The following is a 140,758-nucleotide window of genomic DNA, read 5'->3' on the forward strand; positions in this document are numbered from 1 at the left end:
GGCCCTTTGGGTAAAGGTGAAAAGGGGTGATATCCCCTCTCCCTGCTTGCTGGAAACCTCCCCGCTCTCATAAGGGCATCAGAAGCCCCGCTGGATCAAGCCAAAAGGGGGTCCAGCATCCTGGGTACCCCAGCGGCCAACCAGATTCCCTGACGTGAAGTCCATAAACAGGCCATGAACACAGCAACGCTCTTCCCCACCTGCAATTGCCAGCAACTGGGGTTCAAAGGCAGGTTTTTGCCTTTTGTGCGATGTCGGGACTCATCAGCACTACCCGCCTGTCTGGGGAGCAAAGGGAAAGAAGCCAGTTGCTCTGTGGGGGCCACCAGATATTGCCCGCAGGCCATGGTTTAGCCACTCCTGCTGAGCACACTTACCTGCAAATAGTGAACTCAATGGCTAGTTCTGAGCAGCCCCTGAACAGGCCTGCAGCACAAGGGACCAGGCTGCCCAGGGCACCCTCTTTTTAGGGGAAAGCTAGAACGAGGAGAGGGCAGAACCGGGGGCACAGCAGAGGGAAGATAACATTAATCTCGTCTCAGGCAGCAGGGTTCAGCTTCTATCAAGGCAATCTGCTCTGCACGTGGGATTTTCCAGCAGGCATCATGAGAAATTCCGCAAGTTTGGGATCTTTTGCGACACGCATCAGGCGAGTGGGGAGGAAGCCAGAGATTTATCTCCAGACCACAGCTCCTAGGGCTCTGTCCTCCATTTAAAGACGTCTGAGCCAACTAACTGCACGAGCTTTTAGGTGCCAATTAATAGGCTGGAAAACGAAGAGGTGCCAGAAGAGACCTGCTTTAGCCGGAATCCCATGGGTACGAGTGCCAGGAAACGGGGGACGGAAGGTATAAGTATAGCATTTCTCACAAACTACTAGAGGGGTGGTGTTAATATGTTTTAACAAGGCACTGGGGTTCACTAGAACGGCAATCAGGGGAGGAGAGATGAGGGCAAAAAAGAACCGAAGAGCAGTCTTTGATTACTTGGAGAGCGAAGAAACAGCAGAGGAAAAGGGAAGAGGGAGCCGCAGGTAGGTTTACGACTGCATTTCTGCACGGAGCATCCACGGAAACCAACAGCAGAAAAGTAACCTGCAGGAGACGAAGGGAAGGGGAGAGAGAGTTTGAAAAATGACTATTGATGAAGCTCTGGACAGGAAGCAGCTCTGGACAGGAAGCAGCAGAAGAGGAAACATGTTATATTGTATGAATCTATTGTTTGATCTTCGGATGAAGGTATGGAAATGTAATTAAGAAATAAATAAACCGGAAGTGAAAGGCTCCACTTCCTAGAACCACTGAACAATTCCCGGTTTCTCCATGTGCATCTCCATGATCAATGCTCTGGACGTCCCCTTAAACCAACCTTCTCCAACTTGTTGTGTTCCAGATGTGCTGGAGGGGCCCATGCTGGCTGGGGCTGGTGGGTTGTGATTCCAAAACATCTGGAGGGCACGTCATGGTTGCAAGTCGCTTTGAGCTGCCTTGCGAAAGATGAAGCGACTAACAAATTTTATAAATAACAATAACGAATATTTAGGTCGGGGAAGCTGGGTTTAAACCAACTCTTCTCAATGTAATGCTTAGGCACTTTCATTGGTAAGGCAAGGCCCAAGCTAGCTGTACTGTATATATATATGCTAGGGTGGATTTGAAAGTCAGGTACGGATCCAGAAGGCAAAATCCAGCTTCTGCTCTGAAGGCAATGGGATGGCTTTGAGCAAATGTATTTGCAGAATTCATTTAAACCATGTTTATGTTCTCTGCACTCAGAGAGACTTGCAAAACAATTCATAGTTCAGATCATAAGACACAATATGGGGGGGGGGGAGAAGAGACCCAGAGAACAGCCAACAAACTCCCACCCAGAAACCAATGTCCCCACTGTGGAAGGACGTGTGGATCCAGAATTGGCCTCCACAGTCACTTTTAAACCATGTTTATGGAAGACAATCTTACTCAGCTACAAGTGTAGTTACAGATAGGTAGCCGTGTTGGTCTGCCATAGTCAAAACAAAACAAATTCCTTCCAGTAGCACCTTAAAGACCAACTAAGTCAGTTCTAGGTATGAGCTTTCGTGTGCATGCACACTTCTTCAGATACACTGAAACAGAAGTCACCAGACCCTTCTATATAGTGAGAAGGTGGGGAGGGGTATTACTCAGAAGGGTGGTGGGAATGGGTGATTGGCAGATAGCTGTGATGAGCCTGTGGACGACTCTTAACGACTGCAATAGGTCTTACAGGAAAAAGCAAGGGGTGAGAAGGTGAAAAATGGCTTTGTCACGTATAATGAGATAAGAATCCAATGTCTTTGTTCAGACCAGGTCTCTCCATGGTTTTGAGTTTGGTAATAAGTTGCAATTCAGCAGCTTCTCTTTCCAGTCTATTTCTGAAATTCCTTTGTAATAGAACAGCTACTTTGATATCTTGTATAGAATGTCCTGGGAGATTGAAGTGTTCTCCTACATGACAAAGCCATTTTTCACCTTCTCACCCCTTGCTTTCTCCTGTAAGACCTATTGCAGTCGTTAAGAGTCATCAACAGGCTCATCACAGCTATCTGCCAATCACCCATTCCCACCACCCTTCTGAGTAATACCCCTCCCCACCTTCTCACTATATAGAAGGGTCTGGTGACTTCTGTTTCAGTGTATCTGAAGAAGTGTGCATGCACACGAAAGCTCATACCTAGAACTAACTTAGTTGGTCTTTAAGGTGCTACTGGAAGGATTTTTTTTATTTTGTTTCAGCTACAAGTGATCACCAAAAAAGAAGAAGAAAGAAGCAGCAGCCGCCGCTATGCACTATTGAAACAAGACAGGATCAAACCATGGTTTCTGAACCTGACTTGTTTGTGGTTCATCATTTACCCTTCCCACCATTTGTCCTTTCGAACCTTACAATAATTTGTGGTTAAGTGCGAATTAGGAAGTGGATGTTTCCAACTTCTTCCTTGTAGCAACAACTCCCATCATCCATGACCTCAGCTGGCTGGGGCTGATGGGAGTTGGAGTCCAACAACATCAGGAAGGCAACCGGTTACCCATCCCCGCTCTAGGTTAAGCCCCGGACCTGCCCAAATTTGCTAGGCTTCACCCCTGACCTGCTCAAGCCCACCAAAATCCACCTGAGTTGCCAGGCTGAGCTGCAAAATCCTCAGTAGGCCTCACCCAATGGGTGCTCCAAATTGGTCCTTGGCTCCCCTCCTTGGTCCACTCAAGTTCCTCCCACTTAGAGTGGGAGAGGAACAGGAGTCTATGTAGGTCAGGCATGTCCAACCGGTCAATCGCGATCTACTGGTTGATCACGGGGCGTCCCTGGTCGATCACGTTATCCTGATTTACACCCTCCCAAAAAACTCAACAACTTTGGTCAATCCAATGGGTAGATGACTGCCAGTTTTTTTTATAGTGGGAGTAAATCGCAGTCTCTTGGGAGCTGGACATGCCTGATGTTTGTGAATTGAAGAGATTTCAAAGGGAGGCAAACATAGCACAGGTTGTGCTTACCTAGAGATGGAGTTTTCCGATGTGATATCTTTTGGGGTTCTGACTGCTGTGAAGTTGCGCTTTGGCTGAGAGACTGCAGGAGAGGGAAAAGGAAGAGGTGGTCCTTTTAAGAACGGAGAAAGGGTGGCAAAAATGTATAAAAACGAAAAGAAAGCGTGTTGGAGATGTGAAACAGAAGGTACGTTCTATTATATGTGGTGGGATTGTAAGAAGGTAAAAGCCTACTGGGAAATGATATATAATGAATTGAAGAAAATGTTAAAAATAACTTTTGTAAACAAAAACCAGAAGCCTTTTTATTAGGTATTTTAGGTCAAGACACACCAAAAGAAATGAGGACTTTACTTATGTATGCCACTACATCAGCAAGAATGTTGATTGCACAAAATTGGAAGACTGGAGAAATACCAGCTAAAGAACAATGGCAAGAGAAGTTGATGAACTATGCAGAACTGGCAAACATGACAGAAAGACTAAGAGAAAAAGACAACAGAGACTTTGAAAATGATTGGGAACCATTCATATTATATCTTCAGAAACAAAGGCAATAGACTTGATGGCAGGATTTAAATAAACATCCACATTATTAGCATCAGTTTAGGTTTGGAAGATAGCAAAATAAGATGATGTATTTAATTTTATTTTTATGTTTTTAAGGTTTGATGTTACATTATTAATAACTTTTTCTGTTGAGAGACAGCAAAGCGGGTGAAAATAGAAACAAACCAGAAACGCAAGTTGGGGGAAGCCTTGGAGGGGAGGGAGGGAGGGATATATAGCAAATGTTAAGAATTTGAGATGTATGTAATGAATGAAAATGAAAAATGAATTTAAATTTTTTTAAAAAAAACAAAGAACGGAGAAAGGGGGGCACTTTCTGTTAATGATGCTTCTTTCTTGCCCCACCTTCTGAGAGTTCCTATCTCTGCTCCAGGCAAGATGCCATTTCCAGACCCTCCAAGGGTCCCTATTTTCCAGGGATGTCCCCAGTTTAGAGAAGCCGTTCCAGTTTCTTATTAGATCTCAGAATGTCCCGCTTTTCCTTAGGACGTCCTAATTTTATTGGAGAAATGTTGGAGGGTATGGAGTTATCCAACTCCCCGAGCCGTCTGAAGGCAATCCTGTATAGGGAAGTTTTTATAATAATAATAATTGATTATTTATACCCCGCCCATCTGGCTGGGTCTCCCCAGCCACTCTGGGCGGCTTCCCCAAAAAATATTAAAATACAATAGTGTGTTAAACATTAAACGCTTGTTTAATGTTTTATTGTGTTTGTATATATGTTGGAAGCTGCCCAGAGTGGCTGGGGAAACCCAGTAAGATGTGTGGGATATAAATAGTAAAATTATCGTGATGGAATGGGATGTCCCTGTTTCCATCAGAGAAAGAAGGGTATGGGCACTGAAAATCCAAAAGAGAAGGAAAATATGATCCACGCCACACCTGAGGATTAAGTGGAATGGACCTCTCAGATTCCCCTAATACAACAGTTCTCAACCTATGAGTCCCCAGATGTTGTTGGACTACAACTCCCAAAATCCCTGAGCTCTGGCCTTGCTAGTGAGCCAGTGTGGTGTAGTGGTTAAGAGCGGTAGTCTCGTAATCTGGTGAACCAGGTTCGCGTCTCCGCTCCTCCACATGCAGCTGCTGGGTGTCCTTGGGCCAGTCACACTTCTTTGAAGTCTCCCAGCCCCACTTGTTGTGGGGAGGAAGGGAAAGGAGAATGTGAGCCGCTTTGAGACTCTTTAAAGGGAGTGAAAGGCGGGATATCAAATCCAAACTCCTCTTCTTCTTCTTCTAGCTAGGGGTGATGGGAGTTGTAGTTCAACAACATCAGGGGACCCGCAGGTTGAGATAGGCTGCCCTAATTCATTTCTCTTGCAAAAAAAAAAAAACCCAGCAAACACAGGTGCATATTCTCGTAAAATAATTTCTTCTTTTTACACAACATGTCCTGTTATGAAATCCTGTCTTACAACACGCATGAGACAATTCAGCCCTTTGCTTCCCAGTTGTTGAATAGGGTTGCCAAATGTTTGGGGTTTTTTAGGGGGGAGGGGTTCCTAACCTGAAATCTAGCAAATTTTTATTCATTTAGCAAGATCCATGTACCATTTAATCAACAAAAAGAAACCCTAAGTGGTTTGCATAAAATAATATAAAATATTTTAAAAGAGCAATAAAACCAAGTATTTTTTTAAAAACAACAACGATTTAACCTAAAATTGATCAAAACATGTAAATAAATCAGCAGTTTTAAAACAAATGTATGCAATAATAGGACACATCTAAGTTGGCATGTGATAAAAGTTTTTCATGCCGCTGAATCTACTGTATTGGCCTGAAAATAAGCCTCGCTTTCCCCCCCAAATTCCGACCATGAAAATTTAAAGTGCGGCTTAAATTCGCGACCTTACAAAAACGGGCTTTTGCGATATCGCTGCTGAAACAGACATATGGTAAAACGGAACGGGTGTGAGTGCCTGCCGAATTTTAAGGGAGCGGCTTGTATTCGGGTATTGACTTTTCTTCTCCCCCCCCCCCCTGAATTTTAAAGGTGCAGCTTATATTCGGGTGCGGCTTATATCCAGGCCAATATGGTATATGGGAAAACATCAGCTGCTGAACTTGTCAGGCAGCATTAAAAAGCACAGGAGGCCTACAAAAGTGGGAAACAGATATTTGGAAACTCTTGTATTGCATTTTTGCTCATGTGGGAGAAAACGGGGGACAAAACCCAGGGTGTACCTACTAGTGACTTGGTGGACTTTCTTTGCCGAAGTGCCATCTCCCTGGGAATCTTTGGGGCCTCCGATTCTGCAAAAGAGAGATGGCCACGATTAATTCACAGTCAAGAACAAGGCAAGCATAAAAAAGAGATTAATTGCCAGGAGATCATAGAATTGTAGAGTTGGAAGGGGACCCCCAAGGTCATCAAGTCCAACTCCCTGCAATGCAGGAATCACAAGCTAAATAATCCCTGGCAGATGGCCGCCCCCCAATCTCCGTTTAATAATAATTAATAATAATAATAATAATAATAATAATAATAATAATAATAATAATAATATCTTTATTGTCATTGCCCCCTCTCGGGGACAACGAAATTTACTTGGCTGCTCCATCCACCCAGGTAGGGCACTCCACTCAAAATCAGAACAACTATAAAAACACTAATTAAAACAATACAGTATAATACAGCGAGGAAGATTAGATGACTTTCAAAGTCCAGGTTTCCCATTCAGGGCCGAGATCGCTCTGGAGAAGAAGCTGTTCTTGAGACGGCTCGTTCTTGTCTTCATCGTCCTGTATCTCCGTCCCGACGGCAGGAGCTCGAAGAGACAGTGACCAGGATGCGATGGATCTTTTATTAGGTCCAGTGCCTTCTTCTGGCACCTTGTGGCATAAATCTGCTCTAAGGTGGAGAGTGGGCAGCCAACAATGCTCTCTGCTGCCTTAACAACTCTGCACAACCCCATCCTGTCCTGGGTAGTACAGCTTCCGTACCACACACATAAGCCATAAGTGAGCACGCTCTCAATGGCACAGTGATAGAAGGCAAGCAGCAGTTTCTGCAGAAGATGGTTTTTCCTTAGGATTCTCAAAAAGTACAGTCTCTGCTGCGCCTTCTTCACAAATCTGCAAGGGAGTCCACCGCCTTCTGAGGGAGTCTGGTCCACTGTTGAACAGCTCCTGCCGTCGGAATTTTTTCCCTGATTTTTAGACGGAATCTCCTTCCTTGTCATTTGAAGCCACTGTTTGGGTTCTACCCTCTGGAGGAGCAGAAAAGAAGCTTGCTCCATCTTCCTTTCAGATTTTTGAAGGTGGCTCTCCTTTCTCCTCTTTCCCAGGCTAAACGTACCCAGCTCCTTCAACCGTTCCTCATCAGGTTTAGTTTCTAGGCTTTTGACCATCTTGGTCACCCTCCTCTGCACACCTTCCAGCTTCTCAACACCCTTCTCAATATGGTGTCTTCCCACATGCCCCCCTTGGAACTCTGATGTTTGTAGTAGTGGCTATGATTATTTTAAAATGTTCAGGGAGGCAGGAGAGGATATGTTGTTTATTAATATCCTTCCTAACTGTGCTAACAAGTTTCTTTACTTAGCAGAGTTTCACAGTCCCTTTTAAACACACAGCAGATAGCTGGTTGCAGGCTTGTGTAAGCCCCTCACTATTAGGTTGTTGGCAAGTTCCCTTATATCCCTCTTAAAAGAATAAACACGCCACAATCTTGTGTAAAGTACAGTCATACCTTGGGTTACAGATGCGGGTTTTTTTGGGTTACAGATCGCTAAAACCCAGAAGTACCAGAACAGGTTACTTCCGGGTTTCAGTGGTCGTGCTTGCGCAGAAGTGCTAGATCATGCTTTGCGCATGCGCAGAAGCGCCAAATCGCAACCCGTGGCATGCGCAGACACGCTGCTGCGGGTTGCGAATGCTGCGGGTTGCAAACGTGCATCCTGCACAGATCACGTTCGCAACCCGAGTGTCCACTGTATATATTAAAAGTTTACTCACATTCAGTTCACAGTTGGATCCCTGAAGGCAGACTTAGTTACAAAGGATATACATGTGGATCTATCCCATTTGGGGATAATCCCAGTGTCCTCTGTTGGCTGGAAGTCAACAGAGCATCTCTAGCTAAAAAGCTAGACAGACAGAGGAAGTAAAAAACAGAGAGAGTGCTGGGTGCCTTGTCCCTTTTGTTACCTGGACAGGTAAGGTCAAGCCCACCTCTAGTCACACGCAAAGGAAGTATGTCCCAACCAGGAGGAAACAGGAAGTTTTTGACTGGCTGGATGAAACATTACCCTGCATGTCCACTCTAGGAAAACAAGGAATGTTGTACTTGACTGCTACTTAGGTATCACATCCCACAATATAGGTAAAGGTAAAGGGTCCCCTGAGCATTAGGTCCAGTCGTGGCCGACTCTGGGGCTGCGGCGCTCATCTCGCTTTATTGGCCGAGGGAGCCGGCGTACAGCTTCCAGGTCATGTGGCCAGCAGGACTAAGCCGCTTCTGGTGAACCAGAGCAGCGCACGGAAACGCCGTTTACCTTCCCACCAGAGTGGTACCTATTTATCTACTTGAACTTTGACGTGTTTTCGAACTGCTAGGTTGGCAGGAGCTGGGACCGAGCAACAGGAGCTCACCCCGTTGCGGGGATTCGAACCACCGACCTTCTGATTGGCAAGTCCTAGGCTCTGTGGTTTAACCCACAGCGCCCCCCGCGTCCCTTTTCCCACAATATATACCGCCTAATTTTCAAGAAAATGCAGCAAACAAATCAGCCGCTACAGAATATGCTCCCCAAATTAGAACAGGATCACTCTTAGCTGTGTTAAAAACTATTTTAGCAGCTTGTTAAATCACGCGAAATATAAATCCCACACACCTCTGCACTCTGGAAGGCGGGGCAAAGACTCCATGCTTAGGCGCACAGGTGAAATAGCGAACTCCAAAGACAGAGCCATCGTGTTTTCCTGTGGGCTTGTCAAGTTCAATGCCAAACCAGTAGCCTGGAGAGAAAGAGAGAGGGGGGGAAAACATGCAAATTAGTCAGAAATGCAGATTTTTAAATTACTGTTGCTAATTCCAACAGAGACTAGGACTTCGTCTTACAGATTTCAAAGGGGACTCCCTTCCACACGCTGAGGACTGCAACCTTAACCCCGCAGAATGCTTTGCAATCGGCGTCCTCGTTTGCACTCTCCCAAAAGAACAACACATGAGGTAGAGCACTGTTACTCCCATTGTCAGAGGGGTGAAACTGAGAGTGATCTGAGGCCACGCAGGGAGAGCACAGCAGAGGCAGGACTTGAACTCAGGACCCTCAGCTCGAATTAGGTCTCCTGAGGTTATTTTTTTAATGCTACCGATCCAAAGTCTGCACATTGGTCTCAATGCTCTGCCCCACCCCCTAGACAGGATCTTAACTCCTCTAGTGGAAATGGCTTCCCAGATCACCAGCTCTTGGCTTACCTGGGGCAAAATCTGTCTTCCCGTAGAAACGAATGATGCCTTGCTTCTGACCTGCCACCAGGACGTGATCCCCAATCTCAATCTTCAGTCCTTCACGGTCCAGGCTGCCAACAGATAAGGACTTCTTCCTGAGAGCTGGACAGAGCAGACGGGTGGAGAAAAGCGAGATCTGGATGTTTTAGTTTGGTACATGTTATGTACTGAGTTGAATAGGATCCAGAATGCAGCAGTCTGATTGGTCCTAGAACAATAGGCTCCAGAATGCAGCAGTGTGATTGGTCCTAGAACAATAGGATCCAGAACGCAGCAGTCTGATTGGTCCTAGAATAGGATTCAGAATGCAGCAGCCTTATTGGTCCTAGAACAATAGGATCCAAAACACAGCAACCTGATTGGTCCTAGAACAATAAGACCCAAAATGCAGCAGTCTGATTGGTCCGCAGGAGCCACCCAATCCAGCTCCAGGTGGAAGTGAATCCGCAACCTGATTGGCTTACAGGTGAATCCTGGAGTTAGCCAATTACGTGGGGCCCATTGTGTAAATAATGTATATAAAGCAGACATTCTGGGGGAACTTCCATTCCTCCTCACCACTATGAGCTGAATAAAGAGCATGAAATCCGCTCTCGACTCCGAGTATATTTCACTACATAACTTATTTATCTTGTTTTATTTTTCAAGTTTCTATCTCGATTGAAATAAAACGTATTTTAAACCATCCAAAAACATGGTGAACACCTGAAAAAAATTGCGGGGAATTCCTATGACACATCCAGGTCTATAATTTTATCATGTCTGTTGTTTGTAAAACTATCTCTATAGAATCATAGAACTGTAGAGTTGGAAGTGTCAGGAGGTCCTACGCACGAGTAGGAAGCCGGCAGAGACACATGAGACTCCATTTCCTCAGGGTCTTGCTAAAGAACAATGTCAAACAAAGATTGATAATCTCATTCTACTGGGCCACAATAGAAAGTGTCCTTTCATACTGTATTACATTGTGGTACGCTGGTTTGACAGCCACGGACAGAAGTCCCTACAGAGGGTGGTAAATACAGCACATGACATCATGGGCTGTCCGCGGAGTTCGCTAGATGACATAAGAAGAAGAAGAAGAACAACAACAACAATTTATTTATACCCCACCCATCTGGCTGGGTTTCCCCAGCCACTCTGGGCAGCTTCCAACAGAATATTAAAATACAATAACCTATGAAACATTAAAAGCTTCCCTAAGCAAGGCTGCCTTCAGATGTCTTCTAAAAGTCAGGTAGTTGTTTCTCTCCTTGACATCTGGTGGGAGGGCGCCACCACCGAGAAGGCCCTCGCGGGAGACCGCTGCCTCAGGAGAGTGAGAAAAATTCTTAGGGACGACTCACACCCCAGCCAGCACCTCTTTAAACTCCTACCTTCGGGCGGGAGATACAGAAGTATAGTCAGCCGCACTAACAGGTTAAAGAATAGCTTTTATCCGGGGGGGGGGGGCCTGAATGGAAAAAAAGAGTGGCGCATTTGACTTTCGACAAGCACACAGAGCGTGAACAAGACTGAGTATGTGTGTGGGGAGTGGGGCTTGTTTAATTTCATAGCACACAGGTGGTGTAGTGACGATAAAGGTTTATTTGTTTGTTTACATGCCCGACTGGCATGTTCTCTGCCTCCTGGTCATTCTTTCAGGAACTTCAAAATCTTCCTCCACAGCGACTGATACCAATAACCATCAGCACACTTCAGGATTAGCAGAGTATAGGCAGTCAAGCGTTCAGACTCAGTAGCGCAGCTTTTGGGCGAAACTACATTTATTTACATATACACACTCGGAGCATCACAGCTCCGCTCCTTCCTCTTGTTCATCAGACAGCAAAGAGAGAGAACACAAGGACAAACATCCTACATCACAGAAAGGTAAAGGTAAAGGTACCCCTGCCCGTACGGGCCAGTCGTGTCCGACTCTGGGGTTGTGCGCCCATCTCACTTAAGAGGCCGGGGGCCAGCGCTGTCCAGAGACACTTCTGGGTCACGTGGCCAACGTGACTAAGCGGCATCTGGCGAGCCAGCACCAGCGCAGCACACGGAAACGCCGTTTACCTTCCCACTATAAAGCGGTACCTATTTATCTACTTGCACTTAGGGGTGCTTTCGAACTGCTAGGTGGGCAGGAGCTGGGACTGAAAGACGGGAGCTCACCCCACCGCGGGGATTCGAACCGTCGACCATATGATCGGCAAGTCCTAGGCGCTGAGGTTTTACCCACAGTGCCACCTGCTGTCTGCCTCCTGGTCATCCTGTGTTTCTGGTACATCCTGTGTACATCCTGTGTACATCCTGTGTTTCTGGTACATCACAGAAACACAGTAATAAAAACATCCTGTCTCCGTTGCTTCCCACAATGTAGAATGAAAACATACACCGTCATGGGATGAACACAATCCCATGACTGCAACACGGGAAAAGAATCCTAACAGGAAGGGACCACAAGAGTCCTCAAGTCTGACGACCTGCAATGCAGGAGTCTCAACTAAAGCATCCACGACAGGGAGCCCTCCAACCTCTGCTTAGAAGGAGAGTCCACAGTGAAAGAGAGTCCAGCTTTACCTTTCTTGTCTTTGTCTTTTTCCTTCCGGCCCTTTGCGGTCATGCGGGAGAAGTCCATGCGGGGGGTTCGCGGGGTGGAGGTCACCGACGAAGGCGTCTGATCAGCGGCTTTGGTGATCTTGGACACAGAAGCAAACACTCCTGGGAAAAGGGGAAGGAAAACCGGAAGCCCAAAGCTTACATGGCAGGTAAGAACTATGCAAACAACAACAACAACCATTTATACACCGCCCATCTGGCTGGGTTTCCCAACCAAATATTAAAAACACAATACAGCATTAAACATTAAAAACTTCCTTAAACAGAGCTGCCTTCAGATGTCTTCTAAACGTCAGATAGTTGTTTATTCCTTTGACATCTGAGGGGAGGGCGTTCCACAGGGCGGGCGCCACCACCGAGAAGGCCCTCTGCCTGCTTCCCTGTAACTTGGCTTCTCGCAGGGAGAGAGCCACCAGAAGGCCCTCGGCGCTGGACCTCAGTGTCCGGGCTGAACGATGGGGGTGGAGATGCTCCTTCAGGTATACAGGACAGAGGCCATTTAGGGCTTTAAAGGTCAGCACCAAGACTTTGAATTGTGCTCGGAAACGTCCAATTAGAACCATTTAGTTTAATCAATTCAAAAAAACTTGGTGATGCCAGCTTTTCAAAATGGCAGTCATTTATGTCAGGAGCTCAGCCTACACTCAAGTAGGACCTGGCAGAGACACATGCCCAACTGGCATCCACCGTCATGTGATAGACAACAATCCCATGACTGCAATCATGGAACAGGAATTGTAACAATTTATATCTCCAGCAACCCCCTGACACCCCCTCCTTAGCATCCCACTAGGAAATCCCCCAGGGGACAGAACCACCAACTTTGGGAGCCCCTGGCCTAGAAGGCGTTTGCTGGGGGAAACCCAGGAGCTGCACTCTTCTACAGCTTTGATATTTGTGTAGTTGACTTAGGCGGCCGCTGGATTTGAAGGCAGAGGAGTGCTGGTGTCAAGGGGGCATAACCCCGCTTTAGATTACCGTGTTTCGGAGGGCAGATAAAGTAACGGATTCCTCCCACGCTGCCGTCGTTCTTGCCGTCCGGCTCGTCCAGCTCCACGCCCACCCACTGGCCGCTGGCGAATTCTGTCGTGCCGCAGAAACGCAAGGTGCCCAACTGCGGGGAGGCAAGGCGAGATTGGGGAAACAAGACACAAAAGAGGAAGTCACCTTATAATAATGAATCAGACCACTGGCCCAAATTAATATTGTTGGCACAGGCTGGCAGCAGCTTCCCACACTTTTGAACTGCTACGGAAATGACATGGGGGGCACAGCTGTAAAGTTGTTACAATGCTACAAATATTATGCCCGAATGTATCCCTTCAACTTGACAGCTCAGGGAAGATACCCATAAGTTTGTAGAAAATCCATACTTTAACCAACTCTCCTCATTCCAACGCCATTTTAACGCTGAAAGAAAGGTGAATTTGGGCTCCACCTCCCTCCATGAACCAAGAAGCAGGAAGTCACGTGGGCAGCAGGAACAGGGCATCCCACCATAATTCCCCAAGCGTGAGAGCACATACAGGGCCCCCCACCCAGGGAGCGACCAGGGGGGCAACACTAGACATCCGCAGAGGCAGTTGAGCAAGTCAGGTGTTCTGGGAGCCCATCTCCAGACAAATCCTGAGGGCAAGGAGATGTCAAGAGTTTCATTGTTCTTCCAGTGATAGGGAGTTAAGAGGTGTTGGGAAAGATATCTGATAAAGTGACCTAAGGTTGAACTTGTGTAACCCTTGTGTAAAGATAAAGGGATCCCTGACCATTAGGTCCAGTTGTGGCCGACTCAGGTTGTGGCGCTCATCTTGCTTTACTGGAGCTGCTGTTTGTCTGCAGAGAGTTTTTCCAGGTCATGTGGCCAGCATGACTAAGCCGCTTTCTGGTGAACCAGAGCAGCGCATGGAAACGCCGTTTACCTTCCCACCAGAGCGATACCTACTTAACTACTTGCACTTTTATGTGCTTTCGAACTGCTAGGTTGGCAGGAGCTGGGATAGAGCAACGGGAGCTCACCCCGTCACAGGGATTCGAACCGCCGACCTTCTGATCGGCAAGTCCTAGTCTCTGTGGTTTAACCCACAGCGCCACCTGCGTCCCTAACCCTTGTGTGCCCCTCCCCATTTGTGACATGCTAGTGATGCAGTGATGATGTATCAATGCTGCTGCTCAAAGTGTATTCTGGGGGGAAGAGGGAAGGTTTAAAAGAGGAGGTCACCCCATTCTCAGGGTTCTTCCTCCTGGGGGACCTGTTGCGCAACAATAAAAATCATGGTCTACTGAATGCTCTTTTGCTCCAAATTACTTGGCTGGAACTTCCTTTTTTACTGACCACTTGGATCCACGGGGGACTTGCACCCCGACGAGCTGGGCTGTTGGGTAGTCTCCCACCCCAGAATTTTTCCTTAACACGAACAGTACAGTCATATCTCATGTTACGTCCGCTTCTTTCAGGTTACGACCCGGAAGTACCGGAAAGGGTTACTTCCGGGTTTCGGCGCTTGCGCATGTGCGGAAGTGCAAAATGACATCACGCGCATGAGCAGAAGCGGCAAATCGCAACCCGTGCGTGTGCAGACACGCCACTGCGGGGCGCGCTCTTTTCATGTTGCGAACGGACCTCCGGAACAGATCCCGTTCGCAACCAGAGGTACCGCTGTGTTGAATTAGTGGGTCAACCCTGAGAAGGACTAGCATTGGACACAACCCATTAGATGTCACCACCGTGGGCTCTTCAAGTCCAGTCCTAGCCAAGAGACACTGGTGATGGGGGTCCCAAACCCACCTGCCATGATGAGTGTCATGATGAGGGACACCTTGGCCTTACCTTCAGCCCGTCCACCATGACCCGGTCGCCGAGCTTGAGGCCGAGGGAGATGAGCATGAGGTTGCCCGGGATGTTGTCGTAGTTGGGCAGGGTGACCTTGGGGAGGTTGCAGCTCAAGGGCACGGCGTCCAGCAGCAGCTGCTTCAGCTCCTTGGCGATCATGGCTGCCTCGGCTTTGTCCAAGGTCATGTCCATGGGGTCTGGGACCACGTCGGACGGCGCCTGGCCTTTGCTGTTCTGTTGGGAGAGAGCATTGCGCAGGGAGATCATTAGGCTGGAGGAGACGCCATGGGGGTCCCGGGGGGTGGAATCCTCCACATCCCATGAACCGTAACCCCCAGACTACCAGATTTCAGTGAAAAGGGAGAGGAATCTTCTAGCATTTGCAGAATGTGAGATGGGAGGCAAAATGTACTGTTAAAGACTAGATTGCTCCTCCAGACTTTCAGTGTTACGGTCTCTCTCCCTCACTCACCCCCCCCCCAACATTCCTCAAATGAAAATAGGGACACTTCTCATTCTCTTCCTTTCCCCAAAAGGACCCTTCTCAATCCCCCATTTTGTGCCCCTCCCACAGAGCATTTCCTATCAGCCGTCCAGGGTGGGTGATAATAATAATAATAATAATAATAATAATAATAATAATAATAATAGTAGTAGTAGTAGTAGTAGTATCAGAAGAAGAGGAAGTGCCACCAGCACTACAGCAACTCTGTGTCCAGGGCAGCTGTTTACCAGCTCCATCTGGTATGCAGGATGAGACCCTCCCTGCCCACGGACTGTCTCGCCAGAGTGGTGCATGCTCTGGTTATCTCCCGCTTGGACTACTGCAATGCGCTCTGCGTGGGGCTACCTTTGAAGGTGATCCAGAATGCGGCAGCTAGACTGGTGACTGGGAGCGGCTGCCGAGACCATATAACACCGGTCCTGAAAGACCTACATTGGCTCCCGGTACTTTTCCAAGCACAATTCAAAGTGTTGGTCCTGACCTTTAAAGCCATCAACGGCCTCAGTCCAGTGGACCTGAAGGAGCATTTCCACCCCCATCATTCAGCCGGACACTGAGGTCCAGCGCCGAGGGCCTTCTGGCGGTTCCCTCATTGCGAGAAGCAAAGCTACAGGGAACCAGGCACAGGGCCTTCTGGGTAGTGGCGCCTGCCCTGTGGAAAGCCCTCCCCATCAGATGTCAAGGAAATAAACAACTATCTGGCTTTTAGAAGACATCTGAAGGCAGCCCTGTTTAGGAAAGTTTTTAATATTTCATGTTTTATCACTTTATTATTATTATTAATAATAATAATATTCTGTTGGGAGCTGCCCAGAGTGGCTGGGGAAACCCAGCCAGATGGGCGGGGTATAAATAATAATTTATCATCATCATCATCAATACGTTTATCCACCACAGCTCCCCTTTCTTACCCTGACGGCTGGGTTGGCACCATGTTCCAGGAGACATTTCACGGCCCCAAGGCACAGGTTGGAAGCAGCAATGTGGAGGGCTGTTCCGTGGTTGAAGTCGCTACACGTTGAGTTCAGAACTGAATGGGGAAGGAATATACAGGTCGCGCAGGTATTAAAACCAACTTGCCACTGTTAGCATTTCACACTTACTCGCAGCGATGAGCCAAACCATGGTTTAGTGAGAATGGGCAAGCGTGCAGGCAACCAGAGAGGAAACTGAGGCTGCTCCATCCCTCCTCCAGCTCTCCTTTCACCATGTTACCCAGAGCTAAGCCATGGTTTGCCTTAGTCACCTTCAAACCTAGGCTCATGGTTTGTCTCCCCCAAACAAACCACAAGCGGCAAAGCAGGAACAACTTTGGTTGCAACTCATGGTTTGTTGGGAGAGACAAACCATAACTTAGCTCCAAGTAGCCTGGCAGCAGGGAGCCTGGGAGAAGGGTGAAATAATCACTGTTGTTTGGCTTAGTATTATGTGCAAACCAGGCCAGAGCATGTGAGGCTCTTTATGGAACAAGGCCAAAGGAAGTGAAGGCCATGGGGAGCTACAGAAATTCCAGAAGGGTTGGTCTTACAGAAAAAATGAGTTTTGTGTCACCTTAAAGACTAACCAGCAATGACAAGCCTAGACAACATCTTAAAAAGCAGAGACATTACCTTGCCAACAAAGGTCCGTATAGTTAAAGCTCTGGTTTTCCCAGTAGTGATGTATGGAAGTGAGAGCTGGACCATCAAGAAGGCTGATTGCCGAAGAATGGATGCTTTTGAATTATTATTATCAGAGATCTACAACCTCTCCTGGACAATGACAGTTCTCTTTCTCAAGCTCTGGGAGGAAGACCTTTCATTGCCTACAGACAGCCACCCAATCTTAAACAACTCCTAACCCACAATAATACTACAACCAGACTTAACACGGACACTGGCACCAGAGCCTGCAATAAACCCAGATGCCAACTTTGCTGCCACATACACCCGGACAACACCATTACTGGCCCCAACAACATCACACATACCATCTCGGGACTATTTAATTGCTCATCGTCTAACATTGTGTATGCCATCAAATGCCAACAGTGTCCTTCAGCTCTCTATATTGGACAAACAGGCCAAACCTTATGCCAAAGAATAAACGGACATAAATCGGACATCAGGAATCACAAGACAGAGAAACCAGTAGGAGAACACTTCAATCTCCCAGGACATTCTATACAAGATCTCAAAGTAGCTGTTCTATTACAAAGGAATTTCAGAAATAGACTGGAAAGAGAAGCTGCTGAATTGCAACTTATTACCAAACTCGAAACCATGGAGAGACCTGGTCTGAACAAAGACATTGGATTCTTATCTCATTATACATGACAAAGCCATTTTTCACCTTCTCACCCCTTGCTTTTTCCTGTAAGACCTATTGCAGTCGTTAAGAGTCGTCAACAGGCTCATCACAGCTATCTGCCAATCACTCAATCCCACCACCCTTCTGAGTAGTACCCCTCCCCACCTTCTCACTATATAGAAGGGTCTGGTGACTTCTGTTTCAGTGTATCTGAAGAAGTGTGCATGCACACGAAAGCTCATACCAAGAACTGACTTAGTTGGTCTTTAAGGTGCTACTGGAAGGAATTTTTTTATTTTGTTTTGACTATGGCAGACCAACACGGCTACCTATCTGTAACTGGAACTTTTTAATAATAATAAATATAAAGAACACAACAAACATCGGTGGGTGGCTGGGAGTTCCTTACACAGTGCTGTGATTCTTGATGAAGAAGGTTGCCTAGGAGAGCCAACCCTCAGGAGATGAAGAGGGAAAAGCAGCTGACTGGTTTTTGTTGTTGTTTTGTTGCAGCTGTTCTGTGATGCTCAATATTATCAGTCAGAGCTTCTTAGGAAGGAAGCAGGGAATTAATCCGAGCCAACACCTCTGGCACTTTTGCAAACCTCTCCTTACAGAGACCTGCTCATTATTTACTTCGTGGATTTTTTACATCAATTGTGGGGCAAAAAACAAACAAACTCCAAGCGGTTTACAAAGCAAACAGAACAATAAAACGATAGGCAAAAACAATTCAAAGCCTTCAAAGAATAAAGACCGGCGATAAACTAAAAAGCGATTAAAACGCACACCAACATTTTGTGTTATCTGGGTAGGTTCACTCAAACAAAGTTTTGTGTTTTTTTAGCAGGTGATGAAAAGAATATAGCGAAGGAGCTTCCCTGGTGTCAATTGGCAGGGAGTTCCAAAGGGCAGGTCTTACAAATGCGGAAAGGGTATTATGTGACGCTGGTAACAGTGTCAGCTCCACAGATCAGAGCAGTTGATGGGGCATATAAGGGGTAAGGTGATCTCACAGGTAAACCGGACCCAGGTTATTAAGGGCTTGGTGTTGTCAAGGTGAGCTCTGAGGTGAGGCGCTGGAGATACAGGAAGTCCCGCCCTCTTCTGGGCAGGTCCCGCCCCTTCCTTCCAAACCCACCTTTTGGCTTGGAGGCCTTCAGCAGGATGCGGATGAGTTCCGGGACGTCAAAGTAAGCCGCGTAGTGCAGGGCATTCATGTTGGTCCAGCGGCTGCGCAGGGTCACATCCGCACCCAAAGCCAAGAGCTGGTTGGAGAGGCGCACAGCAGCGGCTGGGTCACCTGGGAAGGTGGAGAAGGAAGGAGGACCACAGCGACAAACTGGGTTACCCAACAGGCAGACTGAGCACAAGCGTAGGGCACCAGCAAAGCAGGAGCACAAAAAATAATCCATTTATTCAAAAAAGAGTTTGACACTGGCTACTTAAATAAAAGTATGGAAGTAGTCATTTAATTTCAGAATACGTGTACGCTTTGTCTCATTTGGGGGGACCTTTTTATGGTTTAGCATTGTTTTTATTTTGAATTATGAATCCGGGGGGTAGGGGCATCACAATCTTTCCAGTGCTCAGGGCCTCTAAAAGTCTAAATCCGGCCCTGGATAAACCCAAAGCTTCTGTGACGTCAGAGGCAGCTCAGCCAGTCACCACCAGAGACTTCTTCATCCATATGTTCAAACTCCTTAGTGCTGTGATGGCCAAACTTGGCCCTCCAGCTGTTTTGGGACTACAACTCCCATCATCCCTAGGTAACAGGACCAGTGGTCAGGGATGATGGGAACTGTAGTCCCAAAACAGCTGGAGGGCCAAGTTTGGCCATCACTGCCTTCGTGTGTTATAGTGCAGATATTGCCGTGAATGCAAAACTGACTAAAACCCACAGGCGGTTTCAGGGAGTCAAATTCTAAAAGTGGGTTGGAAGACCAGATGGGAGCGGGGTTTGCTCTGAGAGAGCTGGCAGGGCTCTGAGGCCCAGGAGAGACACCCAGGGGGACGCGCCAAGAACAGAGAGTAACCCCCCCCCACTGGCTTCCTTACCGACACCATGAGCACCAGCCTTGCAGGCGTAATGCAGCAGCGTCATGTCTGTCAGCCCATCGCGGTCGTTGACGTGGCAGCCTCGCTTCAAGATCTGCGGGATGCAAGTCACCAAGAAGGGTGTCAGTCAGAGGTGTAAACGGATCCATCTCCCCTGCACCATGTGATGGCCTGGGACTGAGGCTTGGACTCGGAACCAGAGGGGACTCAGTCCGCACCGGATCCTTTGCCTCAGGCATCATCTGAACCAAGTCTGGGGCTTGATCCTGAAGAGTCCCAGTCTGCACAGGTTCCCCTGCAACAAACCCCAGCTGGGCCGAGTCAGGGGCCTGATCCTGCCCTGGCTCCAGATGCAGGGATGACCTCGTTGCCTCCAGCTGGGCCATCACTTACAGCGACTCCCCTGGGTCAGGGGAGGCTGAGGCAGCCCCTGGGTCTAGGAACCCACCAACGTCTCCGGAGCTGCAGAGACTGAGGTCTGAGAGAAGGAGAGATCTGAGTACTCGCAGGAGGAGTGCTCGCCTTCGGGCGAGACAGGGAGGTGAGTCATCGGGGGATCAGGACCGGCCGTTACCCCGACAAAGATAAAAGGCTGTCGGACCTCACCCCAGGTTGCGGGAGCAACATTGCTATATGCCAGATTTTGCCTGAGATCCTGTGCCTGTCCTTGCCTGGTTCCCTGCCTTGTGACCTGCCTTGAACCTGTTGGACTGACTCCCAGTGGAACCTTCAGATTCTGGACCAGTCCTGGGCTGCGTTTCACAGGTTACCCCTGGACCCAGCACACACCACCCACATCAGTTGATCTGCTGAGCATGCAAGGCTGGGCGTAGCCAAGGATGAGTTTAAGCTGGAAGGGGCGTCAGAGGTCATCAAGCACAACCCAGCCCCTGCCAGCAACAAGAACCCCCACCTAAATCTGGAGCTGATCTGCAAGCGCATCTAAAAGTGGGGCAGAGCATCTTTTCCAGCCTGAAAGCCACATTCCCCGAGAGATGACTTTCCTGGGGTCACGTGCCAGGGATCGGATGGGCAAGGGCAGAAGCAAAGGGTATGTGGCTAGAGGTAAGAGTTGGGCTGAGGAGTGGACCTGATGCTTAACTTTGTACAGGAAGCTGTACTCCAGCCTCACAAAACCCAGAGGCTTCTACACCTCCTTTCGGCCAAGGGAGAAGCATTCTCACAGTTCAAAGACCCATTCCATCCAGTCGAAAGCCTTCTCGGAGGGCTTGTCACAGGGTCTGTGAAGGATGTGGCCAGGGGAGAGGACAGGGGGCAGGTGGTCTCAGGAGGGTCCCATAGGCCAAACAGCAAGGACAGGGAGGCCATATTTGTCCCCTGGGGGGCTCCCCACCAGTGATCTAAAAAAACCTCTGCTCTCTTACACACATCCCCCAATGATATAGCACCTACAGTCATACCTCGGGTTAAAGTCGCTTCAGGCTGAGCGTTTTCAGGTTGCGCTCCACGGCGACCCAGAAGTAATGGAACAGGTTACTTCCGGGTTTTGCCGCGCGCGCATGCGCAGATGCTCAAAATGACGTCACACACATGTGCAGAAGCAGAAATCGCGACCCACACGCACGCAGATTGCGTTCTGCTCAGGATGCGAACGGGGTTCCAGAATGGATCCCATTCACATCCAGAGGTACCACTGTATTGCACATTATACTATGAGGAATAGGTGGGGGGGGGTCTCCATGCTGCTCCCTTTCTGCTAACTGACCGCGGCTGGGATTTCTGGGCCTTCCCCCCTTCACCTCTTGGCTCCTAGCTACAGGACTGCAGGAGAGGGAGGTGCCAGCATTTGCAGAAACTACCCTACCCACATGACGGGGCCATCTTAGTGGTGGTCCCCTGGTTGTGGAATACGCTCCCTAGCAAGGAGCAGCACAGCAGGGCACACCCAGGTTCCAACCCCCTCCTCCTCCCCCCCTCGGCCCACGATCCCCCAAGAGATGCCCATCCCTCACCTCACTGCCGATGATATCGATCTTGTGCTGCACTTGCGGAACCCACTGGCGGATGATGGCAAACAACTCCGGGACGGTGGTGATGGGGTCGTAGAGGATTTCTTGACACGCCGGGTCGTTTGGGTCGAAGAAAGTGAAAGCTGCAGAGGCGGGAGGGTAAAATGGTGGAAGGGGAAACGGCCCAAGGAAATGAAAAACAAAAGTGGCTTTTCAGACGAACCTGATCTCGTTTTTTGACAGAATTACAAGCCTGGTAGATGAAGGGAACGCAGTGGATTACAAGCCTACCTTGATTTCAGCAAGGCATTTGACAAGGTGCCCCATGATATTCTCGTAAAGAAGCTGGTAAAATGCGGTCTTGACTATGCTACCACTCAGTGGATTTGTAACTGGCTGACTGACCGAACCCAAAGGGTGCTCATCAATGGTTCCTCTTCATCCTGGAGAAGAGTGACTAGTGGGGTGCCACAGGGTTCTGTCTTGGGCCCAGTCTTATTCAACATCTTTATCAACGACTTGGATGATGGACTCAAGGGCATCCTGATCCAATTTGCAGATGACACCAAACTGGGAGGGGTGGCTAACACCCCAGAGGACAGGATCACACTTCAAAACGACCTTGACAGATTAGAGAACTGGGCCAAAACAAACAAGATGAATTTTAATAGGGAGAAATGTAAAGTATTGGACTTGGGCAAAAAAAAAAAATGAGAGGCACAAATACAAGATGGGTGACACCTGGCTTGAGAGCAGTACATGTGAAAAGGATCTAGGAGTCTTGGTTGACCACAAACTTGACATGAGCCAACAGTGTGACGCGGCAGCTAAAAAAGCCAATGCAATTCTGGGCTGCATCAATAGGAGTATTGCATCTAGATCAAGGGAAGTAATAGTGCCACTGTATTCTGCTCTGGTCAGACCTCACCTGGAGTACTGTGTCCAGTTCTGGGCACCACAGTTCAAGAAGGACACGGACAAACTGGAACGTGTCCAGAGGAGGGCAACCAAAATGGTCAAAGGCCTGGAAACGATGCCTTATGAGGAACGGCTAAGGGAGCTGGGCATGTTTAGCCTGGAGAAGAGGAGGTTAAGGGGTGATATGATCGCCATGTTCAAATATATAAAAGGATGTCACATAGAGGAGGGAGAAAGGTTGTTTTCTGCTGCTCCAGAGAAGCGGACACGGAGCAATGGTTCCAAACTACAAGAAAAAAGATTCCACCTAAACATTAGGAAGAACTTCCTGACAGTAAGAGCTGTTTGACAGTGGAATTTGCTGCCAAGGAGTGTGGTGGAGTCTCCTTCTTTGGAGGTCTTTAAGCAGAGGCTTGACAACCATATGTCAGGAGTGCTCTGATGGTGTTTCCTGCTTGGCAGGGGGTTGGACTCGATGGCCCTGGTGGTCTCTTCCAACTCTAGGATTCTATGATTCTATGAAAAGATCGCCTCACCCTTACGGACCCAACCAGATGTGCCTCAAGGTCCCTTTCAACTTTACCATTCTATGAACACCACTTGCTGGAAACTGCAGGAGGGGAAAAGGTCTTGTGCTCAGATTGTGCTTGCGGGATTCCCCTATGGGTATGTGCAGGCATAGGCAAACTCCGGCCCGCCAGATTTTTGGGACTACAACTCCCACCATCCCTAGCTAACAGGACCAGTGGTTAGGGATGATAGGAACTGTAGTCCCAAACATCTGGAGGGCTGGAGTTTGCCTATGCCTGGGTTTCTGGGTGGCCCTTGTGAGAACAGGATGCTGGACTAGATGGGCCATTGGCCTGATCCAGACCCCTCTTATGTTCTTATCTTCATAGAACTGGCAGGCCTGATGTTCTAGTTCAGGCTTCCTCAACTTCAGCCCTCCAGATGTTTTTGGCCTACAACTCCCATGATCCCTAGCTAGCAGGACCAGTGGTCAGGGATGATGGGAATTGTAGTCTCAAAACATCTGGAGGTTAAGGAAGCATGTTCTAGTTCCTCCACTTTCGTACTTTCTTAAGCCATTTTTTTTTTAACTAAATAACCACATTATATTCACTACTAAGCTTCTGTAGAATTAAAGAGCCCACAATCTGCTCTTTCAAATCTTTCCTAAGCTTGTACTACAAGCATAATCATAAAGGCGTGTATTTCACAAATAAAATCCTGTTATCCTGTCTCTCCTCCCATCCCAAAAAAAAGACACTGATCCCAGTTTTTTAATAACTAAAAGTTGTGCCTCTCTCCCTCTCACCTTCTCTCAGACAAAAAAAGGAAAAGGAAAAAAAGTTTCTTATTTATGCACAGTCAATTTATGGGAACAGCAGCCTGCAAGGAGAGATTCTGCACATCACTACATTCAGTGACTCATCACTTCTGCTTGTATTCCTGAGTCACCACCAAAGCAATGTTATTTTAGAAACAGGTCATCTGCCAGTTTGGCTCTCTCTGCCAATGTCAGCCGAGTCCAGTTCCTTATTATGTGCATATTGAAAGACTTTGGGTATTCACTGGGCTTGGAGCCGAAGGGAGCCAACCGGGTATCAATCTTATTGCAAGTTTATCAATTCTGCACAGTCGTCTCAAGGCGATGTACAATCAAAGCTGCAAAAAGCAGTTAAAAACACAAAAAAAGGAGAAAGAAATAGAGATTTGGGGTGAAAGGATCTGGGAGGCTTTGACCGTGATAGGAAGGAAACATGGTGGGAGGTTATTATATGTGGTGGCAAAGTAAAATTATTTAAAAGGCCTGGGAGAAGATATACAAAGATTGGAAAGGAATGTGGAAAATGACTGTTGTTAAAAAAACTGAAGTTATGACACTGAGATGTACAAGCTTTGATGGACTTGTTGAACAAAAGATTTTGTTCCCATACCCAAGAAGCCAAGACCAGCCCGTCCTTATAGAAGCAAGAAGCCCCCGCCAAAGAAGATTGGTAAAATAAACTATTGAACTATGCAGGAGAAATTATTTAATTTGAAACCCAAGAAAGAAAGGACTTTGGCATTTTCTTTTTTTATTTTCTTTTTCATCTCAGGGGATAAACGACTGCATATTTTTCATAAGCTTTGTGTATGGATTCTGAAATACACTCAGAGTCGAGGAGTAATTTTGGTGTTACGTACTAAGCTTGGACCCTGGAACAGATTCTCCTCACACTAGGAAAACCTCTACATGTCACTTGTAATAAGATGATTTCAAATCGAAACAGTAAGACTATAAGGTTTTAAGAACGTGCGTGGAAAAGGTATTAAACAAGGAAACCAAGAGGGGGAAGGGAGGGAAGTCAATCAAAATTATGGTTTAAAAAAATTGTTGTAGATGTTTTTGTTTGTTTTCATTGGAAAGTGAATAAATAGTTATGGGAACGCCCCCCCCCCAAAGGCAAGACATTTAAACAAACAAAAAAACCAAACTAAAACAATACAAAATAGATAGGGCCAAGACCCATTGATCTAGCTAGGGAAGCTTTGCAGATCAAAAGTATCTTGAGTTCTTCTGGCAAAGTGCAGATAGTTGGGGCCTGTCATAATATAACCAGTGAAGGCGGTGAAGGTCCTGTGTGAGTGTCTGGAGGCGGTTGGAGGATGGATGGCGGCTAACGGATTGAGGCTGAATCCTGACAAGAAAGAAGGACTGTTCTTGGGGGACAGGGGGCGGGCTGGTGTGGGGGACTCCCTGGTCCTGAATGGGGCAACTGTGCCCCTGAAGGACCAGGTGCGCAGCCTGGGAGTCATTCTGGACTCACGGCTGTCCATGGAGGCGCAGGTCCATTCTGTGTCCAGGGCAACTGTCCACCAGCTCCATCTGGTACGCAGGATGAGGCCCTCCCTGCCCACAGACTGTCTTGCCAGAGTGGTGCATGCTCTGATTATCTCCTGCTTGGACTACTGCAATGTGCTCTCCATGGGGCTACCTTTGAAGGTGACCCAGAAAATACAACTAATCCAGAATGCGGCTGCCAGACTGGTGACTGGGAGCGGCTGCCAGGACCACATAACACCGGTCCTGAAAGACCTACATCGGCTCCCAAGACGTTTCCGCGCACAATTCAAAGTGTTGGTGCTGACCTTTAAAGCCCTAAACGGCCTCGGTCCAGGATACCTGAAGGGGCGTCTCCACCCCAATCATTCTGCCTGGAAACTGAGGTCCAGCGAGAATCCAAGTTACAGGGAACCTGGCAGAGGGCCTTCTTGGTGGTGGCGCCCGCCCTGTGGAACGCCCTCCCAGCAGATGTCAAAGAGAAAAATAACTACCAAACTTTTAGAAGACATCTGAAGGCAGCCCTGTTTAGGGAAGCTTTTAATGTTTGATGCTGTATTGTTTTTAACACTCGATTGGGAAACTCAGCCAGATGGGTGGGATATAAATAATAATTTTTTTATTATAAATTATTGTGGCACCTCAACAGGAACGCTATTTCACAGAACAGGGCCAGCTAAATTAAAAGCCCCCCTCCACGTTATGGCAGAGCGGGCTTCTGAGATATTGGCTGGGGCTGATGGGAATCGGTAGCCCACAGTTAATCTGGAGGGCCTTGGCCACCACTGCAATTCATCTCTGTATGATAAACCAACTATAAATTCAACCTGCCGGGGCGTTCCTTTGTGCTAAGCTCACTGCAGGAGAAGAGCAGGTCCAATTTTCATCAAGGCCTTTCTTGACCGGATGAATGCATTGCAGTCTATTAATCACCTGCCCCTTTGCTGATTAACCAATTCAATTTAATCAGCACACTATTCCCAAACTCGATAAAGCAGTTTCCTCAAAGGGAACTCTTCCTTCAGTACTGGAGCACAGGATAATTTACGGTTTAATCAACAAAAGCTATGATACACAGTGTTAGAAAACAAGGCCTCATATATGTGTGTGTGTGTGTATTTCCTAGGACAATAACACCTCAGAACCAAATAATTTAAATACAAACTCCCCAAAACTGTGAAGCTGATTTGCAGCCCCATTGATTAAAATATGCCTTCCCTGATTACATATGGATTCTGTCCCTTAATCAAACTGAAGATTTAGTTGGTTGCGGCTGCAGCCCTAACCATGTCTGTAGGGACTGGCTGCTAGTGACCCACTGGGCCAAATCCACAGTATTGATGCTAGCAAATAAAGTCCTAAATTGCTCGAGACCCAAAGATTGCCTTCTTAATACCCACAGCAGGTGAGGCCCTGGCAGTGGTGGTGCCTTTGGGGGTCTCCTGGTTGCCGCTGCCTCATGACAGGGGCTTTTCAGTGGTGGCTCCCTGGTTGTGGCATGCCCTCCCTAGCAAGGTGTGCCTGTCTCTGTCGCTAAATTTATATACCTCCATCCAAGGATCGCAGGGCAGTGTGCAGTATAAAAAGTAACAAAATAACAAAGGAAACCATAACACGCAAACACAGTTTAAAAGGCCAGAGGTTGTTTAAGGCCCAGGAGAAGAGCAGTGATTTCACCTGGCCCCTGACAGGAGCACTTTCAATAGGAGAGCATTCCACAAACGGGGAGCCACCACAAAAAAGGTCCTGTCCTCATGTTTCTGCACTTCGGACCTCCTGAAGAAAGGCCTCAGATTGCAATCACAAGGTCGGGACTGGTTCATATGGGGGAGACATATTGGGGGGAGACAGTTATTGAGGTGTTGCCGTCCTGAGCCGTTTTAAGGCTTTATAGATCAAAACCAGCACTGTTAATGGGGCCTGGAAATTAATTGGCAGCCCCTGCAGTCAGGCTAGGATGGGTGAAATATGTTCAGACCTTCTTGCCCCGGTGATCAACCTGCCCACCAATTTCTGCACCCGCTGAAGTTTCCAAACCATCTTCAGAGACAGGCCACGTCTAATATGCTGCAGTAATCTATCCTAGATGTTACCAGAGCATAAACGGCAGATGTTCAGCTATCCCTGTCCAGAATGAGGCCGAAGCTGACGGAAGGCACTCTGTCATTATTAACTTGAAAACATTCCTGTTTATTCAGGCATTTTGGCGGCTGAAGAATTCTGCTCCTGAGAGCCCTGGCAGGATAAAATAATGTTTTAAACAACATTTTCTAGCTGTAATTGCTTTTAGATGTTTTCCACTGTAATTACATTTACCGTGTTTTAACTGCTTAGTTTTTGCATCTGAGGGACTTGTCACCCTGGGCTCCTTCGGGACGATGCAAATTCAACCCATCAATCAACCGGGACAATTCGGGTGGCTAAGAGGGTCAGCGAGGGCTTTGCATGGGTGCAAAGTATTGCGAGGGACCTGCCCAGGGCCGGATTTAGGTTTGATGTGGCCCTCAGCTCCTGAAGGTAATGGGGCCCTTTATACGTCCAGCTGTCCGTTGTCCACAACAAAGTGTCACTATTTTTTGCGTTGAATATATGCTATATGGTAATTTATGGGCCTAATAGGTATCTCAAGCCATTGGCACATGTTGCCATGCAAGCAGTCCATGCAGAATGTTGGCACCCTATATATAGAAAGGAGCAAACCAGGGATATTTGAGTGAGCAGGCAAGCAGGCGGGGCCCATGACTTACAGAGTGGTGCATGCTCTGGTTATCTCTCGCTTGGACTACTGCCGTGCGCTCTACGTGGGGCTACCTTTGGAGGTGACCCGGAAACTACAACTATATACCTGAAGGAGCGTCTCCACCTCCACCGTTCTGCCCGGACACTGAGGTCCAGCGCCGAGGGCCTTCTGGCAGTTCCCTCACTGCGAGAAGCAAAGTTACAGGGAACCAGGCAGAGGGCCTTCTCAGTGGTGGCTCCCGCCCTGTGGAACGCCCTCCTACCAGGTGTCAAAGAGAAAAATAACTACCAAACTTTTAGAAGACATCTGAAGGCAGCCCTGTTTATGGAAGTTTTTAATGTGTGACATTTCATTGTATTTTTAATCTTTGTTGGAAGCCGCCCAGAATGGCTGGGGAAACCCAGCCAGATGGGTGGGGTACAAATAAACAACAACAACAACAACAACAACAACAACAACAATTATTATTATTATTATTATTATTATTATTATTATTATTATTATTATTATATCCTAGGAGCCAACACAACACAAAACACTGTTGCTGTATGTAGGTTTTATTTTATTTGTTTTGTTTCTTATATTTTGGAAATGTACATCCACTTTTCCTTTAATTTTTGGGGGGCCCCCCAAGAGAGTGGGGCCTATAGCTTGTTTAGCTTATACTGTACGTAAATCCGGCGCTGGACCTGCCTCTGTGTCACATTTGAACTGTCTCTTGTTCTCCTCCCTTGCAGTCAAGAGGAAAGCCACAATGGCCCTTGCCGTCTCCAGGGCAACCTCCAAAAAGCCTCCACAACTGCTCCCTTGTCCCTTTCTCAGCCTCTGCTGGACTGAAGGAGCCCTCGATCGTGCTCTGGGCTTCCAATTCCCCTTCTCCTCTCCCTCGCCCCAGACCTCCTCAACTCGCTCGTTTTTATGGCTTTTCTCCACGGGCAGCGCCAAAAACAGAATACAAAAAAAGCATGTTTTGAGCTGAGGTCCGGCAGGCGTCAGAGGAACCAGGCCAAACTGTGCACCCCACAACTGCTGTGTATTTGTATCTGGCCGTCCCCAAATCTTTGAATTATTTGCTTCTCACCGGGGTTCGGCCTCAGAACCCGCCACACACACCTGCCCCAAGCACGTGCCATGATGTTCTTTGCTAACACGCCAGGGCTGGTTTTAGGGTCTAGCGTTCCAGGAAACCATTTGGGGGGCCACCCTCTCATCTAGAAACAGGACAAACAGCTGATTTGCACAGCTTAGACCCCGACCTCCATACAGGAACAACAGATTATTGCTTTCAATTTGTGGGGGACAGGGCCGGATTTAGGTTTGATGCGGCCCTCAGCTCCTGAAGGTAATGGGGCCCTTGATATGTCCAGCTGTTCTTTGTCCACAACAAATTGCCGCTGTTTTTTGTGTTGAATAGATGCTAGATGGTAATTTATGGACTGAATAGGTATCTCAAGCCATTTGCACATGTTGCTCTGCAACCAGTCCATGCTCGGCATCCTATATATAGAAAGGAGCAAAGCAGGGATATTTTGGGGAGCAGGCGAGCAGGCGGGGCCCAGGACTTACACCATAAGAACACTCTTTGTTCTCTCCTGCTTTGTTTTGCCCTCGGTTTCCTTTTAACCAACTTTTAGCAGGCAAGCAAACAAAAATTGTAAACAACAATCTAGGGCCCTGCACTTTTGAACTTGACAAGGGTGGCTAAAAATAATATCCTGATAAATCTTTCCCCCCCACCACCCCCATCTCAACAGGTTGCAGCACAGTGTCCTGGAGCCCTTCCAGACGACCCGTTCAATCAGCATTCACCCTGATTTATTTTCAGAGAGATTAGACGCCGTTGGCCATTTCGTGAACATTCATTTTTGATTTGTTGGCAAGGAGGTTAATACGACGTTGCATTGAAGTGAGTGCTGTCCCTCACTTTCCTTATCACGAAAAAAGAGGCCTGGTCTCTGGGAGAAAGCAGGTTTGTATTTCTGGTTATTCTATCCATGACGATTATTGTGATTTATTATTTATATGATAGGATGAGGGGAAGGAAAAATTCACGCCTCCATAATCACTGCTTTCATTTCTTTCTTTTTTTAAAAGCAATTTTTAACCCTTGCAGATTAAAAGAGAGGGATTAAAAAGGACGGATGGTGAAATATACTCGGAGTCGAGAGTGGATTTCATGCTCTTTATTCAGCTCATAGTGGTGAGGAGGAATGGAAGTTCCCCCAGAATGTCTGCCTTATATACATTATTTACACAATGGGCCCCACTACAATTCCGAGATTCTCCTGTAGGCCAATCAGGTTGTGGATTCACTTCCACCTGGAGCTGGATTGGGTGGCTCCTGTGGACCAATCAGACTGCTGCATTCTGGATCCTATTGTTCTAGGACCAATCAGACTGCTGCATTTTGGATCCTATTCAACTCAGTACATAACAGTACATAATCTGTGAACTCCCATCAACTCCATCCAACATGGCCAATTGTCAGGCTTTATTATTATTATTATTATTATTATTATTATTATTATTATTATTAGGAGGTGGGTGGCCTGCCTCTACATTTGGGCAGGGGACGGGGGCACAAGTTAGCCACCCCTTGTTTAAAGGAATGTAACAAACTTTCCAAAGACGGAAAAGCGTTTCGAGAGAGGGATTACGATATCTTTATTGTCATTGTCCCTTGCAGAACAATGAAATTGAAAAACTACATAAAACTACATAAAACTACATAAAAACTACATAAAACATTCAAAACCCCCTAAAACTCTGAAACCCCATTTTAAAATACACTATACTATAGAGACCCCTTGTGCTGCGTTTAGAACCAGAATTGCATTAGCGTAGAAACTGTTTCTCAGGCGGCTGGTCCTAGTCTTTATAACCCTGGACCTTCTTCCAGAAGGCAGAAGCTGAAAGAGATCATTTCCGGGGTGCGTACTATCCTGTGCTATCTCTGCCGCTTTCTTATGGCACCTGGCAGCATAGATTTGATCCAAGGTGGGAAGAGTGCACCCAATTATTCTCTCCGCAGTCTTTACAACCCTGGACAGCATTGTTTTTCCCCTGACCGTGCGGCTCCCAAACCACACACACAGACCATAAGTTAATACACTCTCCAAAGTACAATGGTAAAATGCCATCAACAGGTCCTTTGAGAGATTGTTTTTCCGGAAGATTCTCAGAAAATATAACCTCTGCTGTGCTCTCTTCATCAGGTCTTTGCTGTTCTCTCCCCATGTGAGATGGCGTCCTGCACTGCTCCTTTATCCTTGCACAGGAAAACAATAAACTATGCAAACTTAGGAAACAGATGCAAATCTGCTTCATCTACACAGGTCGCAAAACTGTGCATTTCTTTATACAAAACATATGCAGCTGCTTTTTATCGGGTCAGACTATTTAACTATTTAACAGGGAGAAATGTAAAGTATTGCACTTAGGCAAAAAAAATGAGAGGCACAAATACAAGATGGGTGACACCTGGCTTGAGAGCAGTACATGTGAAAAGGATCTAGGAGTCTTGGTTGACCACAAACTTGACATGAGCCAACAGTGTGACGCGGCAGCTAAAAAAGCCAATGCAATTCTGGGCTGCATCAATAGGAGTATAGCATCTAGATCAAGGGAAGGAATAGTGCCACTGTATTCTGCTCTGGTCAGACCTCACCTGGAGTACTGTGCCCAGTTCTGGGCACCACAGTTCAAGAAGGACACTGACAAACTGGAACGTGTCCAGAGGAGGGCAACCAAAATGGTCCAAGGCCTGGAAACGATGCCTTATGAGGAACGGCTAAGGGAGCTGGGCATGTTTAGCCTGGAGAAGAGGAGGTTAAGGGGGGATATGATAGCCATGTTCAAATATATAAAAGGATGTCACATAGAGGAGGGAGAAAGGTTGTTTTCTGCTGCTCCAGAGAAGCGGACACGGAGCAATGGTTCCAAACTACAAGAAAGAAGATTCCACCTAAACATTAGGAAGAACTTCCTGACAGTAAGAGCTGTTCGACAGTGGAATTTGCTGCCAAGGAGTGTGGTGGAGTCTCCTTCTTTGGAGGTCTTTAAGCAGAGGCTTGACAGCCATATGTCAGAGTGCTCTGATGGTGTTTCCTGCTTGGCAGGGGGTTGGACTCGATGGCCCTGGTGGTCTCTTCCAACTCTATGATTCTATGATTCTATGACTATCATCTGCTTTAGTACTGCCTCCTCTCCCTGGCTGTGGCTTTTCGGAGTTTCGGGCAGAGAGGGGTCTTCCTTACCCCCCCACCTGATATTACTTGATGGAGATGCCCGAGAGTCAGCCTGAGGCCTTCTGCATGCAAAGCAGCTGCACTGCATTCGGGCGCTACCCCCCAACAACCTTGTTTCCTCTACATGCAAAGCACCTGGAGCCCTGAGCACAGCGGAAGAAATTGCTTTGAAGCATCCCATGTAGTGTCCGATTTACGTACAAGCTAAACAAGCTCTAGCTTAGGGCCCCACTCTCTTGGGGCCCCCCAAAAAAATGTAAAGGAAAAAAACCCCTGGATGTACATTTCCAAAATATAAGAAAAAAACCAAATAAAATAAAACCTACATACAGCAACAGTGTTTTGTGTTTGGTAGGCTCCTGTGATGTAAGTCATGGGCCCCGCCTGCTCGCCTGCTCCCTAAAATATCACTGCTTTGCTCCTTTCTATATATAGGGTGCCGACATTCTGTTATTTATCACTATTAGTAGTTTGCATCATATATTTACACCTCTTGTTATTTCATGTTCTAGCAAGTTTCTAGAGACTAGATGATAAGTCTTTGTAAACTGTGCTTCTAAGGGAACTTTTGTTCTTGCCAAATGCAGATGTGTTTGCATTATTTTCTTATGAATCAAAAACCATTTTAAGTTAGAGCTTAATAATTATTCCACTATTAATATACTTCTTCTTCACTGTATTTCACTATTAATATACTTCTTCTTAACCAGTGGCGTAGCGTGGGGGGTGCAGGGGGGGCCGGCCGCACCGGGCGCAACATCTGGGGGTTAGGGTTAGGGGGCGCAAATCCACGGGTTAGGGGGCGCAAATCCATGGGTTAGGGGGCGCAAATACATGGGTTAGGGGGCGCAAATTACTTGCCTTGCCCCGGGTGCTGACAACCCACGCTACGCCACTGTTCTTAACTGTATTTCAGTTCAACAATTACTTTGATAAAATACATCTTTTGTGATGTGCAAATGGCTTGAGATACCTATGAGGTCCATCAATGACCATCTAGCATATATTCAACACAAAAAACAGCAACCATTTGTTGTGGACAAAGCTCAGCTGGACATATCAAGGGCCCCGTTAGCTTCAGGAGCTGAGGGCCGCATCAAACCTAAATCTGGCCCTGATCCCATGCAACCACTTAATTTGTGACCCACTGACGGCCCACCTCCTGCCTTATCAGAATATGCACAGACTTTGTGCATCTTTCCAGCTTTGGAACGATGGAATTCAAGGCAAATGATGGAATTCAAGGAATGGACTCACCATAATCTTTGGGGAGTGGGGCTGGGGCAGAAGGGTGGACCATCGCTTTCTTCCTCCGCTCCAAGACAGGGCTCTGGAATTCCAGCGGCTGGTGGTCCTCCTCCGAAGGGAGGTCTGTCGAGTCGTCTTTGGTCATGGTTCCTGGAAGTTTTCCCCCTCTGCTAAAGAGGAGAAGCAGCGGAGAATAGGAATGGAGCTGAACAGCAGAATTTGAAACTTTGAGATATATGGATCTATCTTAGGCCAACCTTGTGATGTTCAGGCTGTACAAGTACGTTTCCAGTACGTTTCTGAGCACAATTCAAAGTGTTGGTGCTGACCTTTAAAGCCCTAAACGGCCTTGGTCCAGTATACCTGAAAGAGCGTCTCCACCCCCATCGTTCTGCCCGGACACTGAGGTCCAGCTCCAAGGGCCTTCTGGCAGTTCCCTCCCTGCAAGAAGCCAAGTCACAGGGAACCAGGCAGAGGGCCTTCTCGGTAGTGGCACCTGCCCTGTGGAACGCCCTCCCACCAGATGTCAAAGAGAAGAACAACTACCAGACTTTTAGAAGACATCTGAAGGCAGCCCTGTTTAGGGAAGCTTCTAATGTTTGATGTATCACAGTATTTTAATATTCTTTTGGAAGCCGCCCAGAGTGGCTGGGGAAACCCAGCCAGATGGGTGGGGTATAAATAATAAATTATTATTATTATTATTATTATTATTATTATTATTATTATTATTATTACAAACTTGGCTTTTAGATAGTCGTAAAGGTAAAGGGTAAAAATAAAGGGACCCCTGACCGTTAGATCCAGTCGTGGCCGACTCTGGGGTTGTGGCTCTCATCTCGCTTTACTGGCCAAGGGAGCCGGCGTACAGCTTCCGGGTCATGTGGCCAGCATGGCTAAGCTGCTTCTGGCGAACCAGAGCAGCACACGGAAACGCCGTTTACCTTCCCACCGGAGTGGTACCTATTGATCTACTTGCACTTTGACGTGCTTTCGAACCGCTAGGTTGGCAGGAGCAGGGACCGAGCAACGGGAGCTCACCCTGTCGCGGGGATTCAAACCGCTGCCCTTCTTATCGGCAAGTCCTAGGCTCTGTGGTTTAGACCAGGCTTCCTCAACCTCGGCCCTCCAGATGTTTTTGGCCTACAACTCCCATGATTCCTAGCTAGCAAGACCAGTGGTCAGGGATGATGGGAATTGTAGTCTCAAAACATCTGGAGGGCTGAGGTTGAGGAAGTCTGGTTTAGACCACAGCGCCACCCGCATCCCTTTAGATAGTCGTAGAGAATATTTAAATCTTAGAATAGCTTTGGAAGTGGATATAGGCTGTAGGGTTAGAAGTAGAAGATAGTGTATTTTAAAATAGTATCATTTGTAAGTAATAAAATGTGAAGATTTTTATGGTTAAAGTAAGCGTGATAAAAAAAATGGTTTGAGATTATGATATATGTAACTGCTAAAGATGAGGTAAAATGAAAATCAGATGGGGGGGGGCATTTGGGGAAGCTCACCTAACAATCTTTAGAAAAATAAGGATAAGACAAGAATCTGTTTGTATTGTTTGTTTTTTCTGTTTGTGTTCTTTATTTGTGTTATAAAATGAATAAAATTTTTGAAATAAATAAATAAATAAATAGTCGTAGAGAATGGGGTTGTGGGTTCGAGTCCCAACCTGGGTGAAAGACTCCTGCACTGCAGGGGGTTGGAATGGATGGCCCTCAGGGTCCCCTCCACCTCCACAATTATTCTATTGATTCTATGAAAAGCATTATCAGGCAGACACCTCCAGGAAAGGGTGCAAGCATTGCTTTTTTTTACTGGGGGTACGCGGGGGTACGCACCCCCCCCTAAACATTTTGTGAATCTACGTTTGGCCTCACTGAGGGGCAGTATTTCAATATGAGTAGGAAAATGAGAGTACCCCCTAAATATTTTTAGGGGGGGAAAGCACTGGGTGCAAGTATTTATTTATAATAATAATAAATTTTATTTGTACCCCGCTGCCCCTGGCCAGAGCCAGGCTCAGGGCAGCTAACACCAATAAAATTACAGTAAAAACATAATAGGAAAAAACCAATTTAAAATACAGGTTAAAATGAAATTTAAAATGCAGCCTCATTTTAAAAGTAGCCCATAGATCAAAACCCTAAGGGGAGGGAAACATAAGGGTCAGACTGAGACCAAACCATGGCCAGGCAGAACAGCTCTGTCTTGCAGGTCCTGTGGAAAGATGCCAAGTCCCGCAGGGCCCTGGTCTCTTGTGACAGAGCGTTCCACCAAGTCGGGGCCACTACTGAAAAGGCCCTGGCCCTAGCTGAGACCAGTCTAACCACCTTGCGACATGGGACCTCCAAAGTGTTGTCATGTGTGGACCTTAAGGTCCTCCGCAGGGCATACCATTTATTTAGCAGTGCAGCGACAGATAGGACCTGTGAGCCATTCCAGATTTGAGATGATAAGGAACAGGAGAGAGGCCTGCCCCATAACACCTGAGCTGTCGCAGCAAAACAGCACCGCAAACACTATTTTGATCTGGAACCCTAAAAAGTCCAGCGGCAGCTTCAAGTCTTTTGTGGCGTACGCTTTCACAGGCTGAGCCCATCAGGTGCACGGTGGGGTTTAGCCAACCAAAGCTTGCGCCACAATAGAGTGGACAATAACAGATTAACGTGGCTATATCTCTGAAATTCATTGTACGCTTCGGAACACTGTGCTGGAAGACTCAACCCATTACTATGACGGTAATATCGAGGCTCTAAGCACATCTTCAATCCAGTCATTAAAGGGAGCCGCAAACCTGCTACACGTGAGCAAGTTGTGTACAAACGTAGACTTGCCATGGACAAATTTAATGATATTTGGAATTGATTTTTATATATACAGTATATTACAGTATATTGCAGTATATTACAATATCTCTCTTTCTCTCCCTCTCTCTATATATATGGAATTGATTTTTATAAATACCATATTAGATTAAGGTCTGGTTAACTACAACAACAATCCCCCCCCCCTTTTATGTTCTGTACACAATCTCTTTTTTCTGTTATGTTTTCTTCCATGGGTACTATTTATTCTTTTTTCTTCTTTTTTGTGTCTTATCTTACTTTGTGCACTTGTACTTTTGTATTTTTTATTTTTCAATAAATAATATGTTTTGGAAAATATCAGGCTCTAAGCAGGCTCTTGTCTTTTTAACAACTGAGGATTTTGTAAAATTCATGTTCTTCTTCCTTCAAAAGGCACATTGGTGTTATTGATGTTAATCAGGATAACGATGATGTGCTCAAAATCTGTTTAAGGTGCTTAGTCACAATTTAGAAGCAAAATCGGCCTTCCTGCAGGTTTACAGTCTAAGCACTTTTAAAACACATTCAGAGCACATTATTTGCCTCAAAGAATTCTGGGCACTGTAGTTTAACCCCCACAGAGTTAAAGCTCCTAGCAAGCCTTAACGAACTACAGGCCCAGAATTCTTTGAGGGAAAGAAGGTTATTTGAATGTGCTTTAGAGTTATAGCATGTACACAGACTAAGACCGGCAAAATTTTCAGTTTAAGGGGCTGCTTGATTTGGCAGCTCTCAACTAGAGATATAAAACTGCGTCCCCAAACACTGACTAGGATATACAAACGTAATATCACATCCTTTTACAGCACAGCTTTCAGGAGATACCACAATCTCTGGTTCCATATGGAGTGCCCAATGGGCACTGTGAAATCCCTAAAATTGACTGCTCTCTTGCAAAACTGCTATTCCCAAGCCTCCTTTGGAACATTAAAAAAAACACAACTCTATGTGTTTGAATGCATATCCAGAGGTAGAAATATGAGCAAATCTTCCTTTCTGAGCACAAAGAGCTGTCGGGAAGAATCAATGGACAGCGTAGGAAACAACGTCAATCATTTTTCAGCGCATCCAGATGGGGGCTTGATATTGTAAACAGATCGTTCAGATATCGCAGATGCTTCTTTGGCAACAGGTTTTGTTTTAACTTATCAAGTATTCCCCAGAAAGGGTAAGTCCTGATTAAATTTGTGTGGGCCGGGGGGGGGGGGAGAGGTTATGGGGTGGCATTTAGATGCCAAGGATGCTGTGCAGACTCTCCAAAAAATGTCCACATATGAGGAGCATCCATCCCACAATAAACACATGCCCAAAAGCACTCTTTATTTGCCAAGGATTTATTTTTTTAAAAATCCCTCTCTTTAAGGATTTATAGAGGAAGTTTGGCTGCATGTGCCTTAGGTATCTTCCTGGGTTTCACAGATTAAAACAGAGACATGTTTGTATACTGGTGATTCTCAATCAACTCCCCTTCCACATTTATTTATTTATTTATTTGATTTAATGATTACCTATGAACCTTTCTTTCAAGGAGCTCACAGTACCTACATACAAGGTCCTTCCCCTCCCCATTTTATCCTCACACAACCCCCCCGTGAGGTAGGATAGGCTGAGAGACAGTACCCTGCCCAAGAATCAGCCTTCATGGCCTAACGAGAATTCAAACCCAGGCCTCCCAGTTCCTAGTCTGATACTCTAACCATTACACAACACTTTCCCACACACAGCTAGCCTGGTTTTCTTAATTTACTATGCAAGAGACCCGGTCCCATGCCAAAGCAAAATATACAACTAAGCTCAAAGGAACTGTTTCTCTTGTTTAAAACAAAAAATAAAATAACATCTTGAGAATGTGTTGGGACAGTGTTTCATTTAAGTGTTTATAATTGATTGTGCAACACACTTACTACGGAGTAAGCCCTGCTGCAGACAGTGGAGCCTACTACCGAGTAAGCATGCAAGGGATTAACGTAGGAACGCTGCCTTTTATTTCTCCATCACACTGAACCTGCGGCCTTCGGAGGCTGTCAAAGATATTCAGGGATGGTTCGCCTGTCTTGACAGGCAGTTCTAGGGGGTGGGGACAGATGGGAAATGGCCATGTTGTTTTTAGGCAAGCAAATATCTGGAAGGAAAAGGGATGCCAGGAGGCGGAAAAGAAAGCCGCTGGGGGGAGAGAGGGTGGCAAATACAGGAGGGAAATGGGGTGCTTTGGGTGGGGACCCCACTGGAAGGTGCTGTTTACAAGGAGTGGATGATGGGTGTGAGCGAGGAAGAGGGCAGACAAGAGGGATTCTGGGGGATATGGCAATATGTCAGTTGCAGATGCCCGTCGAATAGTGGTAGTAGTAATAATAATAATAATAATAATAATAATAGGGTGTGCCCTCTATGCCAGTGATGGAAACGGGTGTGATTCTGGAGCCACAAATAGGAGTGTTGTTGAAGAAGGGCAGAGTGCTGGAATATGGAGGGTGGGGTGTCAGGATGGGGTCTACGGTCATGGATGCGATCCACGGCGAGGTGCAACTGGGAATGGAGATGGGGCGCGATGGGAAATACTGGAAAGGGAGGAGGGTTGGGCAGATTAGAGATGGGGGGTTCAGGTGTGCGTGGCTGGGAAGGATACAGGAATGCGTTGGGGGGGGTCTATGGAGAACAGGTAGCCCTGAGGATGGGGGCGGAGATTGTATTGGGGGGGGCAAGGATGGAGATGGGGAGAATCTGGACTTGGTGGCGCAGGTGCGGGGTTTGCATCCTTGAAGGTCTGGATGGAGGGGCCGGGCCCGAGATCTCCCCCCCCCCCCGCCTCGAGATGGCTGCCTGCCTCTCCCTCCGCGATGGGGAGGGATGGATGGAGGTCCCCCCCAGCCCCCCATCACCTACCTTGTGGGAGGCTGGCGTCCCCTCCGAGGGGGCCTTTGCTGCGCGCCCTCCTGCCTCTGGGGCGACGGGGATGGAGACGGGGATGCAGACGCGCGCAGAGCGGAATGGAGGCAGCAGCAACGCTCAGGCGCCGCCTCTCGCTCGCAGCATCAGCACCAGACGGAGGGATGCTCGGCCCGCCTCCTTGGCGGAGGGGGGGGGAGGGAAAGAGGGAAATGGGAAAGTCCCGGGGTCGGATCCCTGCACCGCTGCAAGCTCAGGCAACCTCCCACGGTGGCCAACCTCACTGGGCTGGTTTGTTTTGTTTTGTTTGTAATCATCTTTATTGAATTAAAATACAAATATATATATATATATATATACACAGTGGTATCTCGGGTTACAGATGCTTCAGGTTACAGACTCCACTAACAGAAATAGTGCTTCAGGTTAAGAACTTTGCTTCAGGATGAGAACAGGAATCGTGCTCCGGTGGTGCAGCAGCAGGAGGCCCCATTAGCTAAAATGGTGCTTCAGGATAAGAACAGTTTCAGGTTAAGAACGGACCTCCGGAACGAATTAAGTTCTTAACCCGAGGTACCACTGTACATACATAAAGATAACAAAGAGAAAAGATTAAGACAAGAAAAGAAAGGGGGGGACACACACCTACAAAACAAGAATTTGCATTATTATACAACCGTTCATTGGATTTCTAAATAAAAGACTTCCAGTTCTTCACACTGCAAGCTCAGGCAACCTCCCACGGTGGCCAACCTCGCTGGCCTGGTTTGTTTTGTTTTGTTTTTAATCATCTTTATTGAAATAAAATACAAATATATATACATATACAAAGGTAAAAAAAGAAAAGATTAAGACAAAAAAGAAAGAGGGGGGAAACACACACCTACAAAACAAGAATTTGCATTATTATACAATCGTTCATTAGGGACGCGGGTGGCGCTGTGGGTTAAACCAGAGCCTAGGACTTGCCAATCAGAAGGTCGGCGGTTCAAATCCCTGTGACTGGGTGAGCTCCCGTTGCTCGATCCCTGCTCCTGCCAACCTAGCAGTTCGAAAGCACATCAAAGTGCAAGTAGATAAATAGGTACTGCTCCAGCGGGAAGGTAAATGGCGTTTCTGTGCGCTGCTCTGGTTCGCCAGAAGCGACTTAGTCATGCTGGCCACATGATCTGGAAGCTGTACACCGGCTCCCTTGGTCAGTAAAGTGAGATGAGTGCCGCAACCCCAGAGTTGGCCACGACTGGACCTAATAGTCAGGGGTCCTTTTACCTTTACAATAGTTCATTAATAATAATAATAATTTTTATTTATACCCCTCCCTCCCCAGTCAGAGCCGGGCTCAGGGCAGCTAACACCACTAAAATTACAGTAAAATCATAATAGGAAAAAAAACACGATTTAAAATACAGGTTAAAATGCAATTTAAAATGCAGCCTCATTTTAAAAGTAGCCCATAGATCAAGACCATAAGTGGAGGGAAACATAAGGGTCAGACTGAGTTCAAACCAAAGGCCAGGCAGAACAGCTCTGTCTTGCAGGCCCTGCGGAAAGATGTCAAGTCCTGCAGGGCCCTGGTCTCTTGTGACAGAGCCTTCCACCAAATCGGGGCCAGTACTGAAAAGGCCCTGGCCCTAGCTGAGACCAGTCTAACCACCTTGCAACCTCCAACATGTTGTCATTTGTGGACCTTAAGGTCCTCCACGGGGCAGACCAGGAGAGGCAGTCCTGTAGGTACGTAGGTCCTAGGCCGCATTGAATTTCTAAATAAAAGACTTACAATTCTTCTCATTGTACTTGTATTGTAATTTACATTTAACGCACAGCCTTCTATTACCCTGATTTGTTTTCGTGTGCTCTAACCAATAAACATTTGCACATGGCATTTTACAAGGATCTGTTGTAAGGATGCGCACACAGTGCGCTCCAACGTGACATCCGCTTCTCATTTCATACTGGGCTGTAGTACTGGGGCTTGGGGGTTTAACTGTCTGCATTTTAATACACTGTACATTTTTTTAAAAAAAAAATTGTTTTATTCCATAGGAAACCGAACTACGTTAGAACCATCCTTGCTTATTTCTAGCCATGTTTTATCTGTATTTGTTTTTATTTTTGCAAACCCACTTGTATCCTGGTTCTGGGGGGAAGGTGGGATTATATCAGGGCCAGATTGAGGTTTGATGAGGCCCTCAGCTCCTGAAGGTAATGGGGCCCTTTCTATGTCCAGCTGTCCTTTGCCAAGAACAAATTGTCAGTTTTTTGTGTTGAATATATGCTGTATGGTAATTTATGGACCTCAGAGGGATCTAAAGCCACTTGCTGCTGTTGCTGTATGAATGTCGTTTTATTTTTTATCTTATATTTTGGAAATGTACATCCAGTTTTTTCCCTTTAATTTTTTTGGGGGTCCCCAAGAGAGTGGGGCCCTAAGCTATAGCTTGCTTAGCTTATACATAAATCCGGCACTGGATTATATATATGAGTAATATTCATATGTGCATGTTCTCCAGTGGTACAGCTATGGTCCCCAAATTACCACCAACAGCCTACAGATCAGGGGTCAGCAAACGTTTTCAGCAGGGGGCCAGTCCACTGTTCCACAGACCTTGTGGGGGTCCAGACTATATTTTTTTGGGGGAAATGAATGAATTCCTCTGCCCCACAAATGACTCAGAGATGCATTTTAAATAAAAGGACAGATTCTACTCATGTAAAAACACAGATTCCCGGACCGTCTGCGGGCCGGATTGAGAAGGCGATTGGGCCGGATCCGGCCCCCAGGCCTTAGTTTGCCTACCCATGCTACAGATGTTGAGAGCAGTGGCAAAGTGGCCCCATCTGAAGACTCTGCCCAAACGCGTCTGTTTCCCCTCCAGCTGGGATGACAGTCAAGGTTTTGCCAGGAATTCAGTTGGCAGCGAAGGAGCCATTACCACAAATCAACTTCAGAAGCCTCTACTCCAAGTCTCCGACATTTTTACACTTGCTGTATCTATAAAATGGTATGCCGGTAATTAAAATGGGAATGGCATGGAGAAATGGATACGAAAGATGTTGAGTGTGCAGCCGTTCTGGGATCCACCAGGCTCTTTGAGTAGCCAAAAAGGGAGCATTTAAATGCCAAGCTACCCTAAGAGGGCTTCCTTGTTTGCAGTACGTGAACGTAAGTGAAATCATCACAACCCAACAGCGGTTTGCAGAGGGAGCAGCGAGAGGCAGGGCTTCCTGCCCATTAGAACAGCCTCTTCACCAACCTGAGGCTCCCTCCAAATAGAATCGTAGAATTGAGGAGCTGGAAGGGACCCCCAGGGGCTATCTAGACCAACCCCCGCTCATTTAAAAAGCATCCGGCTTGTTTTAAAGTGGAGGCAAGTTCCCTGAGTGGTCAGCGAGCTGGACCAGGACCTGGGGGGCCCTGGGCTGAAATCCCCCCCCCCCCAGCCATGAAGCTCAGTGGGTGAGCTTGGGCAGAGTCGCACTCAGTCTAACGCAGGATTGTTGTGGCGATTAATTGCAGAAGGGGACAGCCATGCAAGCCCCTGAGTCCTCCTTGGAGGAAAAGTGGGATATAAATAAAATATAAAAAAAATAAAATCCAGGCATCGCATTCTGAACTCTCCCAAAGAATTCTAACATCCATCACAACTTGTGCCACCAATTCCTACCTTTCCTTGGGACTTTTTTTAGGGGGTATCCAAGCACAGGCATTCAATTCTTTCAAGTTCTAACACAGCCAAAGCTTCCACTTACAGAAGGATTCTCAACCGTTGCCCCGTTTTTCCAATATTCCATTTATTAGGGTAATTCTTTTTGTATTACAGCACTGTTAACACCCCCACCACCCCCAGTGAGGTTCGTCCCACCATCAGTTTCTGCCCCTCACCAAGATCTACAATCACATTGTCGCGTTTTAATTTTCAGCCTTTCCTCCTACTCCTGGATTAACTTTCAGTTACAGAGACCCGTGTTGTTGTTTTTAAAAAAGCAAAACCTTAATAACATTTTTTTAAAAAAAGATTTATCGTAACACCCACTCACTCACGAACTCAAAACAACTCTTTATTTGGCTGGCTATGGGACAAAAATACCGTATGACAAGAAAACCTAAGACGGTAGCCGCAAGAGGACATCCTCAAAGAAAAGCTCAAAGGAGTCTAGATAGAAGACAGAGAGAACCCAAGGAGAAGCAGAGATTCCTGTAAAGCCTTCCACTATCATCCCTGACGACCTGAGAGTGACTTAGGGAAGCAACACCTGCTAACGTGAGAATCTGCCCCTGAGCGCTGGTTGTGGGGCAGGGGGACTATTTACCTTTAAGCCCCACTGGCAGCCTTGCGAGGGGCACCCGGCAAGTCATCATGGGGAGCAGGATTAAGAGGGGACCTTCCATCTGAACCAGCAAGGATGCGTCAGGATCCTTGGAATAGGACGCAGAACACATTCAACGCAGCAATGGGTCCTTAGCAGGAAACAACAGCCCTAGCCAAACCAGCTATGATACTTCCTGCCAAAGCTTTTCCCCACCCTGCTGTGGCTGCATCAGGTGACGGGGAAAACGGGATGGGGCCCTCCATCATGTTCCCTGCAGCTGGCACTACTGCCTTCCACATGTTGGAAGGCTCCCTGTGGATTCTAGAATCCTGATCTTCCAGGGTTCTAGATCGCCAGAAAAGGGAGGGGGGTTACATAAGCAGAACAGGCTCTCTGCTGCAGATGTTTGGCTCTCCCACCTTGTGGGGAGGCAACCTCCTTGCCCATGTGAGGAATTTAAATACCCGAGTTGGGCTCAAGAATAGGCAGACCTCCGTGGTTGCGCTATAAGTTATGGAGGTCAAATGCGGGCCTTTCTGAAGCGCACTGTGCTGGCACTTCTCTGAAGTTTGCTAGATTAAGAGGGCTGTGACAGGCTGCTCCCTACAATCTCCCTACCGAGCCGTCGCCTTCAGTCAGACGTGGCCTCTTTGCAGTATACTCGGCTGAACAGAATCGCTTTTCAAGAGATCGCAAGGAGCTGCAATGGGTCAACGCAAGCGCCGACTCTGAAACGATTCCGTTACTACGAAATCTGCCAAGCAGCTGAAAAGCATGAAAATGAGTCGCTTGGAACGCTCAAAACACTTTCGCAGCTCAGCTCTGTGGATGGCGCCATGTTCTTGTGTACTGATCTGCTTTTGTAGGAGGCGTGCATGTGGGATTGTCATTCATCGCAGCCTCTTGTTAATGGCTTCCACCACATGTTCTCCACAAAGGGTGTGTGTGAGAGATTCCTTTCTGCTCCTCTCTCAACCCCCTCCTTGTATGGATACCACCTGCTCCCAGGCACTGGGTGGCCTTATGATCCCACAAGTGCCCAGGTATGAAAGGTCTATGGGGACAAGTAGCAAATACTTTTGCCTTCTGATAAGTGTGGAGAATGCAGAGATACCAGCCGTCTGTGTGCTAAGTTCTGCTGGAAGCAGGAAGGGGGGGGGCAATTCTCTCACACACACACGAAGAGAGAAAGAACAAAACAAATTCCTTCCAGTAGCACCTTAAAGACCAACTAAGTGCTACTGGAAGGAATTTGTTTTGTTTTGACTATGGCAGACCAACACGGCTACCTATCTGTGAAGAGAGAAAGAGAAAAAGATAAAGAGAGAGAGAGAGAGAGATGCCCTGAAGTTGAGCCCTTTAGAAAGGCACCTAGGAGAGCCCAACATCAAAGTGCGGCAATTTCAGGTGCCCAAAAAGCAGTACAGCAGTTCAGCCGCCAAGATGGGCCTGTCCGCCCTTGCCTTGCTAGCAAAGCAAGTTGGCCAGGACAGTCTGGCTCACACCAAGCAGCAGTTATCACAACAAATGAGGCAGCGGTGGCAGCAGCTTCGAGGCTTAGGCGCAGAAGAGAAGGCAAACACACACGCACACACACTCAGTGGCTCAATTCCCCCCACCCAGACAATTTTATGTACAATTATTTCAGGCAACTTTCCCGCAAAATAAGGTGCCGTCGCAATAAGGCCATCGGGTTAGGCAGCTGAAATCAGAAGAGGCCCGGTGGCGCCAGGCCTGAGATTCTCGCAGCCAAAAGACGTAGGTGCCGGGACCCTCCCTGACGGGTGCCTTCGGCCAAACGGAACGCAACGAGGGTTGGGTCCCGACTGCCCTCTGCCGCCTCCGAGATTACTGCTCCTCCACGTGGATGATGGTCTCGTTCCCTTCTTCTGGGAGCTGGGGCACGGCGTAGAGCAGCGCCTGGTCATTGTCCTGGCAGATGATGGCCACAGCAGCGCCGGCTTCGGGGACAAGAGTGCTGGACTGTAGGCAGGCCTGAGTGAGGGGGAGAACAGAGCGGGAGAGGTTAAGAGGGTCCCCGAAATAAGCTTCCAGAAGCTTCTGGAATATAGTATATGACGAGCTTAAAAAATGGTTAACTTTATGAAAAATACAGAAGCTTTTCTACTAGGGATAATGGACACAGGTATAGGAAGAGAAGATCAGAAAATATTCCTCTTTGCCACAGGAGCGGCAAGGATCCTAACTGCTAAAAACTGGAAAAAAGAAATTGTGCCATCAAAAAAGGAATGGCAAGACAAACTGTTAAGAGTATATTGAACTGGCTAGATTGAGGCAATTAGAGATCACACTAGACAAGAGTATCAAAAAGCATGGGGGAAATGCAGAGAACACTTTGCAAAATAGTGCCCTAAAATACATACCTGGACTTGTTTTGATTATTGTCTGCAGGAAACTTTGTGGATATTTAAGATATAATTAAAAAAATCTTAATAATTATTCATAAAGGAAACAGCTGTTGTACTGTTGTACTGTTTTATTGTTGTTAGCCGCCCTGAGCCCGGCTTCGGCTGGGGAGGGCGGGATATAAATAAAATTTATTATTATTATTATTATTAGTAGTAGTAGTAGTAGTAAATAAGGAGGCCAGATACAGGATAAAGGAAGTCTTTTCTTTGGTTGTTTGTATTGTTGTATGTTATCCTCATTGTATGTTCACGTTTAATGAGGGTGGATTTCTGTATTGGGGGGTGGGGGGTTTATGTTATGTTGTAAATAAAACTTCCAATAAAAATTAAAAAAATAAAGAGGGTCCTCGACACCTTGTTGGTTTATTCATTTAGGAAAATATCTGTATATCACTGTGTCATTAGATAAATATTCATTTAAGCCGTTTACAGCAATAAAACGGTCAGAAGCAGCAGGGCTTCTGCATACCAGTTGCTGAACACAAGAGGGGAAAGGGTTCTCGCACTCGGGTTCTGCTTGCGGGCTTCCCATAATAGGCTTCTGATTGGACGCTGTGATAACAGGATGCTGGACTAGGTGGGCCACTGGCCTGATCCAGAAGCGCTCTTCTGCAAGCAAAGCAGATGCTCTACCGTGGAGCTATGGTTCATAGAATTACAGAACTGTAGACCTGGAAGGGCTCCAGAGGGTCATCCAGTCCAACCCCCTGTAATTAAGTGGCCTGTAAGTTGTTGAAATAAATGCAGAAGCCAAGACTAGGCAACATGCCACCCTCCAGATCTTTAAGAGAAACGGGCAGGTGCAAGGGTGAATTTTTATTATTATGGTCACAGACCAGTTCCGGCTCACATACAATATCAGGAAAATCATAAAGCACAACAGGAATACATTGAGTTGCAATTGGGCATAACAGAGACAATTTAGATATAGCGGCAGTTAAAAATATATATTAAATCTTGATCACTAAAATATAACCTAAAATTTTCATTTAAAACCTTAATCATTTTGACTGTACAGCTTGTTCCCTAAGTTTTATGGCAGTCGCACAGAATTTGGCCACCCTTAGCATGATCTCTAGATCCTTGTCCTCTACCAGGGGTTTTAGACATTGAAGTTCGGACCCATTTGGAGATTTTTGTATAACAGGAGTGATGAATGCAAGGGTGGGTTTGGTGGAGCAGGCCAAAGCGGCTTCGTCTCATTCACCATCTTGCTTCTGGATGCGACTGTGAGCTAGACTGCCCCTGTAACTGGAGGCTCTATCGTGGATAACAGCTGCGGAACCCTTAGCTCAAGGTTGGGCAGGGGACCAGGAGGACCATTCAACACATGCCCTCACCAAGGAAAGAGCCCCCCGCCAAAACCCATGGAAGAGAGACTATCTTTATTATGGTACTGGTATGCTGGAACAGGAAGGGGGTGAGCCTCCTTTGTTTCTTTTTGATATACTGCATATTTGCTACTTTACTTGGCAAACCCCCCTGGAAAGTCGGAAAGTCTGACTTTTAAAATGAGGCTGCATTTTAAATTGCATTTTAACCTGTATTTTAAATTTTTCTTTTTCTTTTTTTCCTTATTATGTTTTTACTAAAATTTTATTGATGTTAGCTGCCCTGAGCCTGGCTCCGCCCGGGGAATAAATAAATTTTATTATTATCATCATTATTACCGATTATGTACACAAGCAAGATGGTACTGTACTATAATACTGATATAATTTTGATCTAATTATTAACTGTGTGGAAAAGATATATGAGTTTGCAATAAATTCTGATGGACTTTTAAGAGCGGAAGATGGGAATTGAGGCTTCTAGCCAAAGTACAGGCTTATCTGTTCCGGTATGAGATGAAACGAAGAGGTTTGGACTTAGGCCTGGAACAATGGGCAGAAAGCCAGATTTCCTCCATTTTGAGACATGTCGTATTGGATAATACAGGCATGGAGAAGTGAAAGTGAAAGACATGGAAGAAAATAAACAACCACATAGAAACTGTTTTGATATAACTCGCCGTGAAAACGAAGGAAGGAGTAACATCAGATTGATTTATGGGAACAGCATGGACTAATTAAGAAAGCAGCGCAAATGTGAGGTGATGGCAATCCTCCAGCCTCACAGCGTAGGAAGTCAAACAAAGACTTATGATTTGGCTTAATATTTGGAATGTTTTATTATTTTATAATTCGGAATGTTTTTAATGTGGCCTTTATTGGATTAAACGGTCTCAGTCCTGTATACCTGAAGGAGCATCTCCACCCCCATCGTCCAGCCCGGACACTGAGGTCCAGCTCCGAGGGCCTTCTCGGTGGTGGCGCCCGCCCTGTGGAACGCCCTCCCATCAGATGTCAAGGAAATGATTATACAACCTTTAGAAGACATCTGAAGGCAACCCTGTATAAGGAAGATTTTGATGTTTGATGTATTTATTGTGTTTTTAATATTCTATTGGGAGTCACCCAGAGTGGCTGGGGAAACTCAGCCTGATGGGCGGGGTATAAATAATAAATTATTATTATTATTATCATCATCATCATCATCATCATCATCATTAAATTGGAAAACTTATGTGTGTGTGTTTTAAAAAGAACCTCCTGCCAAAACCCATTACTTACCTTCCTCGATTATTTCAAGCTTCTTCCCTTTTATATATATTCCCAACCTGTACTCATGAGGCCTAGAAACGGCATGCTTAAAGAGGAAAAGGCAGAAGCTGAGAAATCCCAGCAGACCTGATCTCGGACGCGTGCTCTCCTCTCTCTCTTGGGGTGCAGCCCAAGGAGACCAGCCGCCCTGCAAAGCCAGCTTACCATTTCCAGCAGCTTCAGCTTCTCCTCGGATACCAGGTTCTCCTTCCGCAGCTGCTCCACCACCCCTTCCATGGCCTCCAGCTTTGCGCAGTGCCGGCGGTGCCTCTGCTGGAGAACCTTCACCTTCTTCTGAAGGCCCATCACCACCTCCACCAGCTCCGAGGTCGTCCCCTCGTGCTTGTGGTAGCGGTGCTCCTCCAGCTGCTCCTCCAAGGACTCGGCCGAGCTCAGCTCCTCCAGCTTCTCCTCTTCCGCCGGGGGGGCCTTCGGAGGCGCCTGGTTGGAGACGATGGGGACTGTGGAGACAATGGGGAGGCTCAGGGCGGAGGACAGCACCGTCTCAGGGGGGGTCACGCCGGATGAGGCGGCGGCCGTGATGGGCGCCGTCGGGATGGTCTCGAAGTACGCCACCATCTCGGCGGGCGGCTCCTGCAGGGAACGCAGGACAGCGGCAGTGGAGGGATCAGTCTCCAGAAACGGCTCGATGGAGACATTCTCGATGATGAGCGCCCCTTGCTCCGTCGCCATGGCTGGGTCGGCCATCAGGGCCTGGAGCGGCGGCTGGTTGGCAGCTGCCACCACCTCGCAGGGCACAGCCACCTCTGCAGAAAAGGGCTCAGAGGCACCCCTGGACGAGCCCGGCGTGGCTTCTAGGGTCGCCGGCGGCAGTGAGGCCAAGAAGTCAACCACCTGCTGCTCCACCCGGTCCGGGAGAGGCTGGCTGGCATCAACCGGGGAAGACATAGCCAGCGTCACGGCCTTGAGGGGCTCCACGATTTGGACCAAAGGCAGCAGGTTCACAGCCCCGACCAAGGGTCCTGAGAGGGCATGGAAGTCTGAGGCGGAGGACTGGGTCTCCACGTAGATTGGGGCAGCTGCCACGCTGGGGTCAATGGCGATGGCAAGCGTTTCCAGGGAGTTGGGCTCAGGGCGGCTTATGGCTTGGGGTCCCGGCATGCTCCTCTCCCCTTGGCATTCAATGATGAGTTTCTTAGCTGGGACATCGGAGGAAGTCCTGGCTGGGTTTTCCCTCTTCTGCAAAAGCGAAAGCAGACAAATGAGCAGCTGTCCTTCCAAGATAATAAATAATAAAGAACAACAACAACAACAACAACAATAATAATAAATTATTCATATCCCTCCCATCTGGCTGGGTTTCCCCAGTCACTCTGGGTGCTTCCAACAAAGCATTGAAATACAGTAGTCTGTTAAACATTAAAAGCTTCTCTAAAGAGGGCTGCCTTCAGATGTCTTCTAAAAGTCTGGTAGTTGTTCTTCTCTTTGACATCTGTTGGGAGGGTATTCCACAGGGCGGGCGCCACTACCGAGAAGGCCCTGTGCCTGGTTCCCTGTAACTTTGTTTCTCGCAATTAGGGAACCGCCAGAAGGCCCTCGGATCTGGACCTCAGTGTCCGGGTAGAACGATGGGGGTGGAGGCGCTCCTTCAGGTATACTGGACCGACGCCGTTTAGGGCTTTAAAGGTCAGCACCAACACTTTGAACTGTGCTCGGAAACAGACTGGGAGCCAATGTAGGTCTTTCAAGACCATTGTTATATGGTCCTGGCGGCCGCTCCCAGTCACCAATCTAGCTGCTGCATTCTGGATTAGTTGTAGTTTCCAGGTCACCTTCAAAGGTAGCCCCACATAGAGCACATCTCTACCTATCCCCCCACAAGGTGAGCTAGACAAGAGGAGGCCCTGAACCCCACACTGCATTCCTTCCCCTTGTTTTTAAAGTGCCTGATATTTCCTATGAGCTGTGCAAAGATGGTAGGAACACCCCACAGCCTTTGCTCGCAGGTTTTGTCTAAGAGGCAAGACACAGATTGAAAAAGAGAAAACAGGGGAAGAAGCACATTCAAGCACTAACCACAAAAAGTCTTGTGGTGCCTTAAAATAGACTAAACAGATTTACTGCGGCGTAAGACAGACGCAAGACGAACAACAACAACAAAAACCCAATGTGTTGGGCCAGAAGGTACCACAAGACTCTCTGATGCAACAGACGAGCATTGCAACCAACGCGGACGACTTTAAGAGAAGATTGATGGAGGAGGACAGGCCTAGTTATTCTACTAGCCATTATGGCTCTGCTGTGCCACCACAACTGGGAGGAAACAATGCTTCTGAATATCAGTTGCTGGAAACAACAAGAGGGGAAAGTTCTCTTGTGCTTGAAATCCTGCTTGCATTTGGTCGGCCGCTGTGAGAACAGGATGCTGGGCTACAGGGGCCACCAGCCTGATCCCGAAGGCTCTTATGTTCTTTGGAAATTCAAGGACTAGCTCAGGCACCCCCAAACTCAGCCCTTCAGCTGTTTGGGGACTACAGTTCCCATCATCCCTGACCACTGGTCCTGCTAGCTAGGGATGATGGGAGTTGTAGTCCCAAAACAGCTGGCAGGCCGAGTTTGAGGAAGCCTGCACTAGCTCTACATAAAGCTACATCAACGCCTCATGCCCTGAATAGAATGGTTTCTGAGGAACCGAAGGGTGACTTATTCATGTGATTTCTTATCTGCCCTTTACCTAGGGGTAGGTTACGGTGATAAAAAATATATACCGTATTTTTTGCTCTATAAGACTCACTTTTTCCCCTCCTAAAAAGTAAGGGGAAATGTGTATGTGTCTTATGGAGCGAATGCAGGCTGCACAACTATCACAGAAGCCAGAACAGCAAGAGGGATTGCTGCTTTCACTGCGCAGCGATCCCTCTTGCTGTTCTGGCTTATGAGATTCAGAGTATTTTTTTTCTTGTTTTCCTCCTCCAAAAACTAGGTGCGTCTTGTGGTCTGGTGCGTCTTATAGAGCGAAAAATACGGTAATTGGCCCCAGCAGAGGCAATGGAGGGGGCGTCTCCCAGCCTTTCCCTTTCCTCTGCTGCATCCAGGTGGGAGGGCTGATAGCAGAAGACCACTCCCGACCACATCTAGGCTGCTGGATTGCTGCATTGCTACAGTGCCAGAGGGGGTGGAGAACTTCGGTGTGAGCTGGAAGTGCCCAGTCCAAATGCCACCAGAGCTACAAACTCAGCAGGCAGCCAGTCCGTTCTTATACATCATACATAGAGCACATGACTTCTCCCAAAGTATGCTGGGCACTGTGGTCTGTTACAGGGGCTGGGAATAGTAAACTGTGAGGGATAAACTACATTTCCCAGGATTCTTTGGTGGAGATGATGTGCTTTAAATATGTGGTGTATCTGCAGCCCCAGTCATCCCATACTGTTTGAGGACAGTGACCAGGAGTCCATGGGTTTTGTCTGGCCTTTGTTTGCCAGGAGACGAGTTTGCCACCACTGCCACCACCTCCGTCCCAGCCAATTTCACGCTGTGCTTTTGCCTCTGAGGGCAGCATGACCACATGGGACTGAGCAGATGCCCGCTTGTCATATGATGCTTCAGAAAGCAAGACATCCAACTGACACCTGGGAGATGACTTTGCCTTTCTTCTAGATAGTCAGCAAGGCCTTGATAATAATGCTCATATGTTGCAGAGGTTTTCATTACCTGTGTACCTTAAGCACTGAAAGAGCACTATTTAGAGGCTAAGCATTATCAGCCAGATGATACGCCTCCTCTCCAGTTTTAGGACTCTTACTCCAGGTCACCCATTACAGGAGCCCACAGAGGAAAGTGGGGGACGGGGGGACAAGGGAGAGAGACCAAAACATTCCATCAGTCTGCAGCACAGGAAGGGATGAGAAAGCAGCGCCACTCAGTTAGCTCTGCTCCTCTCTTAAGAACCAATGCCTCTTTGCTCTTTTACTACCTTAGCTCTTTTCCATTTTGTGTCCCGTTATTAAGATTGTAAGCCTGTGGGGCAGGGACCATTTTGTCCATCACTCATCTCACAAGAGCCAGGTAAAAGTGTTTCAAATAAACACAGACATTTCTACAATGTGAAGTGCAGAACCTGAGTAACCAAGGAAAAGATCAGGGCATCATCCTTCTACACTCAGGGCTTTGGTCTCTCTTCAGCCAGCCTTTGATCTTCACCTGACATAGCCCAGTGTTTAGGACACGTGGCTTTAACTGCTTTGCTGTGTGCACACACAGCGGTTATTACCCTCAAAACATGCTCCCAGCAGTGGAACGTACACAAATCCACCTCTTAACCCAATACTCTGCGGTGTTTATTATTCTGTGTTACAAATCACATGGCAAAGGTTTGTTTGCTCTCGGATCCAAGTCCAAGATGCTGCGCAGCTGAGATATATATATATATAGCAGCCACCAAAGGGGGGGGGGCAGTTCTAGAAAGCAGGCTGGATCTAACTAATGTCATCAGCATAAACAGTTTGTGAGAGCAAAGTGGCATGCAAGGATCCAGTACAGACTGAACTTCTGTCATTAGCAAGTGAATCTCCCAAGCACAAAAGTGGAGAGATTTAACATAGGATAATAACATGACCAGGCCCACTCTGAAATTTAACCAGCCGTCTGCTGTGGGTTTGTCGGCTGCTAAATTTGAGCGCACAACCAAAATGACTTAACACCCATTGATATCAGGCTGGCACTTTCCCTTGCTAGAAACACTTGTGCTTAGAGAAGCCTACCCAGGTGTTTAGAATGCCAGTGCAAGTTTTAATCTGTTTTTAGTTTCAACTTTTTGAAAGTCTTGCATTCTTTTTGTTAATTTCGATACATTTTTTGTAAACTGCTTTGAGGATCCCCCCCTTTTACAATCAAGCAGTGTATACATTTTATGAAATACAAATGAAAAAACACTCTTCGGCCACCAACTCGTTTTTTTCTTTCACTGCTATAACCCACCCTGAGCATCTACTACAGAAAAGGCTCCAATTCCAAAGAGATTTTATTTAAATGCTATGTTAGGGCCAAGGAACCTTTTCCAGCCCAGGGGCCGTGTGGTTTAAGGAGCAGCCTCCCGGGGGCCATGTGCCAGAGGCAGACATATCCAGAGGCAAACATGGGCACAGCTTTGGGCCAGAGGATCCCTGCTCCTCTGGTATGTCCTTAAGCTATGGATACACCACACAGCAAAAACATCAGCTTGGAAAATGGCAGTTCTCCAAGATAGTTTCTTGGCAGGTGACCAACCACTCACCAGCGCGCCTTCTGAGGTCTGGAAGATGGTGGGAACAGCGTCAGGCTTCAGGAAGCGCGCCCCCCACCGGTATTCAAAACAGGACGGGGCAAAGTGCTCGCTGCACAAGTGCTGGTGCTTCGTCGGGACCCATTTTTCCTGGTTCATCTGGGAGAGCCATTGCTGGAGACGTTCAGGATTGTGCAGAGGAAACCTGTGTGGAGGAGTGAATAAATGCCAAAGTCTACACACCTGTAGCTGAAATAAATGCATGTTCCTCCCCTGTTTGGCCCAGACCTCCATTCCCCTCCAGGTCACCTGCGGTCTCCCTAATTTTTTCTCTAGCATGTAAGTCTCTTGGGAAGGGACCTGTCCTTTCACTGGGGTGTCTGGTGTCTACTGGGACAGAAGGCAGGAAGACCTACAGCAGGCAGAGGCAGTGCCAATGACAGGCAGAGCTGTCCCCTCCCTGCTGAGTTTTACAAGGGCAATGCTAAGACTAAAGAAGATGCAGTTGGCATAGCAGTGCCACCCTATGGCTTGGATTTAAGACAGAAGACAGACAGGTGGTGGCTGAGGGCAGACTAAGGTGGGGCAAAACCATACTTGCCCTTATGGGCCAGCCTCTGCCTGCTGCCTTTTGGTCTTTTTAAGGGAGCACGTGCATGGCTGGTGCCAAATAAATAAATATACTGACACACCTGAGCACCTTTTTGTCGAACACATACATAGCACGATGTGGGACACCCTCATTTTACAAGGGAGACATACACACCTTAACAGTCAAATGAGACAAGCTGAGTGTCTGAATATCCAATCTCTTTGCTTCTTATTTAAAAAGCAGCCACAGGTTGTGCAAGCGTGAATCAGATCGGAATCATAGGCTCTGCACACACTATACCTTTAGAGAACACTCAAAACACATCCTTTCACCTCAAAAAAAACTCTGTGCGCTGCAGTTCACCCCTCACAGAGTTACAGTTCTCAGCAACCCATAACAATCTACAATGCCCAGAATTCTTTGGGGGAAAGAATGTTCTCTCAATGTACTTTAAAGGCGTAGGTATGTACACAGCCTTAGTGCTGGGGAAGAGGATGCTCCTTTCCTGACCATGCCCTGCTTCCAGCAAGGTAAATCCCCCCCCCCTTACAATAGTCCCACTGGAAAAATGAGGTAGGAGGAAGATTTACAGGTGGGGGGGGGAATAGCAAGGCGGGAGGGCAGAGAGAGGATGATTAAACTATTCTTCCCCCAGGGCTCAGGGCTAATGTCCATATTTAGTCCCACCCTGCACTTCCAAAAGAAATGCAAAAAGCAGCCACCACCCCACCCGTCAGGCTCTCCTATCACCAGCTTCTGGTCTAGTTTGGCTTGTCTCCTATTATCAAGGAGAGAGTGAATTAAGGAGCCTTAGCAACTACTGAGTGGCTTTAGAAACGCAGCTATTCAAGATTTAAGAAGGAGGAAGATAACAGGAGGGTGAAGCAATCTGGAGGCTCCCTGAAAGAATCCTTTGAGAAGGAGGGAGGGCTCTTCACTACCCATTCAAGAGCAAACCCCCAAGGTTAGCATTCCGTATCTGAAGCTCTAGAAATGAAAGACTAAATAATAATGTACCGATATCTTGTTTTTCTGCAAAAACGGACAACCAAAGCAGCTTGAGATGTATGCAACATGACCGTGTTACAAAACCAAACCCACATATTCTGGTTCCTCTTTCTGGCTTCCTCAGGTTGGGTGAAAAGAAATAAAACCCATGTGGTGGAAGTCATGGACGCTGCTTACTAGGAAGTGAAATTCGAGGAAAAGTACTGGGATGTCCTTCCTTCCAAGGACCACAGTCTTAAAAACAAATCATAATATATTAATATGTTGAGCTTGGCAGGCCCTGGGATAAGCCAGTTACACCAACCTGGTGCCTGCTACGCCCCCCCCCCCCATTTTGGGCTACAATTCCTAATAGGGTTGTAGTCAAAAACACCTGAGGCTGGCACCTGGTTGGCAAAGGCGGGCTTAACACGATGTCATGCAAGCAAGGCAGCAAAGTATCTAGGCTGCAGCCGGGAGTTGGATGCAGGGTGGAGTGCCCTCGTATCAGATGTAAAGGAGTTGAGTCACTATATAACCATTAGATAAGACATCTGAAGGCAGCCCTGTAGAGAGAAGCTTTTTCATATGCAATGTTTTGATATGTATGTTTGTAGCTGCACAGCGTGCTGGGGCAACCCGGTCAGATAGGCGGGGTACAATTAACAAAATAATGATTCTTATTATTATTATTTGAAGCACTGGTCTTCAACTGGTGGGCTGGAACCCACCAATGGGTCATGGCCTGATCCAGGGCAGGTGGAAACAGGGGCACCAACCAAAATATATGGCGAAAGATTAAGAAACGGGACCCCAAACGTGTGGCTCCTGGGTCCGCGGAAGTTGGCCGATTTAAAGCACCCCCAACCCAGGGGGGCGGTCCCCCTATCCCCACCACCCCCCACACCTTTAGGGGAGTGCCCTCCCCACTTCCTTGGTTTCCCCATGTGCAGGTAGGTTTCAAGCGCTGCACACAGGGCCGGCTTGAGGTTTGATGCGGCCCTCAGCTCCTGAAGGAAATATGGTCCTTTACATGTCCAGCTGTTCTTTGTCCACAACAAATGGTCGCTGTTTTTTGTTGTTGAATAGATGCTATACAGTGGTACCTTGGGTTAAGTACTTAATTCGTTCTGGAGGTCGAATATGGTTTTGAGATTTCAAAATATTAAGCAGCTTAGAAATGTGCTTAATTAGTAAACAGGCTCTCTCAGCAGCCCACTCTGTTTATTCCCAGAAAACTTTGCACACAGTTGCCTCAGACGCTGTTGCATCTGCTTCAGATGTTGCAATGGCCCCGTTGTGTCCCAGTCGCACTACAGTTGTACCTCGGGTTATGTACTTAATTCATTCATTCCAGGGGTCTGTTCTTAACCTGAAGCACCACTTTAGCTAATGGGGCCTCCTGCTGCTGCCGCGCCGCCAGAGTACGATTTCTGTTCTCATCCTGGAGCAAAGTTCTTAACCCGAGGTAATATTTCTGGGTTAGCGGAGTTTGTAACCTGAAGCGCCTGTAACCCGAGGCACCACTGTATATGGTAATTTATGGACTTCATAGCTATCTCAAGCCATTGGCACATCACAAAATACGTATTTTACCAAAGTAACTGTTGAACTCAAATACAATTAAGTCTATTGATAGTGAAGCACAATTAAGAAGTAGCATATTATTATTAAGCTCTAACTTAAAATGATTTTTTTTTTAATTCCTAACAAACTGAATAATGCAAACGCCATTGGCATTGGGCAAGAACAAAAGTTCCTTTCGAAACAAAGACTCATAATTTTTTTTGGGGGGGCCAAATAAAACCGGCACTGGCTGCTCGCGCGCCCCGTTTCTCCCCCCCCCTGTGTCGTCACAACGCTGCCCCGCGACGTCACAACCCCCCGCGCTCTTGTTTTCCCCGGTGACGTCACGCCCCGTTTCTCCCCCCAAACCCCCTCCCCCTCCCCCCCCCTTCCCGAAAGTTGACTGACTTGTAGAAACTGAGGCGCCGGTTGTCGGTCCGCGGCTCCTTGGCGGAGTTGCAGCAGTTGGGCGCCCGGCAGTACTTGGTCATGGCCGCCGCCTCCCTCTCCCTCTCTCCCTCTCTCTCCGCGCCGCTTCCCTCACGCGGCCTCGGCAGCACCTGGGGAGGAGAAGAAGAAGCAGCGCCCGGCGGCTGTTGACGTCGCGGCGTCAGCGCCTCCCCCTTTCATGTCCCTCCTCCCGACCCGTAGGCTCCGCCCCCGCGCACGCGCGTCCGGGGCCCGCGAAGCCGGCATCCGGGGGGAATCGCGCCCGGAGTGGGAACGTAGAGATAGGGAGGAAAAAGGACAGAGAAGCTGTGGGTGGGGGCTAACGCGGGTGAGACGGTAGAGATAGGGAAATTGGTTGCCCACGCCAGTCGCAGGCTGGAAATATTTTCCCGGGGAGCAAGAGGGGTCCTCCAATCAGTGGTTCTCAACCTGTGACACCCCCCCCCGATGTTGTTGGACTACAACTCCCATCATCCCTGAGCTCCGGCCTTGCTAGCTAGGGGTGATGGGAGTTGTAGTTCAACAACATGGGGGGGGGGAACCCACAGGTTGAGAGTCCAAGAAGCCAAGAGAGGAGCGGCTGTTTTCCCCCCCACCTGGGATTTTATTTCGTGTGGGGAAAATAATAATAATAATAATAATAATAATAATAATAATAATAGTAATAATAATAATAATAATAATAATAATAATAATAATAATAAATAATAATAATAATTTATTATTTATTATTTATACCCCGCCTATTTGGCTGGGTTTTCCCAGCCACTCTGGGCGGCTTCCAACAAAATATTAAAAACCACATCAAACATTAAAAACTTCCCTTAACAGGAAACATGGGATTCACTTTTAATGCTCTTCACTTCACATGCCCTTTCTGCCTATCGCTTTCCTATGCTTCTCTTTCTTTTGTGTTACGGCAAAATCTGGGTGCGAGGCTGCTCTGCCACCCAGCTTGTCGGACTAAGTCCGCGGGTCCCTGCGGAGGAAAATGAGCTCAGCCGGAGACAGGAGCAAGCTGCAGAAGATCCAAGCTTATTGCACAACAGGTTCAAGGCGAGATTGAACAGCGAGAAAGGGGTGACATGAACTTTTGAAACTTCCCTCCATGTCCCAGAAAACAGTGCAAAATACATCCAGTTACATCATGAATACATTAAGAAGAGATTCCTTCCAGTAGCGCCTTAAAGACCAACTAAGTTAGTTCTAGGTATGAGCTTTCGTGTGCATGCACACTTCTTCAGATACCTGAAGGTCTTTAAGGTGCTACTGGAAGGAATTTTTGTTTTGACTATGGCAGACCAACACGGCTACCTATCTGTAACTGACATTAAGAAGAGGTTGGGTTACACAGGATTAACATATGGAGGAAGGAGGGGGAAATATGCAGAGCTGGAGATATGCGCAGATAAGCACATCCTGAGTACCGGTGATGAGAAGACAATGGTCCATGTACTGGCATTGCCCGGAGGAAAGGCTTGGCAGAGTGATTTGACAGGATTAGGGTCTTGACACCTTGCTTGAGGGATTATGGAGGACAGGGGAGGTGTCATGGAGTCCTAGAGAAATTGAGCAAATTGGCACGTTGAGTTTCTATGAATTTTATAGATTTTAGTCCGTTTTGACATTGACAATTGGAAATACCGTAAATGGATATATTGTAGCGAAGAAGAAGGTGAAGAAGACATGTCCCCCCCCCCTTCCGTATCATTTGTCTGAGTTGCAAAAAGTGGTTCTGAGAAGTTTGCCGACGTTTTCAAAGTTCGTACACTGGGACGTTGTCCTGCGTTTAGAGAAAGAGCTTGTTTTTTAGGGGGTGCGGGAGAAAGACAGAGGGTTGAACTACATGACTCTCTGCACCATTTTGCAGCTCTACAATGCCATGATTCAATTCTATAATTCCGATTTGTTTGGGTGTCCAAAGGCAACCCGGAAACTGCAAACCACGCGGGACTCGGATCCATTACAGTCCCAGCAGGCAACGTCATGAAATGCAGAGTAATGCACACGTGCACTCGCGCATGCACACACTTTATAATAATAATTTAATAATAATAATTTATTATTTATACCCCGCCCATCTGGCTGGGCCTCCCCAGCCACTCTGGGTGGCTTCCATAGAAACCAAAAATACAGTAAAATATCACACGCTAAAAACTTCCCTGAACAGTTACAGATAGGTAGCCGTGTTGGTCTGCCATAGTCAAAACAAAATAAAAAAATTCCTTCCAGTAGCACCTTAAAGACCAACTAAGTTAGTTCTTGGTATGAGCTTTCGTGTGCATGCACACTTCTTCAGATACCAAGAACTAACTTAGTTGGTCTTTAAGGTGCTACTGGAAGGAATTTTTTTATTTTGTTTTCCCTGAACAGGGCTGCCTTAAGATGTCTTCTGAATGTCAGGTACTGTAGTTGTTTATCGCTTTGACATCTGGTGGGAGGGCGTTCCACAGGGCGGGCGCCACCACCGAGAAGGCCCTCTGCCTGGTTCCCTGTAGCTTTGCTTCTCGCAATGAGGAAACTGCCAGAAGGCCCTCGGAGCTGGACCTCAGTGTCCAGGTAGAATGATGGGGGTGGAGATGCTCCTTCAGATATACTGGACCGAGGCTGTTTAGGGCTTTCAAGGTCAGCACCAACACTTTGAATTGTGCTCAGAAAAGTACTGGGAGCCAATGTAGGTCTTTCAAGACTGGTGTTATATGGCGTTATATAAAGCAAAAAAGAAGTTTTTTTCCTACTCAGAAGTGATTCCTGCTGAGTTCCATGGGGCCGTCAGCTGGGAGCAAGACTCGCTCATCTCAGTGGAAGTTACTTCTGAGTAGACACGTTTCTTCCTTTCTTTTTGAATTCTAAACTTGCGCTCTGATCAGACGCCTTCTTTTATGGACGGTTGAGCAATTTGCCAGATCTGTTTTATATTTATCTCATGAAATTGAGACACTGCTCAATTGGAAAATAAACAAACCTCAAAGTGGTTTGCAGACAAGATAATAAAATGAAAACTTTACAACGCTGCTTTAAAGCATATGTCAAAATGCTTTTAAACGGATTAAAGTTTGCATTGCCTTTCTGCGCATTTGGGTAGGCTTGTCTAAACAGGAATGTTTTTTAATTGTATTTTAATCAACTTGTTTTTATTATTGGTTGTTAGATGCCCTGAACCCAGTCTTGGCTGGGGAGGGCGGGGTATAAATAAAAATTTATTATTATTATTATTATTTTTAGCGGGCGCCCAAAAGAGACCAGCGAAGGCGCCTGCCTAATGTCAAGAGGCAGGGAGTTCCATAGCGCAGGCGCGGCTAGTTGTTACAAACACAAAAAGGGCATTATGTGGCACCTTTAGCAGTGTCAACTCCGCCGATCGAATAGATTAGGCATCTCCGATGGGGTGGAAATGAGATTTTAAAATTTTAATTCAATCAACATGCATCGTTGCTGGATGAGATTCGAACCCGCGACGGGGAGAGCCGGGAGGGCGGGGCGGCGCAGCACCCGGCGGTTGGAGGACACGCCTCGCCCTCCTCATTGGCTGCACTCAGGCATGACTGACGGGAGATCCGCCCAATGGCAGGGCCGAGGCGGTTTTCCGCGCGCTCTTTGGGACGGTTACGGCTGAGGCGGCGGCGGCGGCGGCGGCGGAGAAAAGAGGCGGCGGCGGCGGCGGGGCTCGGGCAGGAGCTCCCAAGCCAGCGGGAAATGGCCGGAGGCGGCGGAGGAGGAGGAGGAGGAGGTTTTTACGCGCGACCGTTGGTCTCCGGCGCAGACTCGCCGCCGCTCCTCAGCCTGAGGCGCCGCTCGAGACTCCAGGGGGGGCCGGAGGAGGCGGTGAGGGGCGGGGCCAGGGAGCGGGGGCGGGGTCAAGGGGCGGGGGCGGGGCCAAACGCTACGAGGGGCGGGAGAGGAGAGCGCTCAGGGGCGGGGCTTGGAGGGGCTGGGGGCGGGGCCAAGGAGCTGGGCGGGGCCAAGGCGGCTGCCTTTCCAACGCTGGCGAGAGAGAAGACTGCTCAGGGGCGGGGCTTGGAGGGGCTGTGGGCGGGGCTACACCAGTGGGCGGGGTTAAGGGCTTGCATGCAGTAATTGAAGCAGTGGGAAGGAACTAGGTTAGTAACGAAGTGAATTTGAATCAGGGTTAAGAATCTCGGGTTATGTTAAAACATTTAGTCATGGCTGTCCACTTTTCCCTTTTCTTGCGAAGAATCCTATTTGGAATAAGGGAATTTCCCTTTTAAAAAAGGGAAACGTTGACAGCTATGCATTTAGTCCATCTATCATAGTGCATAACTCAGTTGTGTTTATAGTGTACATTGACTTACTGCTTATGGTGCATGATTGGCTGATGTCAGTGCTTTTTTTTCTGGGGGGATGCAGGCAGTGCCAGATTTATGCACAGTATAAGCTAAACAAGCTCTGGCTTAGGGCCCCACTCTCTTGGGGGGCCCTGAAAAATTTAAAGGGAAAAAAAACTGGAGGTACATTTGCAAAATGTAAAATAAAAAAATAAATAAAATAAAAGCTACCTACAGCAACAGTGTTTTGCTCCCTCAAATATCCCTGGTTTGCTCCTTTCTTTATATAGGGTACCAACATTCTGCATAGGGACGTGGGTGGCACTGTAATCTAAACCACAGAGCCTAGTGCTTGCCGATCAGAAGATCAGCAGTTCAAATCCCCACGATGGAGTGAGCTCCCGTTGCTCAGTCCCTGCTCCTGCCAACCTAGCAGTTCAAAAGCACATCAAAGTGCAAGTAGATAAATAGGTACCGCTCCGGCGGGAAGGTAAACGGCATTTCTGTGCGCTGCTCTGGTTTCGCCAAAAGTGGCTTAGTCCTGCTGGCCACATGACCTGGAAGCTGTCTGCGGACAAACACTGGCTCCCTCAGCATGTAAAGTGAGATGAGTGCTGCAACCCCAGATTTGTCCGCGACTGGACCTAACGGTCAGGGGTCCCTTTACCTTTACATTCTGCATGGAATGGTTGCATGGCAACATGTGCAAATGGCTTGAGATACCTATTAGGTCCATAAATTACTATAAATACCATATATTCAACACATAAAACAGCGACCCTTTGTTGTTGACAAAGGACAGCTGGACATATAAAGGGCCCCGTTACTTTCAGGAGCTGAGGGCCTCATCAAACCTAAATCCGTCCCTGGACGCAGGGGTACGCATACCCCTAAACATTTTGTGAATCCAAGTTTGGCCTCGCTGAGGGGCAGTATTTCAATATGAGAAGGAAAATGAGAGTACACCCTAAACATTTTTTAAGAAAAAAAGCACTGGCTTATGTACTTTATTATTACACCATTAAATTGCATGGAGCAATGAAGTTAAAGCATTCTCAACTAAATTGACAGTGCAGTAATTAATTTCATTTTAGCAGTAATTTTTAAACAAATAATGTTGCTCTCGCGACAAAGATATTTTTTCTGGGGGTGGGGCTGCCGATACAGCTCCTTGGCTCTGTATTTGAGGGCTCTTGCCTGGGGTTGTGTTTGGTGCATGTGTCATGTGAAAGGCAGGATATGATTATTAATTACCTGCTCTTCGCCCCAAGGCAGGTTACAATGCTAAAGCACAATACTGAAAAGGGTGTAAAACAATATGCAGCCACAAAAGGAAGGTGGGTTGTAAAATTGTACACAGCAAGTGTCAAGAGCCAGCATAAAGACGCACCTCTGTGACTATAAAATTATATAGTATTTACAAGTGCTATATAATTTCTGCTGCCTAGTGGAAGACCTGTTATTTTTAAAGAGACCCATGTGGGAAGCTGAGCTGCCAAGTCTGTTCAATATTTTCACAAACTTGCTATTTTAAAAATCTTTGACATCAATTATATTAGGTGCTTTGAGTTCTTCCAGTGAAAGGGAAGCGGGGGAAATATTTCTAAAATAGTACTTTATCTGTCAAGTTTCCACAACGATGAGCAATGTTTTATGATTGGGCAATATGTTTTAAATTGGGAGGGGAATGTACTGTTGAGCGACAGAGAGGGGTGGATGGGGTTAAATTGCCTCGTAAGCCACTTTGATGTGCCATTATTTTGTCAGAAAAGCAGCCTATAAATACCAAGTCGTCCCTTGGTTCTGGAACGGAATCCGTTCCGGAAGTCCGTTGGACTTCAGAAAATGTCCGAAAACCAAGGTGCGGCTTCCGATCGGCTGCAGGAGCTTCCTGCACTCAATCGGAAGCTGCTTCAGACCTTCGGGTTCCAAAGAACGTTCACAAACCGGAACACTCAATTACGGGTTTGCGGTGTTTGGGAGCCAAAGCGTACGAGTACCAAGGCATTCGGCAACCAAGGTACGACTGTACTGGAAGGAAGGAGGGAATTCCAGTTAAAAGCTGGTGAAAAGTACTGTAAGTATTGGGGTGCACCTACTGTGCTTTAGGGCTGCCATGAAGGCTACTGCGTCGTGAGCAGCAGAAATTCTGTAGTCTAAACTTATCACATCACTAAGAACATCAGACCGAAAATCCACTTAGTTCAACATCCACTTTCCACTAGTGACCACGTAGAGGCTTCTGGGACACCCCAAGCAGGGCGTGAATGGGACAGCTTCCCCCTCCTTTTGCTCTCCAGCAACCGGCATTCTAAAGTTGGGACTTGAAAGTTTCCATTGTGACCGATGGAATCAGCATCTGAAGGCCGAGAAAAGCCTCAGGCTGAGTTTCTGCTTGTTGTGAAACATGAAAAATGATAACTCTACTAGAGGAGCAAAGGCCTAGGGAAAGTTCCTTCCTGGGTCACTGGGCTGCGGACATGACTTCTCCACTTGCATTCACGTTCCGTGGAAATCATGGCATTATTACGGGTGGATATATGACACTGTTTTCTTTCCTCTTTCTTTGGACAGGTTATGCTAGAGAAAGTCTTGGGAATAACTACTCAAACCAGCAGTGCTTTAACTTGCGACCCAAACACGGGGCAGATAGCCTATCCAACAGGGTAGGTGCTTTGCTGTAGTCAGTGCAGCTAGATATTCTGCAGCCTCATGCTCAGTGGTTTGAATAACTGCAATGAACTGCAATTAATCCAGTACGCGGCAGCTAGACTGGTGACTGGGAGCGGCCGCCGAGACCATATAACACCGGTCCTGAAAGATCTTCATTGGCTCCCAGTACGTTTCTGAGCACAATCCAAAGTGTTGGTGCTGAACTTGAAAGCCCGAAACGGCCTCAAAGGCCCAGTAGACCTGAAGGAGCATCTCCACCCCCATTGTTCTGCCCGGACACTGAGGTCCAGCGCCAAGGGCCTTCTGGCGGTTCCCTCCCTGCAAGAAGCAAAGTTACAGAGAACCAGGCAGAGGGCCTTCTTGGTAGTGGCGCCCGCCCTGTGGAACGCTCTCCCAGCAGATGTCAAGGAGATAAACAACTATTTTTTAAAAGACAACTTAAGGCGGCCCTGTTTAGGGAAATTTTTAATATTGGAGGCTGTATTGTTTTTAATATTTGGTTGGAAGCCACCCAGAGTGGCTGGGGAAACCCAGCCAGATGGGTGGAGTATAAATAATAAATTATTATTATATTATTATAAATAAGCTGTACTATTAGAAGGGAAGTATGGATTTGTTTGCCAGTCTTTTGGGGGGCAGGGTGAGATCTTTGGGACCATCAATTAGACCCTTAGGCAGATATTCTTAGTCACTGTTGTGGTATTTGTTGATTGTCTTCTGCATGATCATCCACAAATATTCTATTTCCTGTTGTGTTGCTAGAGAGGAAGGGAGCTTGTGACCAGTCATGCTGGCTTAATTTGCACATAATACTAAATCATGCTGTGGGAATAAATCTGGACAAGCCTCAGGCCTGCATGCTCTCCTTTCCCTCTCCTCTGGTATGACAAAGTGACTTGAAGCATTTGCTTCCATTTTTATTGAAGCACGGTTGCCATTATGCCTGAACCAGGAACTGTGGTTGATTTTTCAGTATGGTTGATTTGATCAATCCAGGATAATAAACCTCAGTTTTTGTAAATGAATGTTTCCCTCCCCTGAGTACATTTGTCCAGGCAGTAAAATTTAGTCACTTTCCCCTCTTTAGAGCTGGGGAATGCACTCTCATGTAAATGTTTTGATCTCTCTTTCCAGATGTGTGGTTGTGATTTTAAATCCTCGGCAGAATAAACAGAGGCATATTTTTAATACTGCTAGGTAATGTATATATTAGTTTTTGTATCACTCTTGCTAATTGGGAGTGTTTATAGTAAAAAAATAATAATGCAGCTTGCGTGTGAATTCCTGGCCAAGTATGGGTGAAGCTTGTTGAAAGTGATTTTCCAGAGAACAGAACATCATTGTGGTGTTTATTTGATCAGTAAATCGTTTTAAATAAGGAGAGCCAAATTGACTGGAGGGCAGGGCTGTCTCATCATAGAATACTTCGCTTTGAAGCCCCAACTGTTTGGACCTTTAAATGGAGCAGTTTGAATGGCGTTTTGCAGATAGCCCCACACTTATCTTCAAACCTACAGTTTTTGGAGGTTTAAAGAGCAGCGCAGATCTATTTGCAAAAGCTCTGCACAGCACTTTGACCTTCCCAAAACCAGAGGTTTAAAGACCAGCATGCAGTGGTTTGTAAAAGGGCTTACAGTTAGCTCCATGTTTTGCTTCTACTGTGTGTGACATTCCTCCTACTCATGACAGGAATGCACACCCAAACTAATCAGGATTTAACCCCTGCCCATCAGTTCATGAGTGGAAGGTTAAATCCTGCACGCCAGTTCTCAGCCAGCGCAGAAGCAAACCCCGTCCCCTTGCCCATCCGCTGATGTCACTTCCATTGGAGGAACATCACCTGATTAGCAGGTAGCTATGGTTTTTAAAAAATGGTCCCCCCCCCCACCACTGGTTTAAATGAATAATAATGAAGTGGGCTAATAATAATTTTAAGAAAGCATTCGGTTGGTGAATCATCAAGAAGTGCAAATGACTTTAAAGCTCTTTGTTGTTTCCTGCGGAAACCCAGCCAGATGGGCAGGGTATAAATAATAAATTATTATTATTATTATTATTATTATTCCTTTCTATAATGACTCACAACTAGTTTGTGGCAAAAGCTTTTGTGGACTCGCACCCATTCCGTTTGGAGCAATGTCATTCCATGCACCTGAAAAGTGGACTTTAGTCCACACACAGGTTTCTGCCGCAATAAATGTTTGTTGCTTTTCCTGTAACAGAGTTACATGATGTTTCTCTGGAATTCCTTTTATGGAGAGATAAAATGTAAAGGCGTTCCTTTTCCCACTTTTAGGAAAACAGTTAGTGCTCTGTCTTTCTCTCCTGATGGGAAATATATTGCAACTGGTGAGGTGAGTTTTTACTGAATGGATTTTCTTTAAAAATTATGCGAGGAGTACAAAGTATGTTTGTTTTTTTTAAAAAAAATAATATTACGGCTCTAAACGTTCAAATTATACTAATACATTTTTGAAGCCTCCTTTTATCAGTTGTAATTTGTGGCAATGCCTTGGAACTCCCTTTGGCAAGAGACCTGCACCTCAGTCGTACCACTTTAAATCCCTGTCTGGTGACAGCAAAGTAATATAAAGGAGATACCTGTGTTATCTTAAATGCGGCAGTCACGGGCCATCACAAGCTACTGAAATAAGAGTGTTTAGGATTAGAATGCCAATTGAAATCATAGGAATATTTTGTCTTGTGTTTTCAAAATTACTTAATCACGCCCTCTAGTGGTGTTCTAGCGCTAGATGATTCCAATGTGCTCCCTTTGACATTCTCAACCAGCGGTTCCCAACTGCTTTTTGGCCATCTCTAAAATCCTGATGCCCGCCCCCCCAACAGATAATTCTTATTATTCAAAAAGTGAAGTCCTATTGACGTGGAGGAAGTCTAAAAGGCCAATCACTGTTAATAACTCATTATCGAATTGCCCCCTTTAAAAATCAATTTGCCCCCCTGTGGGGCATGTGCCCCACGTTGGGAACCACGGTTCTAAACCGTTTCTCTTTTCTCTGAGCCCACCGTAGAGTGGCATGGACGGTGGCCGTGTGAGAATTATCAAGAGACGTGCCAGAGCTTAAGATGGCCAACACGTCACACCTCATGACCGGGAAAACCCATCAGCAGTTGAGCAAAAGGTGCTCTCTGCACATCTTCAGGGAAGTCCCTTGGTGGTCGTTGGCAAAAAAAAGTTCCTGAGCACCTTGCAAATATCATTGAAAAGGTGGTCCCTCCTCTCAGTCTCACAATCTCAGAGTCAACAACACAAAAGGAAAAGAGAATAGGAGGGAGTAGGAAAAGAGCAAGCTCAGGCGTCGGCTCTCAGTGACCTCTCAGTGACGGAGACCTTGAAGTGAATAGCAGAAATGGGGAAACGGGGAGAGAAGTTGCTGGTTTTTCAGCAGAGCCAAGGGAGAGCCCTGGAGTGCCATCTCTCTCACCCTCTCCGCAGCAGGGGTAGGTGAGGGAGGGGCCTGATCCAGCTGGTCTTTTAACAGATCCAATGGAGAGGCCCTGCGATTTGGCTGCACCCTCCCTCTCTAGTGGCCTGGTGCAATCAGCGTGGGCTGAGCACTGTCTAGCCATGGTCCCAGTGACCACACTTCTGGCTTTCCCTCCTGCAGAACGGGCACAGGCCGGCAGTCCGCGTGTGGGATGTCGAAGAGAAAACCCAAGTGTCGGAGCTGCACGGCCACAAGCACGGCGTGGCGTGTGTGGCCTTTTCCCCCAATATGAAATACCTGGTCTCGGTGGGATATCCGCACGACATGATTGTCAACGTGTGGGACTGGAAGGTAAGGCGCCGGAAGGTGGGGTGCAGGAGCAAGTGGCCACTGCTGTGTCTGAGGGCAGGGATGTCACCTGAGATGCTGGGGCAGGCCCTTCATCAACCTGATGGCCTCCAGGCTCTTTGGACTACAATTCCCATCAGGCCATGTTAGGGTGTCTCAGTGGGAGAAGGTCTGCAAGGACCGGGAATGTGCAGGTTATTCAGTGTGAAGACTGGGTGTGGGGAGAGGAATGCAATGGTGTGTGTTTTAATATACATTCTGTTGTAAACAAAAATTGCCCTTTTTCCCTTATGGGGTACCCAAGAGCCCATATAGAGTCCTTACATAGGTTCCCTATTGGTAGGAGAAGATAACAGAGGCCAGCCAGAGAATATTGAGAAGCAAAGCAGCTAGTAAGCTTGATCTTTATTAAAGCTGTTGCAACAGGGTGCTCCCCTCACACGCAGGAGAGAGGAGGAACCCCAAAAAATGGCACACAAGGCCTTATAAAGACTTTTGAAAATGCCATCCTGTAGATCAAGACCATCCCCAGAAACATCATACATACATCACAGAAAAGGCGGTCTTAAAACAGAAATTTGAATGTTGTTTTATCTCCTGTCTGGCAGCTTACTTGATTGGATTGCCAGCGGAGCCTGGCCAGTCTTTTGTAATGATAAATTCTTAGTTCCTGGGCCAGGTCACAGGCTCACACCCTATTCAAACACAGACATACCCTTAAGACAGGATTTGTGAAGGAAAAGACAATGGGAAGGCTTTTCCATTTTCCTCTGACCTTGCAGAGAAAACATTTGGTCAGTTTGGGACAGTTTGGGAATCAAAATGGTTCCAGGTCGGGCTTCCTGTGCTGATCTATGTACGTGCTTGGCTGGTGCACTTATGAACGTTTCCATGTATCTAAGACCTCAAAATTCCTATCACACGTTCTCACTGGGAACAGATTGATGCATACTCTTAATGGGTTCTCTTCGAGGGCTATTTGTGCCATTTGCATCTTGTGCTGGAATGATTGGTGGGTATTTATGCTTCTGTTTTGCAGAAGGGCACACTCATTGCCTCCAATAAAATCTCCTCCAAGGTTATGGCCATCTCCTTCTCGGAGGACAGCTACTTTGTTACTGTCGGACACCGGCACGTGAAGTTCTGGTTCTTGGATGAATCCAGGGAGTTTAAGGTAAACCTGTCTGCATCCTGTGACTGACAGCAAAACGGGAAGTTCCTTTCAAAATAGCTTCCTGGTTAAGCTGTCTGTATGGTACTTCCATAGCCCCTTCCATTGTTCATTCGTTTTTCCACTGTTTGTTGGAAACCCTTCTTTGGCAGTTAAATTACTTTGCAACTCTACAAACCAGTGCCATTTCCCCCAGAATTCTAAGCAAGCACCTTAGATTTTATATTTTAGCATCCTTTTGAACCCTCACTCTTACAACCAAGTCAACAAACGTGTCTCACTGGCTGTTTTGAGACTTTTAAAGAGGTAAATTAACCACTTTCATCAGTCAAAACAAAAAATTCCTTCCAGTAGCACCTTAAAGTCCAACTAAGTTAGTTCTAGGTAGGAGCTTTCGTGTGCATGCACACTTCTTCAGATACACAGTACACAGGAATTTTTTGTTTTGACTATGGCAGACCAACACGGCTACCTATCTGTAACTGGAACCACTTTCATCAGGTTTGTGTTTGGTTGAAGAAATAAAACAAATTGAGACTGTGTTTCCTGTGCATGCAGAGAAGTTATATTTGCATTTTATGAAGCCCCAGAGAGAAAATTACAGTGGTACCTCAGTTTTCAAACTTAATCTGTTCCAGAAGTCCGTTCTTAAACCGAAACCATTCTTAAACCAAGGTGCGCTTTCCCTAACGAGGCCTCCCACCGCCGGTGCCCTTCCACCATTCGGCTTCCGTTCTTAGACCGAGCAAACCAAATAGTTCGTAAACAGGGCTGTTCTTAAACCAAGGTACCACTGTAGTTGATGTCCTTCTGCTGTTGTTCTCAGTACAAGACATAGGCTAGCTTAAACCGTTGAGCTTGAGTTGGTGTGTCATTTCAGATTAAACAGACCGTTCCACTGGTTGGTCGCTCTGGTCTTCTCGGTGAGCTTCACAACAACATCTTCTGTGACGTGGCATGTGGGCAGGGCAAAATGTCAGGTAGCACGTTCTGCATTTCTTATTCTGGCCTCCTCTGCCAGTTTAACGAGAAGCGCGTGCTGGAGAAGTGGATTGATCTGAAGGTACAAATGCCGTTTTTGTTTCTGGGGTGGTGGGTGGAAGACAAGAAGCCTCCTCCTTTGTGATCTCACTGCACACACCTCCTTCCCTTTTTCAAGGTGTCTCTGGCCAACTGCATCTGCGTTAGCGAAGAGTTTATTTTCTGCGGTTGTGCAAATGGAACCGTGCGCATCTTTCACACCCACAACTTGCATTATCTCTCGGACTTGCCTAAGCCGCACCACCTGGGCATCGACGTCGCTGGAGAAGAATTGCTGAGGTACAAAGCTCTTGGGGCCCAGCAGGCGTGGGAGCTGGGCTGGAAAATGTGCAGGCTTGTGCTTAGGCAGACTCCTGATGCTTTCATGCACAGGTAGTGGTGGTGTTTTAACCCAGCAAGCTCACAGCTCTGCAAGAAATAAAAAACCAGTGCATTTGCTTAGGCCAGAGGTTTTCAACCCTTTTGTGTCCACAGCTCCCTTGACCAACTACATTCTTTCTCCAGCTCCCCTGTGGGGGAATGCACTCTGAGTCTCAGGAGCTCAGTTATGTCACCCCTTTCCTGCAGAGCTGGCAGCCCCTCGCCCCTTTTCGAACACCCTCCCTTGTGGAGTGTTCCCTCAGCCTCCTCTCCTCTCTCCTTGGGCAGGAGCAGCTGCCGCCATCGCCCTTGGTCTCTGAGTGTAGTGGTTAAGAGCGGTAGACTCGTAATCTGGTGAACCGGGTTCGCGTCTCCGCTCCTCCACCTGCAGCTGCTGGGTGACCTTGGGCCAGTCCCACTTCTCTGAAGTCTCTCAGCCCCACTCACCTCACAGAGTGTTTGTTGTGGGGGAGGAAGGGAAAGGAGAATGTGAGCCGCTTTGAGACTCCTGAGGGGGAGTGATAAAGCGGGATATCCAATCCAAACTCCTCCTCCTCCTCTTCTTCTTCTTCTTCTTCTTCTTTGCTGGCCCCCCTGCCCTAAAGAGAGGTGCCTCCTCACACCACCCCCTAGGGCCCTGGGAAGAGGGTGCCCCCAGCCTAAGCGGCCCAACAGAGACTGGCCAAAGGTGAACGTGAGGCCGTCTTCCTCCCTTTGGGAGGTAGCAGGCCCACAGTGGGTGCCACTGGGCCTGCATGGCGGAAAGGCTCCCAGGCAGGCAGCAAGCACAAGGAAGGCCAGTGGGGTGCTTGCTTGCCTACCTGCCTGGCCTCCCACTTGTCAGACCATTCCCAACAGCAAGGGCTCCCTCACCCATTTGCTTCCTTACTCCGAGGCCACTTCAGCTCCTGGCCAGCCCCAGAGGCACCATTAGCCTGGGGAGCATGTAGCCAGGGCCACTGCAACAAACAGCTGTTCCAGCCTTTGGGAGGCAGAGATGCGAGAGGGCATTAGAGGGAAGGAAACCCCTGACCGTCGTTCAAGGCACCCCCGGGCACCACGGCACACTGGTGGAACCCCACTGGCTTAGGCTATTGATTCCCAATTGCATTGGAACATGTCGTCCTTGCACAGTTTTGGCAAAATGCTCCTGTCTGGTGACTATCAGCTTCTCTCATGTTTCTGGTGGCCGCGCATGGGAAGCAAACGAGAGGTGCGGCTGGGGGACATCACACATTAGCAGGCTGTTGCTGCCCCTGCCTCCACGCCAAGCTTAAACTTTTCTCCATCACCAGTGGCCCCTTCCTTTTGATTGTGTAAGTTCCCACTTCCCTTGCACTTAAGGTCTTTGCAGCTTATCTCAGCATCGGTCTGTAAAATGAAGCTCATCAGTTTGGTTCTTTTTGGTAACCAAGGAGTATGTTCCCCCCCTTCCCTCCCCCCCCCCTGATCTTTTCAAGAAGGCCAGGTGCCACCTACTCAGATACGATCGCCTTGGCCTTTGACCCCCGCCATCACTGGCTCTCCTGCGTTTACAAGGACCACAGCCTGTACATTTGGGACGTGAAGGACACCTGCCAAGTGGGGAAAGTGTGGTCTGACCTTTTCCACAGCTCCTTTGTGTGGAATGTTGAGGTGAGTGGATGGTGCTTCTTCTTTTCTAAAAAGGATGTGAAGGGTTAAGAAAATAACGTTTATTCATTTCATTTATTTGTGTGCCGCTCTTCATAAAAATCAGGAAGTAGCTTACACGATGAAAATGAAATAAAATGGGCCATTCCAATTTAGGGAAGTAATAATTAAAGCCCACACATTCTTAATGGTGCTCAACAAACTAGGTCCATCATACGGCTTGGATTTTGTGTCTTGATTCTTCTGTTTTTCCCCTTGGCTCTTTGTGGATGCCTCTTAGGTTTATCCTGAGTTTGAAGACCACAGAGGATGTTTACCCCCAGGGTCCTTTCTAACATGCTCATCGGACAATACTATACGGTTCTGGAACTTGGAAAATGGCACGCATGTGGATTTTCAGAAGAACACCTACAGTAACGTAAGCATTCTTGCTTATTAAGAGGCTGGTTCAGACTTGATATGATGCCAGATTAAACCTGAGTGATTTATACCAATGTGTAGGTTGTGCATTTCAATGTCTGGAAGGCATGCTAGCAATTAAAACTAATTGAGGTTTTGTTTACTTAGTTCCCTTCTGGTTTGTTACAAATTATTTTCCTTTTGATGAGTCTTCTTTTTAACAGAATGGGTGTCTGTGTATAGAGAGAGATATCTCTTAAAACATTCTTTCCTCTATAAAGAACTTGCTGAAGATTATCTATGTGGAAAATAACATCCAGCACCTGCAAGATTTAACCAATTTGCCAGACCGAGGTGAAAATGCCAACTACCTTGATGTGAAATCTGGTGTCCGTGTGATGCAGGTCAGCCCTGATGGCCAGCACTTGGCCTCTGGGGACAGAGCGGGAAATTTGAGGTGGGTCTGTTTTATTCTGTATCGTCTGCCAGATTCTGTGTTTTCATATAATTGCGTGATGAGTTGTAGCTAAGGCCCTGCGTATGCCAGTCACACGCGGTGGGTTTCTACATCTTTGATTCCTCAGCAACAGCGATAATTGTATTACTGGTCACTGCCTCTTCGAGCTCCTGCCGTCGGGACGGAGATACAGGACGATGAAGACAAGAACGAGCCGTCTCAAGAACAGCTTCTTCTCCAGAGCGATCTTGGCCCTGAATGGGAAACCTGGACTTTGAAAGTCATCTAATCTTCCTTGCTGTATTATACTGTATTGTTTTTATTGGTGTTTTTATAGTTGTTCTGATTTTGTGTGGAGTGCCCTACCTGGGTGGATGGAGCAGCCAAGTAATTTCATTGTCCCCGAGAGGGGGCAATGACAATAAAGATATTATTATTATTATTATTATTATTATTATTATTATTTATATGCAGGCCATCTAACGGGGTTGCAAGCTCCTAAGGAACACCAGCCTTGGCAGGACTGTCTCCAATTACTTAAAAGTTATTAAAATGTGTGTGTTGTCTTACAGGATACATGAGCTAAAATATATGGATGAAGTCATTAAAGTGGAGGCTCATGATTCAGAAGTTCTCTGCTTACAATATTCTAAGCCAGAAACGGGTAAATTTCCAATTTTGAAAATGTGTGCAGTTAACATTTATTCCAGGCTCGTGCCCGGGGCTTTTTTTGTATGTGGATGTATATAGATACACACAAACTCGCTCCCATCGCTACAGGATTGGGACTATGGTGGCTGGGTGGTATTCAACTCAGAGAAGACCCACTGGAATGAATGGACCTAACTTCAGCATGTCCTTTGTGGGTCTGCTTGTTCTTTTCCATTGCTTTAAGTCCCTTTGGAGTAGATGTGGAGTTGCCCATTTTTTCTGCCTCCTGTAGGGATCGCCCTGCTGGCCTCAGCAAGCCGAGACAGGCTGATTCATGTGCTCAACGTGGAGGAAAATTATAAACTAGAGCAGACGTTGGACGACCATTCCTCAGCCATAACAGCTGTAAGGTTTGCTGGTAAGTTGCCCAACAATCTGCTCCAGCTGATTGGATTTCTGGGAGCCTTGCTCTTCCCAGAATGGATATCAGTCCAGTTGCGGAACCTCTATGTGCGGTTGCACAGATTAATTCACTTCTCCCTGTGTTCTCACACAACTCCAGTGTCAGCTGGCTTGCAGAGGAGAGGTTTCCAGCGCAGTGTTTTCCTGGGGTTGATAATGTTTTATTGTAAGCCACCCTGGTTATTGTCTTTGAAGAGTGGGGTGTACATCTAAATCAGTGGTTCTTTTGGCTATGCCCCACCTAGGCATCTCTAAAATCTTGATGCCCCTTCTCCCCGTGACATATAATTCTTATTATTCAAAAAGTGAACTATTCACGTGGAGGAAGCCTATAAGGTCGTTAACTTGGTCTAAACAAGCTTGGAAATAACGGATCTAGATAAATACAAGGGGATTCTTCTACAGATTTCACTTACCTACAGATTTCTTCTTCTCGCCTACAGGAAATGGAGAGATTCAAATGATCAGCTGTGGAGCAGACAAAAGCATTTATTTTCGCAGTGCACAAAAGGTGCTTACAATTCATTTACGGAATAAGCCACCAGGAGGTTTGGCGATAGCCACCAAATGCAGACGGCTTTCAAAAGAGGGTTGCATAAAACCACGAAGGAAAATAGCAGCAGGGAGGGGTCTTGCCTTTGCGGGCTTCCCAGAGGCATCCGGTTGGCCGCCATGGAAGCAGGATCCTGAGCCAGAGGAGGCGCCTTTGGCCTCATCCAGAAAGGCTGCTCCCATCTGAACCTGAGCAGCTTGTTTTCCTTTTCCAAAGACCCATTGCCAAATAATGAAAGGGGGACCTCTCCCCTTTTGTATCCAGATGAAAGTTTATCTGAGTCGTTCATTCTTACCGTATTTTTCGCTCTATAGGACGCACTTTTCCCCCTCCAAAAATGAAGGGGAAATGTGTGTGCATCCTATGGAGCAAATGCAGGCTTCTTGGCTTCAGCGATAGCAATGGGAAGCCTCCGAAGCGCAGAGGGAGAGCTCCCTCCGCACTCCGGAGGCTTTGCGTCGCTTTTGCTGAAGCCTGGAGAGCGAGAGGGGTCGGTGCACACCAACCCCTCTCGCTCTCCAGGCTTCAGGCAGCTATCCGCAAGCCTTTGGAGTGTGCCCCCAGCCCCGCAATCTCCGGGAGCAGAGGCGAGGCTGCGCGCAACCTTGCCGCCGCTCCCGGACCTGTTCTGGGGGCTGGGGGCTTCCCCCGCTCCAGCCCCACGGCTAAAAAGGAAGCCAAGACAGAAAGTGGGATGGATCCTGCTGGCTGTCTTGGCTTCTTTGCTCTTTGGGGCTGGGGGGGGGCAATAATTCCCCCCCCTTTTATTTCCCCCCCTAAAAACTAAGTGCGCCCTATGGTCTGGTGCACCCTATGGAGTGAAAAATACGGTATGTGTGAGGCCACTACAGACCTGCTGCGCTGCTGTTGGGGTAAAATTCCTGCACCAGTTCAGATCTTAGTTGGGTCATTTTCACTCCACAGGTGTCGGACGGAATTAACTTCATCAGAACTCACCACGTTGCTGAGAAAACGACCTTGTACGACATGGATATCGACATAACACAGAAGTATGTTGCAGTGGCCTGTCAGGACAGAAATGTCAGGTAAACCGTTCCGCATTTTCCACCGCAGAATTTTCGGCATTCCACGCAGTCGAATGCCGGAAGAAAGTAAGCATATTCCTCCTCCTGACCGCCAGACTTCCTCTTAACCTGGCTGCACTTTTGTTGTTCTGCCTTGTTGCATATGTCCATCCTGTCAACAGACTGTTAAGACTGTCGGTTTTTGAACCATGAAAGAATCAGGTCTGGCACGGTCGCTGCGTGTGCTAGTGGCCGTAAATCAACATAGTTGTGTGCCTTCCTTCAAAGCGCATAGGCGCTCTAGACCAGACACCTGAGAAGAAATAGATCATGGTAGCAATAAAGCTCAGACAAGTCATTACTCTTTACTTGTAGGTAATAAAATGTGTAAATGGTTCCTGCTATTAACAGGCTTTCACCGCAGCTGCAGGTGAAGGTACAATTAAAGTTCTAAGGCCTTGCTCTCTTCTGAGCTGCAAAATCTCTCTACACGTTGTCAGTTCAGGAGATAAACGCGGACTGGAAAAACGGTTTGCTGTGTTCTGTAGGAAACCACGTATGTCCAGAAAACAGTACCCTCAGAAAGTGTCCTTGGATAGTCTAAACAATCGGCACTTAGCTGCTGCTTCAATCTTCTTTCTGTTTCTGGAAATGAATGAAACACTCTCACTGACGCCAACATTGACTGCCTCAAATCTCCCCATTTTGATTAGGTGCTTTTCTTGGGATACAGTTGCCTGTAAGGGGAAGAATAGGGTGAGAGCGTGGCTCAGTTGATGGGGCATGAGGCTCTTAATCCCAGGGTTGTGGGTTTGAGCCCTGCATGGGGCAAAAGATTCCTGCATTGCAGGGGGTTGGACTAGATGACCCTTGTGGTTCCTCTGAACTCTACATTTCTACGATTCTAAATCATCTCAAATCTTTTGACATTCTCTGTAACAGTCAGAGCTCTTTAGATATATCCTCCAACAAGCGGTGGAGTTGGGCCACTTTGGTTTGGCAGATCTTGATGTGGAGATGATGATGATGATGATTTTCTTTAAAAAAACCCAACCCAATCTAGCTGGGTTTCCCCAGCCACTCTGGATGGCTTCCAACAAAAGATTAAAAATACATTAAAACATCAGACATTAAAAACTTCCCTAAAAAAGGCTGCCTTCAGATGTCTTCTAAATGTCATATTGTTGGTTGTTTATTTATATAGTTAAGTGCTCTGTTTGTGGAACTATTATCGCCAGAGTGTTTCTGATTTAAAGTATTATTTATTCAATTTATTAATTGTGTGCTCTGTAAAGAGTCTCTAAGCGACTTGCAAAACTTTAGCTGTTTTCAAGTTTTGCTTTTGAATATCCATATTCACCTAAATCCGAGAGGGAAATTCTATGGGAAGAGCCAGGATTAAACATCTCAAGAATCACAAAACACCAGTGGCAGCTCTTGAGTCATGGACAGATGAATTATTAATCTTCATCCTTTTATCATATGAGGACTTTAATCCACGGGATATTCTTACTCTTCTAAACAAAATATGAGAATTTCTTAATTTTTATTTTGGCACTTTTTCTGAGAGTATGTCTGGGCTTTCCCCTCCTATTAAGCCTCGGTTGCTTTTATTGAGGGCTCTTCTGGTTCCCACAAAGGTCTGTAAATTGGTCCTGTATGAGTTGTAGTGGCTTTAAGGAGCCTGAGAGAGGAAATAGATGAAGCTCTGGATTGGGGCCAATCACTGCAAGTACCACAGAGCAATTCCCTTACTGCTTGGCTAGAGCAGCAGATAGGAGCAGAGACCAACCAGGGAATTCATCCTCATCACTCATCCTCCAGCTCCACGCCAAGAGGGCAGTGGCTGTTGGAGAATTGCTAGCCAGGAAGAGTAGCTCATGCTTTGCATGCACAGGGCTCCGGGTTCAAATCCAGGGTACAGCCCCGCAATAGGAAAGGTGGTAAGTCCTCTCACCAGTCAGAAGTCGCGCCCCATGGACTGGTAGTCTAGCTCTGTTTCATTTTGTGAAATGTTTGTTTCATTTTGATGAAATTGTTTTCCTGTGTATTTTAATTAGCTCACCAACTCCTTCAGATTAACTTTATTCTTGTGAACTGCCATTTTGGCCAGTTTACGGGCACCTGTGCGCCCACAGTCGCAGCACAGTCATGTCTAGGAAGCCGACTCACGGACTGCGTGCGCTGAGAATGTTTTTAATTCCCAGAGAAAAGGACCAGTGTTTGCATAGTGAGCCTGTTACTCCACTGCTCTTTCAAAGGCTTTGAGCACAGGACACAAAGCCCCGTATCAAAGCGTAGCTCTTCAGTTGTGTCAAACCAACAAGCCTTTGCACACACCCAAATGTAACTTGACCTTCCTCCAGGGTATACAACACGGCCAGCGGGAAACAGAAGTGGTGCTACAAAGGCTCACAAGGCGATGACGGATCTCTTCTGAAGGTAACTGAGTTAATATGGGGAAAGTGCCTGCAGAAATAATCTTTCCCCTGGTGCAGCACCAGGGGGCTCTTGCCCACCCTTGGACCCAAGCCTCCTGGAATGGGGCCTAATATTCCTGTGGGCTATTGCTTCCCCCTAAACGGCATAAGGAACGCCCAGCACGCTTATTTTGTTGAACTGTGAATAAGTGGTTCGTGATTCAACCGACAACAATTAAAGTAAATCTGAAAGAGTGAAGCCTCTTTGTTTCCAATCCCTGTGCAGGTCCAGCTGGATCCTTCTGGAACATTCTTGGCCACCAGTTGCTCAGACAAGAGCATTTCCATTATCGACTTCCACTCTGGGGAGTGTGTTGCCAAAATGTTTGGACACTCAGGTTTGTTTTGCTGTGGTGCTGTTGCTGCCTTTTTTGGTTCGGTTGCTCGGTCCCTGCTCCTGCCCACCTAGCAGTTCGAAAGCACGAAGTGCAAGTAGATAAATAGGTACCGCTCCGGCGAGAAGGTAAACGGCGTTTCCGTGCGCTGCTCTGGTTCACCAGAAGCAGCTTAGTCATGCTGGCCACATGACCCGGAAGCTGTACGCAGGCTCCCTCAGCCAATAAAACAAGATGAGCGCCGCAACCCCAGAGTCGGCCACGGCTGGACCTAATGGTCAGGGGTCCCTTTGCCTTTTCTCTAGTACAGTGGTGCCCCGCAAGACGAACGCCTCGCAAGACGGAAAACCCGTTAGACGAAAGGGTTTTCCGTTTTGGAGGCGCTTCGCAAAACAAATTTCCCTATGGGCTTGCTTTGCAAGACGAAATGTCTTGCGAGTTCCTGCGGGTTTCCCCCCCTTCCCCCCCTTTTTCTCCCCTTTTCCTAAGCCGCTAAGCCGCGTATCAGCTGATCCGCTGATAAGCCACTTATCGGCTGATCGCTAAAAGCCGCTAAACCACTAATAGCACTAATCCGCTAAGCTGTCAATGGGCTTGCTTCGCAAGACGAAAAAACCACTATATGAAGAGCCTCACGGAACGGATTAATTTCGTCTTGCGAGGCACCACTGTACATAGTACAGCCTACCCCAACCTGGTGCCCTCTGCCTGTTTTGGATCCCATTAGCCCCAGACGCTACAGTCTGTTTCTTATCAATTGTCATGATAACTGATTCAACCAAACAACCAACACATCTTTATCTTGCAGAAGTCGTTACAGGGATGAAATTCACCTTTGACTGCAAACATTTGATCACCGTCTCGGGAGACAGGTGGGCAACTTGAACTGCAAAAGATTCTTGCGTGGATTAGAAATTTTGTGGGCCTGAAAGTGGGATCATTTAGTGCGTTTGTTGCTCAATTAGCTTTAAGGGAAGAGGACGCCTGGACGGGGTTCCCAGATGTGTGTGGCCTTTTCAGATCTAGGCAGGAGAGAGCAGGAAACACACCAGGGATGTGGAACGGTTCAGGCCACTGATCCGGCCCTCTTCCCTTTCTCCAGCTGCATCTTTATATGGCACCTTAGTCCTGAAATTACCACCTGCATGAAGCAGCATTTGATGGACCTGGATCAAGTCCAGCAGCAGAGGAAAGCCAGGGAGCCCGTGTGGCCTCATCAGGTCAGGTACTGGAACAGCTGCGGTCTTGGGATGATGTTCTCTGCTCCCGATGGGGAGACTGGGGTGACTCTGTCGCTCTGGAGTCCTGAAAGGGATCCCTCTAACTCTTCCTTTCCTCCAGGAGGGAGCCCTGCATTGCTCTGCCAAGCGAAAGGTCTCCCTGTGGGGCTGAGCGCCTGTCTGACTATGACACGGAGGAGGAGAGGGAAGAGGAAGACGCTGCTCTTCTGACGCCCCCCCAAGCTGTCATTGATACAGGTATGGAGGCACAAGGTACTTTATCCCAAGGCAGCCGGAAGGGAGGGGGCCCAGTGGGATCCGTGGGATTTGGCGAGAAGCCACTTCAGGAGAGGCCCAGCTGGAGACCCTGGTGACTGGGATTTTGTAAATGCCCTTTTGTCCTCTCTGCCTTCCCTGCCCCCTATAAAATTTCTGGTAATATTTTGTTGGGATGCAAAGAACATAAGAAGAGACTTGCTGGATCAGGCCCATCTGGTCCAGCATCCTGTTCTCACAGGTGCCAGCCAGGTGCCCCAATGCCAAATGCACAAGCAGGACACTTAAACACAAGAGCGCTCTCTTTCAGTTTCCAGCCGCTGGTATTCAGGAGCGATGCTGAGAATCTACAGTGGTACCTCTGGATGCGAACGGGATCCATTCCAGAGCCCTGCTCGCATCCTGAAGCGGACGCAACCCACGTCTGCAGGTCATGATTTGCCACTTTTGCGCATGTGCGTGATGTAATTTTGAGCGCATGCGCAAACAGCGAAACCCGGAAGTAAGGTGCTCCGTTACTTCTGGGTCACCGCGGAGCGTAACCTGAAAACGCTCAACCTGAAGCACATTTAACCCGAGGTATGACTGTACTCTGCTTCACTTTGAAAAGCAAAACCCCTCCTATTTCTACTTGCTTTGGTTTCTGATAGTTGGTAGATAAAGTTTCCACAGGACCCAGTTCTGCTTTTCAGTGTTTTCTCGATTGCTCTGTCTTAAATGCAAAGGGGGGGGGGGTTCTTGTTCCTATATGTGCCTTGTATGAAGAGTTTTCACTCTGCTTTCACATTGCTCACCCCAATCTCCCTCCCCTGTTGCTCTCTCCAGCTCCTGCATGCGTCCTCACCAATGGTAAACTACCCATGTGGGCAAAAAGGCTGGTATGTAATGCGCTCTTACAAAAAAGGTATTTTTTAATATATGGATTTAATTCAGCCATTGCCAACCTTCTGCGTATTTTGGACTACAACTCCCATCAGCCCTGGCTGACACAGCTGACTGGGGCTGATGGGAGTTGTAATCCAAAGCAGCTGGAGGGCACCAGGCTAACCATGGTTGGATTATGAGGCGTAGAATCCCAGTAACCAACGTTCTTCCTGTTGTAATTAATTTCCTATATCTTGCCCAGGGCATCTAACAACCAAGGTGCATCATTAAAAAGAAACGTAAAATCACAGTACAAAGTACGGCAGACAAGTCGGCATTAGACAATACAAATGGTGTCACTCGTATTATGCTCCAAAGGTCTGTCAGTTGCCATCTGATAACAGGGAGGACCATCTGACCTCAGGAGGGAGGGACTTCCATAGCTGGGGTGCCACCACCGAGAAGGCCTTGTCTCGTGTGACGTGCACCAGCACCGAAATCAAGTCCCCTTCACATGAGTGTGCCAAAAACCTGGCTTCTCCTGCAGATCTCCAAACAAGTGTTGGCTGATACTGCAGAAAGTGCTCTTTTGGTTCTGAGCCCAGGACATGGGAAATAATAATGAAATAGGTGTTGCTAGCAGGGGTGGGTTTGTTCTACTCCGTGGGCCTTGGCTGCAGATCAGGGTGAAGGAGGATGTCAGGTTTGGATGACCCACAAAGCCAAACCTTGGCTTCGCTTTTGTGCCGTGCCAGCCTGAAAAAGCTCCCATCCCCTCTGTCCTCCGGAGCCGTGGTGTGGCTTAGCGTGACGTCCCAATGGGGCCACTGCCCAATGGGGATAGAGGGTTCTCTCTATCCATCCGGGTTAGCATGAACTGCAGTTATTTTTGCATGCTTAATCACAGGCAGCAGAAACTGCTGCTCCAAAAATGAAAGGAGCTCCAGTCCTTTGATAGCTAAGCAGTTGGGTGTGTTGTTGGTGCAAGTTTTGCTTGGATAGGATGAAAACAAGAACCGCTCTTGCTGGCTCCTGCAGAGAGGCAAATGGTCCTCTTCAATGTGTTGATAATCAAAGGGGGGGTGCTTCTACTGTGATCTGTGGGTCTCCAAATGTTCTGCAAAGCGAGGCATAGGAGGCAAGTGAAGTATTTGAACCAGGCAGAGGGCCTTCTCGGTGGTGGCGCCTGCCCTGTGGAACACCCTCCCATCAGATGTCAAGGAAATAAACAACTATCCGACTTTTAGAAGACATCTGAAGGCAGCCCTGTATTGGGAAGTTTTTAAAGTTCAATGTTTCATCATGTTCTTAATATTCTGTTGGGAGCCGCCCAGAGTGGCTGGGGAGGCCCGGCCAGGAGGGCGGGGTAGAAAAGATAAATTATTATTATTTATTATTATTATTATTGTAGGTTAGGGGTGGGTTACAAAACACCAACTGCTAGCCATCAACCCATCCATGATTAGTTCTCTGACTTGGCGATTTTTATCCCAACCACATGAGTGGCATGAAGACACACAAACACACACACACACACACACACACACACTTCCTCTCAACTTTCCTCTCTCTAGCTTGGAGAGGCAGATAATGCGGACACCGCCCCCTTCAACTCCAGGGTGAGTTATCAGCCGCAAGGGCGATGGGCAGAACGTGCCGCCAAAGAGCCCATTAAGACCATGCTGGATGCAGACCTGAATTACTTCACCCCAGTTAAAGACAGCAGCCTGCATGACAGCGAGCTGGAACCGCAGAATCTGAATCGGCTGCTCTCGGAGGTGAGAAAAGTTTACTTGCTACAAGGGGCTTAACTGAGATTGACTTTGCTGTCCACCTGCACCCCCGCACCCTCCGCCTGAAAAACAGACACCATGTCCTTTGAGTCCAGGGATAGAAGGCCAGGGACAAGCCTTGGAATGCTGTACTGTTTTTAACACTTGATTGGGAGCTGCCCAGAGTGGCTGGGAAAACTCATCCAGATGGGCGGGGTATGTATGTATGTATGTACGAATGAATGAATGAATGAATGAATAACTAAATAAATTTATTATTATTATTATTATTATTATTATTATTATTATTATTATTATTTATTGGCACTAATTTTCAGGGATGGTACTTTTTCCTGGAGCATGCTATGTGTGTGCCTTTCCGTGTGCGTTGAGTTCCTCTCCTTTCACCAATGAGCCCCCACCATCCACCTGGGAAGCCGGGAGAAATATTTCCCTTTTGGGCTGTGCTTTGGATGTGCTTCCGTGGCTCTTGCTTATTCCGGGCAGAGCTTGTGCCAGGAGGCTTGTGGCTTCTTGCAGCAGAACCTGCATCTGCTCCCCAGCTTTTAACAGCGCACAAACCAACCAAACAAGGCAGGTACAGTGGTGCCTCGCAAGACGAAATTAATTCGTTCCGCAAGCTTTTTCTTCTTGCGAGTTTTTCGTCTTGCGAAGCACGGTTTCCCATAGGAATGCATTGAAAATCAATCAATGCGTTCCTATGGAGACCGTCCGGGGACAGAGGGGAAGGCGCATGCCTTCCCCTCTGTCCCTGGACCCCTTTTGAAGCAAGGGAAGGGGCAGTGGGGAGAATCGCTTCTCCCCACTGCCCCTTCCCTTGCTTTAAAACAGGTCCGGGGACAGAGGGGAAGTCGCGCGCCTTCCCCTCTGTCCCCGGACCCCTTTTGAACCAAGGGGCGGCAACGGGGAGAAGCGATCTTCTCCCCGCCGCCCCTTGCTTCAAAAGAGGTCTGGGGACAGCGAGGAAGACGCGCTGCGCTTCCCCGCTATCCCCGGAGCTTGCGGGGCAAGCTTCATTTTGCGAAGCAAGCCCATAGGGAGATGCGTCTTGCGAAGCACCTCGAAAACGAAAAACTCCTTCGTCTAGCAAGTTTTTCATCTTCCGAGGTGTTCGTCTTGTGGGGCACCACTGTACTCTTACAAAACCCGATTATTGGAGGGTGCGGCTGCCTTGGGTTTCCTCAAGGGGACAAGCAGATTTTCCAGTTAGCCTTTGTGATTTTTTTTTAGTTTGATTGAACCTGGAGTCGATCCGTTGACGAGAGCTTCTGTGCTCCTTTAAACTTATTTTGGAACCACTCTGCAGCCCTTGGATATTCCGGCTCCAGAACATTTCTCACTTCCATCTTTTCTGCTGTCTCTGAATCCTCTTAAAAAGTTGGAAGGGAGAGTGACAGGGACTAATGCCCTTTTCACAGGCTATTTTTGGTTTTCCCTCCAGGCCAAGGACTACCCCAGCAACATCATTGAAGATTTCCAGCAGTCAGATCTGTCCTCTGATGATGAGGCGAAAGAAGAGCTTGAAATCAGTGGGGACAGCCTATGCCCCGAACAGACTGGCAGCAAGACCCCCAAGGGCGAAAGGTCAGTCCTCGCTTGGAGAACCTGGCCTGGGAGGAGCAGCCCTTGAAGTCTGCAGGCTTACCTTCGAGTAAAGGCGCTTAGGGTAGAGCTGCAGGACTTACAGAGGGGGGAGAGCCTGATCTGGTTTGGATTTGGCTGGAGACATCTCAAAGGCACACCCCGTTCTGGGGCCCTCTGCCCTTGAAGTTTTGAAAGAAGCTTGAACTGATGGATGAAGGCTTTTCTCTCCACCCCCCAAGAATCACGGGCACGTTTTACCTTTCTTTAAAGGAGCTACATGAAGGAGCTGCTCCTTCAGCCGGCGTACCAGAAGGAAGCGGCAAATACCAAGGAGAAGCTGCCAGACAAAATCGACTCTGTGACTTCCTTGGATTCAGAGGTCTCTGCTTTCAGCCACCAGCAAGAAGGTAGCCTGAAAGGCGATTCCTGCTCACATCTGGGGTATTATTTTTTTTGGTGCTTGAGCTGCAGAAGGGCTCTCCCCTCTCAGTTGGCCATTGTGCCCCCACCCCTGCCCAATTAGTGCCAATTTCCAGGGCCCAGTGAAGCAGGAAGACCTGGCCCTTGAACCCCCAAGGGCATGTGAGGGGGGAGCTGTCTGCTGTGCCCAAGAAGAGGTGATGGGGAGGCAGCCTCCCTCGGCCTCTGTCCGCACCCTACAAATTGGGCTGGTAGAGGGGGCAGCGGGAAGGGAGTCTGCTCTCATGGTTGTCACAGCCCTCCCCCAAAAAGATCCTGCATGAAAGGCAGCAGGTGAGGGAAAAGGGACTCAGAGCTGCAGGATGAGACCTTCCCCCATCCTCTATAAGTCAGCTGTAGGGAATGAGCTGTGCGTTTGCAGGAAAGGGAGAGTCAGGGAAAGGAGAAGCATAGAATCGTAGAATTGTAGAGATGACCATGAGGGTCATCTAGTCCAACCCCCAGCCGTGCAGGAATCTTTTGCCCAATGTGAGTCTCGAACCTGCAGCCCTGAGTTTAAGCGTCTCGTGCTCTGCGGACTGAGCCATCCCAAGTTCATTCCTGTGCCAGGTGATCCAGGAGATTTGGGTGGGAGAAGAAGCCAGTGCTTGGCCCAGAATCCAGAATGGCTTTGTAGTCTGCAGACTGAGCTCCCCTCTGAGCTTTGTCTTCCTTTCCTTCCCCTGGCTCTGGCTTTGTACAACGTGCCAATCAGACGCTCTAGTTTCGGAGGCAGAAACAGAAATGACCGACATGGAGGAGAACTTCCAGCAGACCAGTTCTTTGCCCCAAACCCCCGAGCAAGAGAAATACCTCCGGAATCACTTTGAGACACTGGCTGATGCCCAGGCGGAAGGTAAGGCCAGAGCTGCGGCAATGAGCCCAATGTTGATATTTTCACCCCCTTCCATTGCGAGAATCTCCTGATATGGTTGGTGTTTTGAGAAAGGAGGGGACGGAAACTGCTCTTCGCTTCTTCCGCTCCTGCCTGACTGCCTGTCTCTCTGTGTTATCTGTGTAGTGACTAGATGGCTGAGTGGGAGGTGTAACACACTTGAGCAAGCCAGTAGTTCATTAGTTTGTAGTAGCTATTAGAAATAAAAGGAGTTATGCTTCACAACTAGCTTCCGCGTTATTTATACTCTTCATGAGTCTGGTGCTCACAGTGCACAGTTGTGAGTCCAGTGCACTGGGACCTGTTTTCCAGGATTGGAAGGTCTCTGAAAGTGCCCCGGTCACCTAGCCCAGTCGGGGCAGAACCAGCTATTGAGCCCAGTCGCTGACACCGGTTGCAAGGCGTACTGACACCGAACGGCACAGCGGCTGTGCTCTTCCCATAAGCAAGAGCCCCTCACCTAATAGGCACAGCATAGGAGGTGCATAGGGGCCATTTCTCAGGGTGCTGTTCTTTTGAGTCACTGACTAAGTAACAAACCCCTTGGCAGGCCGTTGGCACTTTGAGGGCAGATTAGAGGTTATTTGCCTCGGGTGTGTTTGTCAGTATTCACTTTTCAGCTACTGCTGGTTGGTGATATTATTAGCTGTATTTATCTCCCAGCTTTTCCTCCAAGGAGCTGAATGTGGGGTGCATGGCTCTCCCTCTCCTCATTTAACCACCACAACAACCCTGTGAGGTAGGCTAGGCTGAGAGGCAGGGACTGGTCCAAGGCCACCCAGTGAGCTTCATGGCCGGGTGGGGATTTCAACCCTGGTCTCCCAGGTCCTACTCCACACTGGCTTTGTCAAGAACTTGGGAAATCTCCCGCTTGGTTTCCGCTTTTTGATGCAGAAAAGTTTGAAGGCTGCCTAAAAGATCTGAAGGCGCCGGAGGAGGAAGAGGAGGAGGCGGCCTTGTTCCAGAATCCTCGCCTGAGCATATCTACCCGTTTTCTCTCCAGCTGCCAAAAAAACAGCAGGTGGGCAGATATATATCTATATTTTAAACCCTGCATTCATGGAAGAACCATCTGAACGGCTGTGTTCCTTTCACACAGGTTTGCAGCTCCCTTTCTTCCGAGGCTCCGTCAGCACTCTCAGGCCGCTGCTGCAGACCAACTGGCGGAGGAGAGTCTCCTGTCGGGCGAGCACAAGAAACCAGAGGCAAGTTGACCGCCTGAGTCGAGGATGAGCTGCTGGGCTCAGCTGTTCCCTTTTGCATCTTGGCAGACGTCTTGCCTCCCAGCCCTTCTGTGAAGATTGGGCACAGCCACGACTTAGTGGCAGCGGAACAGGGGCTCTGCAGGCAGAAGGGAATTTCCAGTTAAAAGATCTCTGGTAACCACACTGGAAAATAATAATAATAATATTATTATTATAATTTATTATTTATACCCCGCCCATCTGGCTGGATTTCCCCAGCCACTCTGGGCGGCTTCCAACAAAAGATTAAAAATACATTAAAACATCAGTCATTAAAAACTTCCCTAAACAGGGCTGCCTTTAGATGTCTTCTAAACAGGTAGTTGTTTATTTCCTTGACATCTGAAGGGAGGGTGTTCCACAGGGCGGGCGCCACCACCGAGAAGGCCCTCTGCCTGGTTCCCTGTAGATTCACTTCTCACAGCGTGGGAACCGCCAGAAGGCCCTCAAAGGTGGATCTCAGTGTCTGGGCTGAACGATGGGGGTGGAGACGCTCCTTCAGGCAGGGTCGTAAGAAGGGGGGGCCAGGGGACGGTCTGCCCCGGGTGCCACCCTGGGGGGAGGTGACAAGGTGGCCCACTGCCTCCCCCCAGCTGTAGAGTGGCCAAGGGTACAGGCACCAAGTGTGCGGCAGCTCATACAGACAGTGCTTGAGTGGCAGCCCGTACGGTTTGCCCCGCCCCTGGTGCCCCACACCGGGTGACTTAGAGGCTTCCTCCGCCTCTGCCTTTAGGTATACAGGACCGAGGCCATTTAGGGTTTCAAGGTCAGCACCAACACTTTGAATTGTGCTCAGAAACATCATGGGAGCCAATGTAGGTCTTTCAGGACCGGTGTTATGTGGTCTCGGAAAAGACCCTACAAGGCTCTCGTCTAGATCAGGGATGTCCAACATGTCGATTCAATCTACTGGTTGATCCCTGCGAGGTTTTGGTAGATCGCAGTCGATCGCTGGCCCCCTTCCGGCCCCAGCCCCTCTCCCTGCACCGGCCTCTATTGTTACAGAAGGAAAGCCGGAGTTTAGAAACCGAGGCTGTTATCTGGCCAGCGATCATAAGGTCAGTGGCTGCTTCTGTTCCTCCCTCAGAAGAGCTGCAAAAAATCCCTTAGCCCCCCAAAAACGCTCCACAACTTTGATCTGAACCCCTAAAAAATGGGTCAATTACTGCCAGATTTTAATTTTGAAAGTAGATCACAGTCTCTCGGGAGTTGGCCACCCCTGGTCTAGACAAATTGATGTCCTCAAAGGCAGCTCCATGTGCCCAGTTCAGAGATGTAAATAAGGCTTTTCTTTGATCCTTCCACATTTGCAAATGTAAATGACTTGAAAGCAGTTTAACTGGAACGTAACCCCCGCATAAATTGGGAGTTGCTCGTAACCGTTTAGGGTGTGTGAAATTCCCAGTGCATTCCTTGTTACACTGATGCAGCTGCGCTGGCTGTGGCCGAGGGGCGTTGTAGTGTGGAAGCTCCAGAGGGCACCAGATTGGCAAATGCTGTGCTGGCAGCTCTATAGCCTGCTGAAATGCCCGAACTCTCCGGCCTCAGAGTCGATGCACGGGAAATGGTGGCTAGGTATTTTGCAGGCAAGGAAGGCACCCAGACCTTGGGGTTTGGGGCATCTGCAATGCTTTTAAACTTGCAGCCCGGGGTTTTGGTTTCTAACAGTCTGTGATGTAACTGCTTTAGAAACTTTCTGAAGAAACCAGCTGTGAGCTGAAGGAAAAGCTTGACGCCAGAGCGTTCATCGCCTCAGGTAGGAAACTTTCTGTAATGTTGTGTTTGCAACAGGTTTGTCATGTAGCAGAGGCAGGAACTGTTACCGTTCCCCGTTGTGGAGAAACATTCGCTGCTGCAGGGTGTGGATTTGACTCTGCCGCTGCGTAGGGTGGATTTCCAGAAATGCCAGTTGATGCAATCAGTTCTCAACTGAAGAATGCTGTTGGGTGTGTTCCCCTCTTCCCCTTCTGGGAAGGCTCCAAATGTAGAAATCTCTCTCTTCCCGCCCCCCTCCCTATGTTCTTAGAATCACAGGTCCTGGTCAAAAACTTTGAAATAAACCTGCAGCCTTTGTGCACCAAGTTTCAAGAGACTTTGCAGCTTTACGATAAGGTGAGATATAGGAAAAGGCAGCGACATCAGAACTTTTCCAAAAAATTCTTCTCCATCTACATATTTCGGGGGGGGGTCATCAGATTATCCTGTCAGATGTCTAGGAGATGGTTTATATAGGGCTGTGGGGTACTGTTGTGGTGGTGTGGGTCCCTGGCATCCTTGTCCCAGCCCAGTTTCGGTCACGGGTGCGAATCCTGGGTGTGAAAGCGTTTGTCCTTTTCCTGTGCAGGTGACATCCTGCTGCGACTCCACGGAGGAGGAGCTTCTCCACGTAAAGAACCGGCTGCTTAGCACTTTCTCCTGGATGAAACGGGAGCTGGACTCCCGAGCGATCAAGAACAACACAGACGCGGCAACAGCCACGGACAGCCCCTCGCCCTGGCAGAAGCGCCTTCAGGACAGCGAGACCCGCTCTCTCCTGAAGCATTACTCCGACTCGCTGCTGAACATGGTCCAGAAGAAGCTGGAGGAAACCCACAAAGCGGACGTCGCCTGAATCGCCCCTGGCAAGGGGATACGTCTGCCCCGCCCCTAAACGAAATTTATTGCGGCGCTGAGTTCAAGAGAACGTGCCCATTAACTTCCGTGTGACTCCTGAGGAGTTAACAGCAGTCAAGAAGGGGACAGATTAGCATTTGTAACTCTAGTTTATAACTCTAGTCTATGTTTCCTGTACACACACACACACACACACACACACACACACACACACACACATATACATATATTTTCCCCCTGGAAGCAAATACTGACAAGTTGTCGTTTTTAGCTTTTCCCAGAGACCTCTTACGAAAAACATTCTTTATAAGAATGAGGGGAGTAGGAGGAGAAGCAGGGTGAGGTAAGTTCTTATGGGTGCTCTGATATTCCTCCACGGTGCTTCCTTTGTCCGTCTGTGTGAGTGTGAACACTGCTTTGCAACAGCGGTTCTTAAACGTTTGCTGTTTTTTTCTTGGTTTTGAGAATTAATAAAATTGTATTAGATTTTGAAAAGTGTGTGTGTGTGTGTGTGTTGATTGGGTGGGACTCACTGCTGAGTGAGCAGTCTTCATCCCCCTTCATGCTTCCCAGATCTGCTCCCAACCCTCTAGAAGAGATTTATGGGGGCACACAGAGAGCTGCAGGGGGGGGGGCGAGAGGAAGGTGAAGTCCTGTGCAACAAGCAGGAGTCATATCATGCTTATGGACTTCATATGAGTGTGTGGGGCTGTAACTCCGCAGTGGAGCATTGCAGAGCCAACTTCAGGCAGGTCTGAGAACTACCGTATTTTTCGCTCTATAGGACACATTCCCCCCCCCCTCCAAAAATGAAGGGGAGATGTGTGTGCGTCCTATGGAGCGAATGCAGGCTTTCACTGAAGCCTGGAGAGTGAGAGGGGTTGGTGCGCACCGACCCCTCTCACTCTCCAGGCTTCAGGCAGCTATCCGCAAACCTTCGGAGCGCTTCTTGGCTTCTGCCAAAGCTGCGTGCAGCCTCTCCCGGCTGAAGAGGTTGTGCGTGGCTAAAGAGGAAGCCAAGACAGACAGCGGGATGGATCCTGCTCGCTGTCTTGGCTTCTTTGCTCTTTGGGGCTGGGGGGGGAAATAATTCCTCCCCCCCCCTTTATTTCCCCCCCTAAAAACTAGGTGCGCCCTATGGTCCGGTGCGCCTTAGGGAGTGAAAAATACGGTATCTTTGAAACCCTGGAGAGCTGCTGCCAGTTAGTGTCCACAGTACTGAGCTTGATGGAGCCATGCTCTGACTTGGTAGTAAAAAGACAGTCACGGAACCGAGAAATTGCAGAAAGCAAATGAAATACCGCAAAAATCCCTGAAACGAGAAGTAATCGACTAGAAATATTACCTTATGGAAATAAACCAAATAGTAAAAATCAAAAAGTTTAAGGGAAAAATTAGAAAAACCTGAAATTGAACAAAGCCTTAACGGGATGCTGGCTACAAACCTCATTTCATTGAACTATTATAATACTTCAGAATTTTTGGGGAGTTCTACCCCCTTTTTTTGAATTTTGGTCATTTAAAGTTTATGAGTTTTCTATTTCTTTCTGAGGAAACTGAATAGTTCAGTGAAACGAGGTTTGTAGCCAGCATCCCATTAAGGCTTTGTTCAGTTTTAGGTTTTTCTAATTTTTTTCTTAAACTTTGTGATTTTTACTATTTAGTTTATCGCCATAAGATATTTCTAGTCGATTACTTCTCATTTCAGGGATTTTCACGGTACTTCATTTGTTTTGTGCAATGGTCTGGCTTGGTAGCTTTTGACATTCCTAGCAGCTGACTAGGACTGGGCTCGGGGGGGGGGGCGGGGGGGACGGGACAGCATGATCCTACGCTTCCTACCATGAAAAGAGAGATTGAGACTAGACGGATCTTTGTTGCGCCGCAGGAGGGCTCTTCCATGTTCTTAAGACCTACTGTTGAGAGGAAAACATTTGTTTATTTTATTTATTTCCATTACCTCTTAAAACATATGAAAGCAGCTTGCAACAAACATACATAAATCCATACAGTAAAGTATTAAAAATTAAGATCGGACATCAGTTCATTATTGAAGTACAATGTATTCTCAACTGTAAGCCTGCTGGGGGGAAAAATTCAGCAAGCATTTAAAAGTCAAAACAGAGGGCACCTGCTGAATCTCTAGTGGCAGAGAGTTCCACAGGACTGGGCCAATGACACTGAAGTCCCGGTTCCTTCTTGTTGTCAAATGAGCCTTGCCAACTCAGGGAAATGACCAGTTATGGCCCTGCAGACGATCTCTGTGATTGAGCTGGGATATTAAGTGTTCAGGCAATTCCCCCAGTTCGGCTTGACCAAAGTTGTTCAGGGCTTTGTAAATCAATGCAAGGCTCTTGAACCTAACTCTGTAGTAGATGGAAATATGGAATAAATACGGAAATGGGAGGCGTGAGGGACGGGATGGAATCTCCTGGAAGATGGCCGGGCTGTCTTGTCTGGAACCCTGATCAGGAGCACGTCCCACGGCCACTTTCTGCAGCAGCTCCCGGTTAGCGATACAGTCAAGGTAAGACCTCGGCTGAACTCTCCGGCATGGTTTGTTAATCAAAACTCGAGAGAGAGAGAGAGAGTCGGCTGCATAAAATCAAACTGCTCAGAAAGCTGTCCATGGAAACAGGTTTATTCAAATCCGAGTGAGACATGGAAATGTGGCTCTGTTTGAAAGGAGAGATTTGTTTGCTTGCGAGCATCTGGGCTGGAAAAACCCACCGGGAACCGGCTGCCCAAACAACCCCCCCCCCACTCCCAGGCTTGCTCACAGGGTGGGGCTTTTCTGCGGTGGCAGGAAGGCATTTCTCTCTTTTGTTAAAAAAAAACAATTTTTATTAATAATTTCAACATAACAAATTATCAAAAGCATATCATCTTTGTTCCCCCCTTTTTCCCCCTTCTCCCCTCCCCAAGAAAAAACCCCTACAAGACTTCCCTCAGCTCTTATCTCCAGTTTTTCAACACATATTATTCTCTGCATATTATGAAATTGTAAAGATCCTTAAATTATCTTATCAATTACATTAACAATAATAAATTTGTGTGTGTTTATTCAAAACCTGCCAAGGAGTCCAATTCATTTTGTTGGTTATTTTAAGTAATTTGTAAAAAGTTCCCATTCTTCTTTAAGGCCACCATTGTCCTTGTCTCGCAGTTTGTATGTCAATTTCGCCAGTTCTGCATAGTCCATCCATTTCCCTTGCCACTCTTCTTTTGTCGGGATTTCCTCGTTCTTCCATCCTTGTGCTATTGGGACTCTTGCCGCCGTTGTCGCAGACATCAAGATATTTCTGAATTTCCTTGGCAGGTCTTTTCCTGCAATCCCTAACGGAAGGCATTTCTCGTACCCAGCCTTTGCCAAGATGGTTCATTGCAGGAAATCAGAGCTTGAACATCCTGTATGGCAGAACCCACCATTCTCTCATGGGCTTCAGTGTTGAACTGTTCCAACTGTTGCATGTATGTCCTAAACTCTAGTTTATCACATAGTGATTTATTCTTACAGCACCTTGTTTCCCTAATAACCTGTCTATTTTGCAAAAATAAATTGCTTTCATGGTGTAGCATTATACATACATGATTAGCCACGGCTCTGGCCAGCACTCTGATCCCAATACTGTGAAAACAAAATAAAAAAATTCCTTCCAGTAGCACCTGAAAGACCAACTAAGTTAGTTCTAGGTATGAGCTTTCGTGTGCATGCACACTTCTTCAGATACACTGAGACAGAAGTCACCAGACCCTTCTATATAGTGAGAAGGTGGGGAGGGGTATTACTCAGAAGGGTGGTGGGAATGGGTGATTGGCAGATAGCTGTGATGAGCCTGTTGACGACTCTTAACGACTGCAATAGGTCTTACAGGAAAAAGCAAGGGGTGAGAAGGTGAAAAATGGCTTTGTCATGTGTAATGAGATAAGAATCCAAGGTCTTTGTTCAGACCAGGTTTCTCCATGGTTTTAAGTTTGTAACCTGAAGTACCACAATACTGTGGTACTTCAGGTTACAGACGCTTCAGGTTACAGACTCCACTAACCCAGAAATATTACCTCGGGTTAAGAACTTTGCTTCAGGATGAGAACAGAAATCGCGTGGTGGCGGTGCGGCGACATTAGCTAAAGTGGTACCTCAGGTTAAGAACAGTTTCAGGTTAAGAACGGACCTCCGGAACGAATTAAGTTCTTAACCCGAGGTACCCCTGTACCTCTGTCCTGACTGCAGTGTTTCAAGATGCTAGAAGTGCTGGCTACTTAACCTTTTAGCTTGCTCTGTGTAGTATTAGTATCTTCTGCTAGTGGTGCTCCTCCAGTTGCAAGTGTTAGTGAAAGAACAGTCTTACATTGGGTCAGGACACGGATCCATCTAGTCAAATGCTGCATGCCTAGATTTATTCTGTGAACCGCCATAAGACCCCCAGGTCTAGGGCGGTATATAAATTCGATTAATAATAATGATAATAATGGCAACTCCTCAGAACACACCGGTGACAGGCAAAGATCTAGCAGGGGTGTGTTGTGTTAGTGTGCAAAGGTTACTTTTTTAAAAACCTGCCCAATTTCCCCCGGTCATTAAATTCTAGGCCAACTGATGGTGTTTTGGTGGTGAACAGGTTGGCCTTTTTCAATGTCCAGTTTGACGCATGTGAGTGAGCACTGTTGCCATCGAGTATCGGGTGAACCGCCCGTTTCCTGCAGCTGTCCTGTTCAAAGAGACAAGCCGGCTAACCGTCCTCAACTCTTCCCTCTAGAGCGAAGTGCAGGATTTGCATAGAGAGGATGGAGATCTCTTGTTGCCTTTGCAGTTAGGAGCACAAAGTATGCAAAGGAGCTGGGATTCGGTTCGCATTCAGAACGCACACGCATACACACCTGCCCCGCAACACTGATTCAAATCGCGAGATATCCAGTGTCGCTCTTGTAAACAGCCCAGGCTCTTTCGCACTCGTCTCTAGAATCAGAACCTTCACTGGACTTCGGCGGAGATTTTGGATTCGGCTTGGCAACAGACCAGAAGGTGAGTGGTTTGATTTCTGGGTGCCTGTTCCTGCTTTTGTAGAAGGTAGCTGGGTGTTTGGATGAGAAACTGGGGTTGTAGCCTCTGATCTGGAAAAGAGGCAGAGCAGGAGAGAATCTTCTTGTTGCTGTTTAGTCATTTAGTGGTATCCGCCTCTTCGTGACCCCCTGGACCAGAGCACGCCAGGCCCTCCTGTCTTCCACTGCCTCCCGCCGTTTGGTCAAACACATGCTGGTCGCTTCGAGAACACTGTCCAACCATCTTGTCCTCTGTCGTCCCCTTCTCCTTGTGCCCTCCATCTTTCCCAACATCAGGGTCTTTTCCAGGGAGTCTTCTCTTCTCATGAGGTGGCCAAAGTCTTGGAGCCTCAGCTTCAGGATCTGTCCTTCCAGTGAGCACTCAGGGCTGATTTCCTTCAGAATGGAGAGGTTTGATCTTCTTGCAGTCCATGGGACTCTCAAGAGTCTCCTCCAGCTCCATAATTCAAAAGCATCAATTCTTCGGCGATCAGCCTTCTTTATGGTCCAGCTCTCACTTCCATACATCACTACTGGGAAAACCATAGCTTTTACTATACGGACCTTTGTTGGCAAGGTGATGTCTCTACTTTTTAGATGCTGTCTAGGTTTGTCATGGCTTTTCTCCCAAGAAGCAGGCGTCTTTTAATTTCGTGACTGCTGTCAAAGTGCCAAAGTCCCGCTAGGGAATCTCAAGCCTACGGTTGCGCCAGCCATGCCTAAATCTTTCCTGGTCAAGCGGCGAGTCTCGACCCGACTGGCGTCCCGGGATTGGGGAGAGCTCTCTGACCAACTTCGCGGAGACTTGTACATCCCAGGTAGGTGTGCTAATTTTTTTTGCGTTGCCTTCAACATGAAAGTGATATTTTAGGGAGCAGGCGGGGGCCATGACTTGCATCATAGGAGCCTACACAACACAATGTAGGTTTTATTTTATTTGTTTTTTATCTTCTATTTTTGGGAAATGTACATCCAGGTTTTTTTCCTTTAATTTTTTGGGGGGGGCCCCAAGAGAGTGAGGCCCTAAGCTAGAGCTTGTTTAGCTTATACGTAAATCCGGCACTGGTTTTTCCAGAAGGCAGCTTGGCTCAAACTCTGGCAGACCCCAGGCTCCTCGCAGGCGGCTCGGTGAATGTGTGGGGAAGAACCCACGCAGGAAACTTCCTCCAAGGCCTCGCTCAAAGCCCGTGTCACCCTCAACTGGATCCCGTGGGGAAATATCCCAGGAGCAGCAAGGTAAGAACCCAGGAAGATCAGGCCAGCTGTTTTCACAGTGGCCGGCCAGATCAGGGCGTCTTGAATTGTTCCAGCTTTCCAATTCCGAAAATGAGGGGTGCTAAAAAGTTGAGGCGTGACCTGGGGATTCGAAACATGTTTGGGCTGAAATAATATGATTTTGTTTGGCTGGGTACGTAAAATGCGTGCACAAGTCACAGAACCCATAAAGAATGATTGAGAGGTGCTTGCAGTTATACATTATTCAGGTAGGTAGCTGTGCTGGTCTGATGCAGTCAAAATAAAAAATAAATTACAAATTGTCCAGCAACACCTTATAGACCAACTAAGTTTGTTCTGGTATAAACTTTCGTGTGCATGCACACTTCTTCTGTTTCAGTGTAATTACCGTATTTTTCGCTCTATAAGACGCACCAGACCACAAGACGCACCTAGTTTTTGGAGGAGGAAAACAAGAAAAAACACTCTGAATCCCAGAAGCCAGAACAGCAAGAGGGATCGCTGCGCAGTGAAAGCAGCAATCCCTCTTTCTGTTCTGGCTTCTGGGATAGCTGCGCAGCCTGCATTCGCTCCATAAGACGCACACACATTTCCCCTTACTTTTTAGGAGGGAAAAAGTGAGTCTTATAGAGCCAAAAATACGGTATATATTATTGTTATTTAGCATTACCTGAAATCTTCAGAAGGTAGCATAAAAATAATTTGGTTTTCCAAAAGCAGTTGATGTGCTTCTTTATCCAAGATAAATGTTGCAAAAAAAGGTGCCACGTAACAGCCACCCTGCGTCCGTAAGAACTCAGTCGCTTAGTGTGGCAGAACCAACGCTTTGGAACTCCCTGGCACTGGATATCAGCCTTAACTGTATTCTTATCAGCACCTGCTGGAGACATCCTTATTTAGACAAGCTTACCTAGATAGTTTAGAAAGCTTGTGTGAGTTTTGATGTGTTTTAATCTCTTCTCTTGTGGTTTTATGAATGTTTTCAATCATGTAACGATAATTCTATTGCCATTTTCGTAAACTGCTTTGAGGTTTGTTTCCTGCAATCAAGCGGTTTATAAATTATATGCAATAAATATTGGAGCTCAGTGGGTAGAGCACGAGACTCTTAATCTCACGGTTGTGGGTTTGAGCCCCGCGTTGGGCAAAAGGTTCCTGCATGGCAGGGGGTTGGACTAGATGACCCTTGGGGTCCCTTCCAACTATAATAAAATATAATAATAATAATTTATTATTTCTACCCCGCCCATCTGGCTGGGTTACCTCAGCCACTCTGGGCGGCTTCCAACAAAATATTAAAATTACATTAAAACATCAGTCATTAAAGACTTCCCTAAACAGGGCTGCCTTCAGATGTCTTCTAAATGTCAGATAGTTGTTTATTTCTTTGACATCTGATGCGAGGGCGTTCCACAGGGCGGGCGCCACCACCGAGAAGGCCCTCTGCCTGGTTCCCTGTAACCTCACTTCTCACAAGGAGGGAACCGCCAGAAGGCCCTCGGCACTGGACCTCAATGTCCGGGCTGGATGATGGGGGTGGAGGCACTCCTTCAGGTATACTGGGCCGAGGCCATTTAGGGCTTTAAAGGTCAGCTCGGAAACGTACTGGGAGCCAATGAAGGTCTTTCATGACAGGTGTTATATGGTCTCGGCGGCCGCTCCCAGTCACCAGTCTAGCTGTCACGTTCTGGATTAGTTGTAGTTTCCGGGTCACCTTCAAAGGTAGCCCCACGTAGAGTGCATTGCAGTAGTCCAAGCGGGAGATAACCAGAGCATGCGCCACTCTGGCGAGACACTCTGTGGGCAGGGAGGGTCTCATCCTGCATACCAGATGGAGCTGGTAGACAGCTGCCCTGGACACAGAATGGACCTGCACCTCCATGGACAGCCGTGAGTCCAGAATGACTCCCAGGCTGCGCACCTCCGCAATTGTATGAAAAGAAAAATGAATGGAATGGCCATGCTGGCTGAGACTGAGGGGAGTGGTAGTTCCAAGCCTCTGGGTTGCATAACATTGCAGGTCCTCTGGTTTGCAAACTCCCAACCTGTCTCGCTTCTTCCCTTTCTGCTCCGTCCAGGGCAGGAGTCCTGCAGCGCCGCAGTTCCAGTGCTGCGTGTGCAGCAAGCACTTCCCTCTGCAGCGCATGCTGAACCGCCACCTCAAGTGCCACAGCTTGGTCAAGAAGCACGTCTGCAGGTACTGCGGCAAGGGCTTCAATGACACCTTCGACCTCAAGAGGCACCTGAGGACGCACACAGGTGGGGACCTCACCCCGCGAGGGCCTTGGCTCTTGTTGCTCACCTTGGTGGGGAACTTACAAACAGAACATCCATATTGACCAATGGATTGTGTTTTGTTGTTGTTGCAGGAATTTATGCATAGGTTGGGGGGGTTGCCCCTCCAGCAGATATCACACACATGCAGCCCACTACCAAAATCAGCACAATCACTTTTGTGACTTTTATGATTTGTTCCCACAAAGCACTTCATCACAGTTTCTCCCTATCTATTCAAAGGGCCTCCGCTGCACAATACCAAATGTAACAATTCACTGATAAATGCATCTATGTGCTGGCTCACTGGGAAAACTTCAGAAATTCCTATAGACATGTGAGCTCAGCTCCTCAGCAGCCCCTCTGCCTGAGTGATAATTCCTGGCATCCTGATACCTGAGTGCCAGACAGGTAGCCATTCCAGAAACAACAAACCCAGTTGAAGACAAAAGGGTGGGATTAATTTAGCTGGGAAACAGGGAAATGTAAATATCTCTTTTGTTTCACTTGTTGGGTGGAGGGCAAGGGGAACCATGGGGCAGGGTCCAGGATGCTCAGATTACGGCCACCAGACCTCCCCTTTCATGATGTATGAGTGATGTAGTTTGGGGGGGTGTAACATGGGGATTAGCAGCTAATAAACGTTTGGGGCTCTTTTGTTCGGGGCTTCCATCTTGTTCCACCTGGTGGCAGGTGGGAGTCCTGTCACGACAGTCTTCAATCAAGACCAAGCCGACTGGCTGCTGTTTTGCTCTGGGATTCCTGGCTGGGGTCCTTGTTTTTTGTCCAAGGGAGGTCTCAGATTTCTCCGTTAACATTGTAAATAATTTTTATTAATTTTTCTTTAATAACACTCTAATTGGTAGAATATCAAATCTTGCCACCACAATACAAATAATAAAGCCAATTATACATTTCAAATTACATTATTTTTAAAAAACTTCCCACGTTCTGGCTGGTCAGGAGAAAAAAATATATTTATTGTTGTTGAGCCGCACCGCCGGTGGGCGCTGTACAGCTGCATCAGCTGCTTGGAGGACATGTCAAGAAGCTGGTCCAGGTCAACACCCTGATAGGTGAACTTCCAGAAAGTACGCTTCTTATTTTCTGCTCCACTTCCACCACCTTGGCCGCAGTCTCCTCCAGGAAAAGGCCGAGATCCCACACGGTTTGCTCCTAGCGAGAGCCCAAAATCTTCATTCCTGTAACTTTTAGCCATGAGTTCAAGTCCTACTCTCTAGAGCAGGAGAAAACAAGCTTGCTCTATCTTCCATATGACAGCCCTTGAGATATTTGAAGATGGCCATCATATCTCCTCTCAGCCTCTTTTCCAGGCTAAACATACCCAGCTCCTTCAAGCGTTCCTCATCAGGCTTGGTTTCCAGACCCTTGGTTGCCCTCCTCTGTGACCTTCCAGCTTCTCAACATCCTTCTTAAATTGTGGCGCCCAGAACTGGACACAGTATTCCAAGGCAGAGTAGAGTGGGACTATTAGTTGGTCTGGACACTAGTCTTCTGTTGATGCAGCCTAGAATAGCATAAGTTTTGCTGCTGCGTCACACTGTGGACTCATGTTAAGCTCTAGATCCTTTTTCTATGTCCTACTCGCAAGCCAGGTGTCTCCGCCATTTTATATTTGTGCATCTGGTTCTTCCTGCCAAAGTGCAGACCCTTACATTTGTCCCTCTTGAAAGTCACTGTGGTAATTTGGGCCCAGCTCTCCCATCTGTTAAGGTCATTTTGAATCCCCAAAACCGTATCTTCTGATCATCTTCTGAAACCTTCCTTCGTGTGCTGCCTCCTCGAGAGGTCCAGAGGGTGGCAACAGAGAACGGGACCTTCTCTGCAGTGGCTCCCCATCTGTGGAATGCTCTCCCCAGGGAAGTTTGCCTGGTGCCTTCATTACACACTTTTAGGTGCCAGGAAAAAACGTTCCTTTTTAACCAGGCCTTTGGTCGACCTGGTGGACATCCTATGCCTTTTTTAAAAAAACATATGGGGGGCTGCTATCAGGTTGTTTTTATTTTGATGATGTATTTTGTGGTTTTATATCTTGATTTTATTCTGTGAACCACCCTGAGACCCCCGGGTATAGGGCAGTATATAAATTCAATATATAAAAATAATTTCCCCAGAGATGGCAAAGTTAACGCGATTAATGAGAGAAAACTCATTACGGACACAGGTGAAACTCAAAAAATTTGAATATCATGGAAAAGTTCATTTATTTCAGTAATTCAATGCTATTGAAGCTTCCTGGTCTTCCATAACACCTCAGCAGTGCCACAGGCTGATGGCATCCATGCCACGCCGCATTGAGGCAGTAATTGATGCCAAAGGGGCCCAAACCAAGTACTGAGTACATATGCATGCTTCAACTTCTCAGAGGTCCAATATTGCTCTATTTGCAATCCTTGTTTTGCTGATTTCATTTAATATTCTAATTTTCTGAGATTGTTAATTTGGGGTTTTCATCAGCTGTATGCCATGATCATCACAATTATAACAAATAAAGGCTTGACATATCTTGCTTTGAATGTCATGAGTCTATCTCATATATCAGTTTCACCTTTTAAGTTGAATTACTGAAATAAATGAACTTTTCCATGATATTCTAATTTCTCGATCCTGTATTAAGGATTGGAAATTTCTAAGGGACTTTTTGCATGAAAGCAAAAATGAGTATCGGGAGTTGAAGACTGACAAAATATCGAATTGTAGAGGTTTTATTATTTTGCGGTTTTATATCTTGATTTTATTCTGTGAACCGCCTTGAGACCCCCGGATATAGGATGGTATATAAATTCAATGAATAATAATATAGGCCTGTCCACCTGACATTTGCTCCTCCGCAGGCATCCGCCCGTACCGCTGCTGTGTCTGCGACAAAGCCTTCACCCAGCGCTGCTCCCTCGAGTCGCACCTCAAGAAAATCCACAGCATCCAGCAGCGATACGCTTACCGCGAGCGCCGCTCCAAGCTCTTTGTGTGTGAGGAGTGTGGCTTCACCTGCAGCGGCAGTGAGGAGTACTACGGCCACGTCCGCCGCCTGCACCCCGGCCACGGGATCCTGGCCAGAGGGTTCCAGAAGGTGGCGCCGGCCGACCTCCACCCCAGGTTCCACGTCCTCTACCCTTCCGCATACTGAGGCCCAGAGGCCAGGGCCGAGGAAACCGGGAAACAGCAGCACCCAAATCCCATGTACGGAAAACGGGGGAGTAGAAAAACTAGCCAAATCATGCATTTGGAGCAAGTTGTTCCGTTGCCCGTGCCAAGAGGGGACTGTGCCAATTCTGCACCTCTTCTAAGTGTTGGGCGTCTCGCCCAGCCCTGCCTTGCGATCTATGTTTCTCAAAATTAGCTGTTACCAAAATATGCGACAGTCTCGGAGGACTAAAAACTTTTGTTTTCAAAATGAAGGTTCCCAGAAGGCTGTGTTTTCAAGTCTTTTCTCCAAGCTCGGTTGCAGGTGCCCTTGCTTTCTGAGGCGAGATGGGTGACCGCCAGGGGCAGGGCTTTTTCTGTGGTGGCCCCCAAGCTGTGGAACGCTCTCTGCAGGCATTTCGGCCTTTGTGACGCTCTTCCAGGCACCAACCAAAACGTTTTTTGCACTTGCCCAAGTTTTTGGTTGCGCTGAATATGTGGCTGTTTCTAATCTGTTAATCTTGTAATGAGTTGTGTTTTGTCACATGCCGCCTCGCGGGGCCAATATTGGTGGCGAGACAGCATATAATTATATTAAAAACTATGTTTCCTCATGGCCAGGGGAATATTTTGTTCTGCTTCCTGCTTAAAAGCAGCAACATAAGTGGCCTCCACTCTGACCATGGCAGTCTTGCAATAAAGTACAGTGGTGCCCCGCAAGACGAACGCCTCGCAAGACGGAAAACCCGCTAGACGAAAGGGTTTTCCGTTTTGGAGGTGCTTCGCAAAACGAATTTCTCTATGGGCTTCTTCACAAGACGAAAATGTCTTGCAAGTTCCTACGGGTTCCCCCCCCCCTTTTTCTAAGCCGCTATGCCGCTTAACAGCTGATCTGCTAAGCCGCTTATCAGCTGATCCGCTAAGCCGCTTAACAGCTGATCCGCTAAGCCACTTATCAGCTGATCCGCTAAGCCGCTTATCATCTGATCTGCTAAGCCCCTAAGCCGCTAATAGCGCTAATCCGCTAAGCCGTCAATGGGCTTGCTTCGCAAGACGAAAAAACCGCAAGACGAAGAGACTCACGGAACGGATTCTTTTCGTCTTGCGAGGCACCACTGTAGCTCATTTTTTTAAAAGCGGGTGGGCACAAGCTATCTTTAAAGCCACACCTCTAAACCGAACACTCAGCCCCATCATCCTGGTTGGGATGGAGTGGGCTGGAATGAGGGAAAGGTAGGCAAACCACACATGCTTTCTCCCACATGACCTGAACCCTAGATCATGGGGGGGTGGACTAGATGACCCCTGGGTCCCGTCCAACTCTTAAGGTTCTATTCTTCTATTATTCTTGCCAAGCTGCTTTAATTGTGTACAAATGGGCCAGCCCCAGCTGCCCCACCCAGGAAGGCTTGAGGAAGCACAACTTTACTTTTGTAAAAATATAAACCATGTTTTATTAACAGAGCTGAAACGCAAACAACCCAAGTCAAAGAGGGTGTCTAGGCACAGGCAGGCAGCAGTTGAATCATCTGGAAGTTTGTCAGAAAGGAGAGAAATTAAGGTAACGTCAGGAAAGGGACAAGGAGGGGGCTGACATCTCCACAGGCTTCACTCTGTCCAGCGGTGACCGCAGTGTGGGGCCGTGCAGACGTAATACAGCCGCATGGCATCCTAAAGCAGAGAGGGAAGGGGTGAGACGGCTATTCCAGGTGTGTTTCCATGCCTTGCCCCCGTGATCATAAAGACATCCAGGGAAATGTGAAGGCTTAAAACCCAGCAGAACCAGAGGCCACCTTTCAAACCTCCACAGACCCCAATCCCCAGGTTTTGGAGCTCTGGGAAAAAAAACTCCTGTTATGTTTGCAACATAACCATGATGCTGTTTTGTTTTGAACTGCAAATGCAGAACTGCAAATTGTTTTGGCAGTGGGAACGCCCTTCTGCGAGTCTGTAAGGAGCTCAGCTGAAACACCCACCCCTGGTGGAGTTTTTTAAAGTGACAAGAGCCTCCAAACTCTATGGCAGCCGCCCAGCTGGTTTTAAGAGGAGATATTTGAATAAGTGAGTGGGGCAGCGGGTGGAAAACAGACATGCAAATCACGTGGGGGTCACGGCTGAAATTCTGCTACTGAAGTAGAGGACCCGATGTAGGGAAACCCACATGCAAAGCGAGCAAATGGCATTGCTCGTAACTTTTAAGAGGGGTGTTGCTGCCGGGGATTACAAAAACACCAGCTGCCCTAGATCTCAAAAGAAGGTCTCCTCACCTCAGCCCTTGCGCTGTGAGACTGGAAAAACACGGCTTCCTTGTGGCCGCACCTGGAAGACAGGGGTAGAAAGATCTGGTTATGAGACAGGGCAGATCCTGGAAGCGCAGAGGCAATGGCCCATACCCAGCCTTCCCAAGCTGGTATCCCACGCCCGATGTCTGGGAGGGCTGGCCCCCTTCAAAGGCTTTTGTTTGTCCCAGGCTGTTCTATGCTTTGTGGCATTTGCCAGGCTTTTTAAAAATAAGAAGAATGGCTACAGCTCAGCACTCACTTCTGGCAAGGGTGGTCCTCTGTTCGGGGCAGAGTTGGGTCCTGGGAAACGTCAGCAATGATCTGGGTTAGTTCACTGAAATACAGATGGTTAAAAAGTGATTCTTTTGATAGTTATCCTGCGCACTTCCAGTCAGCCCATCTTGAAAATACAGTGGAAATCATTATGTGATGAACGGCAATCTCTTGCTGTCAAAAGTCAGCCCCATCCCTGGGGGACCCCCCCCCCCGCCACCCTTTTCTTTTGCAGTCATGGCTGCTTCCTTACCACTTTTCTGAATTTTCCAAAAAGCCCCTCTCTTCTCATTTCTCCACCCCCATCGTTCTGCCCGGACACTGAGGTCCAGCTCCGAGGGCCTTCTGGCAGTTCCCTCCCAGCGAGAAGCCAAGTTACAGGGAACGAGGCAGAGGGCCTTCTTGGTGGTGGCGCCCGCCCTGTGGAACGCCCTCCCACCAGATGTCAAAGAGATAAACAACTACCTAACATTTAGAAGACATCTGAAGGCAGCCCTGTTCAGGGAAGTTTTTAATGTGAGATATTTTAATGTATTTTTAATCTTTGTTGGAAGCCACCCACAGCGGCTGGGGAAACCCAGCCAGGTGGGCGGGGTACAAATAATAAATTATTATTATTATTATTATTGTTTCTGTGTGGGTGCTCCCCACCCCCACTCCCTCTGACCACCTTGGCCTGGCACCTGGATTGGAAACTATGGTTCTGTGAAGGCAGCCAAGAAATAACTTTTCACTGCAGCTGCGTCACTTCGCCAGTTCACGTTCAGCTTGTGATCAACCACTAGGGCATTTCCCCATGTTTCACTTGTCTGAACAAAGTGGATGCAAAACTAGGCTGGATTTTCAACGCAGGAATACAGGAGGTTGCCTTATGTAAAGTCAGGGCGTTCCCTTATGCAGCGTGGCTGGCAATGGCCTCTCCAGGGCTTCAGGCACATCAAGGCAGGCCAGCAATTCCTTCAAGGCAGCTGCTGGTACTTACTCAACTTCATGCGTGATCTTATTGACGTAGATGCAGCTATTGTCAGCCTCCTGCTGGTAGTCGCAGTTGCGGCACTGCAGGGAGAAGAGGAGAATGGTCACACGTTCACGTTCCCAGCAAGCCCTGGGGGGGGGGCAAAACATTACCTACAAGACTGATGCCAGGAGGGAGAAACTGCCTGGGTGTCCCAGACTGGTTGGACGTAGAGGAACGGTGGGAGGCACCAGCTGGGGAAGAAGGCTCCGAGTGCGGGAATTGGTGGTGGGACAGAGGGAGGAGATGGGAAGGAGGAGTCTGTGGCAGAGAAAAATCAAGACAGAGGCGGAAGCGGCAGAGCCATAGCTGTCAACGTTTCCCTTTTTTAAAGGGAAATTCCCTTTGTCCGAATAGGATTCCTCACAAGAAAAGGGAAAAGTTGACAGCTATGGGCAGAGCAGGATGAGGAAGGCCAAGAGGCAGAGATGAGTCTGGGTGGTGAAGCAGAACAGGTGTCTCCCCCTCCTGCTGTGACAAGTGCCCCTCTTCCCTGGGCTCCCAGGACCAGGAGAGGTATGAAGTGTGAGGAGCAAAGGAAGACCTGCAGGCATAGTCTCAGATTGCTTAGGAAAGACCTGGAAAGACCAGGAAGAGGAGACTTAGGCAGCTGTGGGAAGGCAGGGGCCTTCAGTCTCCGCAACTGCTTCATAAAGGACAAGACCTACCAAAGAAGAGTTGCTTGGCTCATTAAGCCAGGCATTCCTGTGCGGATCCTGTTTTTCTAATAAAGCGTCAACCACCTGCTCTGTGTGATTCACTGCTGTCTCGTTCCTGACACTGCACACCCGTGATCCGTGCCCAGCAATCTCAAAGGCTGAGTTATGGCTGCCTCCCAAGGTCCGCAGCTCGAAGCTAGCAAACAAGGGGCAAAATGACCAAGCTCGCCCCTTTCCCGGCCAAAAGGTCCCAGCCAGGCAGCTGAGCTGGGAAGGGACTGCCACAAAGCCACAACAGCTCATGGTGAAACTCTGGCCTCAGGAGTCTCCCTGAAGAGAGTATTGCCACCTGACACTCACAGCATAGAGAAGAATCCTGTTCTCTTTGTCTTCTTTAGGGTACAACATGTTGTTGCTGTTAAAAAAGAGAGGAGAGAAAGATTTAAGTGAGTTTCTTGGAGAACAGGTGAGATGCAAATGTAAAACTAGAACTAGTTGGACGGACATCTAATGCAGCTGAGCGGGGAGTGGGGGGCCAACAGCTGAGAGCCGCCTTGCCCGGCCCTGGCACCCTCCAGATGTTGTGGGCAGCAACAGCTGTTCTGGCTTGAGCTGACAGGAGCTGGAGCCCAGAGCCCAGGGGCAGAGAGCAGCTGCTTTGCGGGGAGAAAGTCCCAGGTTCCGTTCTCTGCCTGAAATCCTGGAGACCACGGCTGCCAGTCCGTGTAGACAATATGGGGCTAGATGGACCCATGAGTCTGACTCAGCACAAGGCTTAGCGATTCCTGCGCCCAAGTCCCCCGTCAACATGGCAGGATAACTTTTTCTGATGCCAAGAGCTGTTAGGCAGTGGAAGGGACTCCCTCAGAAGATGGTAGATTCTCCAGTGAGAGCCAGTGTGGTGTAGTGGTTAAGAGCGGTAGACTCGTAATCTGGTGAATGGGGTTCGCTTCCCTCCTCCTCCACCTGCAGCTGCTGGGTGACCTTGGGCTAGTCACACTTCTTTGAAGTCTCTCAGCCCCACTTGTTGTGGGGGAGGAAGGGAAAGGAGAATGTGAGCCGCTTTGAGACTCCTTAGGGTAGGGATAAAGCGGGATATCAAACCCAAACTCTTCTCTTCCTTCCATGGAGGTTTTTAAGCGGAGGTTGGATGGCCCCCTGTCAGGGATGCTTCAACTGTGATTCCTGCCATGTCACGGGGTTGGTCTAGCTGGCCCCTGGGAGCCCCTCCACAATTCTATTATTCCTTCAGCCCAGTTTTAAAAGCGAACCCATTTTTTTGCTCTGCAGCTCAGCAGGATCGCTGCCTCTCTTTGTTTCCCCATTACGTTATCAGAACATTAAACTGCTGTGAACAGAACTCCAAGAGATGCTGGATAGGCAGACTGAAGCACATTCATTTCTCCTCACTTTTCCTGTGCTCATAAATTGAGGGACGCAGGAATACTACTTTTGTTATTGCTGTTTTATTATGTGTACCCTGCCCATTTGGCTGGGTTGCCCCAGCTTGCAACATATATAAAAACATAATAAAACATTGCGCATTATAAATGTATGCCCTTATTGAAGTCCTCAGCCTCCCTGATAATGGCCCTCACTCTGCTACATTAAAGGGATATGGGTGGCTCTGTGCTCTAAACCATTAAGCTTCTTGGGCTTGTCATCAGAAAGACAGCAGTTCGAATCCACACAACAGAGTGAGTTCCCCTTGTTCTGTCCCAGTTCCTGCCAACCTAGCAGTTCAAAAGCATGCCAGTGCAGGTAGATAAATAGGTACCGCTGTGGCGGTAAGGTAAATGGTGTTTCCATGCTCTCTGGTTTCCGTCACGGTGTTTTGTTGCGCCAGAAGCGGTTTAGTCCTGCTGGCCACATGACCTGGAAAGCTGTCTGTGGACATACGCCGGCTCCCTCGGCCTGAAAGCGAGATGAGCACCACAACCCCAGAGTCGCCTTTGACTGGACTTAACCGTTCAGGGATCCTTTATCTTTTTTACCTTTTACATTAAGTAGGCTTGGGTGTCTTTTCTGCCAAGCATGTTTATGTGTAAGAGAAGCCCACACAGGTCGCGCAATGCCAGCCCACAGAACAGCACTTTCTGGAAAAGACCTCCAAACAATTATTATACTCTTATCATCATTACTAATTCCCAGGTTGTGGCCACAGTTGCACGCTCTCAGCTTCAAGGAGCCACAGGTGAGAGCCGAGTGCAAGGCTGGGACCAAAGGTGGAAGGAGAATGACATGTCCCCCTCCCCTAACATCCCATATGTCCCTGGAGGGGAGCCAATGGGTCTCAAATCCTCGGTGAGTTAGGAACTTCCCCTACGTGTGAAGACAGTGTCCAGCGAACTGAGCAAATGAGACCAACAGGAGGTCCAGCGGCCAAGAAGGTGATTCCTGCCCCTGCTACAGAGGGAAGAGAGGGGCAGATGGGGCTCATCCACCTGGGAAGGGACCCCATCAAACGGAAGGAAAACTCTGGTCCTAAATCTCTTCTGCCTTTCAGAATATCTTTGGGAGAAGAGTGTGATGGCCTGGGACTGGGGCTCGGACTCGGAACCAGAGGGGTCTCAGTCCGCACCAGATCCTTTGCCTCAGGCGGCATCTGAACCTAGTCTGGGGCCTGATCCTGAAGAGTCCCAGTCTGAAAAGGTTCCCCTGCAGCAAACACCAGCTGGGCCGAGTCAGGGGCCTGATCCTGCCCTGGCTCCAGATGCGGGGATGACCTCGTTGCCTCCAGCTGGGCCATCACTTACAGCTGCTCCGCTACCGGTTGGGTCAGGGGAGGCTGAGGCAGCCCCTGGGTCTAGTCACCCACCGACGTCTCCGGAGCTGCAGAGATGAAAGTCTGAGAGAAGGAGAGACCTGAGTATTCGCAGGAGGAGTGCTCACCTTCGGGCGAGACAGGGAGGTGAGTCACCGGGGGATCAGGACCGGCCGCTACCCCGACAGAGATAAAAGTTGTTGGACCCCGCCCCAGGTTGCTGTTTGCCAGAACCTGCCTGAGAGCCTGTACCTGCCCTTGCCTGGTTTCCTGCCTCATGTCCTGCCAGACTGACTCCTCGTGGAACCCTTGGATTCAGGACCGGACCTGGACCGCGTTGCTCGGGTTAACCCCCGGGCCCAGCACAAAGAGAAAGCTAAGGGGTAAACCCTACACAAATCCAGAGTGGAGTCAGCTAAGGAAGTTGGGTGGCGCCTTGTGCACCTCCTTCCGTCAACTCCTGCCACCAAGTTGGTGCCAAACACATTGCTCTGCTTTCCTTTGGACCACGTCAGTGAGGCCGGGGGGGGGGGGTCTTCTCATCTGGGCAGCCCAGGACCTCCAGACACACTGCCCAGGCTTGCACCCGGGGAGGTCATTTCAGTGATGCTAACACAGCAGTTTGACTTCACCCCCTGAGGCACACTCCATTGTCTCTCAAGACAAACAGGTGTCAACGATGATTACTTTTTAAGTTACAGATAGGTAGCCGTGTTGGTCTGCCATGGTCAAACAAAACAAGAAGTGTGCATGCACACGAAAGCTCATACCTAGAACTAACTCAGTTGGTCTTTAAGGTGCTACTGGAAGGAATTTTTTTATTTTGTTTTGATTACTTTTTAAGTTTGCATCCCGCCCTTTTCTGAACACCCTGTTCCCAATTATCGCTCCAATGACCCAGAAACAACAACAACAGTTCTTGGAATATTATTATGCTGGAATATTACAGCTTGGTTCAGGAGATTTGGAGAGAGTTTGGCTTCAGCTCCAGAGGCGCACAGACATGTGCCAACCAAGATGACTTTTTAAGTTTGCTTACCGCCCTGTTTGGAACACAGAGTTCTCAATTTGGGAGGAGAAGAAGAGAGGGCCATGAAATAACCACACGGATTACTCTTAAAAGCAATTACTGCTTGAGTCTTATCACCTGAGACAAATGATTCACATACTGGTGACATTGTGCTCCAAACTCCTGACATGACATGTTAGTGATCTCATGATCCATATTTCCCAGCAGTTTGATATTGATATTAAAAAGTAGAGGGGAACAAGATAAAATTGTACAATATTCCAAAGTACCACTGCCAAGGAGTCTGTCACCTGCCCTCTATCGCCTCCCTCTGGGAACAGTCCCACAGCTCACCAGCCAGCGCATCGAGGCTCTTCTGACGCTGAATCTAAATCCCAAAGCCAGATTAAAATGGATCCAGATAACTCTAGACTGGGAGCGGCCACTAAGACCACATAACACCGGTCCTGAAAGACCTACATTGGCTCCCAGTACGTTTCCGAGCACAATTCAAAGTGTTGGTGTTGACCTTGAAAGCCCTGAACGGCCTCAAAGGCCCAGTATACCTGAAGGAGCGTCTCCACCCCCATCGTTCAGCCCGGACACTGAGGTCCAGCACTGAGGGCCTTCTGGCGGTTCCCTCGCTGCGAGAAGCCAAGTTACAGGGAACCAGGCAGAGGGCCTTCTCAGTGGTGGCACCCACCCTGTGGAATGTCCTCCCTTCAAATGTCAAGGAAATAAACAACCATCTGATGTTTAGAAGACATCTGAAGGCAGGGAAGCTTTTAATGTCTCAAGTTTTTCTGAATTATTAATATTTTGTTGGAAGCTGCCCAGAGTGGCTGGGGAAACCCAGCCAGATGGATGGGGTATAAGTTGTTGTTGTTGTTCATGATCATCATCATCATCAAACCTTTTATTGGCATCACATACTAACATCCATAACATAACAGTACAGAATTACCGCTTCCCCCATGGCACAAAACATTTACCCCCCAAAAAAGGAGAGGCAGAGCAGACTGTTGTCACATCTCTAGGTCTCCAGGGAGATCAGTCGTCTGCAATGTGTTTCGACAACAGAATACAGTGGTACTTCAAAATGCAAATGGGATCCATTCCGGAGCCCTGTTCACATCCTGAATAGAACGTAAGATGCGACTGTGCGTCTGCATGTGCCGCGTTTTGCCGCTTCCGCGCATGCGCATGACGTGATTTTTACCGTCTGCGCATGCTCGAGCAGCAAAACCTGGAAGTAACACGCTCCTTTAATTCCAGGTCACCTTGTTGCGCAACCCAAAATACTTATCCTGAAGCAAATTTATCCCGAGGTATGACTGTACCAGATAAAGATATTTGGCCACTAACTTGGTGAGCTCCTGGTCATTCCCCAATAGCAGAAAGTGTAGGACCTCTGGTTTCCATTTGGGGATCCAGAGTTGCTCTAGGAATTGCTGGCGGAGACCAGCATATAGTTTCCATTTAAGAACCATGTGAGTAAGAGTTTCCACCAGGTGGTCATCCCATGGGCAGAATCTCTCTCTGCCATGCCCAGGAACCTTCCCCATGGGTTTGAGTTGAACCTGGCCAGCGAAAAGGCCCTTCCTTCTTGAGGGTTGAGCAAAAATCCGAGGTAGTTGTGGTTAGTTTCAGGTGCCCAGGAAAGTTGAAAGTCAAGAGGGGAGCATGTTGTTGTTGTTAAATTGTTGTTGTTGTTGCTATTTCCTATTATTCCCCTTACTATGACCGCTGCTGCTGTTGTTGCTCCACCACGTGCATCTCTCCCTAACCCCGTGTACCTGAAAAAGCGTGCATGCACATGAAAGCTCATACCAATAACTAACTTAAAAGTTAAAGGGTCCATTAGGTCCAGTTGTGGCCGACTCTGGGGTTGTGGTGCTCATCTCGCTTTATTGGCCGAGGGAGCCGGCGTACAGCTTCTGGGTCATGTGGCCAGCAGGACTGAGCCGCTTCTGGCAAACCAGAGCAGCGCACGGAAACGCCGTTTCCTTCCCGCTGGAGTGGTACCTATTTATCTGCTTGCACTTTGATGTGCTTTCAAACTGCTAGGTTGGCAGGAGCAGGGACTGAGCAACGGGAGCTCACCCCGTCATGGGGATTCGAACCGCCAACCTTCTGATCGGCAAGCCCAAGGGACTCAGGGGTTTAACCCACAGCGCCACCTGCGTCCCTTAAGGTAAAGGGACCCTGACCATTAGGTCCAGTCATGACCAACTCTGGGGTTGCGTGCTCATCTCGCATTACAGGCCAAGGGAGCCGGCGTTTGTCCGCTCTGCAGACAATTTTTCCGGGTCATGTGGCCAGCAGGACTAAGCCGCTTCTGGCGAACCAGAGCAGCGCACGGAAACGCCGTTTACCTTCCCGCTGGAGTGGTACCTATTTATCTACTTGCACTGATGTGCTTTCGAACTGCTAGGTTGGCAGGAGCAGGGACCAAACAACGGGAGCTCACCCCGTCATTGCGGGGATTCGAACCGCCGACCTTCTGATCCACCGTGGTTTAGACCACAGCGCCACCTTCGTCCCCTAATAACTAACTTAGTTGGTCTCTAAGGTGCTACTGGAAGGAATTTTTAAATATTTAATTTAATTTAATTCAATTTTCTTTCCCTGACCCCTGACCGTGTTTTGGAAAACCATGCCAGTCCCTGTTCATTTTCGGTTCTTGCTCATGCAGGGTACCCGCCCCCCCCCCTTCTCGGCATATCACAGGCCTGCAGCGTGGGGAGGGGGACCCCCGAGGTCATCCAGCCCGGCCCCCAAGGGACTGATGGAGGGCCGTTCCGTGCGGCCCCCGCCCTCTCCTCCTCCCCGCCTCCCCCGCCCCCCCCTCGGCCTCACCATTCCTGGCAGAAGCGGATCCCCACGAAGCCCGGCTCGTAGGCCCCTTCCGACTCCATGGCAACCGCCCCGACTGCGCAGGCGCAAAACGCCCCTCCCGCCCGCAGCCCGGCTCAGGCTCGGCTTCCCGGGCTCGGACTGCGCAGGCGCGGCTTCCGGCCTCCGCCTCTTCGGCGCTTCGGCTACGGCAGCCCTCAGGGGCCAGGATAGACCCGAGCGCGGCCGCTCCGAAGTCTGCGCGCGCCGAAGTGGATGTTCTGGTCGCCTCGCCTGAAGGAGGAGCTGGAAAAGGATTCCGGGGGGGGGGGGGAAAAGGGATCCCAAAGGAGGCAGAGGAGGGAGGGACTCCCGCTTGGGAGAAAGGGTGCACCCTGGAAATAAGTCATCATAAAAATAAGGGAATTATTCTTAGTATTATTTTATTGGCTTTACAATTTAATATTCCACAAATCAATATAATAATAATAATAGTAAAAGAATTCATATATATTCCCCCCCCCTGTGACTTCCCTCAACTTCCCCTTCTGGTTCATTAAATGTTTGCTACTTCTGCTTCATTTATTTCCTCCTATTTTCTAAATCTTTTCATTAAATGCTCTTATATTCTTATCACTTATTTATACCACATTTTCTTTCCAATTATATCTTTCACATAATTAATTTCTGATTTATTGCTTCTTAATCTGTACATTTGTTTTCATAATTGTGTTTACTCAAATCCTGCAAATGAGTCCATTTCTTTACAGTGTTTCTGTAACTACGGCAGGAACGCTTCCCACTCTTTTTTAGAGTCTCTGTTGTCCTTGTCTCTGAGTCTTCCTGTGAGTTTTGCCATTTCTGCGCATTCCATAAGTTTAACTTTCCATTTTCTTTCGTTGGCATCTTGTTGTCTTTCCATTTTGGGGCTAGTAATATCCTAGCTGCATGAATAACTTATTCCGCTCTTTTGGCAATTCCTGCCCTATAAAGGTATAATGATTATTAGATCTTTTCCAGAAAGTACTGTTCTGTGGGCTGCCACGGCGTGACCCCTGGGGGCTTCTCTTACACGTAAACATGTTTAGCAGAAGAGACGCCCAAACCTACTCAATGTAGCATAACGAGGCCATTATCGGGGAGGTTGAGGACTTCCAATAAGAAAAGGGCATACTTTTTAATGTGCAATGTTTTTCTATATGTTTGAAGCACTGCAGCGCCACTTTAAAGAGACATGGCTCCCTCTTCACAGTGTCACAAGAATTCTAAGGCATCTAGATCAAGACCACCCCCCAGAAACATTATACATACATCACGGAAGGGGTGTAACCTAAGACCACCCCTCAGATACATCACAGAAAAGGTGGTCTTAAAACAGAAATTTCAATATTGTTTTTCTCTTATCCTTGTTTATCCTTGTTTATCCTTGTTTATTTCCTGTCTGGCGGGTTACTTGATTGGATTGCCTGAGGAGCCTGGCCAGTCTTTTGTAGTGATAAATAGTTCCTGGGCCAGGTCACAGGCTCACACCCTTATTCACCCCTTCTGTGATGTATGTATAATGTTTCTGGGGGTGGTCTTGATCTACAGGATGGGAATTTCAAAAGTCTTTATAAACCCTTGCACAGCACTTTTGTGGGTCCTCCTCCTTTCCTGCGAGTGAGGGGAACCTATGTAAGGACTCTATATGGGCTCATGGATACCCCATAAGGGAAAAGGACATATTTTTATATACAACAGGTACCAGATATGCTTCTTAGGGTTTGTGTTACCTTTCGGAACAAAGAGGCACAGCGGAGTCTGCAGCACCTTTATGATATATGGTTTATTTCCACAAATATACAGCTTGAACCGAGATGGAGTGCAGAGCATTCACATCCCAAGAGGCTTTTGGTTCTCTCATTGCTGCAGCCTCGCCTTCCAAGGGACCCCAACATCCGTCCAAACCCTGGCAATGCAGAAGTCGCAGCTAAAGATGGCCACCCAACCTCTGTTCAGAAACCTCCAGCGAAGGAGACTTCACCACCTGAGGTGTTTCCAAAGTAAAGGAAGGATTGAACTCTGATTAATAAGAATACACACAGAGGCTTGAACCAGCAAGAATCTGGGAAGGGTGTGTATAATAATCTCTGTCTCCACCCTCCGGACCAGGTCATTTTATTCACAAAAGAACTTTTACATAGTGTTCGTAAGAACCAATCAGATTTCTTCCGAGCATTTCAACAAACCCCACGTGGGGACAAAGTTAATCTACCAAAACTAATTAAGCACGCATACCTTTGGGGTAAACAAAACAGAACTACAAAGGAGTGCATTTGGCAACCTCGGGAATTGATAAACAAGCAATATACATGGTAAGAAGGGTGGCCAGGAAGAGAGCGATCATTCTCACCTTCAGGTGAGATGTGTTTCCTGGCCCTAAGATTAACATCCTAAGATTAACATATCAGAAAAGCTACATCAAAGAACCTGCCCACTGTCTTTGATGACGCAGGCGAAGCAACTGGGCTGTGTACGTGACTGGTCAAGAAAGAGAAATGGAACAGGGATGCAGAGGTGTGGATTGATCAAGAATCATATCAAAATACAGTGGTGCCCCGCAAGACGAACGCCTCGCAAGACGGAAAACCCGCTAGACGAAAGGGTTTTCCGTTTTGGGGGTGCTTCGCAAAACGAATTTCCCTATGGGCTTGCTTTGCAAGACGAAAATGTCTTGCGAGTTCCTGCGGGTTTTTTCCCCTCCCCCCCCTTTCCCTAAGCCGCTTATCAGCTGAACAGCTAAAAGTCGCTAAACCGCTAATAGCGCTAATCCGCTAAGCTGTCAATGGGCTTGAAGAGCCTCATGCCTATACGAAGAGCCTCACGGAACGGATTAATTTCGTCTTGCGAGGCACCACTGTAGTTTAAACCCAGTCAACGCAATGCTTTCATTGCTGACACAGATGGATTACTCTATATTTGTTAAAACAAAATAAAAAAATTCCTTCCAGTAGCACCTTAAAGACCAACTTAAAGTAGCACCTTAAAGACCAACTTAAAGGTGCTACTGGAAGGAATTTTTTTATTTTGTTTTGACCATGGCAGACCAACACGGCTACCTATCTATATTTGTTATAATTCCCCATAGCAATCCCACCTGATCACTACACCCAGCTTCTGAGGGTGTCCATTGCACGGTCAAACAGATCTTGCCGTCTTAAAGATGCTCCTTCCTTGTACAGTGGTACCTCTGGATGCGAACGGGATCCATTCTGGAGCCCCGTTTGCATCCTGAGTAGAATGTAACACGTGACTGCGCATCTGCGCGTGTCACATTTCACCACTTCCGCGCATGCACGTGACGTCATTTTGAGCACCTGCGCATGCGGCGAAACCTGGAAGTAACGCGTTCCGTTACTTCCGGGTCACTGCAGAGCGTAACCTGAAAATGCTCAACCTGAAGCTTATTTAACCCGAGGTATGACTGTAATTTGAAACCACTGGTTTGGGTCCTGCCCTCTGGAGCAGCAGAAAACTAGCTTGTTCCATGTGACAGCCCTTCTGATATCTGAAGATGGCTATCATAGAATTTTAAGAATTGGAAGCATGGCCACCCAACCTCTGCTTAAAAACCTACAAGGAATGAGCTTTTCCACCTCTCGGTCTCCTCCAGGCTACACATCCCCAGCTCCCTCAACCGTTCCTCACAAGACTTGGTTTCCAGACCTTTGATCATCCTGGTCACCCTTGTCTGTACATGTTCCAAGTTGTCAATATCATTCTTAAATTGTCATGCTCAGAACAGGACACAGGACTCCAGGTGTGGTTTGACTGCGGCAGAATAGAGGGGCACTTTCCCTTTTAACTATACGGACCTTTGTTGGCCATATAGTTAAAGCTCTGGTTTTCCCAGTAGTCATGTATGGAAGTGAGAGCTGGACCATAAAGAAGGCTGATCGCCGAAGAATGGATGCTTTTGAATTCTGGTGCTGGAGGAGACTCTTGAGAGTCCCATGGACTGCAAGAAGATCCAACCTCTCCATTCTGAAGGAAATCAGCCCTGAGTGATCACTGCAAGGACAGATCCTGAAGCTGGGGCTCCAAGACTTTGGCCACCTCATGAGAAGAGAAGACTCCCTGGAAAAGACCCTGATGTTGGGAAAGATGGAGGGCACAAGGAGAAGGGGACGACAGAGGACGAGATGGCTGGACAGTGTTCTCGAAGCTATGAACATGAGTTTGACCAAACTGCCGGAGGCAATGGAAGACAGGAGTGTCTGGCGTGCTCTGGTCCAGAGGGTCACCAAGAGAGGACACGACTAAACAACAACAACATTACTTCCCTTGGTTTGGACACGGTAATTCTGTTAATGCATCCTGGAATTGCACCAGCTTTTTCTTTTCTTTTCTTTTCTTGTTTTGCTGTTGCATCACACTGTTCACTCATGTTCAGACTGTGGTCCACTAAGATGCCTGGATCCTTTTCACATGTCCTACTGGCAAACCAGCCTGTTGCCCCACGTTACATTTGTGCAGCTGGTTCCTCCTGCCCAAGTGCTGGACCTTACATTTGTCCATCTTGAAATTCAGTTTGTTAGCTGGGCCCCAGTTCTCTGGTCTGTTAAGCTCATTGTGAATCCAGATTCGGTCTTCTGCGGTGTTAGCTACTGACGGAAGACCAGCCGTCATAAAATGGTGCTTAGCATAGCATAGAAAAAGGACACAGAGAGGCAAACGTATTTTCAGGATGGAGCAGCTCCTTCTTCTTACTCTCCTCCGATTTTATTATCCTTTGTTCTCCCTCTCCTGCATGGCCGTCTGCCAAGCTCTCACATTACATCCTGGTAAGGGCTTTACACTCCCATCACCATATAAGGTAATCACTGCCCAGAGGAAACACAACTCCATATAAGGTCAATACATTCTATACACTGCCAGGCACAGAGTGCTGGTCACCGAGGTCAGCAGGCACAATACAAGCCTCTGCCATGGCTTTATGACTCCCACATTCCCCCCTTTCTTTATTTTATTAATCAGAGTCATATATTTCATTACCAATACGGTTATATCGAGCATGATAAGCAACCCTCGTAAGGCCGGAAGCAGGCCACTGACGGGAGAACCATGCAGTACATACAGAGATTAAAGAAGGAATACATTGTATACAGCAACAAAAAATAACGCAAATAACTACTATAATGATCACTAAAATCAATAAATGTCGAAGCCAACTTCCATCCGGAAGCCAAGAATATAACCATCCCCATGGATCAATGGAAGGAGGGGGGGGCAAACGGATTGTGGACTACCATGGTTTCCATATTCCCATATGATCGTCGCAGATATGCTGACATTATTATCAGGAATAAACATACAACAATGAGAATGAACAAGTCCACAAACCCCTCCTTTTGAGGCTAAAATGATATCCAAAGCATAACGATTTTGTAAGACCACCTCTCTCATTTCAGACACCTCCTGGTTGAGATTCTTCAAAGCTTTTATGGTATCATTGAATAATCCTTCAGTCCAATTTGCTAGCCGATGGAGGTCCCTATAGTTCATTGCTGCGCCCACTGAGGGCAGCAAGGCCTGAGAAATCTGGGTACCGATATATTGATTTATGGGTGAATTAACCTCCCGACGATTTCGTAGTCTAAGAGAAGATGGTAACTTATCAACCTTATACAACAACGGAACCACGATACCCAAGGTACATGTGCCTGTGAGGTTTCGAGGAATGGCTTTGTATGCTTTTTCGCCACAAAGCAACCATAACTCTCTTTGGAGTAAATAGCTGATATTACTACTCTGTTGGGACCAATTAAAGGCTGCAGTAAATAAAGAACTGATATGAAATTGCTCATCTGTGGCATTTGCTAACCAGGGATAGAAGAATTCCGATTCCAATTTGCATGGTAGGTTTCTTTTCTAGTTTTTAGAAAACTGAGCACTGAGATTGGTCACTGTATGTTCCTGTAAGAGAACAAGAGCTATTAAAAGTGAACTTCAATGTATATTGACAGTTTGGATATATGCCCCATGATTCTTTCCCCTCTTTAATTTGAAAACAAATGGGGGCAGGTTCATGGAGGGTCAATTGTACTGGAGGCCAAAAAGATTGCTTAGGTGATATAACATTTGTAAATTAAAAGGATCCATTAATAGGCACACCATGAAGCATTAAGCCTGAATGACGGGCAAAAGGGGGCATGTGCATACACAACCAGCATCTAGAAGCATGCAATAAACTGGTAAACATAATCATATCTTGTACAAAAATATTATCCCTCTATATCTTATGATAATTTTCTCCCCTAAAAGTCTTATTCAACAACGCAGTTCTTCTAGTTCAAGAGTGGCTGAGCCGTGGATACTGCCAGCCAGAGTAGGATTCTGACGGCTGCGGCTTGCCAGTTGATAAGGTGAAATGTGGTGGTTTCAACTGGACTGGGTCGTCTGCTTCTCTTCCTTGTATAACGGTGCAACAAAGGATGGCGGGGCAGATGCTTAGGAAGGCGCTTCCGCAGTTGAAGGGACTCGCCATGGCCGTATGCATCGAGCTGGGACCCACAAAGGCTTGTCCTCGACGTCCACTGCGGCGTATCCTCGTCCCCATGTGATCAGCGGGACAGGTCCATGCAAGCGTCGGTACACCACCAAGGGGCGGGGGAGTGCCTCCTCCTTCCTAAAATGCAATTCAGCGGGAGTATGGGTCCTATTATGTGGATATAAAAGATGGTTAAGTACAAAAAGAACCTGGTGGACTGCCGAAGGGATATCTGCTGTTGGTATGCTTCGGCCGCCAAGCTGTTTAAACAACAGTGTTTTGAACGTCAGGTGCGCTCTTTCCACTATAGCTTGGCCTGTGGAGTTAAAGGGTATACCATGAGTTAATTTCACATTCTACAACATACAAAATTCCGAAAATGTTTTAGAAATATATGCTGGACCATTATCAGTTTTGATGTGCGCAGGTTTACCCATTACTGAGAAACAGCGAATGGTGTGCTGGATCACATGATGAGCTGTTCCCCCCCTCATGGGCGTAGCCCATATGAATCCAGAGTGGGTGTCCACCGTGAGGTGAACCTTGGAGAGTGGAGCCAACACAGGTGTGTGTGTGACATCCATCTGCCAACACACCTAGGGGTGTGCCCCTAGGATTGACAGCATCAAAAGGAATGGCCAGTTGTGATTTAGAACAAGAAGCACATTGGGAAACAATATCCCTTGCTTGGGCCAAAGGAATAGAAAACTGCTTTGCCAATGCTTTCGCAGGGAGGTGAAAGGTGTTATGGCATAGTACAGGATCAGAAAAGAGAGAAAAGGCAGAAATGTCCCTCAACGCTGTATCTGCTCTTGCATTGCCTTCTGCTAAATACCCTGGGTGTGATGTGTGGGAGCGAAGATGTGCAACATAATAAGGGAACTCTCTGTGCTGAAGTAAGGCCTGCAGGGCAAGAAACAAAGAAAGCAAGTCAGAATCCAAGGAAGGAGTTATATAAGATATTGGTAAAACGGTAAAAATGCGATATACATACTGAGTATCCACAATAAGATTGAAAGGTTGAGTAGAAAAGGATTGAAAGGCAAGAATCACAGCCGCTAGCTCAGCTCGCTGAGCAGAAGACTGTGGAGGGGTAAATAAACATTTCCATTTTCCTCCCTCCTCCCATGTCACCACGCCCCTACTTTTTGTTCCATCCGTGAAGAGGGTCAATGCAGAGGGGAGAGGTGTGAGAGACAATGGGGTTACCAAAACATAGGTGACCTGTGTCAGAAATGTCAAACGGTCATCCTTCGGAGGGTTGAAAATGATGACACCTATGAAATCAGCCAAAGCGACTTGTACGGCAGCACTAGTTATCAATAGGTGCTGCTGTTCAGTCTGTGAGAAAGGCAAATAAATTGATGCAACATCAAAACCGCTCAAGGCCATGGCACGAAAATGTCCTTTAATGACAATGTCTGATGTGGATTCAATTACTGAATAAATGTTTTTTGGAGGGGTGTGCGGTAAATGTAACCATTCTATAATGCAGATAGTCTTCTTCTTGTCCGTCTGAGAATATAAAATTCCTGTTGGCAACAATGCTGTAGCAAACACTGCCAGATGCAGCTCGTGTGCAGAGGCTTCTGTGATCCTGTCCACGAGAATAGATCGCAGGTGCTGATTAACGGTTTGTAATGCAGTGATCATTGCTGAAGTGACCTGGATTACATCTGCTGGATCCTTGTGTCCTGCGAGTGCCGAAAACAATGGTGATAATGTGCTGGTAGGTAATGCAAGGAAAGAGCGAGCCCAATTCAAATGCCCAAGAAATTGCTGTAGTTCCACAAGCTTCATGCTTGAAGGGATAGTCAATTGGGGAACAATAGGCAGTGCTGCTTGTGCAGTGAATTTATGTCCCAAGTACATGGCGGGCAATGTCAATTGAATTTTTTCTGGTGCTACGCAAAGTCCCGCTTCCGCCAACGTGGCAGAAAGTTCTTGAAAAATGCCAGGCGGGAGTTCCTTTGCAGCAATTAAAATGTCATCCATGTAATGATGACATATCACCTCTAGGTGGCGCATGCGGAAAGGTTTCAATGCTTCACCCACAAAATGTTGGCAAAGTGTAGGGGAGTTCCGCATGCCCTGAGGCAGAAAAACCCACTGATATCGCTGGGTGGGCTGTGAATTGTTATATACTGGCAATGTAAAAGCAAACCGTTCCCTGGGGCCAGTGGGATAGAAAAGAAACAGTCCTTTAAACCAATCACCGCCAACTGATATTCTCGTGGGAGCATATTTGGATTTGGCATGCCAGGTTGTACAGTTCCCATTGGCTGTATTTGTTCATTGATTTTTCTCATATCCTGCAGAAGACGCCATTTCCCTGATTTCTTCTTAATAACGAAAATTGGGGTGTTCCAGGGGGATGCGGACGGTTCAATGTGGCCAAGGGTCAATTGTTCAGAAATAAGCTGGGCCGCCTCTGCTGATTTTTCTTTTGGTAGAGGCCACTGTTCTACTCATACTGGGGTAGTGGTGATCCATCGTAACGGCAGTGCCGTGCGAGGAATAAATTTGACTCCAATTTCGTGTCTGAAATAGCCAAAATATCGCGCCCCCATAAGGAGACTAGAATGTCCATTATCAACGGATAGAGGGTGATCTGAACCCTGCTATCGCTTTGGATGAGTATTGGGTGGAGACTGTGCCGTGCCTGTGATTCACCTCCCACACCAATAACTTGTGTGGCTGAACAAGTGGGCCAACTGGATGGCCAAGCAGATTTTGCCACGACTGTTACATCCGCCCCTGTGTCCAGAACTCCCTCAATGCGTCGACCTCCCACTGTCAGAGACACAGAAGGGTGCGAGGCTGTAATGTTCATGGCTGCTGCAATTAAGGGTGGTTGTTCGGATGGGGGGGAAATGATAATCTTTGCCACTGAAGTATTTGACTGTACCCTGCATGGATGATCCACGTAAAGCGTGATCTCAGGGAAATTCAGATATGGTTCGTGTGTTAGCATCGGTACCGCATGAATTCCTGCTGTTTGTGCGGATAATAGAGGCAATACCAGACAAGTGGCATGATTGTCCAACCCTGTTTCAGCGAGGACATGAGTCCATAAAGGAAGAATATGATTCTCTTGCCTCTTGCCTGATTGAACCCCACCTAGATTGAATACTGGGTTCTGGAATTTTTCTCATTGCTTGTTTAGCAGCAAGAGCGGTATCCCTCAATAAGATTTGCGACAGTGTGGCTTGCACTGAAGCCTGAACAAAGGGACCATGCCCCATCATGGCATCTATGACATCTCTGAGGGTAATGTTAGGGTTATTCCCTCTGATTTGTTGCAATAAAGCTGAAGCATATGCACGGCAGGCAGTTTCCCATTCGTGGGCAAACAATACACCTGCTGATGGCAGTAACACTGTACTGGCCAGAAGCCTTATGTCATCTGGAACCAAAAGCTGGGCAAATGTGGCTTCCAAAAGTGCCTGCGTAAATGAGGCTTGGAGTCCATTTGTCCTTACTGACAATTGCAGCTCTTTCAAGATTTTAAAGTCAAAAGGTTGATGTTGGGCTTGAGTTCCTGCAGGAGCGCCAGCAGGTGGCACTATAACGGGAAATGCCACAGTATCCTGAATTAAGGAACAGGCAAGGACTGCACATTGAAAAGGGGTGGCTGGTTCTGTCGGTGAGAGAGTAGGATCATTGCCAGCCAGACCATGGTATTTTTGCAGGATTGGATCCTCTGGTGAGGAACTATAGTCCAGAGGCTTGGGGTCTGGTGGTGCTGGCAAGGCGAGTGCGGGAACTGATGGCAACACAGCAGGCTGGATTATAGAAGCCGGAGGTGATGTTGGCAATACTGCCATGGAGATATTTTTCGGTGATAAAGAGCCCATGGCATAACGAACCTTGCACCATGCATTCAAAATGCGAACACCAATGTTGGGGTGTCCATGAAAATGTGCTCCAATCTTATCCCAGTCTCTTAATTCCCAAGTTCCATCTTGAGGATACCAGGGGCAATGCTCATTGATGGCCAGAATAAGCTGTATCAAATCACCCTCAGGAACTTCCAATTTGTTGGAGAGGAGAAATTTTAAGTCTTTTAAAAATTTCTGTTGGGGAATAGACAAAGGGCTGCCCATTTTTCTATAATCAATATAAAAGGGATTGACTCACCGGGGATCTGAAGATGATCAGCACTTGAAACCCTTGCCGGGCGTGGTGAGTCGATGATACCGTTGCGTGGATCGAAAAGCCTCACACGGTTTTCTTTAAAACAGCCTCACACTGTTTTCTCTAGTCAGCCTGTTTTCTTTTAAGTTTGCCTCTTCTTTTAAGTGAGCCTCACACGGGGCACCACTTGACGGAAGACCAGCCATCATAAAATGGTGCTTAGCATAGCATAGAAAAAGGACACAGAGAGGCAAACGTATTTTCAGGTTGGAGCAGTTCCTTCTTCTTACTCTCCTCTGATTTTATTATCCTTTGTTCTCCCTCTCCTGCATGGCCGTCTGCCAAGCTCTCACATTACATCCTGGTAAGGGCTTTACACTCCCATCACCATATAAGGTAATCACTGCCCAGAGGAAACACAACTCCATATAAGGTCAATACATTCTATACACTGCCAGGCACAGAGTGCTGGTCACCGAGGTCAGCAGGCACAATACAAGCCTCTGCCATGGCTTTATGACTCCCACAAGCTACCCTTCTCAGTTTGGTGTCATCTGCAGATTTGACAGTCATCACCTCTATTCCTTTACCCAAGTCATTTATAAAAACATTGAACAACAACAGGCCCAGGACAGAACCCTGCGACACCTGAAGCGTATGTAACCCGAGGTACCACTGTATAAGTCAAAATAATGCAAGCTCAAAGAATATATCTACGGTCTCAAATCAACCTTGAGGAGATATATACAATCAGACAAATTACTATTTAATGTCACCAGATTCAAGATTTCAGCTGTCATGTACTGAAGGCCAGAGTGCAGATTCTCAGTGTTAAATCTTGTAGAATCATACACTTTGTATGGTGAGGCAATGAGACATCCAGATAAAATCTCAGTTTCTTCTCCCTTCTTCATGGGAAGAACATTGATGAACAGACAACTTTAATGCTCTCAAGTAGGTCAGTTGCTGCCTTGATTTTACCCAGATGTCTCCTCCTCAGAGTCTTCCTCGTACACCATGTCTTATGTTTTGATACTTATCTTGCCTTCTGACACTTGATAATGCTTGCTGGTTGCATTATCCTAACCACTCATCTTTGGAAACGGGATAGATAGATAGATAGATAGATAGATTCTTTATTGTCATTACACAAGTGCAACATTGCACAAGTGCAACGAAATTGGATGCCATCCCTTAAAAACAACAAAAGCAAAACAACAACAACAACCAAACAAACCACATTCCAGCCACACCCACACCCACACCCATCAAACTCCCAGGTCACACTATCGAGTTACTGCATTTAAGAAGGCCACAGCTCTTGGATAGAAACTATTTTTCAGTCTATTTGTCCTTGACTTGATGTTTCTGTATCTCCTGCCAGAAGGCAGTAGTACAAACAGACTGTGTCCCGGGTGAGATGCATCCTGCAGGATATTGTTTGCTTTCCTAAGACAACGGGAACCGTACAGTTCTTCCAAAGATGGGAGGGGATGACCAATAATCCTTTGGGCTGTGGTTATGACCTTCTGGAGCACCTTCCTCTTCCTAGCTGTACAGCTGGAGAACCAGGCACAAATACAGTATGTGAGAATGCTCTCTATGGAGCCTCGGTAGAAGGACACCAGCAGTCTCTCACTCAGATTGTTCTTCTTTAAAAGTCTGAGGAAATAAATTCTCTGCTGGGCCTTCTTCACCAGAGCAGTGGTATTTGCGCTCCAAGTCATGCCCTGATCGATAGTCACTCCCAAAAACCTGAATTCCGCCACCCTCTCCACCCGTTCCCCGTTGATATACAAGGGCTGAATGTCCGCCTTTTTTTTCCTGTAATCCACCACCAATTCCTTGGTCTTAGCCGTATTAAGAGCCAGATTGTTCTCTCCACACCAAGCACAAAGCCGCTCCACCTCGTCCCGATAGGCGGACTCATCCCCTCCTGAAATGAGCCCCACCACCGTAGTGTCATCAGCAAACTTGATGATTTTGTTGCTGGAATAAATGGCTGTACAATCATACGTATAGAGAGTATAGAGCAGGGGACTCAACACACAACCCTGTGGTGAGCCGGTGTTAAGGCTAAGGGCTGTGGACATATGTGACCCTACTCTAACCCTCTGAGAACGTTCTGACAAAAAGTCCAAAACCCAGAGACAGGTGGAGTTGGAGAGTCCAATCGCCTCTAGCTTGGACACCAGTCTATGGGGGAGGATAGTGTTAAAAGCAGAGCTAAAATCCACAAACAGCAGCCTCACATAACTCCCCGGCTGCTCCAGATGGAACAGAGCAGCATGGAGAGTGGTAGTGATAGCGTCTTCCATGGATCTATTTGCCCTGTATGCAAACTGGTAGTTGTCAAAAGTTGATGGAAGACAGGAAATAATGTGACGGCGCACCAGTTTCTCAAAACACTTCATGATGATTGGAGTCAGTGCAACTGGTCTGTAGTCGTTCAGACTACTGATTGTGGATTTTTTAGGCAGAGGAACAATAGTTGACGACTTCAGGCAGGGTGGGACAATAGACTGGTGTAAGGACTTGTTGAAGATCTTAGTAAAGACCCTCGCCAGCTGATCCGCACAGCCCTTCAACACCTTTCCCGTGATGCCATCAGGTCCAGCAGCCTTCCTCGGATTCACCATCCTCAATACCTGTCTCACCTCATGCTCCTCTACAGTGAATGAGGGGCCCCTATGGGCTGGTGGCTGTAATACCGGCGTCTCAGGTGGCTCCTTCTCGAAGCGAGCAAAGAAGAAGTTAAGCTCCTCCGCCAGCAAAGGGTCACCGTCGACAGCACCAAGGTTAGGTTTGTAGTTGGTAATATGCTGAATCCCCTGCCACATCTGTCTTGTGTTGTTACTCCTTAAATTATCCTCAATCCTCTGCCTATAGACCAGTTTTGCCCGTCGAATACCCCTCTTCAAGTTTGCTCTTGCCACACTGTAAAGCTGCACCTCGCCCGACCTAAAAGCCCTGTTCCTTTCCCGCAACAGGCACTGGACCTCTCTATTCATCCAGGGTTTCTGATTGGGGTAAAACCGGATGGATTTATTTACTGTGACAGTGTCTGTGCAGTGATTGATATAGCACAGAACTGCCGCCGTGTGCTCCTCCAGGTCTGAACGATCGAAAATGTCCCAATTGGTTCTCTCAAAACAGTCCTGCAGCTGATGGATAGCACCTTCAGGCCAGATTTTAACAGTCCTTGATATTGTGGCAGCCCGTTTCCTGAGTGGGATATATGCTGGTACCAGGAACAGAGACATATGGTCGGACTGGCCCAAATGTGGCAGCTGTAAAGCCCTATAGCCGTGATTTACATTCGAATAAACTTTGTCCAGTGTCTTGTCCCCTCTTGTGGGACATTTCACATGCTGATAGAGCGTTGGGAGCACTGTTTTAAGTTCAACATGATTGAAGTCTCCCGCAATGATGTGCACAGCTTCAGGATGCTTGTCTTGCTGGCTGCTGATAAGGCTCTGCAGGCATCCCAGCGCCAAGTTGGCATTGGCATCTGGTGGCACGTACACACCAGTTAGCATAACAGCTGTAAACTCCCTAGGGAGATAGGCTGGTCTACATTTAACAGCCACATATTCCAAATCCGGTGAACAGTAACTGCCAACGGTCTTAGAATTATTGGACCAGCATTTGTTCACATATACACACAGCCCCCCTCCTCTGGTTTTTCCGAAGTCCATGCCTCGGTCATGACGATGTACCACACAGCCTTCCAACTGAATAGCCGTGTCTGGTATGGACGGTTGAAGCCATGTCTCAATGACAAATAAAACGCAGCAATCTTTTACAAGACTGTTCTTTGCCGCCAGCAGCCTCAATTCATCCATCTTGTTGGCAAGAGATCTCACATTAGCAAGAAATATGCTAGGGAGTGGTGGTTTAGATGGACTCCTCTGCAATCTTACCAGGACGCCGGCCCGACAACCCCGCCTTTGCCTCCTGTCTCTACGCCGCCTTCGCCTCCTCCCTGGCGGCATAGTAATCCATGGAGAACCCGGTGGCCTGGCTACTCCCACAGGAGCGTTATCTGGTCGAAAATAATCAGCTCTCACAGCTTGTTCACACTGTAACCCGACCTTCAGGAGTTCCTGCCTGCTATAAATCTTTCTTGCCCGGCCAAACATACTCAGAACAAGTAAAAATAAAAAACAAAGAACAAGTAAAAATAAAAAACAAAAGGAGAGCACTGAGCCGCAGCGTCTCTGCGCGCCGCCATCTTGGATTTCCATCTTTGGAAACGGGACGTACCCTGGTTTCAGAAACCCTGGTCACAGACCTTCCCTATCGCCTCTTCCTGCACAAAATGTGCTCTTTTGAGTGGCTCCGTAGGATTCGTTAAGTGAAAGTAACTGTCGGGAGAGGTTTCCCCAAGGTATTTCCTCCTGCAGAGGAAATATTTGCGGTCATTAAGAGCCAAGGCGGCTCCAGGATTCCTCCCCTGCACTATTTCAGAGACGTGGTTTGGGTACTTACGTACGTGTGTTTATCTTGTGCATTTATGAGCCTTCCTTTTTATTTGTGATGCCTTAGAATTCTTGTGACACTGTGAAGAGGGAGCCATGTCTCTTTAAAGTGGCGCTGCAGTGCTTCAAACATATATAAAAACATAATAAAACATTGCACATTAAAAAGTATGCCCTTTTCTTATTGGAAGTCCTCAACCTCCCTGATAATGGCCTCGTTATGCTACATTGAGTAGGTTTGGGCGTCTCTTCTGCTAAACATGTTTACGTGTAAGAGAAGCCCCCAGGGGTCACGCCGTGGCAGCCCACAGAATATCTGAAGGGCTGTCACATGGAACAAGCTAGTTTTCTGCTGCTCCAGAGGGCAGGACCCAAACCAGTGGTTTCAAATTACAGTCATACCTCGTCTATAGGCAGAGGATTGAGGATAATTTAAGGAGTAACAACACAAGACAGATGTGGCAGGGGATTCAGCATATTACCAACTACAAACCTAACCTTGGTGCTGTCGGATGGAAGTTGGCTTCGACATTTATTGATTTTAGTGATCATTATAGTAGTTATTTGCGTTATTTTTTGTTGCTGTATACAATGTATTCCTTCTTTAATCTCTGTATGTACTGCATGGTTCTCCCGTCAGTGGCCTGCTTCCGGCCTTACGAGGGTTGCTTATCGTGCTCGATATAACCGTATTGGTAATGAAATATATGACTCTGATTAATAAAATAAAGAAAGGGGGGAATGTGGGAGTCATAAAGCCATGGCAGAGGCTTGTATTGTGCCTGCTGACCTCGGTGACCAGCACTCTGTGCCTGGCAGTGTATAGAATGTATTGACCTTATATGGAGTTGTGTTTCCTCTGGGCAGTGATTACCTTATATGGTGATGGGAGTGTAAAGCCCTTACCAGGATGTAATGTGAGAGCTTGGCAGACGGCCATGCAGGAGAGGGAGAACAAAGGATAATAAAATCGGAGGAGAGTAAGAAGAAGGAGCTGCTCCATCCTGAAAATACGTTTGCCTCTCTGTGTCCTTTTTCTATGCTATGCTAAGCACCATTTTATGACGGCTGGTCTTCCGTCAGTAGCTAACACCGCAGAAGACCGAATCTGGATTCACAATGAGCTTAACAGACCAGAGAACTGGGGCCCAGCTAACAAACTGAATTTCAAGATGGACAAATGTAAGGTCCAGCACTTGGGCAGGAGGAACCAGCTGCACAAATGTAACGTGGGGCAACAGGCTGGTTTGCCAGTAGGACATGTGAAAAGGATCCAGGCATCTTAGTGGACCACAGTCTGAACATGAGTGAACAGTGTGATGCAACAGCAAAACAAGAAAAGAAAAGAAAAGAAAAAGCTGGTGCAATTCCAGGATGCATTAACAGAATTACCGTGTCCAAACCAAGGGAAGTAATGTTGTTGTTGTTTAGTCGTGTCCTCTCTTGGTGACCCTCTGGACCAGAGCACGCCAGACACTCCTGTCTTCCATTGCCTCCGGCAGTTTGGTCAAACTCATGTTCATAGCTTCGAGAACACTGTCCAGCCATCTCGTCCTCTGTCGTCCCCTTCTCCTTGTGCCCTCCATCTTTCCCAACATCAGGGTCTTTTCCAGGGAGTCTTCTCTTCTCATGAGGTGGCCAAAGTCTTGGAGCCCCAGCTTCAGGATCTGTCCTTGCAGTGATCACTCAGGGCTGATTTCCTTCAGAATGGAGAGGTTGGATCTTCTTGCAGTCCATGGGACTCTCAAGAGTCTCCTCCAGCACCAGAATTCAAAAGCATCCATTCTTCGGCGATCAGCCTTCTTTATGGTCCAGCTCTCACTTCCATACATGACTACTGGGAAAACCAGAGCTTTAACTATATGGCCAACAAAGGTCCGTATAGTTAAAAGGGAAAGTGCCCCTCTATTCTGCCGCAGTCAAACCACACCTGGAGTCCTGTGTCCTGTTCTGAGCATGACAATTTAAGAATGATATTGACAACTTGGAACATGTACAGACAAGGGTGACCAGGATGATCAAAGGTCTGGAAACCAAGTCTTGTGAGGAACGGTTGAGGGAGCTGGGGATGTGTAGCCTGGAGGAGACCGAGAGGTGGAAAAGCTCATTCCTTGTAGGTTTTTAAGCAGAGGTTGGGTGGCCATGCTTCCAATTCTTAAAATTCTATGATAGCCATCTTCAGATATCAGAAGGGCTGTCACATGGAACAAGCTAGTTTTCTGCTGCTCCAGAGGGCAGGACCCAAACCAGTGGTTTCAAATTACAGTCATACCTCGGGTTAAATAAGCTTCAGGTTGAGCATTTTCAGGTTACGCTCTGCAGTGACCCGGAAGTAACGGAACGCGTTACTTCCAGGTTTCGCCGCATGCGCAGGTGCTCAAAATGACGTCACGTGCATGCGCGGAAGTGGTGAAATGTGACACGCGCAGATGCGCAGTCACGTGTTACATTCTACTCAGGATGCAAACGGGGCTCCAGAATGGATCCCGTTCGCATCCAGAGGTACCACTGTACAAGGAAGGAGCATCTTTAAGACGGCAAGATCTGTTTGACCGTGCAATGGACACCCTCAGAAGCTGGGTGTAGTGATCAGGTGGGATTGCTATGGGGAATTATAACAAATATAGATAGGTAGCCGTGTTGGTCTGCCATGGTCAAAACAAAATAAAAAAATTCCTTCCAGTAGCACCTTTAAGTTGGTCTTTAAGGTGCTACTTTAAGTTGGTCTTTAAGGTGCTACTGGAAGGAATTTTTTTATTTTGTTTTAACAAATATAGAGTAATCCATCTGTGTCAGCAATGAAAGCATTGCGTTGACTGGGTTTAAACTACAGTGGTGCCTCGCAAGACGAAATTAATCCGTTCCGTGAGGCTCTTCGTATAGGCATGAGGCTCTTCAAGCCCATTGACAGCTTAGCGGATTAGCGCTATTAGCGGTTTAGCGACTTTTAGCTGTTCAGCTGATAAGCGGCTTAGGGAAAGGGGGGGGAGGGGAAAAAACCCGCAGGAACTCGCAAGACATTTTCGTCTTGCAAAGCAAGCCCATAGGGAAATTCGTTTTGCGAAGCACCCCCAAAACGGAAAACCCTTTCGTCTAGCGGGTTTTCCGTCTTGCGAGGCGTTCGTCTTGCGGGGCACCACTGTATTTTGATATGATTCTTGATCAATCCACACCTCTGCATCCCTGTTCCATTTCTCTTTCTTGACCAGTCACGTACACAGCCCAGTTGCTTCGCCTGCGTCATCAAAGACAGTGGGCAGGTTCTTTGATGTAGCTTTTCTGATATGTTAATCTTAGGATGTTAATCTTAGGGCCAGGAAACACATCTCACCTGAAGGTGAGAATGATCGCTCTCTTCCTGGCCACCCTTCTTACCATGTATATTGCTTGTTTATCAATTCCCGAGGTTGCCAAATGCACTCCTTTGTAGTTCTGTTTTGTTTACCCCAAAGGTATGCGTGCTTAATTAGTTTTGGTAGATTAACTTTGTCCCCACGTGGGGTTTGTTGAAATGCTCGGAAGAAATCTGATTGGTTCTTACGAACACTATGTAAAAGTTCTTTTGTGAATAAAATGACCTGGTCCGGAGGGTGGAGACAGAGATTATTATACACACCCTTCCCAGATTCTTGCTGGTTCAAGCCTCTGTGTGTATTCTTATTAATCAGAGTTCAATCCTTCCTTTACTTTGGAAACACCTCAGGTGGTGAAGTCTCCTTCGCTGGAGGTTTCTGAACAGAGGTTGGGTGGCCATCTTTAGCTGCGACTTCTGCATTGCCAGGGTTTGGACGGATGTTGGGGTCCCTTGGAAGGCGAGGCTGCAGCAATGGGAGAACCAAAAGCCTCTTGGGATGTGAATGCTCTGCACTCCATCTCGGTTCAAGCTGTATATTTGTGGAAATAAACCATATATCATAAAGGTGCTGCAGACTCCGCTGTGCCTCTTTGTTCCGAAAGGTAACACAAACCCTAAGAAGCATATCTGGTACCTGTTGTATATAAAAATATGTCCTTTTCCCTTATGGGGTATCCATGAGCCCATATAGAGTCCTTACATAGGTTCCCCTCACTCGCAGGAAAGGAGGAGGACCCACAAAAGTGCTGTGCAAGGGTTTATAAAGACTTTTGAAATTCCCATCCTGTAGATCAAGACCACCCCCAGAAACATTATACATACATCACAGAAGGGGTGAATAAGGGTGTGAGCCTGTGACCTGGCCCAGGAACTATTTATCACTACAAAAGACTGGCCAGGCTCCTCAGGCAATCCAATCAAGTAACCCGCCAGACAGGAAATAAACAAGGATAAACAAGGATAAACAAGGATAAGAGAAAAACAATATTGAAATTTCTGTTTTAAGACCACCTTTTCTGTGATGTATCTGAGGGGTGGTCTTAGGTTACACCCCTTCCGTGATGTATGTATAATGTTTCTGGGGGGTGGTCTTGATCTAGATGCCTTAGAATTCTTGTGACACTGTGAAGAGGGAGCCATGTCTCTTTAAAGTGGCGCTGCAGTGCTTCAAACATATAGAAAAACATTGCACATTAAAAAGTATGCCCTTTTCTTATTGGAAGTCCTCAACCTCCCCGATAATGGCCTCGTTATGCTACATTGAGTAGGTTTGGGCGTCTCTTCTGCTAAACATGTTTACGTGTAAGAGAAGCCCCCAGGGGTCACGCCGTGGCAGCCCACAGAACAGTACTTTCTGGAAAAGATCTAATAATCATTATACCTTTATAGGGCAGGAATTGCCAAAAGAGCGGAATAAGTTATTCATGCAGCTAGGATATTACTAGCCCCAAAATGGAAAGACAACAAGATGCCAACGAAAGAAAATGGAAAGTTAAACTTATGGAATGCGCAGAAATGGCAAAACTCACAGGAAGACTCAGAGACAAGGACAACAGAGACTCTAAAAAAGAGTGGGAAGCGTTCCTGCCGTAGTTACAGAAACACTGTAAAGAAATGGACTCATTTGCAGGATTTGAGTAAACACAATTATGAAAACAAATGTACAGATTAAGAAGCAATAAATCAGAAATTAATTATGTGAAAGATATAATTGGAAAGAAAATATGGTATAAATAAGTGATAAGAATATAAGAGCATTTAATGAAAAGATTTAGAAAATAGGAGGAAATAAATGAAGCAGAAGTAGCAAACATTTAATGAACCAGAGAGAGAGAGAATGATTTAAGTGAGTTTCTTGGAGAACAGGTGAGATGCAAATGTAAAACTAGAACTAGTTGGACGGACATCTAATGCAGCTGAGCGGGGAGTGGGGGGCCAACAGCTGAGAGCCGCCTTGCCCGGCCCTGGCACCCTCCAGATGTTGTGGGCAGCAACAGCTGTTCTGGCTTGAGCTGACAGGAGCTGGAGCCCAAAGCCCAGGGGCAGAGAGCAGCCTGCTTTGCGGGGAGAAAGTCCCAGGTTCCGTTCTCTGCCTGAAATCCTGGAGACCACGGCTGCCAGTCCGTGTAGACAATATGGGGCTAGATGGACCCATAAGTCTGACTCAGCACAAGGCTTAGCGATTCCTGCGCCCAAGTCCCCCGTCAACATGGCAGGATAACTTTTTCTGATGCCAAGAGCTGTTGCCTGTTGCCTTTGTCCATGGCAGGGATACTGGATCCAGGTGGATCATGTTTAGTAAAAACTCTCCGCTATGACCTGTCCATCTTGGGTGGCCCTGCACGGCGTAGCTCATAGCTTCTCCGAGTTATTCAAGCCCCTTCGCCACGGCAAGGCAGGGATCCATGAAGGGATGGTGGGACAGTGTTCTCGAAGCTGCCAGCATGAGTCTGACCAAACTGCGGGAGACAGTGGAAGACAGGAGGGCCTGGCGTGCTCTGGTCCAGGGGGTCACGAAGAGGCGGACATGACTAAACAACTAAACAACAACAAGAGCTGTTAGGCAGTGGAAGAGACTCCCTCAGAAAATGGTAGACTCTCCAGTGAGAGCCAGTGTGGTGTAATAATAATAATAATAATAATAATAATAATAATAATAATTTATTAATATCCCGCCCTCCCCAGCCGAAGCCAGGCTCAGAGCAGCTAACAACAGTAAAATAATACAGCATTCTAAAACCAATTCATTCTAAAATCAGTAGTGGTTAAGAGTTCTCTTTCTCAAGCTCTGGCAAGAAGACCTTTCATTGCCTACAGACAGCCACCCAATCTTAAACAACTCTTCACCCACAATAATAAAACTGGTACCAGAGCCTGCAATAAACAAACCCAGATGCCAACTTGCTGCCAACACCATTACTGGCCCCAACATCATCAAACTTACCATCTCGGGACTATTTAATTGCTCATCTTCTAACATTGTGTATTCTATCAAATGCCAACAGTGCCCTTCAGCTCTCTATATTGAGCAAACAGACCAAACCCTGCGCCAAAGGATAAATGGACATAAATCTGACATCAGGAATCACAAGACAGAGAAACTGGTAGGAGAACATTTCAGTCTCCCAGGACATTCTATACAAGATCTCAAAGTAGCTGTCTTATTGCAAAAGAATTTCAGAAAGAGACCGGAAAGAGAAGTTGCTGAATTACAACTTATCACTAAACTGAAAACTATGGAGAGACCTGGCCTTAATAGAGATATTGGATTCCTGTCTCATTACATATGCTAATCATCTGCATACCATCCCTTGTTTTTTCCTGTAGGACTAATTGCAGTTGTTAACAGGTTTACCATACCCACTGAGTCAATCACACATCTCCCACTACCCTTCTGAGAAAAACCCCACCCACCCTCCCACTATATATAAGGGTCTGGTGACTTCTGTTTCAGTGAATCTGAAGAAGTCTGCATGCACACAAAAGCTCATACCAAGAACAAACTTAGTTGGTCTCTAAGGTGCTACTGGAAGGATTTTTTAAATTTTGTTTTTCCAATGAATTTATGGGGTAAGTTCTATCCAGCTAGCCTGGCTAAAGCTGTTTGACAGGTATGGTTGGTTCTTGCGACAGCTCAGGGAACAACGCTGAAACCATTGCAAATGCATCCATTGACGGAGACCCGATGCTCCTTGCCAACAGTGGATATCCAAATTGATAATTGTCCATGAGCTAGAAGGGCCTGGTTGTTACTGTCTGGAGTCATGCCCCCCCCCCCCCATTTTGATAGCCTATGACCTTATGGTTGGCGGTTCGAATCCCTGCGACGGGGTGAGCTAGCATTGCTTGCTCCCAGCTCCTGCCAACCTAGCAGTTCAAAAGCACATCAAAGTGCAAGTAGATAAATAGATCCGCCGGGAAGGTAAACGGTGTTTCCGTGCGCTGCTCTGGTTCGCCAGAAGCGGCTTAGTCCTGCTGGCCACATGACCCGGAAGCTGTACGCCGACTCCCTCGGCCAATAAAGAGAGATGAGCGCCGCAACCCCAGAGTCGGCCACGACTGGACCTAATGGTCAGGGGTCCCTTTACCTTTACCTTTATGACCTTATTAAAATGAGCAACCATGTTGGCTACTGGCAATACTGTAGATACGCTACACAGGAAAAAACCCACGTTAATTGTGTAAAACTTAAATACATAATACTCAGTTTGGGACTATAATTTTCACATCTTGTGTCCAATTAAGGCCCAAAAGGGTTCAAACTGACCTGACCTGAAATAATTTCTGAAAACAGCATGGAAAAATGCAGGTAACACAAAATCTGTAAATCATGCGAGGAACACACACAGGTTTCACTTATGGATGAGTTTCACTGAAGGCAGCACTGTTTAGGGAAGCTTTTAATATTTGATGAATTGTTGTATTTTAACATCAAAAAAATGAAGATCATTGCCACTGGTCCCATCAACTCCTGGCAAATAGAAGGGGAAGAAATGGAGGCAGCGAGAGATTTTACTTTCTTGGGCTCCATGATCACTGCAGATGGTGACAGCAGTCACAAAATTAAAAGACGCCTGCTCCTTGGGAGAAAGGCGATGGAAAACCTAGACAGCATCTTAAAAAGCAGAGACATCACCTTGCCCACAAAGGTCCGTATAGTTAAAGCCATGGTTTTCCCAGTAGTGATGTATGGAAGTGAGAGCTGGACCATCAAGAAGGCTGATTGCCGAAGAATGGATGCTTTTGAATTCTGGTGCTGGAGGAGACTCTTGAGAGTCCCATGGACTGCAAGAAGATCCGACCTCTCCATTCTGAAGGAAATCAGCCCTGAGTGCTCACTGGAAGGACAGATCCTGAAGCTGAGGCTCCAAGACTTTGGCCACCTCAGGAGAAGAGAAGACTCCTTGGAAAAGACCCTGATGTTGGGAAGGATGGAGGGCACAAGGAGAAGGGAACGATGGAGGACGAGATGGTGGGACAGTGTTCTCGAAGCTATGAACATGAGTCTGAACAAACTGCAGGAAGGCAGCGGAAGACAGGAGTGCCTGGCGTGCTGCCCAGAGTTTCTGGGGAAACCCAGCCAGATGGGCGGCGTATAAATAATATTTTTTAAAATTCATTCATTCATTCATTCATTCATTCATTCATTCATTCAGAGCATTTGTGCCCTGCTCTTCAGGGCATTCAGAGCATTTGTGCCCTCAGCCTTTCTAGAAAAAGACACAACATGCAAAGGGGGGGGGGGAGCAAAACCAAAATCAAAACTCAGGCACTGATTACCAAACAGCTGTCCCTACAAAGATCATTTCAGGGGCAAGGAGACGCTTGATAGTGGGATGGGAGAGCTGGGGGGAACAGTCACATATGGCAACCATTGCGCCACTTTGGTTTCAGATAGTACATGGGTAAAGGGTAAATGTAAAGATACTGTTAGGTCCATTTGCAGACGACTCTGGGGTTGTGGCACTCATCTCACTTTACTGGCTGAGGGAGCCGGCGTTTGTCCGCAGACAGTTTTTCCGGGTCATGTGGCCAGCAGGACTAAGCCGCTTCTGGCGAAACCAGAGCAGCGCATGGAAACACCATTTACCTTCCTGCCACAGTGGTACCTATTTATCTACTTGCACTTGACATGCTTTTGAACTGCTAGGTGGGCAGAAGCAGGGACCGAGCAACGGGAGCTCACCCCATTGCGGGGATTCAAACCGCCGACCTTCTGATTGGCAAGTCCTGGGCTCTGTGGTTTAACCCACAGCGCCACCTGCATCCCTTAGTACATGGGTAGATGAGTCTAAAAAGCCCAGGACACAAATGTTCATGGCTCTCTAGAAGCTATGATGGTTCCTTGACCCGAAGTACTGCATTTAGCATTTACTCAGGAAGTGTATACTCGATTTGGACCAAACTAAACCACCCAGAGCCAAATATACATCAGTATGAAACCCACACACACCCATATCATAGAACCATAAAACCATAGAATTGTAGAGTTGGAAATGACACCAATGTCCACCCCCTGAAAATATGACCAAAAAACCTTCATCCCCCTCCTTATTCAATGTAATAGCCTCAAACAGGAAGAAACTGATCAGAGTTTCAGAAAGAGAAACACGCTTCCCACTGTATGCAGGTCTTAGTCACACTGTCACTAAGGATCTGCACAACGGTAAAAAAAAACCGCCCAAAAGAGTAATTAGAAAAAACAGCTGCAGCAGTACACAGGTAGACACAAAGCACACCTTCCTAAACATGGCCCAGAAGGCCGAAATCTTTCTTCACAGTGCAGAGTCGCTGCAGCCTCTTGATTTTATCAATTACCTTTGACTGACAGCTACAACGTCCCTGGCATGACAACATCTCATTTTTTCAGACGATGCAAACCATATTCCACAATTACGTTCCATTTGAAGATAGCGAATCATCATCTTCACGGCAGAGGAGTTAGTTGCATGTGGCAATGGCACACTTTCTAAAGTGCGAATCTATTCTGGCTCACCCCTTTGGCCATCGTTGCCCACGGAGGTAGTAATTCCTCAGGGGAGCAAACTGGTTGAGCAGGTGCCTTAGCCCAGCAGGTTGGACAGGATTTGGGTTCAACAAGGGTAGTCTCACCTCACTCTCAGAAGGCAGCTGTGGGGATCACACCCCAAGCGACTCTCCATAAAAGCGGGGAGAGTCTTGAGTCAGGCTCAGAGAGGTCCTCCCCATGGGCAACACCGGGAGCAGAGATGACTTTGAGTGGGTCTACACAGACCAGCCCCACACAAGCCGAAGGAAGGAGATCCTGGGTGAGGTTGCAGGTGGAGGACTCTGCCAAGGGCAGAGACTGGAGGGGTGGGTGAAGGGCGAGGGAACTGGACTGACATGGCTACCAGCACCAAGAAGGGCTGGATTTAGGTTGGATGAGGCCCTGAGCTCCTGAAGGTAAAGGGGCCCTTGATATGTCCAGCTGTCCTTTGTCAACAACAAATAGTCGCTGTTTTTTCTGTTGAATATATGCTAGATGGTCATTTATGGACCTCATAGGTATCTCAAGCCATTTGCACATCCCAAATGTGTATTTTATCAAAGTAATCGTTGAACTGAAATACAATTGAGAAGAAGTATATTAATAGTGAAATAATTATTAAGCTCTTAACTTAAAATGATTTTTTGATTCATAACAAACCAAATAATGCAAACCCATTGGCATTTGGTAATAACAGAAGTTTCTTTAGAAATACAATTTACAAGGACTCATAATCTAGTAGGCTCTGGAAACTTGCTATAACATGAAATAATAATAGGTGATATATGATGCAAACTACTAATAATTATAAATTAAGTTTTATAACCTGTACAACGCAATTGTAGTTGATAAAAGCAGATGGGGCCCATTACTTACATCATAGGAACTAACGCAACACAACACAACACAACACAACACAACACAACACAACACAACACAACACAACACAACACAACACATTGTTGCTGTATTTAGTTTTTATTTTATTTGTTTTTTATCTTTTAATTTAGAAATGCACATCCAGTTGTTTTTTTACTTTAATTATTTGGGGGCCCCCCAAGAGACTGGGGCCCTAGGCTAGAGCTTGTTTATACGTAAATCCAGCACTGGCCCCAAGAACCATGTTAGACCTCTGCTGTTTCAAGGTGCGCGTGTGAATCGTCATGCGTGTCTGGCGCTGATGTGTATTTCTGCACACACTACTAAGAGACGTAGGACTGTCCGCTAGAGTTACCATTTCTGTGTGCTAGGATTATTTGGTTAGGACCTTTTGCAAGAGTTTGAGATCCGTCTGCAGACCCTCCAAAGGACTCTATTTTCTAGGGATATTCCTGGATTTACAGAAGCCATCCTGGTTTCTGATTTGTTCCTTGAATGTCCTGCTTTTCCTTAGGACGTCCCTATTTTCATCAGAGAAATGCTGGAGGGTCTGGAGCTATCTGACCTCCATGGCATCTGAAGGCAGCTCTGTATAGGGAAGTTTTTTAATGTTTGCTGTTTTGTTATGTTTGTATGTATGTTGGAAGCCACCCAGAGTGGCTGGGGCAACCCAATAAGATGGGCAGGTATAAATAGTAAAGTTACTATCGTTGTTGTTGTTGTTGTTGAATAGGACAGCCCTATTTTCATCCGAGTAATGTTGGAGTGTGTGTGTTTGTTAGAAATATGTGTTTATGCTTGTTTATGCTTAACCTTATGTCACAAGAAGTTCAGAAGGAATAAAGAAAGGTTGGCTTATTATTACATGAAATTCAAGGGGCAGAGCATAAGGATGGATGCTGCTTCAGATATCAAAATTACAGATTGAGTAAGCAGAGACTCATAAAGGTCCAGGGTGGGATCTGAGCACCGAAGGCCACCCGAAAGCAAAGGTGGGTTGACTTTGAAATGAATGAAGCTTAATCTCCAGGGCCCCCAATCTGAGAGGGGCCCCAGAAGAGACTTGCGTCCACCTGGCTTAAAAGTTTGGGTCTAGCAAACCCAACTGGAGTCGCAATGGAATCAAGCCAAATTGATTTTTGTTGCTGCTGCTGTATGTTTCCACCATCCCAGTAAGTAGCCCAGTGATGGTGATTTGTTGTGGAACAACCCTATGGACGAGGACGTGGGTGGTGCTGTGCGTTAAACCACAGAGCCTAGGGCTTGCCGATCAGAAGGTCAGCGGTTCGAATCCCTGCGACGGGGTGAGCTCCCGTTGCTCGGTCCCAGCTCCTGCCAACCTAGCAGTTCGAAAGCATGTCAAAGTGCAAGTAGATAAATAGGTACCGCTCCGGCGGGAAGGTAAACGGCGTTTCCATGTGCTGCTCTGGTACGCCAGAAGCGGCTTAGTCCTGCTGGCCACATGACCCAGAAGCTGTACACCAGCTCCCTCGGCCAGGAAAGTGAGCTGAGCACCACAACCCCAGAGTCGGCCACGACTGGACCTAATGGTCAGGGGTCCCTTTACCTTTAACCCTATGGAAGAAGATAACAGTGAAAGGGGTCCCATGACAGTTCAGGCTTCAGAGCCCCCAGAATGCCACTACCCTAAAGCCATGTGGACTGTGGGGTGAGGCCCCCTGCCCTGCCACTGCCCCAAGGAGCCTTTGCCATATTGCATGCAGGAGATCCCGGGGGAATTGAGGAGGAGGGTGGGAGAACAAGCCCCACTATCTCTGTCCTCTTAACGATTCTCTCATGGGATTGTGGAAAGGCTGAAAATAGGTTGTGCGTATTCTGACATGCTTTAATTTAATCAATCCATATATAAATTAAATGAAACACAAATCTGCAGGCACACCCTCCTTGAGAACGTTCGTATCTGATATCATGGGTACATATTGGGGCGTGAAAGATTGGAGGGGAGATGCAGGGATTATTTACGCTTACCTTTTGCTCCATGCTTTTAAGCTCCAGGTTCAAGTGGTTTTCCCCTCCACCCTGGAGCTTTGCCTGCAAAAACCCGCTCTTTAATTCACCCCCACCGTATGCTTGAAGCACTGTATGAACCGTTGCAGTTCCCCTCCAGCCAATAATCCTGGGAGTTGTGTGTTACTTTCCGTTTCAGAAAGAATTCTGTAGATTTTGGCCGTCTTCATAGGTGCTTGAGTTGAGATTCCCGCATTGCAGGGCGCGTGCAAACTCTACAGTTCTATGATTCTATGACTAAGGCAGCAACATGTTTCAACCTGGAAGCGAAAGTTGACTTCCAGGAACCTTTTACAACATTCCTGAGAAATCCAGCACCACTCAGAACCATACTCTC

General features: G+C 47.4%; 6 protein-coding genes and 1 long non-coding RNA gene across 12 annotated transcripts in view; 3 read left to right on the top strand and 4 right to left on the bottom strand.

Moving 5' to 3' along the window:
• Positions 1-463: 463 nt before the first annotated feature.
• On the bottom strand, positions 464-39,644 carry CLIP3 (CAP-Gly domain containing linker protein 3). Of its 2 annotated transcripts, none has more exons than XM_081869151.1 (14): positions 39,500-39,644; positions 33,777-33,934; positions 21,791-21,930; positions 19,818-19,911; positions 18,901-19,062; positions 16,382-16,500; positions 14,963-15,199; positions 13,117-13,252; positions 12,100-12,240; positions 9,505-9,639; positions 8,918-9,041; positions 6,271-6,335; positions 3,516-3,588; positions 464-1,094 (listed from the first exon to the last, which is right to left on the bottom strand). In XM_081869151.1, the coding sequence occupies exons 2-14, from the start codon at positions 33,910-33,912 to the stop codon at positions 1,040-1,042; spliced, it is 1,617 nt and encodes a 538-aa protein (XP_081725277.1). In that variant the 5' UTR covers positions 33,913-33,934; positions 39,500-39,644; the 3' UTR covers positions 464-1,039. The 2 variants fall into 2 exon arrangements, with proteins under 2 accessions (XP_081725277.1, XP_081725276.1); XM_081869150.1 differs by having other exon boundaries at positions 33,777-33,937; positions 39,500-39,643.
• A 3,633-nt stretch (positions 39,645-43,277) lies between these two features.
• THAP8 (THAP domain containing 8) lies at positions 43,278-57,830 on the bottom strand. Its single transcript, XM_081869204.1, has 5 exons — positions 57,662-57,830; positions 54,121-54,313; positions 49,050-50,084; positions 45,103-45,808; positions 43,278-45,019 (listed from the first exon to the last, which is right to left on the bottom strand). The coding sequence occupies exons 1-4, from the start codon at positions 57,742-57,744 to the stop codon at positions 45,662-45,664; spliced, it is 1,458 nt and encodes a 485-aa protein (XP_081725330.1). The 5' UTR covers positions 57,745-57,830; the 3' UTR covers positions 43,278-45,019; positions 45,103-45,661.
• A 3,422-nt stretch (positions 57,831-61,252) lies between these two features.
• WDR62 (WD repeat domain 62) lies at positions 61,253-90,172 on the top strand. 2 transcript variants are annotated; one of them, XM_081868673.1, is made up of 30 exons: positions 61,253-61,528; positions 64,564-64,655; positions 65,797-65,859; positions 66,959-67,016; positions 68,292-68,462; positions 69,499-69,633; positions 70,511-70,693; positions 70,790-70,950; positions 72,492-72,666; positions 72,944-73,081; positions 73,344-73,519; positions 74,092-74,183; positions 74,463-74,588; positions 75,076-75,143; positions 76,110-76,231; positions 78,577-78,652; positions 78,917-79,028; positions 79,834-79,897; positions 80,128-80,250; positions 80,367-80,503; positions 81,347-81,399; positions 82,960-83,163; positions 84,620-84,762; positions 85,033-85,169; positions 85,946-86,077; positions 87,011-87,137; positions 87,216-87,321; positions 89,050-89,116; positions 89,387-89,472; positions 89,705-90,172. In XM_081868673.1, the coding sequence occupies exons 1-30, from the start codon at positions 61,268-61,270 to the stop codon at positions 89,969-89,971; spliced, it is 3,855 nt and encodes a 1,284-aa protein (XP_081724799.1). In that variant the 5' UTR covers positions 61,253-61,267; the 3' UTR covers positions 89,972-90,172. The 2 variants fall into 2 exon arrangements, with proteins under 2 accessions (XP_081724799.1, XP_081724800.1); XM_081868674.1 differs by having other exon boundaries at positions 72,495-72,666.
• LOC309346259 lies at positions 83,170-84,586 on the bottom strand. Its single transcript, XR_014158536.1, has 3 exons — positions 84,320-84,586; positions 83,486-83,767; positions 83,170-83,304 (listed from the first exon to the last, which is right to left on the bottom strand). It is a non-coding gene; the product is annotated as an uncharacterized lncRNA (long non-coding RNA).
• Positions 90,173-95,627: 5,455 nt separating the features above from the next.
• Positions 95,628-101,958, top strand: OVOL3 (ovo like zinc finger 3). Of its 2 annotated transcripts, XM_081869665.1 has the most exons (4): positions 95,628-95,831; positions 96,089-96,249; positions 98,328-98,508; positions 101,379-101,958. In XM_081869665.1, the coding sequence occupies exons 1-4, from the start codon at positions 95,729-95,731 to the stop codon at positions 101,669-101,671; spliced, it is 738 nt and encodes a 245-aa protein (XP_081725791.1). In that variant the 5' UTR covers positions 95,628-95,728; the 3' UTR covers positions 101,672-101,958. The 2 variants fall into 2 exon arrangements, 1 of the variants encoding a protein (XP_081725791.1); XR_014158390.1 differs by lacking the exons at positions 95,628-95,831; positions 96,089-96,249; positions 98,328-98,508 and adding an exon at positions 99,510-99,599 and having other exon boundaries at positions 101,379-101,512.
• A 1,133-nt stretch (positions 101,959-103,091) lies between these two features.
• On the bottom strand, positions 103,092-112,677 carry POLR2I (RNA polymerase II subunit I). Of its 3 annotated transcripts, none has more exons than XM_081869877.1 (7): positions 112,529-112,625; positions 109,105-109,269; positions 106,257-106,311; positions 105,205-105,278; positions 104,209-104,283; positions 103,935-103,986; positions 103,092-103,338 (listed from the first exon to the last, which is right to left on the bottom strand). In XM_081869877.1, the coding sequence occupies exons 3-7, from the start codon at positions 106,302-106,304 to the stop codon at positions 103,276-103,278; spliced, it is 312 nt and encodes a 103-aa protein (XP_081726003.1). In that variant the 5' UTR covers positions 106,305-106,311; positions 109,105-109,269; positions 112,529-112,625; the 3' UTR covers positions 103,092-103,275. The 3 variants fall into 3 exon arrangements, with proteins under 3 accessions (XP_081726003.1, XP_081726002.1, XP_081726001.1); XM_081869876.1 differs by having other exon boundaries at positions 109,055-109,269; XM_081869875.1 differs by lacking the exon at positions 109,105-109,269 and having other exon boundaries at positions 112,529-112,677.
• Positions 112,678-137,608: 24,931 nt separating this feature from the next.
• LOC309345935 (sphingolipid delta(4)-desaturase/C4-monooxygenase DES2-like) overlaps positions 137,609-140,758 on the top strand; it is a 12,855-nt gene continuing 9,705 nt past the window's right edge. The window contains exon 1 of the mRNA XM_081869443.1: positions 137,609-137,794. Within this exon, the coding sequence (XP_081725569.1) occupies positions 137,713-137,794 (82 nt within the window). The 5' untranslated portion in view covers positions 137,609-137,712. The remainder of the gene's footprint in view (positions 137,795-140,758) is intronic.

Source organism: Podarcis erhardii (genome assembly GCF_964252035.2).
Source record: "Podarcis erhardii genome assembly, chromosome: 7".
Lineage (NCBI taxonomy): Eukaryota > Metazoa > Chordata > Lepidosauria > Squamata > Lacertidae > Podarcis > Podarcis erhardii.

Excerpts from the sequence above, each read along its gene's own strand:
- POLR2I (XM_081869875.1), bottom strand. The coding sequence starts at position 112,587 with ATGGAGTCGGAAGGGGCCTACGAGCCGGGCTTCGTGGGGATCCGCTTC. Across the intron at positions 105,279-106,256 it reads ACAGGATTCTTCTCTATGCT|TGCCGCAACTGCGACTACCA; the intron begins GTGAGTGTCAGG and ends TTCTCCCTGCAG. Across the intron at positions 103,339-103,934 it reads CTCACAGCGCAAGGGCTGAG|GATGCCATGCGGCTGTATTA; the intron begins GTGAGGAGACCT and ends TCTCTGCTTTAG.
- OVOL3 (XM_081869665.1), top strand. The coding sequence starts at position 95,729 with ATGCCTAAATCTTTCCTGGTCAAGCGGCGAGTCTCGACCCGACTGGCG. Across the intron at positions 95,832-96,088 it reads CGGAGACTTGTACATCCCAG|AAGGCAGCTTGGCTCAAACT; the intron begins GTAGGTGTGCTA and ends TGGTTTTTCCAG. Across the intron at positions 96,250-98,327 it reads AATATCCCAGGAGCAGCAAG|GGCAGGAGTCCTGCAGCGCC; the intron begins GTAAGAACCCAG and ends TGCTCCGTCCAG.
- CLIP3 (XM_081869151.1), bottom strand. The coding sequence starts at position 33,912 with ATGACCAAAGACGACTCGACAGACCTCCCTTCGGAGGAGGACCACCAG. Across the intron at positions 16,501-18,900 it reads GAAGGCCTCCAAGCCAAAAG|TTCTGAACTCAACGTGTAGC; the intron begins GTGGGTTTGGAA and ends TTCCCCATTCAG. Across the intron at positions 13,253-14,962 it reads TCATGGTGGACGGGCTGAAG|TTGGGCACCTTGCGTTTCTG; the intron begins GTAAGGCCAAGG and ends GCCTCCCCGCAG.
- WDR62 (XM_081868673.1), top strand. The coding sequence starts at position 61,268 with ATGGCAGGGCCGAGGCGGTTTTCCGCGCGCTCTTTGGGACGGTTACGG. Across the intron at positions 65,860-66,958 it reads CATATTTTTAATACTGCTAG|GAAAACAGTTAGTGCTCTGT; the intron begins GTAATGTATATA and ends TCCCACTTTTAG. Across the intron at positions 70,694-70,789 it reads AGAAGTGGATTGATCTGAAG|GTGTCTCTGGCCAACTGCAT; the intron begins GTACAAATGCCG and ends CCCTTTTTCAAG.
- THAP8 (XM_081869204.1), bottom strand. The coding sequence starts at position 57,744 with ATGACCAAGTACTGCCGGGCGCCCAACTGCTGCAACTCCGCCAAGGAG. Across the intron at positions 54,314-57,661 it reads CGGCGCCTCAGTTTCTACAA|GTTTCCTCTGCACAATCCTG; the intron begins GTCAGTCAACTT and ends TCCTCCACACAG. Across the intron at positions 50,085-54,120 it reads AGACCTCAGAAGGCGCGCTG|AAGAGGGAAAACCCAGCCAG; the intron begins GTGAGTGGTTGG and ends TCGCTTTTGCAG.